Source organism: Dreissena polymorpha, chromosome 13 (genome assembly GCF_020536995.1).
Source record: "Dreissena polymorpha isolate Duluth1 chromosome 13, UMN_Dpol_1.0, whole genome shotgun sequence".
Taxonomy (NCBI): Eukaryota; Metazoa; Mollusca; class Bivalvia; order Myida; family Dreissenidae; genus Dreissena; species Dreissena polymorpha.
Window position 1 is genome coordinate 67,155,296 of NC_068367.1, and position 124,578 is coordinate 67,279,873.

The following is a 124,578-nucleotide window of genomic DNA, read 5'->3' on the forward strand; positions in this document are numbered from 1 at the left end:
CCCTGGAGATTAGTTCTTGTTTCATAAAAATAATGTCTGTTATAATTAATTCTTTATAATAGTTTAATATTATACTTTTCGACAATATAGCTCTCTTGTAAATTGAAATATGTTTTTATAAAAGAATGAACTATATAATTTAATTATATTTGCACTAAACGCTCATCTGAGCTAAATACTAACTATACAAATATCAATATTCCACTTTATGTAGGCAAAAACAAAGTTGTTTATAATCCGCCAAATATCATATCTGAGATCGTTTACGCTCATCAACCGTAAGCCAACAAGTGTATTATTGTGTAAGTAAAATCAATATATATGCATCTATATATCTACCCATTTTTATTCTCCATTCTTTTCCTTATGAGGAACCTGAACAGACAGCAGATTCCGTTAACTTCAGTTCTATGCGCACAACCAAAGCAGAAGACCATTTCAACGATATTTCTGATGTACCTGGAAGTTCAAAAACGAAAGTGAAAGTAAACGCTCTGTACCACCATATCGAGGGCAAATATGTATAGTTACTAATATTATGTCCCTTGTGAAATCTTTTATAATTAAATTCTAGAAAATATTGAACTAAACGACCTTATGCATAACCATTTTAAACGATAAACTAAACGGAGAGTACCAAACAAGATTATAAAGCAATCACATTACCATAATAATCGAATGAACCTCAAAAGCATTAACAATGTAAGTAACGGTATATTTTTTTGCTGAAACATTGAATTTTGCATCTTTCGGACTACCATGGTATATAATGCGACGTTTACAATTAGTGATGACGTCTAATTGTTGTGCGGAACAAACAAACCTTTCAATAAACATTAAAGCAAGTTAGAATTTAGGTCACACTTCAATTGCTAGGTTAGTTTGTGACACGGTGGGCGGCTGGACTGAAATGGTTGAAGACACCACATTGGGATACCTTGTTGTGACATGGACGTGTGTGAAAACTGCGAGTCGGTACCGCTTACCGTTACCTTGGTCGTCGTGTGAGAATTACATGATTCCGTCACATGGTTCCGTTCAATCATTTGTAGGCCTTTTAAGTAACCTACAACGTTGTTACTGAAATCATATTGATATAATATACCAAACTATTTGAAAAAAGTAAATATGTATTTTTTCTATACATTTAATTGTTTACATTTAGGAACAAAAACCCTTCAAAAACTATTATCTGCAAAGAGCGAGACTTGTAGATGTTCATCTTTTGTCTGCCAGACAGATACAACCCGGATTTGATTTTATTTCTTTGTTATCAAAGATGAATATATATCCACTTTCGAAAAGTCAATGCCAAAGCACAAAATGGAAGGTAATAGCGAGCGCTGCACGTTTGCATTATTTATAGCACATATCGCCTACGAACAGAGACGCATTAAAATAATATATACTCAATATTTTTGAATAGTTTTGTAGCGAATATAGTGAATAAAGATATATGCAAACAAGATTTGTTTGTGAAACACTTTGTCCCCCTATATATTTGACCTTTGACCTTGAAGGTTGACCTTGACATTTCACCATTCAAAATGTGCAGCTCCATGAGATACACATGCCTACCAAATATCAAGTTGCTATCTTCAATATTGCAAAAGTAATGGACAATGTCAGAGTTTGACGCAAATCAACAAACCAACAAACAGACAGGGCAAAGACAATATGTCCCGCCAATATAGACTGGGTAAAATAAAATCATTCCAATTCACGGTCAAAATATCGGTGAGATGCGTGCGCATGCCTTCAAAATGTTCACAACGAAGTCCTGGTTGGCTTACCTAATGCGGTTCCCATTTATTACGGCTAGCTTTGATGAATGGGTAAACGCTTTGTATATAAGTAAGGGCTAGCTCATATCTAGCTTCATTTTAGCTTACACGAACGCTCGCAAAAATTCGTAATGCGCTCATTAAAGCTGACATGCTCTTAAATGCCGAAATGACATTAAACGATTATAAACCATAAACGATTATAAACCTCTCATGAAAATAAATAAGAACATATATATGCGCGTTAGATATTTATATGTAAACATTTATATTTATGTTTCATACGGAGTTAAATCTTGAATGTTATAAAGTTATATATTACACATGAAGTTGTTACTCGTTAAGCCTAGATACATGATATTTCTATATAAAAAATAAACCTGTCTGACAAAATCTAAAGGCAATATATAGCTAAAGTACAGTTTGCAAATTAAGTGCTTACAAAACGAAAGATTTCTCATAAACTTCTTGAAGATTTTGCGTATTTTCTGTGTTCTGTGTAAAAAACCTGTGTCTGTGTTCAATAATGCACCTAAGAGTGTAATGTTTAAACAGACATCTCACACAGAAAAATCATTGTTGAGAGTATTCAATTAAGCAAGCTTTCATTGAAGTTGTTTTGTTTTGTTTCAAAATATTAGACATGTAAGGAATGCACGAATTCTATATTTAAGCGCAAACAGCAAGAACAATAATCCCTTGGAATATCGGCCTTTTACAAGAAAAAAGACGTGTATGGTTTCCTAGAACAGATTTAAAACTTACGACTGTTTGTATAATTTATATTTCATGTATTGCTTATATTTACCATATTATTTATTATTACTTATGAGTATATTACTACTTTTTTGAGAGCAATTGACTGAGGAAGATACTCATTTTATTAATTTAAGATGTTTTATTTTATACAATTTTGTATAGTTTATGAAAACAAATTCTAAGTAGTATGTTAACAATTAAATAAACGGCAACATCTAAAGATATACATTAAGTATTTATCACACCAATACATAATTATCTTGAGGTATTGACCTGCAGAATAAATAACATTTAAGAATATAATCATTTGAAGTATTTGTAATATGACATTTTTGTAATGTACACTGATTGTGAGGATGATCTGGCAGTTATTTGCAATAAAAAGTAAACATACCGTGTTTAATGATTTGCTCAGAAAAGACAAATGAAGGATGACTATAATTAAATATGTGCTAAAATATGTGTAAAATATATTTTATAGTTCTACATCAACAATATTTTAACAGTCGAAATCTTTCATTTGAATCAATCATTGTGTTGTTATTTCCTTTTAAAATATGGCGCATGAAGATTTACAGGAAAACTACACAATTGAAAAAGTTTGTTGCAAAATATCTGCAGCGCCGTAGCCACGCTGAGGCACACCGAGGCAGTTGCCTCGGCTAAAATTTGCAGAGCAATGTTAATATTACAAGGAAAAAAGACAATTTATGTCAAAGAATAAAATCTATATAAGAAATTGAGGCAATTTAATTAATATAAGGCACTATGATATTCACAAACATATATTATCATTGAGTACAATTGGTTCATGTTGAGGCAGATAATTATTTCATTTTAATAACTTCAATTAATGTCAAATTGCTCAACAAAATGATTAGGAAAATCCGTAATTTAAACAAAGCGTCGCACTGTACACTTCGATGTTACAATCATAGTGGACATCGGAAAGTACCGAGCGAGGATCGGGTGTTTTACGGCCAGATCTGGCGTTTTCGCCTTTATTGGAATTCTCCTCTTTATGGCCGGCGTCGAGTTTAATCCGGGACCGTTTCAGGTGGTAAGAATCTTTGTTTTCATTAGAATTTTTAAATTATGATATCCCGCGTATTAAATTTTTTTGATATAAAGAAGTTCAAGTCTTTTCTTTTTAATAGTCAATGAAGTTGATGATAGAACGTTGATGATAGAAAATGATGACGCAGTGCGTAAAACAAAATGTTGCACAAGAAAAATGGCAAAACAACTTTACTGATTTAAGTTAAATATCTGTACTCCTCGTGATAAACAATATTCCCCTGTGACGCAAACGGTAAGGCGTCAGACTCTGGATCCATTGCTCACTATTATATTTTCACTGCGTTGGTTCGAATCCCAGTAGGTCCGTGTTTAAGTAAACTCCATCAATGATCCTTGTCCTGTGTTTATGATTTTAAACGCTTTTGATTGAATGCATTTAAATATTTCTTTAAAGAGCCCTATTGTGCTTTCAAGCTCTAAATGAAAAAAACAAATCGTCCACGAATTTGTTCACGGCGAACTTGTCTGAACTACAACAGCAAGTTTGCGGAAGCTGATTTGATGTTAACTTAAGAAATAATATTTTTTTATTGGTTCTTGTACATGTGAGCGGAGTTTTAGCGCGTTGCGAAGGCTTAAAACGTGGACGAGTTCTACTATGAAAGAGGAACGGCTTAATGGCATCGCTCTAATGTTTGTGCATAAACACATTCCAGTTGATCGAAAACAAATTCTTCAAATGTGGGATTCGACTGGAGACATGAGTGTTGAATAAGCGTTCAATAAGATTTATATTTAAAAGTTGAAGAACAATAAAACATGTTCATGAAACATAATTCGCTTAAATGTTTGATAGATCTGTTTCTTCATATTATAAGGTAGATCTATTTTATTTTAGTATTTCAATAATAAATATGTAAAGCACATTCTATTATCCATATAATACTATGGCTTGTATGAGAGAGCTGCGTCTCATTTTTTATTTTTTCTATCTGACTTCAAATGAAGTATATGACTATTTTTCTGTAGTTAAGTTTGTTACATCATTGTCCCTTCAAACACCGTTTTTGATACCAGAATATAAAATTGACAATGAACTTGTAGCATATTTTTTTGTGAACTTTATTGATACCAAACGGTTGTATGTAGCGTCCACGATTCCGATAATTTAGGTATAAAATGTATTTTAAATGGCCTTTAAAACGCACCAGAGACGTTCTAGGTATTTAAAAAAAATCGGAGGGGGGGTGGGGGCATGGGGACCCCCTAGAAGGACCTAAGATACTGCCTCGGCTTAAATTTTGGTCTGGCTACGGCACTGATCTGTATTGTAATCAAACATGAAACCGTATAGTTGTAAAACTAAACGTATTTTAGCAGTTATTTACGGCTTCTGTGTCTTCCAATTTAACATGCTGGGGCGGAGTATGCATTCTCTGAAAGTGTAGATCTTTTTAGTGAACCTAAGAGTATGCAAACTTGTTTTGGTCTCGAAACATCAACTTGAGTGCATTGTGTACACACCGGTCTTAGTGACGTCACCATCTATGTATAGAATGACTTGAGTGTGGCCGTTAACGGCGAACATTGTTGATAACCGTTATGTATAAACTGATATGTATGCGACAATATTAAATTAAGATCCACTTTGGAAGATGTGTTGATTGACTTCTATGAAAATAAATTGAACTGGTTCTTAAAGGTGAGCTAAAATAAATAGGTTTAAACTAAACTAAAGGTGAGTGATTTAATATTTAAATACGGATTAAAACATGTGTGGTCTAACAACTCACCAATCATTGAGGTTATGTTATGTCTTTTCGAAAAAAACAAACAGTTATCGACGAGTAAATACATGAATAGAACGAGTTATTAATGATAATATGATCAAAAACATAAAAAACAATCCTTTTTTCATTTATCACAAGAGGGACTATTGTGTCAAGAAATTTAAGAACAGATGTTACGAAAGTACGCATATGTGCACATACCTTGACAATTCAGACTGATAGGTATGATAGAATGGAAAAAAAATGCGAATCTGTCAATTATGTGACAGCGATGCAAATAACCATGTTTCGTCGAAATGTTCACAATTGTTAGAAATATGAGAATGCTACATATGAATAACTTATTGTAAATTTAGACCTAGCATGATCAAAATTACGCAGTAAATAGTTTCAAAGAATAAAAGTTAAATGTTCATATAAGGGAAGTTCATGTTGGTGACACCCGCTATTCTCGAATGTTATACGCAAAGCTATGCTTAATATGTAATATGTATAGCTGCCTTAAATTAATCAAAGCGCCGTAGGCGCTGAAGGCCTGGGGCTTGATTTAGGGTGCTTGGAAAGAAGTGTAGTGACTAAACTGAAGTAAATGTAAACGGACCCACGCTATTTTGCTGCCAGATACAGTGTACATGTATGCTGATGTTATGAAATGAAGGTTTAATATGTTACTCGTGCTTAATATGTCTATCTAGTTTTAAACACTTCGACCTTTAAGCTAAGGTCATTCAATGGTCAAGGTCATCATAAAATAGGTCAGTGGGAAGGTCTTGTCCAAAGGGGAGTTATGGACAAAAATAAAGTATCTCCAATCATGAACCACAAAGTTACGGTGAATGTTAAGTTATAGGGTGCTTTGACTTTTGAGTTCAAGGGCCAAGGTCATCAAGAAATATGTCCGTGGGAAGGTGTTGATCTAAGAAGAGTTGTGTACAAATATCAAGTGAAAATAATATTCTGTAGTATGGAAGTTATGGCAAAAGTATAATTTTTCGGACAGACAGTTCAGAAACCATATGCCTGCCTTCGGGGCATAAAAACAATGTATGTATGAAAAAGTTTAAATTAAACATTAGATTTATGGTTGTATTTTACAGACAAACATTTTCAAGAGATGAAGAGGAAGATTCATAAGTAGTGCTAGGTTTCTTTAACTGAAGTGTTAATCGGATGTCAAGCTTCTCATTTATACTCTGGACAAGCAGTATCAAGTGTTGACAAGAGCACTGCCAACGGGTGCAGGACGCTGGAATACAAGTGCTTGACACAGACTAAGTTTCAAATCAAAAAAGAGGAATTGTTTCCTCATGTCAATAGAAGTAGGTCATCACATAATCATTCTACAAGAGTGTTGAATTTCAAGTTGAAAGCTTTTAATGATTGAGAAATTGAAGTCGGAAAAGGGGAATAACTCTTACAAAATGGTGAATAGTTGTCTTCTGTTGTCAGTAGATGAAGGTGTTGATATTCTACAAGTGCATATACTTCGAAGTTGAAAGCTTCGATAGTGTTTGAGAAATTGTAAGTCGGTAATAACTAGTAAAATATGAAGGATAAAGTTATGTGCTTTTGTCAGAAGTTGTATGTCATCATATTATATAAGTATGCAGACTGTCAAGTTGAAAGGTTGGACAATGTTTGAGAAAATTAAGTTTTTTGTTGAGAATTTGCCAATATTTCTATGTACTAAGTCAAAACAAGGGCAGATAATTCCATAAATATAGGTAACATGGTAACCAGCCTTGTCAGTATGGACTTAACAGGCGAAATAGAGCAAGTATTGTAAGTTTGAAGAGGATATCTTTGATAGTCTTTGCGGAAATTGACATTTACAGACAACTAAACAAACGCGAACGCCGACTACCTGGCTATGACAATAGCTCTTGTTTTGTTCTAAAAGTCGAGCTAAAAAGGGAGATATTAATTAAGTTATGTGTGACTGGTAGACTATTTTCAGTAAATATAATGACAATGATGGCATTTTGAAAGGAAAGTGCTAATGATAATGAAATGTTTGAAAATGGTTTTGAGATCAATCTGAAGGCAGGGCAAAGTTACCAATACCATCGTAATAAATGAACAAGTACTTAGTGCTGAGATCAATTTAATGAACACAATGTATCAACAACCTGTAGAACATTGAAGGTAATTGTTTTTAACATCAAAGCTTAATATAACTTGACATAATGAACTACTAACTAATAATCTAGCTCTACAAAATGATTTTAAAATGTTTGGAACAAGAATGGTATCATGCAATTCTCGTCCTTTTGTGTGAGTATTAACATATGTACTGTAAATGTACAAGGGCTAAATAACAAAGAAAAATGCACTAAAAGTTTCAAATGGTTAGACAAAAAAAAGTAATATATATCTTTTTCATCCAGAAAAGTCACCTAAAACATACCTTAGCAAAAACATTGAAAAGTGGTTGGGACGTAGATATTTATCTTAGCGGACAACATACAAATAAACAAGGCATCGCTTGTCTGAGTAAAAGTCATACAGGAATAACAGTGGATTACTTGAACGAAAATAATGATTGGCAGACAAGCAAGTATAGATATAAAAATACACGAAACACAATTAACATTAATGAACATTTACGGTCCGAACATAGATGAATCCAAATATTATAATAAATAACCAAGATAAGAACATTATAGTCGGAGAGGATTTCAATAATGTTCTTAACCCATTATTAGAGATAAAAGAAATGGAAATATTTATACTCACTCCAAAAAAGGAACATTTTAAATAACATAATTGAAAACTACAATTTGATAGACATATGGCATACAGTTAATCATAATGAAAGAAAATTCACCTGGCACTCAAACACAAAACCAGCAATATTTGGAGATAAGATTGTTTTTAATATGCGAGTCTATTTGCAACATTATCGACACATGCAACATAAAACCAGGATTTATGACTTCACTTGATAGTTGAACTTTAACTGCATGAAATACAACCTGAAAGAGGCCCAAGGTACTTTAAAAGTAAATAATAGCTTCTGAAAAGATACACAATATCAAACACAAATATAACAGGTATCTTAAAGGCAAGATACTTAACACAACAATAAGATGCACGTCATTTAAAACAAGAGGGCCGTTAGGCCCTAAGGCGCTCACCTAAGAGCAAAAAGAACTAGACTATTCTGGACAAATGCAAGCTGATTCATGAAGATTAGACCAAAAAAGTGACTTTCAACATGTTTTTTTTATATTTGACCTAGTGACCTAGTTTTTAAGCTCATATGACCCAGTTTCAATCTTCGCTAAGATTTCAGTGGGACAAAATAATGTTTTGACCAAGTTTCATGTAGATTGGCCAATAAATGATGCTAATATAGCGTCAACAAGTTTTCACTAAAGCCATATAAGGACAACTGCCCCCCCCCCCCGGCGGCAATATTTTTCAACGAATCATGACCATTTTCAAACTCAGCTGAGCTATTGTTAGAACAAATGTTCTGATCAAGCTTCATAAAGATTGGATAATTAGTGTGACTTCTAGTGTTAACATTACAAAATAGCCATATAAGGAAAAATGCCACGCCCCCTTGCGGCCATGTATTTAAACGGACCTCAACCATTTTCGATCTGAGCCCAGATATCATTAGTACAAATATTCTGACCAAGTTTCATAGGCATTGGACCACAAATGTGACTTCTAGCGTTATAACAAGGTTTTACTAAAGCCATGTAAGGAAAACTGGCCCGCCCCCTGGCAGCCATGTTTTTCAACAGACCAGAACCATTTTCAAACTCATCCGAGATATGGTCTGAAGAAATGTTCTGACTAAGTTTCATGAAGATTGGACAATAAATGTGACTTCTAGAATGTTAAAAAGGTTTTACTATACACTAAAGCTATATAAGGAAATCTGCCACGACCACTGGCGGCCATTTTTTTCATTCAACTGGAACCATTTTCGAACTCGTTTAAGATTTTATTGGGAAACATGTTCTGACGGACAAAATATGTGACTTCGAGAGTGTTAACAAGGTTTTACTGTAGCCATTTAAGGAAAAACTGCCATGCCACCTGGCAGCCATGTTTTTCAACCAACCGGAACTATATTCGAACTCGTCCAAGATATCATTAGAACAAATGTTCTGACTAAGTTTCATGAAGATTGGACAATAAATTTGACTTTTACAGTGTAAACAAGTTTTACTATAGCCAAAATAGGAAAACTGCCCTGCCCCCTGACGGCCATGTTTTTCTTCCAACCAGAACCATTTTTGATCTTGTCAAAGATTTTATTGGGACACATGTTCCGACCAAGTTTCATGATGATTGGACAAAAAATGTAACTTCTATAGTCTTAACAAGGTTTTACAATAGCCATATTAGGAAAACTGCCACGCCCCTCTGGCACCCAGGTTTTTCAACAACAAGAAGCATTTTCGAACTCGTCCAAGATATTAATGGGACACATGTTCTGACCAAGTTTCATGAAAATTGGACAATAAATGTGACCTCTAAAGTGTTAACAAGGTAAATGCTGACGCTGCATGACAGACGACGCACAAAAGGCGATCACAAAAGCTCACGTTGTGCTCAGGTAAGCTAAAACAAAAAGAAACACACAAACTTGAAAATGAAGCCATAAAAGCCATTGAAGCACTTGAAAAACAGATGCATAAAAGAAACACAAATTATACCATCTCCATTGAAGAAGGAAATTCTTACAAAAAAAATTATAATAGAAGGAATTTATCACATACACCTCAATGGCATAATACTTCGAGCACGGGCACATCATGTTGAACACAATGAAAACAATACAAAATACTGTGCAAACATTTAAAAACGTAGAAGCAAACACAAAACTATACACAGACCTAGTAGTTAATGGCAAAGACATAACAAATAAAAGTCAAATAATAGAAGAAGCCTATTTTTCGAAACACTATAAACGAAATAATGTCGAAAATAACAACCTCTGTAAAATAACACATCATGCTTTAAAGGAAGAGGAATCACAAGTATGTGAAGGATTACAAACTGAATATGAATATTGTGGAAATAATAGAACAAGCCTATTTTTTGAAACACTATAAACGAAAGAATGTCGAAAATAACACCCTCTGTAAAAAACACATCATGCTTTAAATGAAGAGGAAAAAGAAGTATGTGACGGATTACTAACTGAATATGAATGTGGACTAGCTCTTAAAGAAATGCAAAATAACAAAAGTTCGGGATCTCATAGCATCACTAACAAGTGTTATAAAATATTTTGGAACGATATTCAAACACATTTAACTAATTCACTAAATTATTCATTCATTTAACAATGGTGGTCTTACCACGCGGAAAGCAAAGTGTTAATGATAATGAAATGTTTAAAAAATGGTATCGAGATCAATTTAAATGAAGGCAGGGCATAGTTACCAATACCATTGTAATAAATGAACAAGTACGTAGATCAATTTAATGAACAGAATGTATCAACAACCTGTAGGACATGGAAGGTTATTGTTTTTAACGTCAAAGCGTAATATAATTTTGCATAATTTAGTATTAACAAATAATCTAGCTCTACAAAATGATTTTAAAATGTTAGATAAAAGGAAAGTGGCATGTATTTCTCCTCCTTTTGTATGAATATTAACATATATACTCTAAATGTAAAAGGGCTAAATAACAAAGACAAACACACTTAAATTTTAAAATGGTTAGGCGAAAAAAAGTCTTTTACAGGAAAATCACATCACACGTACCTTCTCACAAACATTGAAAAGTGCATGGGACGGAGATATTTATCTTAGCGGACAACATACAAATATTATTATAATAATACACGAAACACAATTAACATTAATAAACGTTTACGGCCTGAATATAGATAAATCCAAATTTTATGAAACATTACATTCCAATAAAATAAATAACTAAGATAAAAACATTTTAGTTGGAAGTGATTTCAATATTGTTCTTAACGCATAATTAGAGATAAAAATAATGGAAATCTTTATACTCACTCCAAAAATAGGAACATTTTGAATAACATAGTTGAAAACTACAATTTGATGGCATAATACTTCGTGCACAGGCACAGCATGTTGAACACAATGAAAACAATACAAAATACTTTGCAAACAATGAAAAACTTACAAACGAACAAAAAACTATACAGAAACTAGTAGTTGATGGTAAAGACATTGCTTTATAATAATAAGCTAAAAATGGGGGTCACCAGTGAAAACGAAAAGTTCCCGCTTTACAATCAAGGTTACCCCCCTTTTCCAGAAACGTCATACTGAATTTGAGATTTTTATATGTGAGCATTCAGATGAGCTTAATGTTCAAAAATTATTATAAAAAGATAAAAAAAGAGGAAAAGCCTATAATAAACCCATAAACATATAAACATACATACATCTCATATATCATGTGTGAGATGGAACCTACTCAGTGCAGTAAGATTTGCTAACCTTGTTTGAAATAGCACGTGAAATGTGTTCTTATATAAATAAGACTTGAAAATGTTACAGGGAAATAAGAACATTAATAATTAAGTAACAAGGCACATATAATCATTCAATCAAACGCGTTTTAAGAAAAATAGATTTATCAATGTATCAATGACTAGTGATACTAGTGATATATAACATTAAACTTATTATGACAAACAAAACAAATACACGACTGTCATGGTAGTTCTTTGAAGAACTTCGACAGGTTGGAATAAGTGTCTCCAAAAGACGCTTGGAATTGGTGACCCTGGGCTGACCGTCAAAGTTATTCATTATAAAAATGTTCTTGAGACCATCGTATTCAAAGATCATTTTAAGATGCATAAGGTCGAGTCCAGAGCCAGCTATAATATTTATGTTGTGGCAGCATTGAACACATGACTGTAAACAAGAACACTCAGTGACTGCAAGTTCCTAGCTTTTTTTACAGGTTGAATTTGAGTCCATAATCTGTCTGGTTTCGTTTTCCTCCTGCACAGGTAATCAGCATACAATGTATCACTGAAATGTTGAAGTTGATATTTGACTAGTACATGTAGTTATATTCAGACAGGTTCATAAGATCATCAATAAGTTTCAGTCGAACAAAATTATGCACAATTGCAAATTGTGTATGAATAATTTTAACCATTTCTATTTATTAAAATAAAAATATTTGGTCTTTTCTTATTAATTTGGCTTCAATAAGCCTTCTCAAGGTTGTTTCTATAAATTGACAACATTTTCTTCAAGTTATTTTACAAAATAATTATATACAGATGTCAAATACACAAGCACTTGTATAGGGGTAAGAACTGATATTAGTGTTTAATGAGAAGTGTGAAATGATCCATTATGATATGCGTCATAGTTTTTATTTATTCAGACATTCACGACATACTGTAGCATGTCATTCCTAGTATTTTATATGATAAACCCCTTTAAACTGGATTAATAAGTAAGTGTAAACACCACATATCCAGTAGGGATAATACATGTATTTGGTATTAACATTTGGATGAAGAATGTATATATATAGATGATCACACAAAAAGTATATCATTTTCAGAATAGTAATTTTTGTATTTGGGACATAATATACTTTTTTGTTGTTTGTTTGAGGAAAACATCAATACTCGGTCATAAAATTCAAATATGCTGTCCTTGATTTCTAAGTATTTACAACACAACTTTTCGGCTAGATTGAACTTTACCGGTACGCAGTTGTTTACAACTATCGACAAAGCGGGGGTTTGGGGCGGAAGCCCCCGATACTAAGGAAATATATTATATATAGGATAAATAGGATTATAAGGTGTTGCGTTAGTTGTTATGTGTTAGGTGTTAAGGGTTATGGTACGCTGTTTGATGTTAAGTGTTGCATACCGGTAAAGTTCAATCGTCCCACTTTTTCCTTACATGGCACGTTTTCTTTTTCAAAATGAAAGCAAATATGAGCCTAATTATGTGGTAAAAATCACTGACAGGGTGCACTTTTCCTACAAAATCTACTTTACTCCAATTATGATTAATGAAACTGTTATACTTGAAAAAAATCTATGTACCTTCCTGTTCCGAGCTTTGTGTTGATAGCAAAACATTAAAAAAGGCATTCCTTTCTTGAAAAGTTGAAGACTCTTCTTTACGTGATGGGTTTTGCCGTACGATAACCCGTTCACATGGCTACAGTCATCACACAAGCATAAATCCACTTTATCCCCTTTTACTTCTCACCAACAATATAAAATGTTGTAAGTGACACGGGTTCTAAACGTTATTCTTCACAGTGGTCAAAATTTTCAACCGTTTGACATCGTATTTCCAGGAATCGTTTTTTTTCCATAAATATCAACACTGCCATGCATTAGTTGACGTTTATCATTAACTCCAGTCACATTAATATGAACAATAATAACACTTTTATTAATCGTTCTCTTTTAATATAGTAAATTGCTTTTTCTTTAAACGACCAATCTGTCGATACAATGTCGGCCATATTTGTTGTCATTGTATTTAGCGGATCCTACATTTAGTATTTCATAGCGTATTTATAGAATATTCGTAGTTTTCTGCACATTCCCGGATAACGTTCGGATTGACGGATATGTACGAAAGAAGGAGATATTGCACGAAGTTCATTAGAGTGCTAATACCTTAAAAATGTATCAGAAAAAATCTTCTTACTGTCTCCGTAGACACTCGTATATTTTCGGCCTAGACCGTCAAGCGAGGAACTTATTCTCGCATGAATATGCGAACAATAATAAAAACTATGCCGTACCCAATGCTTAGGAATTTTGCTTCAATAATATTTTTTACACGTTTTATGACACTGTCATGTTGTATAGTGATGTTCTGTATTCACAATGCGGGTTATTTAGAACTTCTTTGCAGGGACCTATTTGTTTGTATAGGTCCCTCTTCTTTGATTGCGCATGAATTACCGCCAAGTGGTAAATCGGACTTTTCCAAATTCATTCATTAGTGGATGTTTTGGCAGCCAGCCAAGTCAGCTCATCTCAAAAAACGGTTATGAGTACAATGGCCTAGGGGCTTCGCCCCAGGCCAAAAACATTAGGATATTATGTGAAAGGATGTGTTTAACAGTGTTGTATAGTTATTAAATACGAATGTAAACGTTGCACACATATTAACAATAAACCTAGCTCGGTTTTATTGAAATTTAGTTAATATGTGACTCAAATTATATTATGTTGAGCGCCTAAAATAATAATAATAATTGTTTTATTCTATTGATTACACTACATATATTCCATAGATAGCACGATACACTGTTAACCTTCACCACCTTCACCAAACCCGCAGTCTGGACGACAGGGGCACCACAGGTGACCTGGCAACCAGCTCTCTCCATTCCTCTCGTCTTTCGGACATTCTCAGTGCTTCGCTAAGCCTCAACCCTGTCCATTTTGAGATGTGTTGTTCTTATCCTTTCGTTTGTCTGCGTCTTTTTCTTCCTTCCTGTATGTTACCTGATTAATATTGTTGGACATCATTTTCAAATATTATAATCGAATGTTGATTATCGTATCACGCAATAACATATAAAAGAAAACAAATGTAATAACACATATATTTTTTATATATTGGAAATCACTGTGTCAATATTATGACCGAAATTTGACTAACGTAGTGACCTTAATTTCATAACTTGTTCAAACGACACAAAACGTGTTCAGTTATAATTACTAACGCATATCTCACTTCTTTGTCTCGGGTATTCAACGTCAATCAGTGTCAACCATCATACGTCATTCAGTGTAAATCGTCCCAATATATTTCCTACACATTTTCGACAATTTTTGCATAAATTAGGTAATCAGCGATGAGCATTAATTAGCCAATCAGCAATGATCATTAATTAACAGTTTCAACAGTTTATTATTACTCAGCACATACATATGTGATATGAGTTTACAAATATATATACAAATAAATGCCCAGGCTGTGGGTCATGTCATGTTTGAGAAAGTGCAAACATATGTGACAACCTGAACAAATAAACAGGTCCAAAAACATGGTGGTAATACATAATATATGCACTTTTGTTGATTTTAGTTTTATTATGTGTTTGCCAAGTGGCTATTTTTGACAAGTTTTAAGATAATTGTTATAAATTTTGCAAGATTGCAAAGAACAGTTTCATTTTGCTCATTAATAAATAAGTCAAATTTTATACAGTTTACGTTCGTTCGATATTTCTTAAGTAGATATTTGTTTTGTGGCTCATTTAAAGATGTGCATTTGAAAAGGTAGTGGTATTCGTCATCGATTTCTTTTAAATTGCAAATTTTACATTTTCGTTCATTGCGTTCAATATTTGACCATCTTAATTTTTCTATTGGAAAAAGATTGTTACACATTCTAAAATTGACAAAATGCTGTCTATAGAAACAAGGCAAGATATCTAGATAGGTTTCATATTTGTGTTCGTTTTTGTATATACGATAATTTAAAGCCTTTGACGAACTGTAAACTTGAGAGTGCCACGACTGTCTATATTGGTCTTTCAAAGACTGTTCAACAAGACGCCTCTTTGGAACCATCAAACATTTGATTTAACCAGATAAAACTAAGACCGCATTCATCCAGGATTGATTTAACAAAATCTAACCACTTGTATTCTGAGTGCCTATTAACATAAACAGAATGCATAAATTTATACAACAGTGAAGATAATTTGTTAGGATTAACAATAATATTATACCAGAAACCAATTACTCGTTTTTTAACCTCCGTTACTATCGGAAATCTACCAAGATCACCATAAAACATAATATGCGGAGTGGAAGTTTTGACATTTAATATGTATTTCAAATAATCGGTATGGACTTTTTCTAGTAAATTTACATCAACATTTCCCCACACTTCACAACCATACGTTAAAATAGGTATAATAGTAGCTTCAAACAATTTAATCTGACAATCAATAGATAAATCAAGATTTCTTATTTTCCTCTTCAAACTAAACATTGCCTTTTTTGCTTGCTCACACAGATGTTTCTTTGCAGAAGCAAATTGTCTATTTTTAGAGAAAACTATTCCTAAATATTTAAAAGAGTCAGCAACTTCTATTTGCTTTCCATTGACTGAGAAAAATCTATTTCTTTTAAATTTATAACCAAAAACCATAATCTTAGTTTTTACAAAATTTATCTCAAGTTTCCAGTTGCAACAATATTGGTAAAATGTGTTTAGTACTGAATTTAATTCATCTTCTTCGTTGGCAAATAATACAGTATCATCAGCATACAGAATTACAGCTAATCTAAGATACATATCTAAATTTTGATCAGATATATCGACACTGACATTGTTACTAGAAAGTAAGTAATTTTCTACATCATTTAAATAAAGAGAAAAAAGGGCAGGTGAAAGATTTTCACCTTGACGTACTCCTCTTGCACATGGAAAATATTCTGAATATGTATTGTTTACAAAAATGCAAGATTTTATACCGTTATACATATTTTTAAGAATATTAAAAAGCTACCGTCATTATTATAACATAATATTTTTCTCCAAAGACCGACCCTCCAGACTGAATCAAAAGCCTTCTGAAAATCAACAAAACAGCAAAACAACTTTTTCTTTTTACGTTTACAAATTTAAGCCAGAGCATGCAAAACAAAAATATGATCCATCTTTGAATGGCCCTTTCTAAAACCAGCCTGATTTTCGTTTAACAAATTATTTTCTTCTAAGTATTTCGTAAGTCTATTATTTAGCACAGCTGTGAATAATTTACCTAAGCAACTTAGTAGTGTTATAGGTCTATAGTTTTGAGGATCTGCTGTATCTCCTTTGTTTTTATAAATTGGTACTATACAACTAATAAGCCATGATTCAGGAATAAATCCGCTAACAAATACCGTATTAAATAATTTTTGGTAAAAAGGCATAAGTTTATCACAAGAAGCCTTTATATATTCATTACAGACATTGTCAAGAAGAGTAGCTTTTCCAGATTTCAATTTTTTAACTGCATTAAGAATCTCCTCAGCGGTTATATTTTCATTTAGATCGTGATCAATAATTATGTTTGGGAAATTTACATTTACTTTCTCGTTTTCGTTACTGTTATCGTCACATAAGTTAGATTCTTTAAAATACTAATAAAATAGTGACTAGTTTACGTTGTTTTTCTTTTTTTGTTTATTTAGACTGTTTATATAAGTCCAAAATGCTTTTGGAGATTTACTTTTCATTTGTGTTATATGCTTTCTAATATCTCGTTTATAATTTTGAACAGTCTTTCTAATAGTACGTTTGTACGATTTTGAGGCCGAACGCATGTCCGACTTTGTATCATTATTTTAAACCCAGCTATATTTACGTTTACCAAATTCACCACTGTATTCATACTTTGCTGGTTTATCGGGAAATTTTCATCCGTTAAATTGTGCAGCGCTTCATCAATTACCGTCATGTCAATGTTTTTAACAAAATCTGTTGATTTAGCTTTATCCCAGTTACGAATTTTTTCCTTGGAACAAGATTGTTTATCTAAATTTGATAATTCAAAACACAGTCTAAAGACCAAGCTGCAATGAACATCTGACAGTAATGGGCAAAAATTCTCAACAAAAAAGTCTGCAAATAAAGGAAGGGCTCCATAAGACGTCACTGCATAATCAACAGTGGAAACATCTTTACATGTGAAATGTCCTTCTTTATTTGAAAAAGCTCTACCGTTTAATATAATACACTCGTTTGCTCTACACAAATCAGTTAGCATTCTATCACTATGATAAATGGTTTTATCTTTTGAACAACGACTAATTGACACATTACACCTAAGAAGTTTATCATAAATATTACTCTCAAAAATATCGCTAGCGTCAGTATCAACTATGTCAAAATATAATTATCAACATCAGATATATTTGCATCTGTTGAAGTTCTAGCATTAAAATCTCCGAAAATAATGACATATTTATTTTGTGTATTAAAGCTATCAATTTCGGCATAAAACATTTCATATTAACGTTTGTCACAATATTTAGAATTTTCAGGTGGCATGTAAATAGGACCGAATATAACATCCTCATCTAAGTCAGTTGCTTTTTTCGGTAGTTTAAACCATTGTACATATTCACATTTAGTATTAATCTCTTCAAAATGTTCCGATATTGTATCCTTTATAAATGTAGCGATTCCACCAGATCGTTTACGATCGTTTTGTGATCTGTTTTTCAAAAAATCATGAGTAATTGTTTACATTGATGACATCACTATTGTCACAAAAGGTTTCAAAGCCGGAGAAAATATCAAATTTGTTTATGTTTTCAATAAATTCTGGTATGTTAAGTTTTGATCTAAGTCCGCACACATTTGAACATGAAACTGAAAGACCACCATGGCTTCCCTGCAATTTAGTGGAACCGATTTGATTGCTTGATCGACTTGGGATGTGTAAGGTTGGGCGGTTTCCGCTCTGCTGTGGAGTCCTGTGCGGTCCAGGCGAGATGTTTCGTTGCGAGCCCATAGGTTCATGAGGGATCCCGACATGACCGGCTTTGATTTCCTTGCCATCAACGAACAATCGGTCACGCACTAAAACCACCCGTTTTTTCAGATCCCGGAAATATTTGACGAGAGGATAAAGTTCACGTCTTTTGTGTTCGATTTCTTCCGGGAATTGTTGATTTATGCCAAATTGTGTTCTACGCAGTAAATGTCCAGAACGGCGAACAGTTTCCCTATCTTTATAATATGAGAATATTGCGATAATGGGCCAGGGGAATTTCCGTGATGTGTCAGCATTGGTTGGCACACGGTGGACACGTTCAAATTTAATGTCGGTCAGATGCAAACGTGCAGAGAGGAATTCAGACAATTCGTTTTCGGTGTTTTCATACTGTTTTCCATATGCATTTGTGTTTAAAATCTCGTCAATATTTGTAAACACTAAATTGTCCCGCATTTCTCTGCATTTACTGTCAAGGAGCTGAGTTTTTATTTGGCAGTACTGAGATTGGATGTCCATTAGAGATTCCTTTAAGCATTGGTTTTCGGTAGACAAATCTATCATGATGGATAGTTTTAGAGTGTTCTGCTAGTTGTTTGTTCTGTTCAGATTGATTTTTCTTCATAGTATCATACTCGTCACTGAGGAACTGAGCAGAACTTTCAAGAGCATTTGTATTTTTTCAACGCTAGTCAATCTGTGATCCATGTCGTACAGTTTTACTTCAATATCTTTGATTGAGATTTCAATGGCATCCAGTTTGTCAAGTTTATCCAGTTTGCTAATGCATTTTTCAATGTTGGCAATTTTTTCGAGATTTGTTTGCAGCATGTCCAATTTGTTCATCAGGGTATCAAATTCTGAGCAAGTGAGAGTAACCGTATCATGTTCACGTGCAGCAGAAAGTATTCGCCCAGGACTTTGGTCGAGGTATGAAAGGTCACCCTCAACGGAAGACTCTGACCCGGGTGTGCGAGTTTTGGCGCGTTTTGTACCACGTTTAGAGTTTCTTTTGTTCAATGGAGTGCATGAGTTTTCATGCGCATCAGTTGCGCCGTTTGATTTGGAGTTCATTTTTGTGGCTGAAAATGCTAAAAGCTATAGACTTAACAAAGCGATCAAACTTATCTAAGCTACAATGTATAGAAGAAATATTCATAAACGAACTTAAATGTGTTATCAGATATGACAAAATATAACAATAATTTACAAGTTCGTCTCTTGCATTTTGGCTCTTATTTGTTGTAAATCTTTTTATTTTTCATTTGAGAGCTTTTTTGATACGTGCGCATTCGTGAGTTCAGTTTGTGCATAAAAGAAAAGAAAAGCACAAATATATATCTACATGATTTAATTTCCGAACTATAACTGAACTAACGAATGACTAACGAATGAACATAGTAGAAATTAACCAATGTACCGGTAAGAATAAGCCCTAAGAAAACAAAAACTCCCCGCAAGATCATCCCTCGAAATGATTTAAACGGTCCGTTATACGCTCAAATGACTTCGTGCACAGGCAATTTATCTCGATGCAACTACACGATTTATCGAAGTTTAAATGTGTTCGAATGTGTTCATCGAGTGTAAACAATAAACAATGGCTACTATCGACATCGATTTCACAGAGAGCTGTCCAATATAAAATTCGAAAATGAAAACTGCTGGCTATTAATTCAGTCAAGTTAATTTTTAGTTTTATTCAAAACAACTTTATACGTTAATAGATACCTTTTATATTAAAAACTACGTTTGTTTGCTATATCTAAATGTAAAAATACTGTAAAAAAAAGAGCCAAAATAAACATGACTGACCGCCCAGCCTGGTTCCCGCCCATCCGATTAGCAATGATCATTAATTAACGAATCAACTTGCGATCACAAGCATTCATAAGCCAATCAGCTTATCAGATGTAGCACTGATCATTGTAAGGAATTCCGGACTACTCTCGGCATGTTCATGCGACACATAGACACACAATTTGAACCAGTAAAAATTACGCGATAAAATACAACTCGCAAAATTTCAGGTTCAGTACTCGGTCACTAAATCATCAGGGGAAAGCATTATGGACTATGATAAACAATGATAACACGGTATTGCTTTCACGATTAGAAAATAAACACTACCTAAATATTGCCATGATAACAGGTGAACCGTTTAATTATCTAAACACAAATGTTTGACCTACTCAGTCGGCCCCTCTGAAAATTGTTTTTGAGAGCCTGTAAAGCCTGCCAAAATGTGTCAGTGTGCTTTGAATTACACAGACTGACATTAATTTTCTAACGAAATGTATTGTGCAATGAGACCCTCGATATGCGGAAATGGGTCTTATGTCATATGCGACAAACGCAGCCACAGCCCAGCATGCGCATCTCGCAGTCTGGTCAGGAGATGAGACAATCCAACTTGAGATTCGCTGATGACATTGACCTCATGGGTGGCATCAGCAGTGAACTTCAATTTCTCACTAATATACTCTAAGCAGAATCATGTGGGAATAAAGGTCGGCACGGAAACGTCAAAGACCATGGTGAACAGCATCACCAACACCAGTGCAGACATCACCATGAACGGCGAGAAACTAGAAGTATGTCCAGCTTATAGTACTTGGGTGCAAGGATGGTACCAGTACCGCTGAGGTCCGAACAAGAATCGCCATGGCGACCGCAGCGACGACCAGACTCAGGTTATTGACAGGCAGTTCCATAAGCTTCGCCACCAAGTACAGGCTTTTTAAGTCCCTCGAGGTCTCCATCCTACTCTACGGCTGCGAGGCCTGGACCCTTTACGCGGACACAGAACGCAGAACGCATTTGAACATAAAAGTCTCCGAAGACTGCTCCGCATCTGCTACACGGAGCACAAGACCAACGAGTACGTCCGGAAATGACCGTCAAACAACAAAAGCTGGCTTGGTTTGGACACGTCACTAGGCAGGACTCTCTGTGCAAGCCTGTTCTTGTAATAACTCTGAACTCGTTGGTGGGTAACTCACAACTGACTTTATTCATATATTCACACAAATATAAACCTCAATACAAATAACTCATGACTGCATGCTTTAACAAGACAATACGAGTTGTGTCCCTTACAGTCCCAATACATGACATCCCCTTTTCTTTCTTTTTTTTTAATTATAAATACATGATACATCAACTAATTTATCGTTACATATGGGAATAGATATGCGAAAAAACTAATAATAATATAACCTGTCGTTACAAATTATAAACTTCTCTTTTAATTAAAACATAGTGAGAATTTTTCTTTTAAACTTCTGAGTTTAAATTGTTATTGAAAATAGAACATTCCATATGAACAAAATTCACTTTTTTAATGAAGAACTGATTTTAAATTAAATATTGGAATGAAATTCATAAAAACCAAATTTACAACATAACAACATGTAAAAACAAAAGTATTCACTAAAATACATGTTCTCTAAGTTTGCACAAAATTGCCCCTGTTATCTCAGATTCAGGCTATGTACAGAACAAACTATGTTTATGACAAATGCCAGACACACTAATTGTCGGGTTTTAGCTGGGAAATGATAACAGACTATGATCACACCGAAATCAAGCTAGAAAGTAGATACACCCAAAAACAATGAAGTATTGGATTTCTGGGAGAAAATAATTTTCTGAACATCTTGTACTTAGGAGAAAAACAAAACTGAATCTTTTAACATTAACCAAGATGTTGATGTGATAAAATAAATGTGTACAAACAACATCAAAACGAGTACTTGTTTTATATAACAAGCTACATTGCCAAATATAATGATAATAATACAGTAATATATAATATAATATAATAATATATAAATATATTGTATAATGTAACATTATATAATAATACAACACAGACTTTTTCTGTTATTTCCTCACACCAGTTATTATGTAATGGGATTATTATGCCCATGTCACACTTTAGCACACATAATCTTTGAGATAACTTGGTGTTTTTACTGCTCGTCCTGAACGTGTACGGATTTGTTCTGTCGCGTTGTTTCGTTGCTGTGCTGAATGGCGTTGCACCGGTTGCTGCTCTCTTGGCAACTCTCTATTGTTTGTAGGCAAATTACTGTCGTTCCTTGCCAAATCTCTGCCGTTCTGTTGCAAATCTCTGGAAACCATTGATAATTTTGGTATTGTTTCCTCGTGTGTTTCAATGACATGTGGGGATTTTTTGGTTTTCATGAGCATAGACGTGTTACGCCGATACTCACGTCCACTTTCGCCAGCCTTTACGATGTGCGAACGAGGATATGGCGAGTTCCGAACATATTCTGCAGGTCTCCATCCTGTTGGTGTCTTTATTCGTACTGCATCATTTGGCTTCAGGTCTTCTTTTACCTTTGTGTGCCTGTCGTAGTAAAATTTCTGTTTATAATCATTCAATTTTGATGCAATCTTTCCTGTTTGGTCAGCTTGGGGTTTCCGCAGTCCTTTCGATATCGGTATGAGAGTTCTTGCTCTACGACCCATTAGCCTCTGCATCGGCGAACCTACTACGTCATCTCGAGGAGTGTTACGCAATTCTAGCAAGCACAAGTAAATATCATCACCTGTCTCAAAGCATTTCTTTGTGAGATTCTTCACCGTTTGAACAGCTCGCTCAACTAACCCGTTTGATTGCTGATATAGTGGAGATGATGTTACGTGTTTAATGTTGTATGAATCCACAAATTGTTTAAATTCTTGACTTGAAAATTGTGGACCGGTGTCGCTCACAAGCGTATCCATGATGCCATACCTTGCAATGTTAGCTTTCATTTGTTTCACTATTGTGCTTGTTCTTGTATCGTGTTGCAAAGGTGATACTTCGATGAAGTTTGAGTAATAATCTACCATGATCAAATAATGAAAACCATTGACTTCAAATGAGTCTGTGCCAACTTTGCTCCATGGTAATTCTGGTACAGGTTGCATAATCATAGGCTCCTTTGCTGGCTTGTTTTTGTATGTCAAACATACACTGCATTTGCTTACTACATCTTCTATTTGCTTATTCATACCAGGCCAATATACCAACTCTTTGGCTCTTCTCTTGCAATTCACAATTCCAAGATGTGACTTGTGTATAGCCTTCATTGTTTCAGATCTGAGACTCATTGGAATGCAGACGCGCTGTCCTCTGTATAAAACGCCATTGTACACTGACAATTCATCTCTAAATTCCCAAAATGGTTTTGCTTCATCCTGCAAATCATTGCGCGTTTCTGGCCATCCTGATATGATTATTTGTTTTACTATATGTAGCTGTTCATCATCTGCTGTTGCGTTTGCAATCTTTTCATGATTTGTACATGCAAGTGTTTCTGCCACGAATACCATCAGCTCATCATCCATGGTTTGTTTCTCTTCTTCATTTAATGGCATTCTGCTCAGGCAATCTGCAAGACCCATTTCTTATGAATCAACTTGAATTCATATGGCTGTAACTTCAGCATCATTCGTTGTATCCGTAATGGTGCTGTATGTATGGGTTTCTTCAGTATGCTTTCAAGTGGTTTATGATCGGATTCCACTGTGATCCTTGTATTCCCGTAAAGTAGTTTGTGAAATCGCTCACAGCCAAATACTACCGCTAACATTTCTTTTTCTATTTGAGCATAATTCTGTTCTGCTGATGTCAGAGCACGAGCTGCATATGCTACTACCCCATTGCTTTGAATTATTGCAGCTCCTAAACCTCTCATAGATGCGTCTACGGTTAACGTAACTGGTTTTGATACGTCAAAGTAACGTAAAACTTCTGTTGACGTCATCGCTTCCTTTATCATTTTGAAGGCTTCTCTAGCTTCGTTTGTCCAATTCCAATTTTCCTTATTTTTAAGGTCTCGTAGAGGAGCATTCAGTTCACTCACTCCAGGAATGAATTTAGCTACATAAGAAAGCATTCCTAGTATCGTAAGCAATTCACTCTGATTCTCGGGCTCTTTCATTTTTACAATCGCCGCAATGCGTTCCTCTGTCGGTTTCAGCTCCTCTCCTGTCAGTTTGTGACCAACGTAACTCACTTTAGTCTGTGCAAATACACACTTCTTTTTGTTGAGTTTTATATTAATGCTCCTTGCTTTTTCCAGTACAGCTCGTAGCCTCACATTATGTTCCTCTATGGTATTTCGATGGACTAGAATATCGCCAACAACGATCTCTACACCGTCCATTGCTCCAAAATGCTTCTCCATTTCTCTCTGGAACACTTCACTGGCACATCGTGCACCCATTGGCATTCTAAGGTATCGGTATCGACCGTATGGTATGTTAAATGTTGTGAGCTTTGAGCTCTTCTCAGTCTATTTCACCTGAAAATAACCCATGTTCGCATCCAATGTGGTGAAATATTTGCTTCCATGGAATCTTGTTGCAACTTCATCAATTGTGTTCATCGGATAGTGTTCACGCATGATCGCCTTGTTCAGATCAGTTGGATCAATACATATGCGAACTTTGCCATTCTTTTTTCTCACGCACACCATGCTATTTACCCATTCTGTCGGCTCTGTTTGTTTTGTTAGTATTTTGCATCGCTCAAGATGGTCTAATTGCTCTTTCAATTCACCCCGTATAGCTACTGGAACTGAACGAGGTGCATGAACCACCGGTGTCACTGTCTCATTGATCTTGATGTCATACTCTCCTGGCAAACAACCAATTTGATCGCATAAAACATCACTGAATTCTTTGATCAGATGCTCTATTTCCATCTGGGTACTGTTTACTCTCATGATGAGGCCTAGTTTAACTAAATCATCTCTGCCCAATATATTTAAATATCTTTGCCCATCAATCACTTGAAATGTTAAATTACGTTTCACGTTCTTGTATTCGCATGGTAAAGTTATTTTGCCCAATGCCTTGATCAGCGTTCCGCTCACACCATTTATGCGGGCATCACTCTTTAATATTGGGAATTCCGCACACAATTTCTCAGCGATTTGTCTCGAGAGCACGTTGCATTGTGCACCACTGTCTATCTCCAAACGCAAATGCTTGTTGTTGACCTTCATGTTTACTGTCCACTCCTTGTTATTCGTTTCATTTCCATTGTTTTGTACTGTGTAAACATCATGTGTTGATGTATTTTGTTCGAACATATCAGATAGTTCGTCTTCTTCTGCGAAGTGAACACGAACGTTAGCACGACCACGACCATAACCACGGCTTGGCCTAATGCCACCACGGTGCTGCCAACGACCTCGAGTTGTTGCACGTCCTCTACAATAGCTAGACGCCTTAAAATGTCCATTTTGACCACACGCATCGCATCTTTTGTAGAATGCTGGACAATTTTTAATCGCATGCATTTTGCAACACTTTTGGCAAAAAGACATGATACTCTTGGAACTGTTTTGTCTTCCACCACGTTTGCCATATTTATCCGGACGCACCGTGTGTACAGCTGGATGTTCTTGCAAAGTCTTAATGTGAGCGTTTGTGAGTTCGATGTGACGACACGTTTGAATAACCATTTCCAATGTTAATTGATCTGCTGGAATTTCCATAAGTTTTTCCGAACACTTTTTGTCGTTTATCCCATTAATAATCATGTCACATATGAAACCATCCTTTTGCGCTCCATATTGGCAGTACTCAGCTTTTCGTTGTAATTCTGATATGTAATCCATAACAGATAATTGACCTCTTTTGGTGTTCAGAAATTCCTGCCGCTTAATGTTTCTGAAGTTGTGGACACCAAGATTATGATCAAATTTTGTTAGCACAGTGTCCAAATCATATCTATCTTCTGCGGGTCTGTGTGCAATACCGTTGTCTTCATCTGCCAACACTTCTGGCATCCATATAAACGAATCATAAATTTTGACACATTCACGACCCATATTGGATAATAATACTCCAACTTTTCGACTCCCTGGTTTGTCATGCAGACCTAATGCATCCAGGTGAACTAGGAAATTACGTTTGTAAATCTCCCACTCTGCGGCTCCTGCATCTGCTTAATTCAATTCCTGCAAATTTCTAATTCCGTTTGCAGCCATACTGCTCCCAGTTGTCTAAAACTTAATCAATAAATGTCTAGCATCTATTGTTTTCTGTATTCGAGCTATTTATTCACAACCATTCTGACACCATGTAATAACTCTGAACTCGTTGGTGGGTAACTCACAACTGACTTTATTCATATATTCACACAGATATAAACCTCAATACAAATATTTCATGACTGCGTGCTTTAACAAGACAATACGAGTTGTGTCCCTTACATTACAATTACATGACAGTTCTCCAGCGCACGCCAGAGGGAGGTCGACGTCGATGCGATCAGAAGAAAAGCTGGATATACAATATAAAAGAGTGTACATCCGTTTCCATAGATGAATTACTCTCAGCAGCACACAACAGACTTGACTGGAGGGGGATTGCAGTATCGTTGTCCCTCATTGCCCCCCCCCCACCCACAACGGACAAACCGGCCAATGGATTGATGATGATGACTTTGATGATGATATTCTGATAAACTTGATTTATATAGTGATAAACTTGTGTTGTAAAGTTCGAAACATTTGCTCTGATTGTATCGATTCTTATTGTCAATTTACTATTAATTTAATTACTGACAAACAGTTGATAGCCTATGCTAATGCAGATTATTGTCCAGCCGGTATTATAGTAGAAAGAAGCTTACCTCTACAGAACACACTTCAGGACTTGGCAAACGTCGGGTAGAAAAGACGTGCAGAGCAGCATCTGAAATAAACAGTAAGAATTAAACATCTATTAATGACAGTTAACAAAATATTTAACTGTATTAGTCATTAAAAAGTGAATATTTGTTATGCTTTTTTATACCTCACACCCCATTTGTACTCCATTGACGTCTATGTAGCGGTTAGAACAAAAAGTGTAATGAACTACTTGAAATTCTCTTAATGGCATTCATATACCGTAGTCTGTTGCAAAATGATTGATCGCACTGAAATTTAAATGGAACATAAAGTATAGAAATTAAAAAAAATCATGACCAAAATACGTTTCATATTTTGTGAGATCTCTCAAAAAGTATAATTTTCAAGTATAAAAATAGATACTATTTCATCGTCGCCAATGATGTCCTGTATACACATTTGTAAAGGGAGTACTTTCATGCGGCTTATCGCTCTTACATTCTACACTATTCTAGCACTATTATAGTTGTCGACGGCTTAATGACATGTTTCACTATAAGAACATTACTGATCTCGATTTCCAGTAAAACTCTTATATGTCCTCTGAACAATATCTACCTGGTCAAAATGCAAACTGCAAGTTTTCATCCTTGTATTATTCATATTAAATTTAGTGAACACAATTTACCAATGGTTACGAAACTAATTAACCAGAGCAATATGGTATAAAAAAGTAAGCATTATTCAGAAAGAATATTATGTAACATACTCGATTCTGTTAGTATCACAATGTCAATGATGTCATCAAAAGTCAAGTAATCTACCCGGTATATCTGTTAGAAAATTTGTTTTCTTGTGTAAGTCATAGTATTTAGATATATGGTTGATCAAATATTTAACTACCTCAATTTAGTTGCCTTTGAACTAAGCACTCATCTAGACTGAATACAAACTATACCAATAGCAATGTTTAAACAATGAAAGTTAACACTTTGGTGTTTACAACTCGTAAAATATCGTATTCGAAAGCGTTCAGGAATTTCAACAGCAGACCAACTGGTGTAAAATGCTTTATTACAAACATTATTCGAGCTCCTATTTATCTTTTTTCATTTCCCTTGTTTTTTACGTTGAAACTGAATAGATACCAGGTTACGTTTCTTCCAGTTCTGTGCGTACATCCAAGCGAAAAGCAGACGATTATTTCAACGATATAATGATAAACCCGGAAGTTCAAAAACTAAGTGCATATAACCAAGACTCTAATTACAGGCCAAATACACCATATCGAGGACGCGTGTTTAACCGTACACATATTTATGTGCCTTGTAAAATCATAGTTAATTTATTATTTTTTAAATATTGAAAAAACCGAATCAAATCCAAAACGATTTTAAACAACCAATTAAAATTAGAGTACCAAATAAGATTATGAAGCTAACACATTACTCAAACACACGAATGGACGTCAACAGCGCAGAAAATGTAAGTGAACGTATATTTTCATGCTGAAAATTTAACTTTTGCGTATTTTGGAATACCGTGGTATTTAAATGCGACTAGGGAGATAACAGAAATGAGGACTCAGGTCGGACCATAAAGACTTCGTGAAGGGGCCGGTAGGACCTGAAAATAAACTCTGATTTAAAAAGAAAAAAGAAATGAGGTCCGATGGTTGTGCGGAACAAATAACCCTGTCCGTAATATAGGCAAACATTTACTGGTTAAGAATGTTAGGCAATGTGTATTTAAATACGCATTGCTACGCTCTCATGTCGCACTTGCTATAGGTGCATCTGGTGGATGTTGGCGTGCCTAATCCACCGGTGTAGCTTGTTGTAACATGACCGTGTGTGAAGTAACAGATAGACGGTATATGTACCCCTTGGTCGCCGTGTAAGAATCACATGGTTCCGTGCATCCATTTGCAGGCCTTTTGCTTAAATTAGTTACCTGCCATTCTTTTCGGCGTAAGAGTGTTGAAGGCATATATAGCTTTCAAGAGTCTGGCATTGATGTCTTCATCAGAACCGCTTGTTGCTGACACGACGCTGCCCAGTTAGGTGACGGAGTCCACCTCCTTGAGCTCTGTGTCGCCCAGGATGTTTCTTGGGCACAGCCATGGTCTCTGTCTTTTCTAAGTTTATCGCGATGATGAAAGCTACTATAAATTAATATTCAAATCGCTGTACACTGAAACGAAATCTAAGGTTTTGTAGAATAATAATTTAGAATCATAATAAATTACGATATTTGTTAATGATTATAATGATGCATTCCCTGCAATTTGAAACTTTACATTAACGTTTAAAGTTATTTTAATAAATTGACTATAAAGCTGTGTTGGGTAACTTAAAAATCAATAGATATTGAAATCAAATTGTACATTATTAATTCTCTCAAACGATTCAAATAATATCGTTTAATACATATTGTCTAGAATAGCATGAGCAAAAACCAAATTCACTGTAGAAAAACAACATAATATTCAACAGGAAATTCCTGCAGACAAGACCGTAAACAGCATTTGCTGTACATTTGCATACATTAAGTAAAAGTTTTCAAGTTATTTATAACTGTTGTAAATCTTGATATGATAATCTAAAAATAAAAAAAGTATTTCCGAAAATTTGTTTATTTTCACTCCTGTTTTTTTCACTGCAGAAATGTCATATTGTATCATTAGGTATAAAAGAAACGTTTATCCTTATTACAAATATCGAGGGCAAAAATAGATTTCAATAAATACGTATGAACATTTGTACATTCTCACCAAGGCCACCTGGGTTTATCCCCGTTCCCGGCAGCATGTGAGTTTTGGTTGGTGGTCAACATACCGGACAGGTGGGTTCTCTTTCGGGTATTTCCGTCCAACATCCCAACACACAGCCAACCACATATGATCAAACCGAATATCATTTAGTGAAAAATTAGTAGATGGACATGCTATAATTCAACATTTATCCCAACGGAGTATAGCATAGTCCGGATGCTCAAATTACGCCGCCTCACAAATTCCATGCGAAAGAGTTCTTAAGATTATGCGGAAGAAACCAAAATTTCACATGGAATGACTAGTTTGATTGAAATTTCGATAATAGTCCCTTTGTCCATTCATGTAAGTTACTCTGACGTTCGTACAAAATGAGTATGTACCGTATGTTATTTAACTCGGTATCCTATATACGCGATAGTTACAGGCTGGTATTGTAACCGACGCTTCGTCTAGCGCCGTTTTATAATCAGTAGATGTAAAATCATGACATTACATGATTCCGTTCAACCATTTGCAGGTCTTTATTATCTGTTGTTTCCGGAAACCTTTTTTTTTAATAATATACTATACACACGTCGTAATGTTTTCTGAATACGACTATATTTGTTCACAACACTAAGTATTGATGTCCATCCACCATAATATACATACGCAACTAGATCATCGCTAATACTGAAGCTCATTGCAGGATTCTTAAAGTTATGTTGAATATTTCAAATTACTATTTAGCAACTGGGATACATTTACTTACACGTCGTCCTACACAGAGTGGGGGCTTGCAGATCCCCAACCCCGCGAGGGTGTGCGCAAAACGTGCGGATATATTGCGAAATCGATGAAATAGACTATGATATAACGATTGTCGATACACATACATGTGTCTTGTTATTTAAAGGGCATATCACACGTTAAAACAAACCATAATCAACTTTTCAATTATATACATTTATTGATCTTATAGCGATATGAAATTGACTAAAAAATTTAATGCAGTTAAAATACCAATCCTATTTTGGTTCGAAACATTATCAAGGCTCCTGTGAAATTCGTACTCTCGCGTATAAAATCTACAAGCGAAACCCCAGCAAAACCATGATTTTCTGAATGAGTTAATGCTTTGCTTAAAGGTTGGGGCTAGCTTATGACGGGCTTCTAAATATGTTATATGACCTTATATCAGAATTGTTGAAGTTAATGTATTTGTATGGTATGTTCATTTACGTGGTGATATTAAGAAACTTACATCGTTGCGCCATTACAATAGAATATTGTACATATCATTTTAAGTTTTAATAAATAGATCCGTTCCATAATGTTCATGCCTTGTATAAGCGTTCTAGCCACTTCCTGTATATAAACAAAGCACACGTTAGTATTACATTTCCATGTGTATTAATTATGTAATTAGTATACTATATGTAGCATACGATTATATTTCCGATAAAACCGTATTAAATGAATATGAATAAGTTTTATAACTTTAGCCTAAGCAGTGAAGGGGGATCCGCGATCACGTTCGGGCCCGTGGTAATCTTCGTTTATCAATTTCATTTATTTTTCACTTTGTATAATACTTATACAAATTTGCTTGTATAGTCCATCCAAGTAGAACCTCGACAGCTGCGTTCGAGCATTGTCAATTTCGTTTCTAGGTTGTTCCTTCATTGATTCATGGGTGGCTTTTAAGTTTACACTGCATTCCATTCACACCAAACATAATTTTCATAGCGAGCAGTAATAAATCCCATTGAAACGCCGCAAAGAACATGGGGATGTTGCAGTTGGTGTACTAGACACACACAACCCCATTGGCATCTGTTTCAGGACAGTACGGACGCCATCTCAATGCGACCGAGGTATTTTGGAATCTAATAACGAACAAATGTATGCGGGCAATTGAAATGCGTTTCATAAACATATATCAAAATGAAAATATAAAGACGAGTAAGGGAATGAAGAGTAAAGACGAGTATGCGAATGTCATAAAAATAATTTACCGGACGACTAAAAAATTAACGATAATGCGTCGTCGTATAGTCAAGTTTAGGTTACAATTTTCATGGCTGCCATTTAAATACCGGTCTTTAAATAATATGTTATAAATTATTCAAACGATAGGCTGTCTTTTACATGTCTCTCAAATCAGTTACATGAGTACATGCTGATGAATTTTTTTTCGGTTTTGTTGTACACTTCTAGTAAAAAACTACTCGATTGTGACAAAATATCTATATAGTAGCATCCGGCCCGGACCCATTCAAATCATACTTAACAGCCAAGCAAACGTAACGCTTATAGACTTAAGCGGATGGCTGAGGTCCGCATTTTGTGTCATTCTGCATGACTCCGAGCTCATGTTTTACATTTCTTCTATTATACCTAACATTTATACCTAATGTATCATCGTTTGTATAAGTGACGATTTAACAAAACATTAGGTTGAACTCTTTAAGTAAGTTGTCATTCAAAACTTGTTAAATAATTGAAATACAATTCATTTGACACTATTAGTAATTTGAAAAACTTATCACAAAAATTTGTCAAACAGATTACTGATTCCTGTATTATGAAGGACAATACTAATCCATATTATTCAGTATATCTAATTTAAAATCAAACGACAGTCATATGATTGATTCTACATTTATATAATGTTATTAATCGCATACAAAAACAATTGCACAACATTGTAAACATTATTACGTCACCATCATTTACACTATGAAATTCAATACCAATGAAACTACATTGATTCTTTGAGAATTGTACAGACATTATTCGGTGCATGCTGAAAAATGTGACCGCTTTATCTTGGTTGTCTACAGCGCTCGCTACAGACGTAAATCGGTAATTTATATAAATACGAATACATGTAAACAAGATGAACGCCGTCGGATGTTGTCGTGCTGTCGAGAAACATGATATTACTATATAAAAAGATGTTATTCTGTATTGAAACATCTCCGGGCCATAATAAGTATACTTATTACATATTGTTACGTCCATTGTGATAATACGGTAAACATAATTTTGCAAAAGATTATCTTTTATCATGAAACGCATTGTCATTTGAAGCAAATTCTAAGATACTGAATACAGAAATAGAGTACAGAATAAATGCATTAAGGAAATAAATCAATAATTTACATCCGACATTTAAAATACGCTATAATGCATCGAATATGAATTTCCGGTGAAAATACAAAGTTTGTATCGTTAGCGAGTAGAATCTACTGTGATATAAAAATGAAATATTCATACCCCATGCTTGAGGTCCGGTGATCATGCGGAACATGTAAATCTGACAGATTGTTAGAGTTATTACTTGATATTCTTAACAGTACTTAAAGTACTGTCTGTACCTTGACTGAACTTTGAGAAGTGTCTTGCATTGGGTTCTCGAGAGCTCAAAGTATCTAGCATGAGTCTATAGGTCATGTTGTGAGAAAACTGAGCTACGAGTTGAGTTGTTACAAATCAGCTTATAGCTGGAATCTAAGAGAAAACAAATACTAGCTAGAGGTCATCTTACACTTCATCAGCCGAAATCCGGCTGAACTACCTATAAAACCCGAGTCTATAGGTCTGGTTAAATATAGGAACCGTGGGCGGCGTGTGCTATGCTAAACACATAACACACACGTTCTGTGCGATCACTTGAAGACCTTTTTATCTTTCTAAGTTATGCCTACTAGTAATGGTTACGTGCGAGTATGTTAAGAACATGCGCACCACATGAATACGTTTTTGACTTTTGAAATTGTATTAAATAAGGCAATATGCATATGCTATCTAGCACATTTGCCTGTCAAAGCGGATGTCTTTACAATGTTTGATTATTCCTTTGACGGTATTTTTTCCATTTCTGTCGCTAACATACGAACATAATATGTTTGATATTGTAGATACACCGTTAGGTAATAGTAAACATAAATTATATAGAGTTTAAGTTATTAGAAAAGCAAACTGCTAAATGGAGAAATTTAGTAAATAGATAATCTGGACAAAGGGGCAAAGGACGTAATAAATTAAGGACTTATAAACCACCCGATACAACTCGAGTTAGTCTATTCAACAGGCCTTAGGTTAACAGAGTTAGCCCGTACGGACAGGTCCAGTTGGAGGACAGTCAATAGTTCCATAAAGCGCAGATCGAAACCAATTTTTGGTTTTGTTGGTGTTGCTGGCCACAACTTATACCTTAAAAAGGTTAAAGCCGGCTCTTCACAACGGCAAAAGGATGCCCTGCACTCATGTTGCTGACCTTTAAATATTGTTTTTGTTTAATGTACTACACATTTTATGCCAACTTTATCAAAATGCATATATTATCATTACTGAGCACATAATTATTTGTTGTCTGCATACACTTAGCAGTAGCCTGACATCCCGCATATGAAATTAAGGTATCAACACAGACTAGCAGATATTTCACACGTTTACTATGACTGCAAAATGCTTTTAGGTTGTGGATTACACCAATCAATATAAAGATTGGAAAATAAAACTAAAGAGTGACACAATCAATCTATATGATTATATCACACACAAATATGTATTCAATTGAATGAAGTATTTTTAAAACAACCCATGTGAAAGATGTCGGACCTATTACATTTTTTTCAAGAAAGGGCTGACGTGTAATTTTCAGATTAGGACAAGAAGTAATGGTAACATCAGATGAGGTACTGTAAAATTCAAAAGTCTGAGGACCTCATGGCAGATCATTATGTTGGTCTTTTGGGAGGGTTTCTTCAAACGCACACCCAGTTAAAATATATATTGTACCTTCATTATAAACCACGAAGATGGTGCTTGCATAGATGCTGCTGCATTCATGGTCTGCCCGGCGTAAAGTCCGCTGTATCACGAAAGGAACATACGGTGTTCCCTGAAAAAATTAGTTGCTATTTAAACATAAACTATAACTAAACATAACCAAGAAAGAAAACTAATATAAGTGATTTTAGAACCAGAGTTTGTTAGTTTTATTTAAGACAGTAAAAGCAATTTTTTACTCTATAAGCTCAAACAACTCAACAAGAAAACATTTAATACACTGTGTTTGGTAGTCAGACATGACAACAGTTAGCAATGCACAAACCATTTAAATATTCAAAATTAGTTAATTGTCAAAGTGATCTTCTTTAGAACAGTGGATTGGAAATGTTCATAAGCAACAACTATCAGTATCCAAGTAATGAAGGCAGGTGTGAATGTGCTAGATGAAATAGTAAAATCTAGTTAATTAACCAAGCAACTCTAAACTGGTTTAAAAATAATTACTATCCAAAAGAAAATAAAGACACGAAGAACAAATTTATTATTATAATTTATAATTAATATCATTGGTATAATATATATGTATATATTAAACCTACATTCCATTTCTTTGGACGATGAAACAGCATTGGCTTGTTGATTTGATTGCAACACAAATCACAATAGTATGCATTTGGACCGCAAGTATCACAGTGTATAATGTTATCCCATGTTGAATGACACAATACACAGCATGTTATTGCTTGGCTCTTTTCTTCTATGCGGGTGCGCAACATTTTCGACCGAATTGCCTCCCAAGCTTAAAGAAGCTTTTCTTTTTTTTCAGAGTAGCTCATGCCTGGAACAATTAGACATATCCAAACTGATTTTGTGTTTTCACTGAAATCATATTTTCCTATCATATTCAGATTAATTGGCAACAAAGATTTAAGATTATAGCAAATTCAATGGTTGGTATTTGCAAGCCGTGCGCCTGCGGCCTTGCAGCAAGTTGGCATGTAATGATGTAACTGGAGTACAGTTTAAGTAAAATAACAAATACATGTATCAATCGTTTCTAAACGTTTGCATAGGGAATAAACGTTAACATATACAAAGCACTTATTGTGCAAGTAATGTTCAAACTGATTTCAAAAGAATTCTTTAGCACAATAAACTATCTACATTTTGCCGGCATACGAAGACCACCGCAACTGACTGGATTTAGTAACTATGACAGAATTATGTGAACTATGTACATAAGAGTCACGAATGTCTGAACATATAAAGGCTCATCATTGTAAAATATTTCATAAAAATGTTGACATCCGTAACTTATGCAATGTAATACCTACTTCGTTTTATTAAAGAAGTGGGTGGGGGACTTGGAGGCTCCAGCGTGTCCATCGAAAAATCCTGATCTGTTGCACTCGAAATCGATGCCACATTGGCTGAGCCCTGGTTGTGTCGAACTTCATCGTACCTAATGTAGTCTGCACGAACTCTGCCATTTTTAACGACCCATCTCTTATTTTTTGGAGGTTTTTAGCATATTTGAACCTCTTCATGTTACTGAGTTAAACGCGAAAATAGTATGATTTGTAAATATCGCTTTCCTCAGAGAAGCGTTTTGATTGGTCGCTTATGAATTTCGGATTTACTCGCCCACCATCGTTTACTGGCGTTTAAAGCGAGGTTATCTACAGGCTAACCCCATACCAAATGGTATGATGGTAATACCATTGCCTGTCGGTACAGGCTAACTCCGTTAAGGTTCATGGGGGGGGATAAAATTCATTAAAACTTCGCTTTGGTTTTTCTTCATTCAATGTGGTACAATATGGTCAAACTATATATCATTTTAAAGCTTAAGACGGATAGAATAACATAAACACATTTTTGACATTCAATATTTGTGTGCTTTATCCATATTTTGGTTTAAAACCAATACATTTTTACACTAATTTACAAAATCTCAATCTAAAGTTAGAAAGGATATGCACTACCTTAAGTTGAATAAATACAAATACTTTAATACTATAATAAATACTATACATATACAAGGTCAAGTTAGCAACATTTCACAGAAAATTATTGTCATAAAACAACAAATGAGTTTTTATTCAACTGCTTTTTTTTGATAAATTTCCTAAACAAAGTTCTAAAAATAACTAAAACGTTACTACTTTTAAAAAATCCAGGTATGGTGGATAATAAGTCACAATTCTATTTCAAAGGCTTAATTTTGTTATTAACCTCTCAACCAAATTGCAAATTTTAAACCATCTCAAATTGAAATATATTGCAGACGACATATACAATTGTAAAGGAATATAAAGAAATTGGCAAACCGATTGATTTTATATTAAGATTCCTTCTACCCATTTTGAAAGCGTGACCATCGCTGTGCTCCGTAGAAAAATGTGCAAAACAAATCGGTCGAAACCACGTGCAGTGGTGAGAACACCGGGTATGTGTATACACATACCTGAGAAAACACATACTTATTTCGACAGTTGGGTGGCAACTAGTAAAACAACTATTAACATTAATCAGCAAGAGATCGCACTAAATAACAGAAATGACCACGTAGAGATATCATTACTTACCCTATTTCAAATATTTTCCAGCTGAAAATTGTCCCCCACACATCTTTTTTAGTTTATTTGTATTGTTTTTCTGGAGCCGAAGTGCATCTCACAGAATATCCATCCAACTTCCGTTGTTTTCACTTTCGTTATTAAAAACTCCGTTTAAAAGAATTATTTCTACTTTTAAATTGTTAAAGCGATGTATTATTATATATTATCAATAGAATAGTACACCTTGATAAATTGAACGGAGTTACGTATCGATCTTTCTGTCAGTCTGTAAGCGTACTATTTTATCCGCAATAATATAGTACATGTGATTCGACAACGATTGTAAAACATTGGTGAAATGCTTCTTACATAGTTATTCTTTTGAGTGTTTATGAGGTCTGATCCTGCAGTTTGCAAACATCAACGGAAAGATTACAAGCCAATGCATTTGTCATCGTCAACCGTTTGGAATGTCAATTAGGCGATGAGTGAGTTTTTTGCATGTTTCTTTCTATTTTATTAATTAAAAAATGGCTGCCCCCATGGTGATGAAATGACATGTGGTCGAGTTTTGATATTTCTAGATATGTAAACTTTTTTTACTATTTAAGCGTAACTTGCCCTCGTCAATGTCGATATTAATCACTAGTTATATAATTTTCCGCCGAAATACGTGGAATAAACATGATTCAGATTTTTTAAAATAATGTATATTTTATTGTTAAAATCGCTTTGTATTTTGATTGATTTTGTGGATGTAATGATACGTTGATGTACAAAATTGGTAGCAGTTTGAAGGAAAAACATCCTTTAAAGCATATATGTATACATTTTCAATGTGGCACTCTTCCTTTAGACAAATTTGAGTTCAATGCTAGGGGTCCCACATTTTTCAAAATGACGCCTCTACATGAACCTTAACCTAAGGCCTGTTGAACAGACTAACTCGAGTCGTATTGGGTGTATAAACAATTTAAAGATTATTTTGGTAATGAAGCATTTATTAGCGGTAAAATACCATTCAATTATAGAAGTGCTTTAACTAAGTTTAGGTGTGGCGCCGCTTAGGTTAGAGACCGGTCAGTATGAAAATATAAAGCTATGTAATAGAACTTGTTTCCATAGTACAGATAAGGTCGAGAATGAAATACATGTACTCTTTCACTGTCCGTTGTATGTTGATGCAATTTAATTGTTAATCCTGATAATCATGCCATGTCAGATTGTCAAAAATTGAAATAAATATTTACTTAAGAGAATGTTATGCATTTACCAGCCAAAACCTGCCATTCTATTCTTCATGAAAGGAAAAATTACATCAAATCAAAATAGGTTTCAAACTTTAATAAGACCTACTTTGGAGTATTTAATCCTTCTCATTATATTCACAGTTGTTACATGCTAGGTAGTGCAAAATAACTCACTTAAATGGTGTGCACCCAGACTGAGGAGACCAAATCCTGTATAAAGTCACACAGATTGTTATGGGAAACTGGGTAGGGTTACTTATTTCTTCGGAAGAAGTATGTGCTGGATGTCTGTTCTGCTAAATATGTATCTATCAGTCTGGAGTCACCGTTCAGAAGGGTTTTCTTTTAACTGATATGGGTTTAAAATGTAAGTAATGTATCTTTAGTCTTAGTTAACAGGGTCTGTCAGTTTTTATCTAAGCGTGGGTAATCATTACTAATCAGTTCATTTCCGAACTGGTCAGATGTGATAATCGATTTCTTAAACCATTTTATATCATACGCGTTAGTGCCACTTTTCGCAGTTTCAGTATTTTACTTCATTATATCTTACCGCAGTTTTTAATTATGGATTTGCAATGGTAACCTAATTCTAAATTTAAATATGTATATAGAGAACAAGTATGTAAAAACTATGCAATATTTAACTCCTCAGTCTCTTATAATTCTTACATAAAATGGCCATTTTCGTGTTTTTATGCACCCGGTAGGGTGGCACGTAGCATTTGAACTGTCTGTCCGTCCGAAAACTGTAAAATTGGCCATAACTTTTGAAGTATTAAAGATAGCAACTTGATATTTGGCAATCATGTGTATCTCATGGAGCTGCACATTTTGAGTGGTGAAAGGTCAATGTCATCCTTCAAGGTAAAAAAACAAATCCAATGGAAGTAACAAGCTTTAATGGGAGATAATTTGTATTTTATCATTTGGTAGGTACATATCATTTTTACAAGGGAAGTAATATTTTTTAAAGGGATATAATAAAAATAAATAAAGCAAAGCGGCGCAGTAGAAAGCATTGTGTTTCTGACAAACACATTTCTTGTTATGTATGTTTTAATGCTCTGTAATGAAAAGGATAACACTTAAATAAAGCATTGAATCTTGAATCTTACAAATTATTAAATCGTTTTGTGTTTTATTTTTCCAAATTCAAATGCAATTGTTCGCAAACAAAATATATTTTCTGTATGTACTTCAACTGTATTGTACTCCCTGATGTCTATTGTTCTTTTATTTTGTGAATTCGTGAAAAAAGTTGGAAAATTGTTATTTCTGAAACATGCGGTGTCCCTTAAATAAAGAACAAGTTATCATAGTGTTGACAAATACTGAAAAAGATCCACATTAACAGCACTCTTGTTATCGCTCTGTTAGTTGCCCGTTTTGCAGATGGTTGCATAATATACATATTACATATATACATATATATATTATAGGAAGGTCTTTGTAAATAATTTGGCATTGAAGGGGGTTTGTTTTGCATAAACTTAGTAGCGGGCCACTGTAAGAAGGTACATGCCAAACAAACCTCTTGGCCCTGCTGTATCCACTGCATACATAAATAACAAAACTCTTGGTCCTGCTTTATCCACTGCATACATAAATAACAAACCTCTAGGCCCTGCTGTATCAACTGCAAACATAAATAACAAACGTCTGGGCCCTGCTGTATCCACTGCATACATAAATAACAAACCGTTGGATCCTGCTGTATCATCTGCATGCATAAATAACAAAATTCTTCGCCCTGTTGTATCCACTGCATACATAAACAACAAGCCTCATGGTCCTGTTGTATCCACTGCATACATAAATAACAAACCTCCGGCCCTGCTGTATCCACTACATACATCATAGCAAACCTCTGGGGCCTGCTGTATCCACTACATGCATAAACAAGGGCTGTTTGTAAAACATGCATGCCCTCCTTATGGGCTGTCAGTTGAAGTGGTAGCCATTGTGTGAAAACGTTTTTTGTCACTGTGACCTTGACCTTTAACCTAGTGACGTGAAAATCAATAGGGGTCATCTGCCAGTCATGATCAATGCACCTATGAAGTTTCATGATCCTATGCCTACTTATTCAAGAGTTATCCTCAGGAAACCATTTTACTGTTTGGAGTCACTGTGACCTTGACCTTTGACCTATTGACCTGAAAATTAATAGGGGTCATCTGCCAGTCATGATCAATCTTCCTATGAAGTTTCATGATCCTAGGCGTAAGCATTCTTGAGTTATCATCCAGAAACCATTTTACTGTTTTGAGTCACTGTGACCTTGACCTTTAACCTAGTGACGTGAAAATCAATAGGGGTCATCTGCCAGTCATGATCAAAATACCTATGAAGTTTCATGATCCTAGGCCTAAGCATTATTGAGTCATCATCCTGAAACCATTTTACTATTTCGAGTCACTGTGACCTTGACCTTTGACCAAGTGACCTGAAAATCAATATGGGTCATCTGCCAGTCATGATCCATGTACCTATAAAGTTTCATGTTCCTAGGCCTAAGGGTAATTGAGTTATCATCCGGAAACCATCTGGTGAACGGACCGACGGACCAACAGACCGACCGACGGACGGACCGACCGACATGTGCAAAACAATATACCCCCTCTTCTTCGAAGGGGGGATTATAACAAACCTCTTGGCCCTGCTGTATCCACTGCATACATAAATATCAAACCTCTTGGCCCTGCTGTATCCACTACATATACATAATAGCAAACATCTGGGCTCCGCTGTATCCACTGCATACATAAATAACAAAACTCTTGGCCCTGCTGTATCCACTACATACATCATAACAAACCTCTGGGCACGGCTGTATCCACTACATACATTAATAATAAACCTCTTGGCCCTGCTGTATCCACTGCATACATAAATAACAAACCTCCTGTCCCTGCTGTATCCACTTCATTCATAAATAATTAACCTCTGGGCCCTGCTGTATCCACTACATACATAAACATGGGCTGTTTGTTAAACATGCATGCCCGACATATTGGCTGTCAATTGTAGTGGCAGCCATTGTGTGAAAACGTTTTTGTCACTGTGACCTTGACCTTTGACCTAGTGATCTGAAAATCAATAGGGGTCATCTGCCTGTCATGATCAATGTACCTATGAAATTTCATGATCCTAGGTGTAAGCATTTTTGAGTTATCATCAGGAAACCATTTTACTGTTTCGAGTCATTGTGACCTTGACCTTTGACCTAGTGACCTATAAATCAATAGGGTCATCTGCCAGTCATAATCAATCTTCCTATGAAGTTTCACGATCCTAGGCGTAAGCATTCTTGAGTTATCATCCAGAAACCATTTTACTGTTTTGAGTCACTGTGACCTTGACCTTTGATCTAGTGACCTGAAAATCAATAGGGGTTATCTGCCAGTCATGATCAATGTACCTATAAAGTTTCATGATCCTAGGCCTAAGCATTCTTGAGTTATCATTGGGAAACCATTTTTCTATTTTGAGTCACTGTGACCTTGACCTTTGACCTAGTGATCTGAAAATCAATAGGGTTCATCTTCCAGGCATAATCAATGTACCTATGAAGTTTCATGATCCTAGGCCTAAGGGTTCTTGAGTTATCATCCAGAAACCATCTGGTGGACAGACCAACAGATCGCCGACGGATGGACCGACTGACATGTGCAAAAAATATACCCCCTCTTCTTCGAAGGGGGGGGGGGATAATAACAAACCTCTTGGCCCTGCAGTATCCACTGCATACATAAATATCAAACCTCTTGGCCCTGCTGTATCCACTACATACATAATAGCAAACATCTGGGCCCTGCTGTATCCACTACATACATAAATAACAAACCTCTTTGCCCTGCTGTATCCACTGCATACATAAATAACAAACCTCTTGCCCCTGCGCTATCCACTACATACATAAATAATAAACCTCTGGGCCCTGCTGTATCCACTGCATACATAAACAAGGGCTGTTTGTAACACATGCATGCCCCCTTATGGGCTGTCAGTTGTAGTGGCAGCCATTGTGTCAATACGTTTTTGTCACTGTGACCTTGACCTTTGACCTAGTGACCTGAAAATTAATAGGGGTCATCTGCCAGTCATGATAAATGTACCTATTAAGTTTCATGATCATATGCCTAATTATTCTTGAGTTATCATCAGGAAACCATTTTACTGTTGCAAGTCACTGTGACCTTGACCTTTGACCTAGTGACCTGAAAATTAATAGGGGTCATCTGCCAGTCATGATCAAAGTACCTATGAAGTTTCATGATCCTAGGCGTAAGCATTCTTACATTATCATCCTGAAACCATTTTCCTATTTTGAGACACTGTGACCTTGACCTTTGACCTAGTGACCTGAAAATCAATAGGGGTCATCTGCCAGTCATGATCAATGTACCTATGAAGATTCATGATCCTAGGCCGAAGCATACTTGAGTTATCATCCAGAAACCATTTTACTATTTTGAGTCCCTGTGACCTTGACCTTTGACCTAGTGACCTGAAAATCAATAGGGGTCATCTGCCAGTCATGATCAATGTACCTATAAAGTTTCATGATCCTAGGCCTAAGCATTCTTGAGTTATCATCCGGAAACCATCTGGTGGATGGACCGACGGACCGACCGACATATGCAAAACAATATTACCCCTCTTCTTCGAAGGGGGGGCATAATAATAAACCTCTTGGCCCTGCTGTATCCACTACATACATAAATAACAAACCTCTTGGTCCTGCTGTATCCACTACATACATAATAACAAACCTCTGGGCCCTGCTGTATCCACTGCATACATAAATAACAAACCTCTGGGCCCTGCTGTATCCACTGCATATATAAATAACAAACCTCTTGGCACTGCTGTATCCACTACATACAAAAATAACAAAACTCTTGGCCCTGCTGTATCCACTACATACATAATTAAAAACCTCTGGGCCCTGCTGTATCCACTGCATACATAAATAACAAACCTCTGGGCCCTGCTGTATCCACTGCATATATAAATAACAAACCTCATGACACTGCTGTATCCACTACATATATAATAACAAACCTCTTGGCCCTATTGTATCCACTACATACATAATTAAAAACCTCTTGGCCCTGCTGTATCCACTGAATACATAATTAAAACCCTCTTGACCCTGCTGTATCCACTGCATACATAAATAACAAATCTCTGGGCCATACAGTATCCTCTGCATACAAAATAACAAACCTCTTCTCCCTGCTGTATCCACTGCATACATAAGTTAAAAAAACTCTTGACCCTGCTGTATCAACAACATGCCAAATAACAAACTTTTTGGCCCTGCTGTATACACTGCATAAATAAATAACAAACCTCTTGGCCCTGCTGTATCCACTACATACATAATAAAAAACCTCTTGGCCCTGCTGTATCCACTGCATACATAAATAACAAACCTCTGGGCCATTCTGTATCCATTGCATACAAAAATAACAAACCTCTTGGCACTGCTGTATCCACTGCGTTCATAAATAAAAAACCTCTTGGCCCTACTGTAACCACAACATGCCAAATAACAAACCTCTTGGCCCTGTTGTATCCACTGCATACATAAATTACAAACCTCTTGGCCCTGCTGTATTCATACATACATTAATAAAAAACATCTGGGCCCTGCTGTATCCACCCAATACATAAAAAAAACCTCTGGGCCCTTCTGTATCAACTGCATACATAAATTACAAACCTCTTGGCCCTGCATTATCCACTACATACATAAATAACAAACCTCTGGGCCCTGCTGTATCCACTGCATACATAACTAGAAATGGCACGGCAGAGGCCGACGGGTATCCCCACGCCGCATGTTTGACCCAGGGGCGCCCCAGGGTTGGTAATGGGGCCATGCATAGTTGAGATTGACCGTATTGTCATAAGAGATGTTCAGTATAAATTTGAAGTAATTCGGTGTAGAAATGAAGAGGTTAATATAAAATTACTTAAAAAATGAGTGAAAATCTATACCATAATTCGTCCTCCTCATCCTGCATTCCTAACAAAACTAATACTGAATCTACTTCACTGACGTCCATTATGTACATGTCATCCTCATTGGAATGACTTATGAGATGGCTGAACATGCTCTCTTATAGCAAATCTTGCTTCTGTTTTGGAAAAGTTATGTTCTGAGGTTAAATGGTTGACTTAATAGTAGCGTCTCAGAAATTTTCTATTGCAATCTTGTACACAACAATGAAAATGTTGAATTTCATGTCTGTCTTTGATGTGCCTGTTCAAAGTCCATCTTGCTTTAAATTGTTTCTCACATTTTGCCCACTTGAACATTTTGACATATTTTCAGTAATGAGTCTAAAAGTGTAATTGAACAAATTGAAAGTTTCAGCCCTTTTATAGATTCTTGAGGCTCTATTCCATGAGTTTCTTATGCTTTTTATGCTTGACTGCATTCTATCTCTTCTCTCATATACAGGTGTCCCTTTGTGCCAATATTTTATAATCCATTGTATAGACATTAGATGGATGAGCTAAACCATTTCACTAATGAGTTAACACAAACAATTGACTACTAAATACATCTCTGCGCCACTTCTGTGTAACTCTATATGTGTTTTTAATACACAAGCTTCATTGTTGAAAAATTCCTTTGTCCGATGAAAATGCTTGCACTTCTTCTGATTGGGTAGATAACCACATAATAGCTTTCGAAATATAAACGCGGACACTAAGTTCAAGGTCAAGGTCACAGTGGTAAAAAATTTCATGCGCATGGAAAGGTCTTGTCCAGATACACATGCATACCAAATATGAAAGCAATATCTTAAGGGACGAAGCAGGTATGAGCCTTTTTCGAATTGCAGTCGCAGATTTTGAAACCTGAACGCTGACCTCAAGTTCAAGGTCACAGGGGTCAAACATTTTATGCGCATGGAAAGGTGCTGTCCAGATACACATGCATACCAAATATGAAAGCAATATCTGAAAGAACACAGAAGTTGTGAGCCTTTTAAGAATCGAGGTCGCAGATTTCAAAACCTGAAAACTGGCCCAAAGTTCAAGGTCAAGGTCTCAGAGGTAAATATTTGTATGCCCATAGAGTGTTGTCCAGATATACATGCATACCAAATATGAAAGCAATATCTGAAGGGACACAGTAGACATGAGCCTTTTTCGAATCGCGGTCGCAGATTTCGAAACCTGAAAACTGACCACAATTTCAAGGTCAATGTCATAAGGGTAAAAAATTGTGTGCGCATGGATAGGTGTCGTCTGGATACACATGCATACCAAATATGAAAGCAATATCTAAAGGGACACAGTATTTATGAGCCTTTTTCGGATCGCAGTTGCAGATTTTGAAACCTGAAAACTGACCCCAAGTTCAAGGTCAAGGTCACAGGGGTAAAAAAAATGTATGCGCATGGAAAGGTGTTGTCCAGATACACATGCATACCAAATATGAAAGCAATATCTGAAGGGACACAGTAGTTTTGAGCCTTTTTCGAATCGCGGTCGCAGATTTCAAAATCTGAAAACTGGTCCAAGTTCAAGGTCAAGGTCACAGGGGTAAACATGTCTATGCGCATGAAAAGGTCTTGTCCAGATACACATGAATACCAAATATGAAAGCAATATCTTAAGGGACACAGCAGTAATGAGCCTTTTTCGATTCGCGGTTGCAGATTTCGAAATCTGAAAACTGACCCTAAGTTCAAGGTCAAAGTCAGAGGGGTAAAAAATTGTGTGTGCATGGAAAGTTGTTGTCTAGATACACATGCATACCAAATATAAAAGCAATATCTGAAGGGACACAGTAGGTATGAGACTTTTTCGAATCACGGTCGCAGATTTTGAAACCTGACCTCAAGTTCAAGGTCAAGGTCACAGGGGTCAAAATTTTATGCCAATGGAAAGGTCTTGTCCAGATACACATGCATACCATATTATCTGAAGGGACACAGTAGTTATAAGCCTTTTTCGAATCGCAGTCACAGGAAAACCTTTGACCTGGCCCTACCCCAACTCCCATAACATTTGACCCAGGGGTCAGATCAAAATTCCGAATAGTGAACCATCGCACATATGCTCATATCTACCATGAATGTAATTTTTCAAGGTTCTAGTGCTAATATTGTAGGAGATAATAGTGGCCAGGACGGACGGACGGGGGAGATAACCACAGTATCCCCACGCTTTTCAAAAAGCGTGGGGATAAATAACAAACCTCTGGGCCCTGCATTATCCACTACATACATAAATAACAAACCTCTTGGTCCTGCTGTATCCACTGCATACATAAATAACAAACCTCTGGGCCCTGCATTATCCACTGGGCTAAAACACGGTATTGGTGCTGATTTGCATTTTTTTATGTTATATCCATGGCTAAGAAAAAAATATACAAGATAGGAATTAATTCTACAGGTCCACCACACTGGTATATACCCATCTTACTTTCCTGAAAATTTCAAGAGGCTAGTGCTACACGTTCTTGAGATATACCTTGAAACATGCTCTAAAAATGGCCTTTTTTTGCGTTATGCAGTCTCACTAGAAAAAATCTATTGATTTAAATGAGAAATGCTCTTGATATCAGCAGCAAATGATGCAAACATTGGTATAATCTTACACAGACTTGTATCCGGTACGATTTGCTGCTTGAATTAATGAAATAGGTAAAATATTATGGATTTTATAAGTAAAATACACTGTAACTCCAATATAGTGCGGTCCGTTATAACGCTGTGTCCAATATAACGCGGGGGGTCCTTGGATCCCGTTTTTTCTCCAACCTTCCATTTCTGATTCAAATCCATGTTATGCAACTTCATGTATTTTCAGAAAATTCAAAGAAGCCGTCGATCACAGCTTGATTGCTTTATCCGTCCGCTTAACTGATTTTAATCGATTAGAGGTTGAACGACACTCGACAGTTAATTGGTGTTAATCTGTTGTGTAATGTCAAAAAAGGTGTGAAAACTCGCGAGTCTGTGTTTATTACATGTATTCCCTATCAGAGCGGTTCAGTGCGCTAATTTCAATACGGCAAGTGCAAGCGGAATAATTATCAAATTAAAGTTATTTAAAACGATTACCTGTTTATGTTTTGTATTTATCGTGTATGGTATTTCATTGTATAAACTATGGCTGTGTAAGTGTGTTATCGTTTATTATATGCTACACATGCTTGATAAATAAAAATATCTGTGTGTGAGATGCACTTAAATTTGTGCCCGTTATCTGAAAGTCCACGGAAAGCACGTTTTTCACATGCTGCATATGACGCAATAAAATGTTTTTTGTATATGTATCGTATTGCATTCAATCTAATTTTAAATTCGCTCGTCCAATGAAAGCTGTGTCCCATAATGCACTGTACTAATTTTTCTGAAAAATGGCGTAGGCATATGAATTTGTTTACAAAATTCGTAAACATATTTCTTGTCATAAATGTTTAACATTATTTTTGTCGTAAGTGATGTTGTAATTATATTGGATTATCGGATAAATGTGCACATTCAAAAAGCGGTATGTATACTGTTATCGTTCGATTCGGTTTATATGCATGTATTTGCGGATGACAACACAGCATGACATAACACAGGACCTATATTATAGGCTATACTTTACATGTTTTTATAGCCCTCTTAATTAAATAAGCTCAAAACTTATAACGCTGTCCGTTTATAACGCTGTTGCGTGGCTTGGACCCCGTCATCCGCGTTATATTGGAGTTACAGTGTACACCCAGCAGGAATTTTGTTTCAATACTAAAATTCAAACATATACTTATTGTTATACTCCAATTATTGGTACAAAATTTCAGTAAATTAAACATGTATTAACATAAAAAATTCAGTTAAGTATTAGGATAAGTACAAAACCCATTCAAACTACTAGATAAGCCGGGGTTTTTAGCAATAATGATAGTTCATTGGTAAATCTTTTTATTCAAAATTCTGTAGTGTCTGTAACCATTGAAAGTTTTATGTGGCAATAGTTTAGAAGTTTTTCCATGCAAAAGTATAAATACTACATTTGCTAATGTGTATTCATGTCATGTCTAAGTTGGCTGGAATTAGCCTTACTAAAATACTATCATTATTGAAAAAATACTACTTAGAAAAAGTTATAGACACTACAAAAATGTGTAAAAAATGAAGGAAAAAAATTCCTGTTCTATTTCTCATAAATATTTTGTTTTACTCATGAGAAAGTTCCATCTTTTATGTTGGAATGTTACATCATACATTGTGCAATAAAAGGTAATGCAAGACCTCTTGGGATGAAATATTGTAAGCATTCTTGTTGATTTATTTTATGAACAATTTATTTAGGAACAATATAACCTGATTTTCTTTTTCTAAAATGATTTATCTAAATATGTCTGTTTTCTTTACAATGATACAACCCTTTAATGTGGAGAGTAGACAAGAACAAACCTCGTGTAATGACTCAGGTATGTATCTACCATTTTGATTATGCTACGCTAAAATTTATAGTGTCTGTAACCACTAACTTCCTTCTGTAAGCCTTAAACCTTTTTTGTTATATGTGAGTAAAATGAAACAAAATTGTATTTTGTATTACATTGCTGATGTCTAGGTGCATTATTCAGACATTTTCTGTCTGAAATTTGAAATATTTATCATAATAATGTAAATAAATTGTCTTCATAGTGTAGTTTTCTATAAACTGGATTTTTTTCAATTATCTCTTCGAATATGCAATTGGAAACATTTTTGCATTAAATATCATGAGAACAGTAAATCCAAACAAAACCATTTGAGAATTTACTGAGATCAGACACAACATCAAACAGTTTGTTTTGATGGTCATATGGTTACAGACTCTACAATGCCTACACATTTAACTTATTATTGTTCATGCTATCAAAGAGCATATGAAATCATTTTTAAAGCTAAAGGGATGAGTTTTAACCATGTCTGAAGTAGCTTCTGTTTTTGACTTTGATCCAAATGGCTGCATTTAATCATTTCCTTTGCTTATGAATGGATCAATGAAGACATGCGCACTGTATGCTTTACACTTCATGTATATAAATTTACATTCTTATACTTTAATTAGTAGCAGAAACTTTGAAGAAAGGAAAATGAATTTTGTTTCCGTTCTTGTTTCAGCAAGCAAAGATAAATCAAGCAAAAAAGAAAACATAAAATAAGACTAGGTTTGGCTGCATGAAGGTTAAGCATTGGGAGAACAAACGAAAATATAAGAAGCTAAAATACAACTATGATGCCTTCGTAGTTGCTAGGCTAGAGCAAAAGAATGGAATCAAAGGACATTTAAGTGTTTGCTTTGGAACAGAAAACAGATTGAAATACATTTATTTTGAAAGTTAAGCGAATTTGGCCTGGAAGAGATGACTGTTTACAGGAATCAATAGATGTCATCTTGTTTATAGCCCACAAGATCCAGAGATATTATTGAAAGTGGACTTCGCAAATTCAAATTCAGGGCAAACATTACTTAAAGCTTAAACTTCTCTGTGATTATCTTGATAGCTAGAGTAACAAAGGGTTATAAATACATCACTGATTTGCTGCTTGCAAAATTACATTTTTTTTACACTGAAATGTTTGGAAAGTTTTCCGCACATTATTTGGTAATGCTTATTGCTGCATAATGAAATTCTAAATTATATTAATTTGAAACTCTATACAGGTGTGCCAATTCATATGAGATGCCAAACTAATAATGTCAGATTAGTCTTCTTTGACATGTACATGCCCAGCACTGAGAACTGTCAAGCTCAAAGTCTCCTGGACAGCTATTGTTACCCCATATAAAACGTGTGTAGTGTCTGTAACCAACTCAGATCATGTACAAAAAAAAATGTGTTTTAACTAAAATTCTAGCGGATCAAAAATCATTTGATATAATGTTCAAGTCACTGTTTTTATGTAAACTTGCTTTTATAGTGCATTTTTTTAATGCTTTATGCCATTCTGCAACTGTTTTTGGATTCATATATTTTGGTAGTGCCTGTAACCAAACTTATGAGCATGCAATTCTACCTTTTATGAAAACTTATGCTTTTTCAAACCAATCGTTTCTATTTATTTTGTTTGAATGTACTTCCTGGTTTCAGACAAATGCCTAATTAGCTATCTTGTGGGTCTATTATAAAAGTTATAGAAAAGTTTCTTGCTTGGTCCATTTTTGGTCTGATACCTGATTCATTAATGCTTTGAATTTTTTTTTGTTAAGATAGTAATCACTTTTGTTTTTTTGCTTTATTTCAACAGTTTATAACCTGTAATTGATGTTAAAGTGAAAATATCTGAAGTTTTGAAGTTCTGCTATGTTTTTCTTCCATGTTATATGACTAGTGTAGTGTCTGTAACTTGTATTATACCATAGATGAAAATGTTAGATAAAAAAATAATGCATGCATGATCAAATAAAATTCAACTTGATTTGAGTAGGGGATACCTTGAGCTTTAAAAATAACACCAAGGAAATGCTGTATCTACAATTTCATTTTTTTTTAGTAAGTGAGACTACTTTCAGCACCAATACCGTGTTTTAGCTGACTACATACATAAATAACAAACCTCTTGGCCCTGCTGTTTCCACTACATACATAAACAAGGGCTGTTTGTAAAACATGCATGCTCCCCATATGGGCTGTCAGTTGTAGTGGGAGCCATTGTGTGAATATGTTTTTTGGCACTGTGACCTTGACCTTTGACCTAGTGACCTGAAAATCTATAGGGGTCATCTGCGAGTCATGATCAATGTACCTATGAAGTTACATGATCCTAGGCGAGAGCGTTCTTGAGTTATCATCCGGAAACCATTTTTCTAAGTTGAGTCACCGTGACCTTGACCTTTGACCTAGTTACCTGAAAATCAATAGGGGTCATCTGCGAGTAATGATCAATGTACTTATGAAGTTTCATGATCCTAGGCATAATAGTTCTTGAGTTATCATCCAGAAACCATTTTACTATTTCGGGTCACCGTGACCTTGACCTTTGACCTAGTGACCTGAAATCAATAGGGGTCATCTTCAAGTCATGATCAATGTACCTATGAAGTTACATGATCCTAGGCATAAGCGTTCTTTAGTTATCATCCAGAAACCATTTGACTATTTCGGGTCACCCTGACCTTTGACCTAGTGAACTGAAAATCAATAGGGGTCATCTGCAAGTCATGATCAATGTACTTATGAAGTTTCATGATCCTAGGCATAAGCGTTCTTGAGTTATCATCCGGAAACCATTTTACTATTTCGGGTCACCGTGACCTTGACCTTTGACCTAGTGACCTGAAAATCATTACGGGTTATCTGCAAGTCATGATCAATGTACCTATGAAGTTTCATGATCCTAGGCATAAGCGTTCTTGAGTTATCATCCGGAGACCATTTTACTATTTCGGGTCACCGTGACCTTGACCTTTGACCTAGTGACCTCAAAATCAATTGGGGTCATCTGCGAGTCATGATCAATGTACCTATGAAGTTTCATGATCCTAGGCCTAAGTGTTCTTGAGTTATGATCCGGAAACCATCTGGTGGACGGATGGACCGACAGACCGGCGGACGGACCGAAGTGCAAAACAATATACCCCCTCTTCTTTGAAGGGGGGCATAATAACAAACCTCTGGGCCCTGCTGTATCCACTACATACATAAATGGAAAACTAGTATACCCTAGGGCAGTGCCTATTGACTCCAGATGCATGATTTGAACATTATTTGTAGATACCACCATATAATTTTAAACATCAAAGATCAAACACCTAACGATAATGAATTCTGAGATTTTCATAGTTATGTACCATTTAAGTCTATACATTTTCTCAGAATAAAACGTGTCATTTCGTTATCACGCTCTTAAGATTTTTGGGAGCCATAGCCGATTCGTGATATATAGGACCAGGCGATATCACAAACCGTGATATATTGGAGTTATAATGTTTAAATCTTGAATCTTTTTTTTTAAGTTTTGACAATATGCAGAAAGAAAAAGGCAACCCGAAACAGACGCTTATCAAGTTTAAATAAATTGATTTCATTATTGTCTGAAATTTTATGCGGAAAAGAAAATAAACGATTTAATTATCAAAGGGAAATTACTCACTCTTAAAATATTTGACCAGAATGACCAGAGAGGGGTGTGCATGTCCACACTGAAGTGATCATTCATTCTATGTCTAATAAAATTTGGACCACTAGTATCTGAGATCTTGAGCGCAAATGAAAACTAAAAGAATTACGGACATTGAGTATGACTTAAACCTTCAGACACACAAATACTCAATTCAATCAAAATTATAGTTTAAACGGACAGACTAAGCTGCCCCTATATTCTACTATCCTTTTAAAACAAACATCATTATGCCCCCACTGTAATTTTACCCATCATTATTTTAAACATCATTTTTAAATTATCATCGCAACCACATGACAAAACAAGATTTGTGTTTCAATATATCATTTGGCAGGTTTAGAAAATATCTCCCTTTTAAAGCTTATCACTTCCCTTGGTTTGTATTTTTTACTTTTGACCTTGAAGGATGTCCTTGACCTTGACCTTTCACCAATCAAAATGTGCAGCTTCATGAGATACACATGCATGCCAAATATCAAGTTGCTATCTTAAATATTGCAAAAGTTATTGCAAAACTTTATTCAAGGTTAAAGTTTTGGGACAGAATGACAGACAGACAGGCCAAAAACAATATGCCCCCGATCATTCGATCCAGGGGCATAAAAATCTTCTACAGCACAATACCATGGCTGGTAAGAAAAGTTAAAACAAGAGGGTCATGGTGGCCCTGTATCGCTCCACTGTTTTTTATGCAAAAAAAGCGTGCAATGTGCATGGGTTGAAATGTACTCAAGCATGTGACTTTCTCTTTCTATCCCTCGTCCCACTGGGCGCTTAAAGTTGGAAGGGTGAGCGTTTTTTTATATGTGGAAAACGTTACTACGGTGTTAACTAAACAGACAAAAAAGTCCAGGAATTGTCGCACAGGTCCTTTGCTTATAACGTAGGTACTTTTATCTCTCCAAAAGATATTGTCGTTCTTTCTATTTCACATATTTTTAGATGCTGAAGATCAAATCTACGCATGTTCTACAAGATTAATGAAAGTTCCTTCATTCAATCATGAATCTTTTTCCAAAATTCCAAAAAGTGTTTGTAGGTTTCAAAGTTTCTGTTACTTATATAGTTCATGACATATGCAAAATACCTATTGACGTAGATCACCTGAACTTTACTTCATTCTTGAGGCATTAGTGAGTGTAGCAGGATTGTTAACGTGGTGAAGAAAATGTTTATTGTACAAAGAAGATATTTGCCTGAGGAAACATAAAGTTACGAGTTTTTCAGGTTCATTAGGTGCCGAAAGGCAGTAGGAATGATAACTTTGTAGAGGTTGTTTGTTAAACAAAGTAAATGTTTATGAAACAAAAAATTGAATTATAATTCATCAAGATGTTGCGATCATGGCAACACTACTTGCATATGGCGTGAGGTTTAAAGAGATATCATGACAAACAATTAACTTGACCTTACTTTCCTTTACTTTTTCCATCTGACATTGGTTACCTGTTATGTTTGTTTTTGAAAAATACTAGGATTGCCATATACTGAAATAAGTTACCTGACCTATTCTCTAATAGGTTGCTAGTAATAGACTTAGCAGCAGTCATTTTATAAACAAGGGGATTGTTCACTGCATTGGTAGAATATACTTTGAATAGATACATCTTTTTTAAGTTGGATTCTCCTTACTTTTTTGCTACTGAATATTAAAATCACTTAATTCAATGTAACAATTTGTTGTTAAGTTTATCTTGAACAATTTTTTTTTGCAATCTGTTTACAAATTATAAAATGATGTCATTCAAATTTTTTTTTTGATAAATAGGGCCTATAATAAAACAAGAATTTTGAGAATGTTAACATAAAAGAATAATATTAACCATTTGGTGAAAACAAACAAAACAATACAATCTTTTTTTATAAAATGTTATATACAAACAAGGTTAATGGACCAAATATAAACAAACACACTTGAGTGTTCTTCTTGTGTTAATGATGTATTAAACTGATTTAAATTAATATATATAATTTGTTTGCCTTTCAATATCTTGCATTTCATATCTTTAGTTCAATGCTATTCAATTAACTGAACAGCGTGACAAACATAATAAAGCAGAATATGCATATGAATCTGATTATAAACAGATCCACTATCATATAAATCAAATCATATTTGTCTATTTCCATGTTCGAAAGATCCTCTTCTAAATTGTTTTACTTCGCGAGTAGACTGAACTCCCAATTTGCAAACAGAAACACTGGTTTTGGTGACACAAATTCACTGTGCTCATTTCTAAACATAATATGTGTTTCTTGTATCTAAAACGTAGTCTTTTTCGTTGACAAACACATTTCCCTATTCCTATCAAACTATATGATGTCAATTGTTAATTCGATTGATATTTGTCATTTCAATAATCTTAATTTTCGCATCACAACGGCACCATTTGCATACGAAATACCAAACACATTTTATGAAACTGATTTTTATTGGAAGATTGGGAAAGGACAGCCAATTATATCGCTCGTTTTAAAAATGCTTAGGCAGAATCTACCAGTGTATAATGATGAGAGATTTCGCGGGCCGCGGATATATTAAGCATATGTTCATTTTTGTGACCTCCGGGGCAGGGTCAAATTTGACCCCAGGGGCATAATTTGAACAAACTAAGTAGAGAACTATTACATGTCACTACACTACATAATTTGGTAGCCCTAGGCCCTATGGTTATGGACAAGTAGATTTTTAAAGTTTGCACAAAATAGGCTTTTTATAAGCATTTGTTCAAACTAAGTAGTGAACTATTACATGTCACTACACTACATAATTTGGTAGCCCTAGGCCCTATGGTTATTGACAAGTAGATTTTTAAAGTTTGCACAAAATAGGCTTTATATAAGCATTTGTTCAATTTTGTGACCCCCGGGGCAGGGTCAAATTTGACCCCAGGGGCATAATTTGAAGAAATTTGGTAGAGGACTATTAGATGTCTCTACATACCCAATTTGATAACCCTAGGCCCAATGGTTATGGTGGAGAAATTTTGAAAGTTTTCACAAAATAGGCCTTATATAAGCAAATGTTCAATTGTGTTACCCCCGGGGTGGGGTCAAATTTGACCCCAGGGGAATAATTTGAACAAAGAGGTTCACCCAAGGAGCATTCCTGAGAAATTTCATCTGAATTAAACCAGTACTTTAGGAGAAGAAGATGTTTAAAGAAACAGTTAACGCACGGACCGACACACGCAGGCACGCACACACGCCCACACGACGGACACAGGACCATGACATAAGCCCAGCTCGCCTCTGGCCAGTGAAGCTAATAAAATACAAGGCGTTTCCATTCAATCTACCACATATTAAAGAATAGACACAATACAAGGACCAAATTTAGATGATATACTTCAAAGCACAATAAAACATTATGAAAATGGTGTTTCAAAGCTTCATGATACCAGATATAATACTCCACTGTAATAAAATGACATTATCAGACTTAAAATTACACAGTAATGGAGTGGAAAAGTTTCATACTTTCAGTACTACACAACAATCAAGATTTACACAATCATCCTCAAACACTTTATATTAATCAAGTAGATACAATGATAACATGTATATATACACAGTAATGGAGTGTAGCAGTTTCTTTATCCCAGTACTACATAACAATCATACTTCCAGTACTTAATAAACAATCAAGATAGACACTTTCAGGTCAATCACTGCACATATATCAAATACAATTGTACATGTAGGTACAATAATTACAGCTATACAGTTATAGAGTGAAGCAGTTTAAGCAGGGTGACACTGGAGGCGTGGCCTGGGTGGGAGGGGTAGATCTTCACTGGGAAGTCCCACACCATGGTCTCCACCTGCAGAGTGGCCGGCCCACGCCAGGTGGTGCTGTCGTCCTCGTCAACGCGGACCTCACCCTGTATTGGCTCTACCGTTGTGACGAACTCAAAGTGCAGGCGCCACCTCTGGCATACTGAAATGCAGACGAACCTAGGTTGATTGGTGTTGTTGAAACATTTTTCAAGTAACTTATGTTTTTGTTCTCTTATCTGCCTTAAAAGCAAGCATATTGACAGGAACTGTCGTTCACTGAGATTTTGAAATTGGCCAATTAAGATAATTAAATGTGTGGTAATCTAAATGGATTAATTTGTAAAAGTTTTTTTAAAAGATTGCTCAACCACTCTGCAAAAGTAAAGTTTAGATATCTACCACAAGAAAACTACAATAACAAGCAAATTCATTGAATTGATATTCCCCGCCAATATTCTTCTGGACACAAATATTTCTGGACGGATGGACAACGCCAACGTGCATCATCCTCTTATCCATTTATATTCTCTAAGCACTTCCAAGATATGGCTCCAGAAACAAAAAAAAAGCATTTTTTCAAGATACAAAGGGCCATAACTCCGTTATTAACAGATGGTGTACAATGCCATTTGGGGTACATCATCCTCTTATCCACATATATACTCATACCAAGTTTCAATGAAATCCGCTAAAGCACTTCCAAGATATGGCTCTGGACACAAAAGTGCCGGACGGAAGGACGGAAAGACGGGCGGACGGAAAGACGGACGGAAGGATGGACAACGCCAAAACAAAATCCCTCCGCCTATGGAGGGGGATAATAAAAGGATTATAAGTTATTTTTTTTTTCAAAAATAGACAAAACGTTGATGAATAACAAAAACTAGAATAATTCAGAAGAAGTAGCACCAGAACATGAGCAATATTAGAGTTTTAAGCAATTAAAGATTATTTTATTTTCTTAAAAACTTATTCATTTTCCAAAAATGTGTCTTTTTTAAAATTCAGGTCTGATTGTGCCTATTTGTTCATATTAAACATTCACATAATATTTTTGTTCTGCAACTAATACAAAACATGTAGGTTTCGAAATAAAATTAGTTAATAATGTCTCACACTCCTCATTCATTATTGTTTGTTGGTTTAACATTGCAAAAATAAAATGTTTACATGAAAATCATATACACATGCATTAAGGCTTGAATTCTCAGTATATTCAATTAAGGTGTTTAAGTGAATGCTATGTTCATTTCCAAAAGCAGTAACTTCACTTTTTTCTACAGATATGCCAAATGTAATAAAACAACTCATCCTTTCACAATTCCAATGTAAACCATGAATGTGTATCTGTTATTTAGCCCTTTCCCGCTCAGAAGCTAAGTGAAAATGGCTAAATGCAACCAGTATAAAACCAGAACAGCCTACAAGTAACTTGCACCATGTACAGATTTTATGCTGATTGATGATCCTCAGTACCTCAGAGTTCGAAATGAAGCCTCTTAAACTAAAATCTAGTAAGAAAGTGTCAAAAATTAATTTTATTTTCTAAAAGATCAAAGCGTTACAAAGTGTGAATCTAATTGGTAAAGGGTTAAACAAAAAATCGCATGTATAAGACAAAAAGCTCACCAATATCTGTGATGAAGCCTGGTGTGGCAGTCAGGGGGACCGGAACACTGAAGTGAGACTTGAGCGTGTTCAGACACGTGTCCTGATGACGCACATAGGACGTCACTGAGCTGCCCTGGGCAGACTTCTTCCTGCATTCTTCTGAGATCGTCTCCTCACTTTGCAATGTCACGCTGAACTGAAAATAAAATAATAAAGTATTAAAGGTCAAACAGTCACGTGGGTGAAATAGATGTAGCGTCTGCCTAGTGACCCTGGGTTTGAACCCAACTCGTATTGGGGTTTTTGTTCAAGATCATTGTTAACTACATCAAGTTTTCTACCACCCAGAACACTTACACCAAAGTATCTTTACAAGACTTATGCTTTTGATGCAACCAAGCTTTAATAAATATGTTAAAAGTAAACTTATGGCCTAATGATATTGCCCACTAAATCTTACCTGAACACATGAGACATTGGTCTCAGAGAAATCCATGATGCCTATGATGTCCTCCCCCAGCTTGTAGGCCGTCTTGAACATGACACAGCGGGCAACTCGACCTCTACTATTGGTTATGTTGTAGGAGTCTAGAAAACAACAGCAACAACTGAATTATGTGGTTGTATTTGCATGATTTAAATACTAGTCTTAAATAATAACAAGACATGCATAACAGCTGTTCCAAGACAGTGTGCTGAACTATTCTTCTATAGAAAGGTTTTTCTTCTATAAATCAATGATGTTTAATAAAAGTGTGGTGGCAATAACTTGCATATGAATTCTGCTGGTTTACAACTGAATTTGTGTGTCTTGCATTTGCTGTACAAAGAATTTATCGTTAATCTTTCTTAATACCTAATTTCAAGTATCTTCAAGAATACTATTTCCTTTTGCTTGTAACAGACAAAAACTTTCTTATATGGTGTATGTTTACCTGAACCAATTTTCAAAGTACAAAAAGTGGGACAATTTTTATTAATTGAAGGTCAAATTAATGGAGCTTAGTCAGTGACCTCGGACAGTCCCCACCAAACATATCAGTAAAGTTTTATTTGAACACATGTAGTAGAAACAGTGATATGGAGTAGCTGAATGGTTCTCTAAATCAGCACATTACACAGATGTTGTTGCAGACCCCGAAATATTTGTACATAGTATGGCTCTTACTATTCAGTGAATAGTCAAGCTTCAAATGCTTAATGCAAGCACATTACATACAAGATCATGCTTTTAAATATTATTAGTAGTTTAGTTAAAATGTGTAACACATTCAATTATATATGCTATTAAATTACATTCTGTATTTAAAATATTTCAAACTACATTTTCCTGTGTTCAGATTTTCTTGTAAAATTATTGTTTAAGTCTATCCAACCAGTTGAAGACTACAATTTCATACTTGAAGACTCCGATTCCATAGTGAATGTATCAAAGTCTTGTTTCATTACAGAATCAGAGAAGAAAGTCCATATTTCTTACAGAAACCATCCATAGTTAATATGATACCCGGACTCTGATACACCAATAATGCAGTGATTATGAAATCAGGACTTGGGGATATGCTCATTCCGTAGTTAATATTAACCCTTTACCACATGGATACATATTTTGACGTATTTGTAGTCGCAAAGGTAATTATATTTATTTAAAGACCTTTCTTACTAGATTCAAGTTTTAAAGGCTTCATTCCCAACCCTTAGATATTGATGAGCAGCAAACAGCATAAAACCTGAACAGACTGCGAGTTACTCGCAGGCTGTCTGCGAGTTACTCTCAGGCTGTCTGCGAGTTTTTTGCAGGCTGTTCAACTTGCAGTCTGTTCAGGTTCTATGATGTTTGCACAAAGCCATTTTCACTTTGCCTGAGTGGGAAAGGTTTAGCTACTACATACGAGGCCCCTTCCTGCAGGTGACGGTCTCCAGTATATGGAGGGCAATATCCAGGACAGTGTCCTCTGTCTTCTGCAGCAGGAACGGGTTGGCAGGCTGCACTTCTGCTGGTTCCAGGTACACGGAGAGATCATTCAAACCTGCAGAGGAAGTCAACAGTTTTGTTGGCTGGTGGGTTTAATTTAGAAATAGTGCATTATGTAAAGATTAAGCTCAAATGAATTGAAGTTTTCTAATCTTTGAAATCAGTACACATTTAAAATTCAACTTCAACTACCTGGAACTGTCTGTTCATTTTTATTCTAAAAATATGTAGGTGGAATGTGTCTATACATGAACTATATCTTTATAAACTGGGATAAGTTTATTAAGGAAAAGCAAATCCACCCCAGGGACACACACATTCATCCCTCCCGCCCTTGCACATCACACTGTTATTATCCTAAATAGTGTTTATCTGAAAATGAAGATGGATCATGTCCATTAAAGTGTCTTTTCATGTTAAATTACCTTTTTTAAACATCTAAAACATATTTAACATTTCATTTCCTAAATTTCTTTTGATTTTTTTTATATAAAAACGCCAATTTGTTTGTTACAGAATTATGTGTAGTCAAAGAATATTGCATGTTCACATGTTCATGTTCATTATTTACATTACCGTACCTATGATGTGACATTCAATCTAATGATTCAAATCAATTCTGTTTAAGATCTTTAAAATAAAAATAAATATTATCCAGTTAGAATTTACAAGAAAAAATTCATTATTGGTTTGTTTGATTTTATAGTGTCATAACAATTAAAAGTTACAATACACAAACATAATGCACCGCACAAATGGGAATACTTGCCATGCAAGACTAGGATTCTGAAGGGTATGCGCAACAGTTTGGTGGGATGGTTGATCCTCTGTGTGCCAATGGTCAGCTTGTAGGAGTACTTCACGGCCTGGCCGCGAAACGAAGGTGGGGAGTCGGCAGGGACCACCTCCGTGTATGTGACTGAAACCCATTGGATAGTGTAAGACTTGCATATAGCAATTATAAAACAGGGCAAGAAAAAACAGAAATAATGCGCATATTCCCAAATGATCATCAAACAACATATCAAGTTTCATCAGCCTAGCTTCAGTTCTTTATAAGTTATTGCCGGACAGATGAACAGCTGCAGATTGGGAGTAAATCTATAGTCCCCTCAGTTAACACCAGTAGGTGACTAAAAAATAATACCCAGTACATACATGTCTTGGACTGGCCCTGTTCCAGCTTCAGGTCACAAAAGAGGATCCTTGGTTTGGTTGACAGCACCGTCATGCCATGTTCTCCTTTACTGGGGACAAACGAAGTGTCCGCTGAAAAGACATCAAATGTTTGATATGACATTTGGTTAAACAAGAGCACTGCACAGCGGGTGCCGAGCTGCAGGTGCAGTTTTATAAAAAAATAATAAAAAGATGAGGTCACAGTGACCTTGACCTTTGACCTAGTGACCCAAAAATGGGTGTGGTGTGTAGAACTCATCAAGGTACAGCTACATATGAAGTTTCAAAGTTGTAGGTAGAAGCAATTTGATTTTAGAGCAAATGTTAAGGTTTTAGCACGACGTGGACGTCTGACGAGCTGGCTATGACAATACCTTGGTTTTTCTCCGAAAACATCCGAGCTAAAAAACAAACAGCATCAATACGATCTATGACAATCAAATTGGTAAATTACATCACTGAAATAAAGAGGCATACTTCTTATGAAGTTGTGCCAAATTTCAGCTTTAAATGTCCTCGAAAAACAAGGATGCAACTGGAAATAATAATGCACTATAAGATTAAACTAACCCCCAATTAATGTTTTTCATTGTAAACTGTGTTAAAAGTATGCAAGGAAACAGGTATGTTGGCGTGTGTCATCTATAAAATGCCTTGACAAAGTTTAAATGGGGATAAACAGAATACATAAGAACAGTTTATTTCAAAATGCCAGTTCCTTCTTATTTTCACTAAAATACTTAAAATAGTATTATTGATATTGCAACTGTAACTTTAATACTATATTTTTAGTTTTAAAAATAGCATGTGTACATTGGAAACTAATTGCAAAACAGCCGATTGGCATGTGGTGACAAGTCAAAGATTAGGATGGACTAAGAGAACGGTGTTTTAGTGGACAAACAGCATATGGATGCAACATCTTCAACTTACCGGGTACTTTGAATATTTTATCATTATGAACAATTAACCTTAGCAAAACAGAGGAGCAGAACATGAGCAAACTGTTTTTTAAACTGTTCAAGTCCAGAGAACAGGCAGAGGTATGATTTAAAGAACATATGAGTGGCGCTCTGTGAAAAAGAGGTTAAATGCATGTGCGTAAATTGTCGTCCCAGATTAGCCTGTGCAGTCCGCAAGGGCTGATCAGGGACCACACTTTCTGCCTTCACTGGATTTTTGCTAAGAAGAGACTTTCTTCAAATGAAAAATATTAAAGCAGAAAGTGTCGTCCCTGATTAGCCTGTGTGGACTGCACATGTAAGTCTGAGATGACACTATGCACATGCATTAAACCCCTTTTTCACAGAGCATGGGTCATATAGGTAAATGAAGAATTATTCTACTGACTATAAGGGAAATACTTTCTTAGAATAAATAAAGCATTATAATTCCTTATTTATTTCATTGTCACATTAATACTAAAATAGAATGTATTCATTGTATTTCAATTAAACAAGTACGGTATGTAGGTAAAATTTGTACATATTTATGTTAACACAGATGCAAAGCTATAGTGTTTTCAAACCTGTGAAACCGCAGCATTGCAGCTTGGTTGGTAGTCACCTTACCAAGCATGTGGGATTCCTCTGGATACTTTGGCTTCTGCCAACAGCACAAGCCACAGCAAATTTAAATATTTTTCAGTTCATACAATATAGCTGGCAATTGCAGCTATAATAAAAAAATTTGTCCCAACTTTTGAGTGTCTAGTTTGTTAGCTATGAGAGAGTGCTGGTGCTAACTCTGGGTCAATACAAAATGCAGCCTCAGTGCGGAAGAACCTCATGAACTTCAAAATACTCACACACACATGCACCTTACCAGACGTATTTATGTCTTCAGAGGACAGATGAAGAGCCTTTGGCAGGAAGACTCGACTCTCGCTCACGGAGCACTGGCAGTGAATCTGGGCACTGGCCCAGGAAAGGCTGTCTGAAGCCTCACTGAATAACAACACATAATCTGTCATTAATCTTATTTATGAGTAATTTTCATAAAATAACTCAAGTTTGTCCCCAGTTAATTAAGTGTTTATTTAATCTTTGTCTGTTAGTAACTTAGTATACATGTTTATTTAAGTAAATGATTAAGATATATGCTGTTGTTTTTTTTCCTTAATTCAAGTATTTGGAATTTCTTTAAAAGAGAAAATAGGTTTGATAATTAAGTATAATTGACCTATACATATGTTTCACTAAGGTTACATACTTTGTTAGGTTAAGAGTAATTGTTTAAGGTGTTCGTTCAGTTGTAGTTATTTTTTTTAACAACATGACCTTTATTAAACTCAAGTTACAAATACAGTGACACATGAGTATACAGTGACAATGCATTTTTTTACAAAAAGTTATTAACAATTATTACATGGTGTTACACTTTATATAGAAAAAAGAAGAGAGAAAGAGAAATTGAGATAAAATAAGATATACATTTGAATTGAGTGGGGGAATGCTGATGTTGACCAGAGAAATAAAGATTTGTCTGGATATATAAATAACAAGAGGGCCATGATGGCCCTGTATCGCTCCACTGTTTTTTATGTGAAAAAAGCGTGCAATGCGCATGGGTTGAAATGTACTCAAGCATGTGGTTTTCTCTTTCTATCACTCGTCCCACTGGGCGCTTTAAGTTGGAAGGGTGAGCATTTTTATATATAAATTTGGCCCCAGGGGCATAATTTGAACAAACTTGGTAGAGAACTATAAGATGTAACTACATACTAAATTTGGTAGCCCTAGGCCCAATGGTTATGGACAGGAAGATTTTTAAAGTTTGCACAAAAGAGGCTTTATATAAGCATATGTTCAGTTTTGTGACCCCCGGGGCAGGGTCAAATTTGAGCACAGGGGAATAATTTGAACAAATTTGGTAGAGGACTATTAGATGTCACTACATACCAAATTTAGTAGCCCTAGGCTCTGTAATTATGAACAAGAAGATTTTTTAAGTTTGCACAAAATAGGCCTTATTTAAGCAAATGTTCATTTTTGTGACTCCCGGGGCAGGGTCAAATTTGACCCCAGGGGCATAATTTGAAAAAACTTGGTAGAGAACTTTAAGATTTTAATACATACTAAATTTGGTAGAAATAGGCCAAATGGTTATGGACAAGATTTTAAAGTTTGCACAGAATAGGCCCAATATAAGCACATGTTCAATTTTGTGACCCCTGGGGAACGGTCAAATTTGATCCCAGGGATTGAAATGTACTCAAGCATGTGGTTTTCTTTTTCTATCACTCGTCCCACTGGGCGCTTTAAGTTGGAAGGGTGAGCATTTTTATATATAAATTTGGCCCCAGGGGCATAATTTGAACAAACTTGGTAGAGAACTATAAGATGTAACTACATACTAAATTTGGTAGCCCTAGGCCCTACGATTATGGACAAAAAGATTTTTAAAGTTTGCACAAAATAGGCTTTATATAAGCATATGTTCATTTTTGTGACCCCCGGGGCAGGGTCTAATTTGACCCCAGGGGCATTATTTGAACAAATTTGGTAGAGGACTATTAGATGTCACTACATACCAAATGTGGTAGCACTAGGCCCAATGGTTATGGACAAGAGGATTTTAAAGTTTGCACAAAATAGGCTTTATATAAGCATATGTTCAATTTATTGACCCCCGGGGAGGGGTCAAATTTGACCCCAGGGAAATAATTTGAACAAATTTGAAAGAGGTTCACCCATGGAACATTTGTGAGAAGTTTTATCAGAATTGGACTTGTAGTTTAGGAGAAGAAGATGTTTAAAGAAAAAGTTAACGCACAGACCCAGGCACGCACGGACACAGGACCATGACATAAGCCCCACTAACCTCTGGCCAGTGGAGCTAAAAACCCTTTGTTGACTAGACTAGTAAGAGGCAACAATGTCCACTTGGTCCACTTTTTGGTCACATAAAGTGTGAGTTAAAAAAAAAACAGAAGGAGACACAAATAAGTTTAATACATCAATTGAGCTTTATGAAATTCAGAAATTTAGAAGAGACACTGCAGTTTCATGGTAGGACTAAATTTGAGCAAAATTGTACACCCCACATTTAGAAAATATAAACTCCTTCATTAAACTAATGGGATGCATATTAACTAATAATTTAAACATGTTAACATTTCTTACCCAAATTTTTTAGAATAAATATAAACTCACCTCACTAAATAAAAAATACCCAAAACTTCTTTAGGTCTTGAAATAAACAAGACGGCCTGAAAGGCCCAAAGTCGCTCACCTGAGAGGAAAGAAACAGACCTGTTCTGTGCAGCCCAAGATGTCATTAGAACAAAATGTTCTTACCAACTTTCATGACTAGTGAACACACTGGCAGCCATGTTATTCAACAGACCAGAACCATTTTCATACACATTCAAGATATCATTTAAACAAATATCCTGACAAAGTTTCATGAAGATTCATGACGCCATATAAGGAAAAATGCCCCGCCCCCTGGTGGCCATGTATTTCAAGCAACTGGAACCATTTTCGAACTTGTCCAAGATATCATTTGGACAAATCTTCTGACAATGTTTCATGATGATCGGATATTAAGTATGGCTTCTAAAGTGTTAACATGGTTTTACTATAGCTACAGGGGACAAAAATTCCACTCGTCCGCTCGTATTGACGAGTGAAATCTTGAAAGGACGAGTGAATTTCCCTAAAGCTCTCGTCCTACAGGACGAGTGAAAAAAAACTGATGTTAAAATATGTATTTTCTGACCAGTAAGACTCTTTTTCATTAAATAAAATCATTTCTTAAAGCATATCTATTCCGAAAGTAGAACGCGAATGAACCGGAAATCGTAATTGTAAATTTCATACAGCAGGTGCGCGTTGTTATGCGAGACTGTGTCTCGAGTAAATATTGGCTTTTTGGTGTAAACTTTGCGCGTCCATGTTGACAGGGAACCATCTGACTTCATTCACTGTAAGTATTGATTTTTTTTTAAGAATTATTTTACTGCGAAGTACGGTTTTAAACCAGTCTGAATTTCATCTGAAAAATGTCTGACATACGAGCGTTCTTTAAAGGGGGCAGGAGCGATGTTTAACCATCCAAAATGGAAAGCACGCAAGCATTAGAAAAAGGAAAAAACAAATTTGTCTTCATTTATTTATTTTGTGTTCCTCATAAATAAAGTAAGTTAACATTTCTTCTGTGATCAGCTGGCATGAATAACTAAGTAAGCAGCATTTTAGCAGTGATTTAGGAAACATTGTTAGTCATATCAGTCCTTTGCAATCTTTCTTTCACACATATTTGAAGGACAAGTGCATGTGTTTGCAGGACGAGTGAACATTTTAATGCACTTGTCCTGCAGGACGAGTGCCATTTATAAATATTTTTGTCCCCTGAGCTATATAAGGAAATGTGCCATGCCCCCTTGGCGGCCATGTTTTCCCACCAACCAGAACAATTTTTGAATTCGTCCAATATATCATTGGTACAAATCTTCTGACCAAGTTTCATGAAGATCGGAAAATAAATGTGGCCTCTAGAGTATTAACAAGGTTTTACTATAGCCATATAAGGAAAAATGCCCCGCCCCCTGGTGGCCATGTTTTTCAACCAACTGGCATCATTTTTGAACTCGTCCAAGATATTATTGGGATGAATCTTCTGACCAAGTTTCATGAAGATCGGACAATAAATGTGGTCTCTAGAGTGTTAACAAGATTTTACTATATCAATATATAGCCATATAAGGAAAAATGCCCCGCCCCCCTGGTGGCCATGTTTTTAAAGCAACCAAAACCATTTTCGAACTTATCCAACATATCATTGGGACAAATCATCTCACCAAGTTTCATGAAGATCGAAAAATAAATGTGGCCTCAAGAGTGTTAACAAGGTTTTACTATAGCCATATAAGGAAAAATGCCCCGCCCCTTGGCGGCCATGTTTTTCAACCCGCCGGCATCATTTTCGAACTTGTCCAAGATATTATTGGGATGAATCTTCTGGCCAAGTTTCATGATGATCCGACAATTAATGTGCCCTCTAGAGTTTTAACAAGATTTTACTAGCCATATGTAGCCATATAAGGAAAAATGCCCCGCCCCTTGGCAGCAATGTTTTTCAAGCAAACGTCACCATTTTCGAACTCATCCAAGACATCACTGAGACCAATCTTCTGACCCAATTTCATGAAGATTGGACAATAAATGTGGCCTCTAGAGTGTTAACAAGGCAAATGTTGACGCCGGACGCCGGTTGCCGCACGACGGACGACAGAAAATGCGATCACAAAAGCTCACCATGAGCTCATTGTGCTCAGGTGAGCTAAAAATAGATTGTCAGAGGCTAACTTATTACCTTTAGTAAGTTTTATCAGCATACATCTATGACGAAAATGCTAAGACGAAACATAAAACTATTCTTAAGTTATACGCTAGGCAAGCATGATACATTGTATACAGTACTGTACAGACCCAACATTCTTGAAGGTGATGTTACATTGCAGAGTTTCTCCAGCCAGAAAGACGGTACCCCTTTGCAAAAGGGCATTCACCTCAATCATCTTAGGTCGCTCATGTGTTTGTCAAGTGCTGGCATACAACTGAAAGAGTAAGCAACAATGTGATCACTGTTTTGATGTGTCAAAAAAGGAATTTCTATTTATTGCTTGGGACCTCTTAAATAGAAGGTCCCAAGCCCAGAGCTTGAATAGCTTATTTTATTGTGGACTTATAGAATGTATGTTGTTTTACGACCATTGGGTCAAATTGTCTCATATTGGGACGCCGAGACAAACACCACAAAAGCAGGTCTGTCCCGCCAAGATGGGAACATCTGGCATGTATGAATATGGCAACAATTCTTGAACAAGTGTGTTGATTATTTTAAGATCTATTTTGTGGGTCATACTTATATCATTGTATGTACTTGTAGAGTCATGGGTCCTTTTGAGTCGTGGCTATTGAGATCTCGTGAAATCCCTTGATAGAATTATCCCATGTGATGCAATTCGTTACGAAAACAAGTTTTGACACAGTCAACATTGTTTTGCTGATCAAAAATGCGACAAAAACATGTAACTATAGCGATTCATCATACCTTGATACATTCTTATAAAATATTTCCTTCTTTATGTATTGCTCATATAGTGTTTCTAAGTAACACAAAATTGTTCATGAGTATTATTCCTGCTATACATCATCAGTTGATATTTTTTCATAAGAAATTGACCTCCCCTGCAATGTCAGTTTTGAGGCTATTTAAAGCATGCAAATCTTTAAATTTGAAGGGTCAATCAGAACCCATGACTCAAGAAGAACCTTATTTTCAAGATGGTGGTTTGATACTATCAACACTATCAATTATGTTGTTGTTTACAGACGATGAAAAAAGCAACAAATGTATAGACCAAAGGTTAATAATTACGTTTATAATGATTCATAGTCATATAATTATAAAATAAATGTGATGTAACATCTGTATGAAAATTACCCAAGACTCAAGAGGAATACAGCATATCAATTCTATCGTTAAAGTACCTCTTCTCGAACCTCATCTCTTTTTGAACCCTTCATTTGTTTACATTTATAATGCATGCGCCCACACGCACTTCCTCACCGTATTTTGTGTTTAAGTAATTTGTTTATGCCGACTCGCACGTAGCGGCAAATCAACGAAAATGCGTCAAAAACGTTTAGAATAAGTAGATTAATCATAAAACACGTAAAAATCATAGTATTCTTTAACGCTTATTACATGTGTAATAATTTCCATTTTAAAAAATTATTAAAACATGGTCTTATTTTCTTGTTCAACTTTGCTTGAAAATTTACAAAAATCGGCTGCTGTAAAAAGTCAAGTGACGATGTTCAAATCATTATCATGGGGAGAATTAATTTTAAATTGTGTACACTGAAGGGTTCGAAAGCAGTTACTCATTGTTTGGGTGGCATTGAAAGTTTTACATGTTATGGTGGTGCTGGAAACTTGCAAAAAATCTGTTATCAAAAGAGGATTAACATAAAAATTAAAGTTGCCAGCCATGTAGAAACAAGTTATTTATTTATCAAAAAGAGTTCCTATTAATATGTTTCACTACATTCAATCTAGTTGCAATAATTCAACTCTAAGCTTTATAGCCCAATGGGCTGCTTAGAGTTGCAATGCGCTCTCTCTTGTCCATGGGTGCAAAATGTTATCAACAATGCAAGGGTTAAGGGAACTTATTAAAGTTTACCTATCTTAACCACAAACTCATCCAAATGGTACCATTAAAGCAAGAAATAATTGATTTTATTGACTAAGGATTTTTTTTGTACGCTGTATCCACCATATTGGAAAACTGACCCAATATTGGTTAGGTCGCAGTAAACCAATATTTTGCACGTCGGGTTATGTGCTCCAGCCTAAAAAGTCGATAACGATGTGGTATACGATACAGAATACACTGTTTCAAATTTAAACATAAACATGTCAGCGAGAAAAGTGTGCTGAAACATCGTCGTGTTTTTATAGGGTGAATAACATCCGTAGGTTGCCATTCAGGTAAATTTAACATGTTTATTAAGTTTATTCATTATTTTCCTCAATTTGTCTCAAACGATGTCTGTTTAGTGAAGCGCACGGATTCGCTGTGCTGAACTGCACCCATGTTTATGAAGGGGTGCATATGGACTGCCAGAGACGCCATAGCAAAAATTATCAAAGGCTCTGGGAGTCCGTTTATATGGACTACTTTCAATCTTAATCGACACTCTAACGTATTGGACGTGTAAAAAAATAAGAGTTTCGAAAGATGGTTCGTCCATGATACTAATTAAGGTAATTTTCGTTCAGTTGCAATAATCCAACTACCAGCTATTGACCCTCTAGGTCGCTGAGCCCAACGTGTGTTCTCATAACAGCTTAAACTTAAAGTACTCCAGAAAAAAAAAACTAATGTACATGTATACATACGTAATTAATCACACGTTTCACCTATACAACTATCTTTCAATGCGACATCCATTAATTTTGACAGATGTGAACGAAACACCGGAAGCCTCTTATTTCCAGAACAACAACAACTATGGCGATACGGAACAACAACAACAAGGGCAATGTCACGGTTGTTTTGTACACTCTGTGCTTCAGCAGCAACAGCCTGTGAAATAGCTGTGCCTCTCTCATTGTAATCAGGACGTATGTCAAATAGGACTTTTGAAACTAGATCTACATCCAACATTTAAACATCAGGTCATTTAAACCACACATGTTTGACTTATGGTGTGAGCAAGCGATTCAAATATACATTATACTAATTATTATGGTTCAAATACACACATTATATATTTTTAAGGCGGGGCGTGTACAGATGCCATAATACACTATGATATACAAATTGCGTCTTTCTGTGGAATGGTATTTGTCATAACTATATGTTAAAACAAATGCATTGGAAATTGCACCGAGATCCAGACTATGACATCGTTGGATCACTAACTTGTAAACTACACCAATTATTAACACGGAAACAAGAAATATTACAATTGCAATTGAGGTTTCCAACTTTCATGAAAATTGCATTCATATCAAATACATTGTAATGCCTTCAAAGTGAGTAAAAATAGTAATCACATCATCCGTCCTTACATCTTCCCCTGCTTCTTGTACTGAGCATGACTCAGAAATTTGTGATGGTATTCAAAGAAAGCTTCATGTAATAAAACAGGGCTCTGAGGGGAGGTGCAGAGTAAAACAACCACAACTACAGTATGTCTTCAGGATTTACAGAGTCATTGCCTTTTAATAAATATTTGTGTGTGTAGAATTACTCCTTTAGTACTGATCATAACTTTGTTTGCACGTAATGTATTTAAAATTGGTATATTGAGATAGGATATAGACAAAAAGTGCAGACTACTAGAGTTAATGCCAATTTTTGTTTTTGCAGTCCTTTACTTGTGTGGCATATAACTCTGCAAGTATTGATGATGTTTAAATGACCATTTATATAATTATAGATGGCTTTAAGAGAAAATGCCAAGTGTACAAGGACCATAGTTCTTTTTTTCACTATTTACAAAAGTTATTATCCTCTATTATTGTTTCTTTGGAGTTAATGCCCTTGCTTATTTTTTGCAATACCAATCTTTGTACAGTAATTTTCTTGTGAAAAGGATTGTATGGATTAAAACTGTGTATATTGATTAATGGTTTGGAGGAGAAGTGCATAATAATAGTAACATAATTGTTAAGTCAATATTAACAGAAAAATTGCAGAGTGCAAGTATTCTTGTTAACCCTTTCATTTGATTACAATTTGAGAAATTTAAGATGAAACTAAACATAAATCTCTTCATTGTTTTTTGAGTTACTGCTTTTGGTGTTTGTCCTGTGTATAGCCCAACTATTTTGTGTAATTACTCGTGTTATTGAGTAATAGTGCCATTGAGCTTGATCCAACTGGCCCCCAAAATAATCCCAAGCTAGGTCTCCATGCAAGTTTTCCATTATTTATCCAGTGTTTCATTAAGATTGGTCAAGGCAAACCACTGTAAAGTAATTGATCAGAAACCACCTGCTTAAAGCCACCAGCTACTTCCCAATCTTATTACCAGGATTTTCAACCCAGTTAAAAAGCTGTTTAAACAAGCAAATTCATTGATATGAATTGATATCCCCCGCCAATATACTTCTGGACATTAAAGTGTTATATTTGACACTAAAAAAGCATTTTTTTAAAGATACAAAGGGTCATAACTCCGTTATTAACAGATGGTGTACAATGCCATTTGGCGTGCATCATCCTCTTATCCATATATATTTACTCAAACCAAGTTTCAATGAAATCCGCCAAAGCACTTCCAAGATATGGCTCCGGACACAAAAGTGCCAGATGGACGGACAGAAAGACGGACGGACAACTCAAAAACAATATCCCTCCGCATATGGCAGGGAATAATAACAAGTTCAGGAATATTTGATGTGAACATAATATTATGGACCAAGAATCAAAGAAAGCATGGTACTTTTGCAACAATATTTTTATTTTATTACAGCATAAACAGATCACAGGAACGGTTTAAATGCAAACATCTGTTTTAATATTTATTGGACAGTGGATAATAGCTTTGTTCTCGGTATCAAGGTCTGCATGTCACAACCAGCTATAGTTGTGAAACATAAGGTAATGGTATACCAGCAAGCCTTTCACAAAGATTTCATTAACGCACACACCCCTAGTTGACACTGCGATTCCATTTTTCAAAATTTTAAGTGTCCTATATTAATAAAGACCTAAACTAAGTACGTAATTAATGATAACGTTTGGAAATTTGGGCACAGGAGTACCATAGATTCTTAAATTCAAGCACATGGTGTACACCAAATTTGAAAATTTAAACATGTAGGGTTACCCAGATATGGAAATTAAAGCACACAGTGTTTCCCAGATTTGGAAATTAAAGCACACAGTGTACCCCAGATTTGGAAATTAAAGCACACAGTGTACCCCAGATTTGGAAATTAAAGCACACAGTGTACCCCAGATTTGGATATTTAGGCACACAGTGTACCCCAGATTTTAAAATAAAAGCATGTGGGTAACCCAGAATTGGCAATTAAAGCATGTGGGGAACCCAGATTCGAAAATTCAGGCACAATGGCACCAGTGATTTAAATTCAGGTATAGTGTTCTCCATGCAAATAAAAGCTATGAGGGAAAAGGCTGTAGCAGTAGATACAAAGTCTTGGCTTACTTGTTAAAAAAAGTTAATGTCATCAAAAGACTTGTATCAGTTATATGTGAACATGTAAAAAAATCTTCAGGTTATAATGATTAACATCAACTCTGTACCGTCATGTATTATTGATATGCAAAAACAATACTGGAATGTTACCTATTAATTTCATAAAAGCTGTTTAACTTTCCAACAATAAAAATTAATACAACTAATACTAAGGATATAATCTTGCCTTGAGTTGAAAACAAACCGCACTTTGGTTAAAAAGACTTTTTATTAATACGATGAAAACATAATGAACTTAAGATGTACATGTAGCATTAAATGTGATTAAATTAAACATAAAAATTGGTGATCATATGCACTTTTTTTAGTTAATGCAGGAATCTGTCATAAAGTGTTTGTTTTCTTCAATTTGAATTAAGTCACCTGACAACAGTTGATAAGAAATGTACTGCATAATTCTTACTTCAAAACATACCAAGTCTCATCAAAACAATATCTTCAGTTCTTTTTCAGTTAAGGTCTTTTAGCACAGTGGCACCCCTGTGCCTGAATTTCCAAATCAGTCATACCCTGTGTCTGAATTTTTAAAAATTGTAGTGCCTAAGATTTGAATTCAGGAACACCTCTCTTACCAAATTGCACATTCGTATTTGTGGGTGCATGTTTAAGCTATGCAGAAATTAAAAATGGATAGCGGTACTTAAATTAATTTTTTTTGAATCTAACCCATTGTTAAACAAGGGTATATGCCCCTGTGCCATAACATTATCCTTGGGGAAAAGCTTGCAGCTATGCGAACAACAGACTTATAGACAGAAGAAAATACTTTTTTTTGGACTTCAAATGCCAGTCACATTCATATCAATTACCAAATGATTAATACAAAAAACCTTTTTTCTAAAGAACCATATGCTCTTCATTAAATACATTGGGGTTAAAAGTGAAACTATAGCATCTCAGATATCAATCGTAAATAGTTTAATACAAAATTTCCAATTCATGTGCAGGCAGAAAAGTTTCAATGCAATCGGTATTAAGCTTTTTAATGGACTTTCAACAAAAAGTGGTTATAAAATAGAATATTGTTTTTTTATTTCATTAATCAAGGATTGATCTTTTTAAATAAAAGAAAGACATTCTTCTATGCAAATTTAATATAAGATTAGATACCAAATCTACTGGTACTATAAAACAAGAGCAACGCATAACGGGTGCCACGCTCGGCTGCGAAAGCTTGTCAGAATTTTTTTTTTTTAGAGGTCACAGTGACCTTGACCTTTGACCTAGTGACCCAAAATGGGTGTGGCTTGTGAACTCATCAATGTGCATCTACATATGAAGTTTAAAAGTTGTAGGTGGAAGCACTTTGATTTTAGAGGCAATGTTAAGGTTTTTGTTAAAGTTTTATATTAGAGGTCACAGTGACCTTGACCTTTGACCAAGTGACCCAAAAATGGGTGTGGCATGTAGACCTCATCAAGGTGCAACTACATATGAAGTTTTAAAGTTGTAGGTGGAAGCAATTTGATTTTAGAGCCTATGTTAAAGTTTGATATTAGAGGTCACAGTGACCTTGACCTTTGACCTAGTGACCCAAAAATGGGTGTGGCGTGTAGAACTCATCAAGGTGCATCTACATATGAAGTTTCAAAGTTGTAGGTGGAAGCACTTTGATTTAAGAGACAATGTTAAGGTTTTAGCACGACGCCTACGGCGGACTGCGGACGGCAGACGAGCTGGCTTTGACAATAGCTCGGGTTTTCTCCGAAAACAGCCTCGCTAATAAGACAAAGGCAACATTTTTTTATAAGGACACTATAATGTTTCTCAAATATTCTCTTTGTTAATTATGTTAATTTGAGGCTTTTTTCCTCATAAAAATTCACAGGCTATGCCAAGCATTAACAAGTTAACAATAAAAAACAAATCTTCAAAATAATATAATAAAATCTAACAAAAAGCATGCAAAACAGTTCAAAACATTCGATTAAGCTCATCCATACTTAGGAAGTCTCTCAAAAGTGTAGGTAACTCCATCTGTTTCAATTTTTCAACAAACTGAGGTTTTAAGCGTTCACGAATGCTAACACGACACTGCTGCTTTAAGTAAATAGGCCGAACTTCAAAGCCGAGGTCATGTTCCACGTATCTGTAGTAGCGAGGTAAGGTGTACGTTTGATAAATTGACATTTGCTCAAACTTAGCACCAGCTAAAATGAGCATTCTAGTTACTTCAAGATTATTCTGTAACAAAGCGACTAGCAACGGTGATAATCGTGTCCCGTTGACAAACCCTGATTTGTTAACATTGCAGTTATTTAAAATTAAAACCTTAACGCATTCCTGAAGGTTTCTCTGCACTGCATGCAGTAATGGGGTCTTATCCAGATAATCTTGATGATCTAGATTTGCGCCTGCATTTATCAAAGCCTCCACCATCTGAACATCCCCTTTTATGACTGCTGCATGCAAGGGTGTCTGTTTCCGCTTATTTGAGCAGTGATTAACATCTGCTCCACGACCTATTAGATATTTCACAACTTCTAGGTTACCTGAAAATATTGTTGCCCACAGCAAAGGTGTAAAGCCTCCCCAGACTTTTGAATTGCAGTGTGCACCTGCGTCTATTAACTGAATGACCAAAGGGAGGTAACCTAGTCTTGAAGCCCAACACAAACATGTATCTAGGGTACTTTGACTCTGTCCCTTCGATAAAAGCTCTCTCACAGTAGCAGAATCATAAGCTTGGACAGCACTGATAATCAAAACATCACCATTCTGTTCAAAATTCATGCTGGATTCCATGCTGTAATTTCTTTGAGAAACCTTTTTTATTAATGTCTCTTTTTGTTGGTTTTTATAAAGTTTTTAGTGAGCTAAACAAGCCGGTCATTCCTGAGAAACGCCTCTGCCTTCTGAAAAATAAATATAATCCAATGCTTTACTTAGGAAAATGATTCTAAGGACACTTTTTCAATTTTTCGGGTTTGTTTAATAACTGGTTTTGTTTCTGCAAATTAAATCGCAACAAAATATGAAAATAAATATGCAAGTTTAAATGACAACACCTCAACATTTTATCATAATCAAAGTATTCATGTTCATGTTTTTGCATTCAAGCTTATAAATTAACCCTTTACCACTAAGATACGTATTTTGACGCATCTGTAGTCCCTTAGAAAGTTAAATTTAAATTAAGACCTTTCTTACTAGATTCAAGTTTTAAAGGCTTCATTTCCAACCCTTAGATACTGATGAGCAGCAAACAGCATAAAACCTGAACAGACTGCAAGTTGCACGCAGGCTGTTCTGGTTTTATGCTGTTTGCACATAGACATTTTCACTTTGCTTCTGAATGGGAAAGGGTTAAGTGCTCACAAGAAATAAAATATCTACTTTACACTAATTGCAGTACAGCAGGTCAAACAATTGCCATTTATTTACTACATGTTTAACATGAAAAAAGGAGTTTCGAGTGAATATCTTGAATTCCATTTATGTATTTCAGTAATAAAACATTTACTTATTCCTTGAAAAATTGAAATTAAAAGTTCAATATGTTTGCAATTTGTTTTATTATATACATACAGCAAAAATTCTCATATCAGTTTATACTCACATGAAAGTTCTACATCTATCTGACAAATGTTTACCTCAATAGCCAACTGTATCTCAGCATCTTTAGCTAAAGTCTTGTTGGTCTTGAATTCAGATCTCAAGCGTCTATTAAAGTAGTCCTTGTTGGTTAGTTGCAAAGTTCTGCCCTTCTTTAAACATTGTCTGTACAGTAAAAGAACGTGGGCTTTTGAAGACATTGTTACACTGAAAATAAACAAGATTCTGAGTTTAATAAACCCTGGTGCTCTTGTGGAAGCCTTGTAAGTATTGATCAATTTAAATAGATCTTAGTACAAAATTATGAAAATCTCCAGGTCAAAATACGTTCAGGTTAACCATTATATGAGTGTGCTGAGAATGATAAGCCAGGGTACCATACAAACAAACTTGTTTGTATAGGTCCCTGGATAAGCGATTATCAAGGCTTTTTAGTAATTAGTATTGATGTTTAGCAAACGCTTAATATATGGCTTAACCATGAATTCTGATTTCATGATTGAGTTTTTATTTGAAAAGTAGGTCAATGTTGTAAAAGTAAAATGAGGTCAAATGACGCGTGTTGTAGGTGTTAATAGATAGCATCCAAGCAAGTCCTGTTAATTTTGAGCATCTGGCAGGACCTTACATGGTTAAAATTGCATGACATTTCTGATAGTCCAAGTAAAAGGCAAGGCTGTAAAACTGTATAGTTTTGGGGAAATACATGTCTAACATTAATGATGCTTTGTCTTTATCCTTAGCATTTAATATTAGTATTTTTTTAATTTTGACAAAATATGTTGCTCAAAGTTAAATGAAAATTATATGAAAACAAAAGATGTGTTCGTCAGAAACATAAGTCCACAGGTATGTAATGAACCCTACCATTCACAAATTAGTACAGGAAAGAAATGATAATTATATCATTTAAAAAAGAAACTTTGACAAATCAATCATTTGAGTTATAGATAATCAAAATAAAAAATCTGTACAGTAACTGTGAAAAGAACTTAAATTCTTGGTAAGGAAATATATAATCTGAGATTTATAATTATATAAATTACTTCCCTTGAAAATAATTGTCTCTAACAAATCTCTATTTTTAGTAGCAAATAATTTAAAGCCACGTGACTGTAGATTCACCACTCAAAATGTGCAGCTCCATGAGATACACATGCATGCCAAATATCAAGTTGCTATGTTTAATATTGAATAATTATCTCCCTTTAAAGCTTATTACTTCCCATGGATTTGTATTTTTGACCTTAGACCATGAAGGATGACCTTGACCTTTTACCACGATGTGTTTGTCAGAAACACAATGCCGCCTACTGCGCCGCTTTGATGTATTTAACAAAAATATAAAATTTGGCAGGTCAGATTAATTATGTCCATTTAAAGCTTATTACTTCCCTTGGATTTGTTTTTTCGACCCCGTGACCTAGTTTTTGACCCGGCATGACCCATATTCGAACTTGACCTAGATATTGTCTAGATACAATTTCTGACCAAGTTTCATAAAGATCGGATGAAAACTATTTGAATTAGAGAGCGGACACGAAAAGTGTGACAGACTGACAGACAGTCTGACTGACAGACGGACAGTGCGAAAACTATATACCGCCTTTTCTTCGAAAGGGGGCATAAAAAACAACATGAAACAGGCTTCCCACTGGCTCAAAAAAGTGTTTGCCACTTAATTTCGCCACTTTTCATACAATCATAATTCATATTGGAGTCTCAGACTCTTTAAACTTATTTTTTCAATTAAATAGCAGAAAGTGAATTAAAATTATTATATAACTTAGCATACCAGATCTTATCTTTAAACTATATGTTATTTTTAAATAAATTAAATCATGAACAGTTTTGTCTAAATTGTTAATTGATTTTTGTAGAAACACAAAAATGTATGACATTATTAAATAACATGTTACAATACATGCACACCAAAATTGAAATTCTTTCTGTAAAAAAATAAATACCTGGAAATACCAGATATATATTTTTTTAAATCTTCTCATCTTTTGTGAGACAGAGTCTAGTAAATTCATTAAGTAGGAGTGTTGGGACACACTCCACATCCACAAAAAGTGAAGCCTCTTGCACCGAAAGACCTTATAAACATTAAAATACACACACACAATTATTTATAGAATAATAAAAACATTTGTATCATGTGTGCACAGGCTTAATCTACTCCAGTACATGTAAGTAATTGGAAACAACTTCTGTCTCAATAGAGGATTAGAGCTGCTTTTGTTAGCAAAGTTAATAGCTAGTATCCAGTAATAATAATACAATTTCTCCACTTGTTTTGCAACATAAAATATTAGCTAATTATTAACTAAAACAGTCGCATTTTGCAATAAATGAATCAGGCAGCAAATGCCATGATGGCATCTAAGGTCTGTAATACTAAGGAAAACATGGTCATGGATTTCCTGATTTCTGTATATTTGACTTTATGTGGGGTAGCTAAAGAAACTTCAGCGTACAGTTTATATAGTATTGACAGACCTGTCGCGCCAGTCAAAAATCATAAAAAGCGACATTTAAAGTTAAACACCTGAGAATAAAGTTGATTCAAGACAATTGTCATCCGATTAATAGACGAGTTAACGCGTGACGTCACACACACCTGCAAAGTTTAGACTTCGCCCACTGGTTGGCAAAAGAGGTGGAATTTATATAAGCGCATATAGAGAAGGTTGACGAAATCTTCGTTTTTAATGATAATCATGCACAATATCAAATATAATTTTACTAATTATGTCTGAATAAAACATTAGCATGCAAGGAAATGCATCTTTGGAACGATTACATTGTTGTTATTATCAAAGATCTTTGTTATTATTATTTGTTTTTACTGACAACGAACTCGGGAGTGGAACACAATCTAAGAGCTTGGTATGTGGTTAAACAAAAATCTCTCTTCTTGGCACTTCCTCGGGACCATTTTTAGTTAAAAATGCTCAGAAATTGAAATTCTTTCAGATTAAATTAAATTTAATGAACGAAAACAAATAAGGATAAAAACAAACAACGAATATGTCAATTGTATGTACGCGACATAGGGTAACTGATTTGAACCTTATATGTCTGGAAAAACTTACCTTCTTACACATTCAATAAATTCTATTGTTTAATGTAATTGTTTTATTTAATTGTTCACACTTATTTTGGCACTCTTTGTAGAAGCATTTATATCCCGGTGTTTAATTGCACCTTTGTTATCACTAACCGATTATCTCGTTATGATCGGATACTGTCCAGACAATTACAAAGAAAACATGGTGTCATAAACCCAAGGACCTATACTTGGGCCCCTGTATAAACCACATGTTGCAGACGAGTGTGTCTGGTCAGTAAACATAAGTCACGACACCTCAATGTCATCTCTTGGCATATTGAGCAATCATTTAAGCCACTTTTTAAATATTAAAATACTGTTAAGTTAATGTTTAAATGAAATATTTTAACATTTAACAAAAATGAAGTAATTTGTCGGAAATGTATTAACGGGAACGAGTGTATAAATTTATTAGCCAGTTAAACTTAAAAATACATTGTTTAATAACTATACATTTTAAATATTGGGCAATTTTACTGCTATGCAATTAAGGTATTAAACGGGTACCGGCAAAAGTTAACTCCGCTATTACGTGTAAAGATTGTACATTACTGCAGTGTCCGAAACACGATCATGAACATAAGCAGTCACAAAAGGGGCCGTTAGATAAATTAAAAATATGCATTTATCATAAAATGCTATATTTTCATCACTCCTTATTACTATAATAAAGATTTCAATAGACATGCAAAAACAGTTCAATTTGCGTAATTGACATGCAGGGTTTTTCCGTTTGCATGCTAAATTGAATTTATATTCATTCAATGTAAACGAAATGTAAATTCATTCAATGTAAAAGAAAATTACCACAATATTTAAAAATAGTACTGTGTGCCGCTTTTTAGGGCTTTGTTTTTATAATTGATTTAATGCACCTCTGACTCTATCGATCGCTGATGAAATAAAACACTACCCACACCACTTATAATTATAATACAATTAATATATGTTTTATTAGTGTTGAAATATAATTTATTCAAGTCTTATTTAAGTTATTATCAGAAAGAATACGGATAATGTATTGTTTTGTTTTGTGGAATTGTCAGTATTTATTTAATCTTCCGATCACGTTTACTATATGCTAATAACTTCTTCGTATTTTTATGAAGAGGACATTTTATTTGTGAATATACATTTATTTGGTACTAAATATGCTAAATTTGCACTTTTTTAAAAAGGGTTTTAATGTTTATTTCGTTTTTATTATCAATTTATTGACTAAACAAAAGCCCTTTATACATGTTTTACGTTACTGTAACCAGTGTTTTTGCCAACCAGTCAGTGCGCATGCGCGGAAAATCCCGAATGTAAACAATAACAATTAACTCGTCTATTCTGTCGTTTTGGGGAACATTGTGGAAGTCGGGTGACGGTGACCTTATGAAGAATATTGCGCATGTTGCTGGTACAATTCAAAGAAAACAGCTACTGAAGTGATAAACTATGCAATAAAATATGACTCATTAAAACATCTTCACAATGTGTTCTTTTCGAATAAAAATAAGTTCACTGTATCAGTATTAAAAACTCAAGGTACCTTCTTTGGTACGTTGTTTACAACGGAAGTTAAAAACGGTGGCGAGGTAAAATTTTGTACAAGGTTGCACTCCACTGAACTACAAACTCTTAGATCGGCTATATCCGCTATCTGCGCTGTCGGATCATACGACACTTTACGGATGTTTCCGGCAATGTCAAATGTTAAAATCTATAACGAACAGTCGCGTGCAAGCTGTCAGATGAGAGATGGAGATTGTTTTGAAAACACTGGAGTTTTGTAAAACATACCAGACTTGCACAGTCGCTGCATTGTTTTCTGCAGGATATGTTTTCTACTATCTATCATCAGTAGTGAAGGTATAACAATTGTTTGTTATTTATCGCATACAAAATGGAAATGACCTCTATTCATGCCCAAGCTCTACTCCGGCTTCTTTCGGTACCTCATTAATAATTTATTTCCCTTTCAATATAAACAAATTTTCCTTCTCATTGGGCTTCATGCTTAAATCTTTAAAGTGCAATCTTTAATAAACTGAAGTATTTTAAAGATCTGTTTTAAATGATAGGTCATATGTAAGGCGATCTCAATTTAAGGGATTGCCATTTAGCACCGTGGTCTTCAAAATATTGTAGTTGCAATAATTCAACTCCCAGTTGTTGACATTCCGGGTCGCAAGCTGTAGATATGTACTCATAAAAGATCAGAGCATTCTAGAAGAACTACATACCGTTATATTGTTTATTTTCTTGACCCGCACAAGACTTGACGTAACATCTAGGAATACCATGAATTACTACCGGTATACATCCTCCTTTAGCAATACTGCAGTGCTTTTGTACAGACTGTTAACAGCATATCTCTTAAGGCTTCCAATTAAAATTTATAATTAGGTATAATCTATATTTAAGTGTTTTTATTTATTTTTCCAGAAACCACTGTTAGCATGTTCCGACCAGAAACTCAAGAAATTTTTAACAAACCATGTTCCCATGACTACGGAGAAGTACTGGCCAACTATATGGTGCTTTGAAAGCCGAGCTATGACAATTCTTCGGTCTGTTATAGAAAAGGGAGCAGATATAGAATATGAATGGTAAATGCACTTTCACACACTAATTGAGTATTCCTGATGGGAGTGAGCCAATTGACAAAATAAGACATTGTATTTCCAGTGCTGGGTCTGGATGCTTATATGTGTCTTGTTTTAAGAAAAATGGGCATAATGCATGTGTGTAAAGTGTCGTTCCAGATTAGGCTGCACAGGCTAATCAGGGACAACACTTTCCGCTTAAACTAGATTTTCGGTAAAAAGGGACTTCCTTTTAAACGAAAAATACTATTAAAGCGGAAAGTGTCGTCCCTGATTAGCACCACACTTTACTCACATGCATTTTGCACAATTTTCTCAAAACAAGACACATATTGTATGGTCTTTTAGCATAATGAGGTTGAATTAATGTTTAATTCCACTGTAAAACAGTTGATCTAAAGCCACCAACTTTTTGTGCCCACAACACTATCCTCAAGTTTGTTCCACTCCATCAGTGTCATGGCAATCATCACACAAATGTCATGCAGGTGCTTGAGCCTGTGTATCGTGGATAAACAACAACATGGTATAGATTGTTTGCCTTTAAAATAAAATTATTAAGCATTGTCTGTGAGAGCTGTATTAAAAACATTTTACCCAAGAGCTGTTAGTGTTCATGAAAAGCTGTAAAACGTAGAGTAAGGCAGGAAATATATATCTGTACAATTTTACATCTATAGGCAAACACAGTATGTGAAAGTTCAACTGATAAAAAGTTATAAACAAGTATTTTCATCTCTTTTGCCTTGACAAATTTACAAATATTCACACAATACATGCTTTCAAAATTATGCATGATTTTATACAAAAAATGTTGCAATAATTTGGCTTTAATAACTAAAAACATCGCCATGTGTTACCAGTTCATTCTGTTGTGTTTTCCAGTGAACTCCTAGGGATGCCAGATGGTGGCCAGATACGCCTGGACTGGATGACTAACACTAACAGTGCGCTGTATCCTGACCCAGAGACCCGCCCCACAGTCGTGATGCTCCCCGGCCTGACTGGTACACACTCTGTTGTTGATATAAAATATGTAATATTCTTTGTTTTTTTTACCACTTGGTAACATCTTCAGATATACATTGATAACATAATGTTGCTCGTTTTGTTATAAACATAGTCAGTGTTATTTTTTGGTCGCCTTGGGACCGAAAATTCGGTCCCATTCCCTATCTAAATAAGTTAGTTTTTTCACAAATGATTGCCTAAAATTACCAATTGAAAGCTTTATAAAAAATATTTTCTAATTTTCTTTTTTTACAATTCAAACTGTCAGTTCATCTCCCCAGCTGTATTCTCATCAGCTCTATACAGCTCAACCAGAGGAAAAAAACTGACAGTCAGGAAACATTGTACACAAAGCTGAGTACTTTTCTCCAAACTCAATATAATCATGATGTTTTATTTGCATATCATAGAGATTTGATTGCTGGATGTAGGTTTTTCCTTATTTTGTACCTCTATTTCATGTGTAATTTGTGGACACAGTCTTTTGAACATAGACAAATCACCTACAGTCTCATGTTTTACTTCATATCATCTGAACTACTTGTAATGACAGTTTGCACTTGATATTACATGCAATTAATTAGCTTGATAATGATTAATAGCACATGTAGAGCCTATATAAAATGTCATGTTGTTAATTATCACAAGCATATGATAACATATTTAGGTATTTGCTTTGACATGCTCAACTTAAAGCCACACATAAAAACTCAAAATCAACGAATGTTGAAATCAGCTTCGAGCAAGTCATGAAAACTACGTTGTGCTTCTGACGCTGACTGAAGCCAATCTCGTGTTTGCTTGTAAATGTTTGGATATCGTCGCGGGAAATTTACATGGAATATATTGTGACAAAAAAATAAAAACAAGCATTTTGTATCTCGTTAAATCTATATTACCCTACCACATCTAGCGTTGAAATTTTGGCTATTGCTATATGAAACACTGATTTTGTATGGGTTAACTTTATTTTACGAAATATTTTACCAACTATTCTTTGATTTTGAGTACCGGTATTTATGTGGCTTTAATGCCATATGTTTAGCTCAATAGCATAAACTTTGAATAGTTTAATAGCACATGTTTAGCATGATATAATATCTTACAGTACTACATGCAGCTTTATATAATTTATTGCAATTCAAACCATACTTACCAGCATGTTGCATTTGATATGTCAGATAAACAGGTCATTTTCAGGGACAAGCTTTGAGACATACATTCTGAATCTGGTGGGACAGGCAAAGAGGCTAGGGTACAGGGTAGTGGTGTTCAACAACAGAGGAAATGGAGCAAAACTATTGGTATGCATAATAAACATATAGTATTGTTTTTTTCTTCACAAGACATAGTGGTTAACTGTCCATTTGATGTGAAAGAAATTTATGTCTAGTGAGATCAACTTGTCAATCTCTACTTGTCTTAAAAACTTCAACAGTCATAGTTTCAAGAATGGTCATGTAAATGTTTTAAACAAATCATATAACAGTCATAGTTTCTTGAATGGTCATGTATATATATCTTTAAAAAACAGCATGTTTTCCTATGTATGTTACAAATAAAAACTCATACATGTAGTAGACCATATAAATGACATATGATGTAGAGGATATAAATGCATAATTTGGATTTGTTTCAAAAATCATTGGCTATAGCTGCTTTGCTTAGACAATTTATAATATTTTAAGTTTTATTGATTATATACAGTCTAAAAATGCCTATTTTCAGACCCCACGGACCTACTGCGCTGCTAACACTGAGGATCTGACCCGTGTGGTGCACTATGTGAAGTCCAGGTACCCTGGCGCTCCACTCATGGGTACTGGTGTCTCCCTGGGAGGGTAAGCCTTCATGTCACAACCTTGGGCATGTTATCATAAACCCATAACACATTTCTGTTTCATTTCTTGTTGTTTTATGGAAAAGTAGTTTATTAACCAAATTTTATAGACAAATGTATAATTACCCTGATAGATTTCGGTATATCATCACCTTTGGAAGCCAGCTTGCCGAGTTAAAATAGGGGTTCTTCTTAATAACATTAAATTCAAATGAGATAATTTAGTCCTAGTACAAAAATAAGAAGATTTTAGTTTAAACCTATTTATTTTAGCTAAATTGCATCGAAAGCCTTTGGCTAATTGAAAGGCTCTCGAGTCCATTTCCTCGGCCTAGAACCAGTACTTGTTGTCTTTGGGGGAGATCTTAAGAACGCTCCCACAGTGGGGATTGAACCCATGACCTGGATGCGAGGCGGACACCATATGATATCCATTACACCACAGCAACCTCCAGAAGATTATGCCATCTCAATAGCTCAAAAACTAATTTAGCAACTTCAATAAAAATGTTACTTAAGATACCTTATATCTAGACCAATTGTTATGGTCAATAAGTTGGATGGGGATCAATTTTAATTATACTGTTACTGAAAAGGATAAAAAAGGAATGTGGATTCTGATAATTCTCTGTACTATAAACTGTACTGAATCTAATTAATTTAGCAATTGCTTTAATTAAGTTTTGGGATTAATAGTATTTAATATAATAGGGTGGGACATTGTTTCGATGAAATATGGTTCCAGTTACAGTAAATCAGTATTGTGTATGTTTTCAGCATGATTCTGTTCAACTACCTTGCAAAGACAGGCAAGGACTGTGGGATGCAAGCAGGTATGTGCATCTCCATGGCTTGGAACGTGTTTGAGTCAACTGGGACCCTCGAGCAACCTGGCATCAACAAACACATCCTTAACAGGATGCTTGCAAAAGGGCTGGTCGCAAACTTCAAGCAGTAAGCGTCTTTATAGAACGTTTTCTGGTTTTGTTGGCGAGTGATGGTGACTTACAAATAAATTCAAATGGCTAAGGAAATTGGGGTGAAAACTGGCTATTCCAGCTTACAAAGCATAATAACTTAAAATACATATTCTCTGAAACTACATGTACTAAAGGTTTAATATGTGTTATTCAACATCATGCTCTGATCCTCTGAAAAGAAATCATATAACTACCTTAGAATCAAAACTGGTCTCAACAAAATTTCTTAGCCTGATCACAAAATTATATTATTAAAAAATACGTAGAGAATAAAGTCGAGACATAAATCGAATATTAATACGAAATAAACGCTAATCACTTTATTACTAGTATGGCTGGAAAGTGAGCTGCATTTAAAAAATAAACAAAAGTAATAAAGGGTATAAAACTATAAACAGAAAAAAATACCTGTGTTTGCATGGACGAATCCATCTTGACCTCCTCTGATAAAAAAATGGAATATATCATGAGGTTTATGTTTGAAAGTGCTGTAACACACATCCGAATGGCTGGATCATATATCAACGGGAAGCGGACAACAACAACAAGCGAGGCCTGGTATAGGGGAGATAACCCTGGTTTATGGTTAGGTTAGGGTTAGTGTTAGGGGTCGGGTTAGGGTTAAGGTTAAGGCTAACCCTTACCCAAACCCAACCCCTAACACTAACCCTAACCCGCTAACCCCCCCCCCCCCCCCCCCCCATGCGCATTACAATACCAGGCCTCGCTCGTTGTCGTTGACCCCTTCCCAACCAAAATGGCTCTTGAGATTTCAATCTCAATACATTAAACTGGTGTGATACAACCCTTCAGAACTTCACCTTGTGTTAAATATATTTTGTGGTATGATGGAATGATTAGGGTGGGGGTATCTTTTTCATACCCCTGTTGTCAAAACTGGCTATAGCCATGGTAGCATTTTTTTAATCAACTTCCTTCATATAACAACACTTTCCTCTAGGGGGCGGTATACTTCGAATGCTATTATGACAAGCCCTAGTTTATACTATGAAAGTGATGATATACCGGGGGTAATACCTTTGTTGGTTCATGATTATTCAAAGAAGCCCTAATTTGTGCTAAAGCCCTTGTGTTATGCATGCAGATGTATTATCCATTTTGGAGTTGTCTGATAGGTGTATTATCGTTCTATTAAAACATTATTCATGTGATCCATTGATTGGGAGACCAGTCTGTACTTTGACTGAGCATTAAAATGAACTTGTTCAAAAGATTCTCAGACGCTTATGATAGTAGTTCTAAGATAAAGACTTGAAAAGGATAACATAACTTTATTGCTTTTGTAACAATTGAGCTATAAACTTGTAGGATCAAAACGAACTTACATGAGTTTAAAAATTGTAAATGTTTAACTTTTGTTTGATTATTTTTTGTTTTAATTTGTATGTAAATTTGTTTTAATCCTATCCAATATTATTTTTAAAGCAATATTTTATCATTAAATTCAGAAGGTTTGCACTTGGTATCTGCCGTTATTTTCTTTCCATGTGTGTACATGACTTGTATCTTGTTTCAGAAATATGCACCTGTTTGAATCCCATATAGCAAATGTGCAGCATATTTTAAAGGTATGTTGATTAATTTTAATGCTTATAATAAATAGGTTTGAAAAATATATTATCTATTTATGATAATAAATATATTTATTATAATAAAGCATAAATGCCCATTTAAGATCTTTAATACGAGAAACTTTTTGATACATTTTGGACATTAATGGTTAGTTCAATCTAAAAAATATTTTGATAATTTCACTGGTTTTAAAAATAGTTCTAATGTTTCGTTACTACGCTGTCTTGAATACTTTCAAGAGGAAAAACAAACAATATGCTGTGTTACATGTAAACATGAAAGAATGCAATATGATAGTGAATTTTGCATGTACATGTATTGTAAATACTTTTGAACACAAGTACAATTTGTAGTAAAGTTTCTATAAAAGACAAAATCTCATTTCTGGTTCACATCAGTAAGTGCTTCAATATGTCCCCAGAGTACGACCATCCGTGAGTTTGATGACAGGTTCACCGCGCCCATGTTCGGTTACCAGACCTGGGAGGAGTACTACAGGGACGCATGTGTTCATGACAAGGTTCACGCTCTGGAGGTGCCTGTACTTTGCCTCAACGCATCTGACGACCCTTTCTCTCCACATAGGGGTATAATTTTGATATGCCTGTTTGAAAATAACCGTATTTTAGGAAAATGTAAGCTGTTGAATAAGCAGGCAGGGTAGTGGTGGGTAGGACAAAAGTTGTTGGGAGCATAATTTTCTCCATTATCGGTGGATTTTCAAATAACCTTTGGGAGATAAAAAGCATAATTAGATTGAGTGTTAAATGCAAGAACCAGGTTTCTATAAGTCACATTTTAGTTCAATCGTAATGAAACATGCTGAGAACATATGTTCCTATGATATCTTGATTTAGTTTGATAATGGTTCGGTGCTCTGAAGAACATGGTTTCCAGGGGCGAGCAAATTTCTTCTTGTGAACCTCATGATAATATTTATGTTTCATGAAGTACTTTATTTTGAACTCCACCTTCCCAGAATAGTTTAGTTCCTTTGGGTCTCAGGTTAGCCCCATAGGGCCCTTGGCCCTCTTGTTTCAATGTATACCTGTTTTAAAATGTCTACATCAAAAAGATATAACTAGTTATTATGCTCCCCCAAAAAATTTTGGGGGGAGCATATAGTCGCATCTTCTTCTGTCCGTCCGTCTGTGTGTCCGTCCGTGCACAATTTTTGTCCGGGCTATTTCTCAGCAACTAATGACCGGAATTCAATGAAACTTTATGGGAAGCTTCACTACCAAGAGGAGATGTGCATATTATCAGCGGGTTCTGGTCGGATGATTTTTCACAGAGTTATGGCCCTTTGAAATTTTCCATTAACTGTACATATAGTGCAATTCTTGTCCGGGCTATTTCTCAGCAACTAATGACTGGAATTCAATGAAACTTTATGGGAAGCTTCACTACCAAGAGAAGATGTGCATATTATCAGCGGGTTCTGGTCGGATGATTTTTCACAGAGTTATGGCCCTTTGAAATTTTCCATTAACTGTACATATAGTCCAATTCTTGTCCGGGCTATTTTTCAGCAACTAATGACTGGAATTCAATGAAACTTTATGGGAAGCTTCACTACCAAGAGAAGATGTGCATATTATCAGCGGGTTCTGGTCGGATGATTTTTCACAGAGTTATGGCCCTTTGAAATTTTCCATTAACTGTACATATAGTGCAATTCTTGTCCGGGCTATTTCTCAGCAACTAATGACTGGAATTCAATGAAACTTTATGGGAAGCTTCACTACCAAGAGAAGATGTGCATATTATCAGCGGGTTTTGGTCGGATGATTTTTCACAGAGTTATGGCCCTTTGAAATTTTCCATTAACTGTACATATAGTGCAATTCTTGTCCGGGCTATTTTTCAGCAACTAATGACTGGAATTCAATGAAACTTTATGGGAAGCTTCACTACCAAGAGAAGATGTGCATATTATCAGCGGGTTCTGGTCGAATGATTTTTCACAGAGTTATGGCCCTTTGAAATTTTCCATTAACTGTACATATAGTGCAATTCTTGTCCGGGCTATTTCTCAGCAACTAATGAACGGAATTCAATGAAACTTTATGGGAAGTTTCACTACCAAGAGGAGATGTGCATATTATCAGCGGGTTCTGGTCGGATGATTTTTAACAGAGTTATGGCCATTTGAAATTTTATATAAAAAATTATTGTCCCCCCAACTACTGTGCCCTCAAGACGTTTCCTTTTATCTGAATATATAGTGCAATATTGTGACAAAAAAACACTTTGGGGAGCATCACCCGTCTCCGACGGTTTCTTGTTTTTTCAATAGATGGTGAAAATGTTCTGTTTCAGCATTACCAATCAATGAGGCAATGGAAAACAATAACATTGCCATGTTGGTGACAACACACGGCGGCCATATAGGATTCTTGGATGGGGTTATCCCACGACAGCCTACCTACATGTACCGATTGTTTGCGCAGTACCTAGATGCTGTATTCAAACATGGACATGAGAACTTTGAGAAGTCTGAATAAGAGGATTGTGTTGCCCTAGCCCAATTTTATGTGAAAAAAGAATTGTTTGCAGTATCAAAAAAAAAATTCGAGCAGAATCAAAGTGAAAGGGAAAGATATTAAGCAGAATAAAAGCAAAAGAAAAAAATTCCACATTTGTGAATCTTTAAATTTAAAAAAAGTTATAACAGTAAACTTAGCCATTTACAAATATAAACTGATAATTTTGTTCTTTATAAATGGCTTCTTTGCAATGATTAATGCATTTGTATGAGATTCAATGATGTTTCCTATGTCATTTTAAAGTTATACAGATTGCTAGTATACAGTCACCTGCTTTTATTCTTTCACAAGAGTAAAAATTTCAAAGGCACGCTTTAAGTACCATAGTTTTTCAAAGTTTCATTATAATGAATTTCATTTTAGCAAGCTAGCTCAGTTGGTAGAGCGCTAGCCGGCAAATCTCAGGATCACAGAATCCAGCCCCAGCCCGCCACACGAGTTGTGAGCAAATTTGTAATAAAATCCTTTCTACTGACATCTCCCCCCACCACTTAGAGTAGGGCAATTGTAAGTTACTGGTTTAACTGTGTGCATTTAATCCAGCTATCCCAGGAAACAAACCACGCAAGGCAAAGTGAAAATGGCAATGTGCAAACAGCATCTAAAGGTTGGAACTGAAACCTTTAAACCTTGGATTGAGTAAGAAAGGCCTTTAATTTGTTTTGATTTTCTAAGGAACTACAAATGCGTCATAATACGTATCTAAGTGGTAACGGGTTAACTGACCGCTCTGATATGACTGAAAAAGTGTTGAGAACAGCAAACAATCAAACTCATGGAAAAACTAAAGAAAGTCCAAAGAAGTCTTGCTATGGACCAGCCATTATGTTAATATACCTGTCAATATTGATGTTCATTTCTATGGTACATTCCAAATATGTTCTTTGTTAAGGGAAGATATTCATCATAAATGTCAATTTGTTAAGAAATTAAGTACTACATGTACTTTCAGTCGTAAATTTTTATCAGTCATGCACCTGTTACATGTATTAATGTACATTGTTCCGTACTGTGTGTTATTGTCCCCTACCGGTGAAACCGGAGAAACTTCTGGTTTGCTCTCTGTCTGTCAGTCAGTCTGTCAGACTTTTCTGGATCCTGGGATAACTTAAAAGTTCTTCATATTTTTTCATGAAACTTTAAACATGGATAGATGGAAATATGGAGATTATGCACGTCATTTCATTTTGTTCCTATGTCAAGAATTCTGGTTGCTATGGCAACAAATAGACTAGAAATATTGCTGAAAATGGTGGAGTTTCACCGGTAGGGGACTTGTATTGCTTGGCAAGTCTTGTTTCTGTTTGTAACATACACCTTGAATATGAAAATTCTTGTGCAATATATTTTTATATTGTGTTTTTTTTATATATATATTAATTGTTGCAATGTTTGTAAGTTGATATAAAAATATACTTTTCTTGTTATATGTGTCGTTATTGCGAGTGAACTTCTTTTCATTAAATGCAAGTTTTGTATCTAGCACTTTCCGGCAAGTCTTTCAATATGGTATTCTGATATTGGTTTTGTTTTACTTGTGTGAAGTTTTCTATCTGCCAAGCTAAGGCATCTTGGGCCTATATTCACAACTCTCCTCGGGGAGATCTTAACTTAAAGGGACATTTTCACGTTTTAATAAATTGAAAAAAATAAATTAAATTGTTCCAGATTTGCACATTTTCTTGAGCATTAACCATACTATAAAATATCCATTAAATGCATGTTTTCGCGATTTAAAAACCAGAAACTTATGTTTCACAAGCGAAACGATTGTATATATTGAAAAGTTCTGTTATTATCGTTATATTTTGTGACACTACAAGGATTGGGTACCTAAAGAATAAAATACTGAAAGTATCTTGTCTGCACAGATGGCCAATTGGTTAAAGCACAAAACTTATACTCCAAGGGTCAGTGTTTCGAAAAAATTTGAAGTTACAGCATAGCAGTATCTTTTTCATGCAAAGAAATAGACCCTAAAAGCTTTTTGAATTCAAAATGGAATTTTATAATAGAAGTTTTACATGACAAAATGTCCACTTGCAACAACAATGCAGTTTTAAATGTTTACTTTTTTCCACCACTTAGCGACTGACCCATGACTGCTTTTCCCAGGTAAAATATGGCTTTGTGAGCAAAATAGATGCCGTTGCATACTGGTGAACTTTATTCTTGGGTGTAATATGTTATTTTTCGTGGCAGGGAATCCATACTGACCGTTGTCAACATGGGACCATTGTCGACATGTTCTCAGAAGACCACTAAGTCAGGTTTGACTGTATTAATATTTTCTTATTTAACCATATTGATACTTGCCCTTGGGAAACCATATACACATGTATAAACTTTCTTGAAAAAAGAGTGTTATCCTCATATCAATAAAAACTGTTTGTGATTGAAGAGAATTGTGTAATTCTTCTTAACATAAAATGTATATTATGTATTCAATGAGAATAACACATTTTCACTTAGATTTGCAATTATATGATAATTGGAATACTCTGCACTTGCAAAATGCACCACTTTAAACATTAAACGGCAAAATGACTGACAGCAAAACTATTTCTAACTAATTTAGTGATAGAGACAGATAGAACAGTTTCATACTGAACACTTGAGCTGTCAGTTTTCTTGTTAATATTATATAAAATGTGCATGAAACTTTGTTCACGAACCACAGGTACTTAACCATTTAAACATTTGTGTGCTTAACCTCTCTAGTTATGTTAAAATTGTGTCCACTGTTATCTGTAAGCTTTATATTGTCTTACATGTTTGATGTGCTTCTTTATTATTTCATAGTTTATAATTATAATTTTTACCACTTTGTTAAATAAAACAGAAACAAGAGCTGTGTTTGTGAAACACAATGCCCCCTACTGCGCTTTGAAGCGGCACGGCAGCTATTTTAGAAGAAAAAAAAGACCTTGGACCTAGAAGGATGACCTTGACCTTTCACCACTCAAAAGGTGCAGCTTTATGAGATACACATGCATGCCAAATATCAAGTTGCTATCTTCAATATTGTTTAAAGTTTCGGGACAGACAAAGGCATACAAATTTCTCAAGACTTGCTGACATTTTTTGCCTCAAAACAATAATCTATTATCAAAAGTTTCTTTTATTCAAGCTTTCAAATATTACATGAAAAACATACATTCACACTGGCAGTCATTTTCTAATAAGTTCAATGTTTTTAAAATACATATAATTATATTGCATTGGTAAATACCGTGTTCTGTAGAAAGTACTCTTTCCAACAAAGCACATGTTGTATTATATTAAATCATTAATAACCGACAGGTTCTTGTTGGCTACACCGGCAAATACAATGTACAGTAGTTCGTCACGATGAAACCGGTATGTGTGCATATGTTAAGACTTTACTTTAGCAGTTGTTTTTTTCAATCACTCATGAATAATGGTGTAACTAATGTCAGTAAAAAACTAATGTCATTGCAAATTGACGAAGAAATATGGAGTATGTTTCGGGAATTATGTAATTACATGTAATTGTTACTTGCATTCCGTTTGATGACATTCTGTTACTTTGCTTTTTCGTTCAGAAAAAAAGCTTTGTGTGTTAGTTATTTAAAACAACACAAAATATGTTTGACAAAAACATGTTTATATATAAGAATTTACATTAATTTTTGGTTGCATTCATGAGATTATGAACGTAATTATAACAAACAAAAGCAAATTATCCATGAAGTGGCAGGGATCGCAAGGTTGACCAATCCAGACATAGTTGCATTGAAGCAACCAAAATTAATTTCAATCCTTAATTTAAGAATCTGCAATAAATAAAAAGAAAAGTTGACAGATGCTTGGATATTGTCTAAATAAAAAATAAACTTATATGAAATAGCCTAAATGCACCAATACCACATGTACTTGTTAACTAATAGCGAGTATATCCTGCATATTAAGAAATATCAATTGAAATGAAGAGCAAAAAATTTAAACTTAGCATGAATATACAACATTGGCAATAGTATAATCTTCAACTGTACACAATATTCTTGCAATTAAGGATGTGTTTTGTCAAATATTAGACACAGATTTGCATAGAATAGGTATAATACTGATCTTGAAGGGAATAATGCACCACACATTAAAACCGATCATACAAATTAAAGTAACAAGTGGATTTACATATATTTATTCATAAAAAAGCTTCACTTTATGATGTCATTGGAAAACTTTGTTCCATATTTGTGTGAAATATATCACTTTGTTTAATACAATAATGTGTACATGTTTCATAATCAAGTCACAGAATACAAGAGTTATTCTAAACAATGCACCAAAACAATGATGCATATTTTGTTCACTTCACAGCAGGCTGAGCTGTCACAGACGTGTACAGATCAATCAACATTTTCTTCAGTATCCTAAAAAATACTAAATGTTGCAACTGCATCTAATAAAAGCAGCACTTCACACTGAATTTTCTTTATCTAAACTGTCTGAAGGGCCTAATTCACCAATCAAACTTTTAGCAATTTTTTGCCTGAAATCAATTCGCTTCAAACACTTTCCACCCTGTGCATGTCTTGCTGTCTTGTAGATGATGTAGGTGTTGTTGAGGGCACTATTCATAATGAACCAGAAGAGTTTGGTCCACCATGTTTTAGCGTGGCGTCCAATGTCATGACTAAGCCTCTGGTCATCATTAATGTCAATGCAGGCTATGGCGTGGCTAAAGTCATGCACATACTGTTTCTGCGCAGGATTCATTATTTCATTGTCCCCAGACTTGAATACTGCAGGATCAACAAGAGTACTGATGTGATATGCCACGCTCCTGTGTTCTTTCCAAACTGAGGCAGTGATGTTCGAATTGCTTAATTGAAGAACTCGAGAGTCAATTGGTTTGGGTAAATCTTGATGCTTCAACTTTAAAACTTGTGGAAAACCCTTTGTATTCTTGTTTGCAATACCACACAAGTAGAGTCCATTGTCCAACAGCTTTTCTGCCAGTGAAACACTGGTGAAAAACTTCCCAGTGCAGATCTGACGGTTTGTTTGACGAATGCTTTCAGTCAATTCTCTGGTAATGTCATAAGGAGTCATGTGTTTACTGCACTTTTCTGAATTAAAACAAACCTTCAACTTTGACATGTATGCAGTTTTGGAATCGCAAAGCATGTACATTTTTAAACATCCTTTGTCCCTTCCTAAGGGCCAGTTTTGATTCCATGATGAACTAACCACGGCCTCATCAAGTGCAACTTGTCTACCTAACGTAATTAAAGCAGTTCTGAAAGGTCTCCGATACATGATCCAACACTGGTCGTATTTTGTACAGCCAGTCATACTGGTCAGACCCATGCAGAGGCTGGGCATTTCTGTCAGAGGCCTGAAAGTACTTAATCAATTGCTTGAAACGACTCAAACTCATTGTACGTTTTATTCCTGGGCTTCCAAACATGGGTTCTTCACTCCAGAATACTCTTGGCTCAGGGGAAGCACCTATCATCATGAGAAGCCCTATAAAGGTTTTAATATCTGATTCTGATGTTTCCTCCCATCTTTTGTCTCCTTGCTCTTTAATCTGCATTTGCCAGGCTGCATAGCTGTTAGTATGTCTCGCCATATCACTGAACATGGTGGGGTGAAAAAGGAGGTAAAAATAATCCAATGGTTGGGCGAGGTTCACGTCAAATGTTGCTGGCAGATTTGGCCCCGGTTTTTGTGTAAATTCATTTATCTGAAATCCAAAATAACTTCTTGTCAATATTTTCAAAATCAATTATTCAGACACTATATTGATTACCTAATTTAAAGAATCGTGCAACCATATCATGTAACTTTTTGTTCTCCTTTATTTCTGTCTGTTAGATTTTTTAATACAGTAGATTCAGCTTAATTGAATAGCCCATGTGTCACGTCCGAATATTCAATTATCCGGAGTATTCAATTGTACATGAAAAAAGCAAATGCATTTTGTTTCGAGAAATTAAAGATATATATTTATATATAGATCTAAGATCATTATTTAAAATTGAAAATACTTATATAGAAACAACACTAGACAGGGCTTTTTCTTTATTTGGGAAAATTATCCACAAAATTGAGAAAGGGGAAACCATTTCCCAAAGTAAGCGTGAAATTTTGGGAACATACTGAAGAAAGTATCTCATAGGAAGCGGCCTTGCTCTTGGGGGAAGGGGCGTTAATAAGGCTCTTGCTAAAGCAGAGAAAAGTCCTGCCAGATTTCAGCAGGTCTCAGGTCGTTTCGCCCTTAATCCCGTTTGCCCTCTCTCACCCCGGGTCGTTTTGCCCCGTGTCGTTTCGCCCTTACAAGTGGGTTGTTTCGCCCTTATTTAATTCTTATGTAATATTAGGCTTTTGTAAATGATTCTTTCGCTCCGAATAGTATTTGTTTAACATATATGGATAATTAAGATTTTTAATACAAATTTGATTATTAATTGCAATTTTAATTTAGTACTTGTTTATCATATATGGGAAATTAAGATTATTTAATTATTACAAATTTGATGTTTGCTCAATTATCTGTTTGATTTTAATTGCAATTAATTAACGGAAACATTATGATTCATTGTGTTACAAATGTAAAGTATTACGATTAATTAGTTTGGCAGAGGTATGATGCTTTGATTTGCCAATTAAAATAATTTTGGGACCAATTTAACAATTATCAAACACACTTAGATCGGAAGACGTGTGATCAGATGATTGACTAATTACTAGCACAGAAACATCAAAAGGAGACATTATAAAGGCGTAATATTGTTTTTATAAACTTTAAACCAGTTTGCATCTTTTGATCTCAAGATATTCGCCGAAAGTGTATATAAAAAGCAACTTGGCTATGGCATCGTCATTCGTGATTGTATATTTCGACACGTTCTTATGGCGGACAAATTGTGTATTTCGTGTGATCAGATAGTGACATCTCGCCAACATGCCATCACATGCGATGTATGTGACAGATGGCAACAACAAGTGGATGTGAAAGTTGCAACAATTTTAGTGATTTTTTAACACGTGATGTAAAATCAAATGTATGTCAACTGTGTATGTCAACTGTCTGTGCATGTGTGCTAGGGACACTGTATTGAATGTTTTGTTGAGACATGTGTATTCCGTAAAGTATGTTATCACTTTGAAGCTATCAAAATATATGCAATATAAATAACTTGTTAGTTTGTTTTATTTCAAAGCGTCTCTAGCATTGCAACAGATAATATTTTGGGTCAATTATTTTTCACTGAAAGCTTTTTGTTACAATTAGTTTTTTTGGGCGCGCACGCCGTTAATGAAAGTTTCCTAACCCGTCTGCGTTTGACAGAGAACATTTTCCCGAACTTATTTTGGTGGAAGTCACTTTTTTATATTGACACCAGCCCAAAACAGTTTTTATATGAACTAACTAAAATATTATGGCCGCACTAAATGTTAAAATACACTAATCATAAACATAAAATGAACCTTATCTGTTGCCCTGCGATATACCTGAAGCAAAGACAAAAGAAACAGTTATAAAGATAACAAAACACTGTATTAAAAAAATTTATACTCTAGTTGTAACAAGCTAAAGATAAATCCGCATAAAAACTAGGGCGAAACGACCCGGCAATTAGGGCGAAACGACCCAGGGCGAAGGGGAATAAGGGCGAAACGACTCGGGTGCGAACAGGATTTAGGGCGAAACGACCCGGATTCATTTCAGCATGACAAACCTGCAAAGGAGAAAATGTTGAGCTCCATTCTCTGTCCACCTCATTTTTTTCCGAATTATCTTCATTGTCCGTCGACTCTGACTCCGGTTGCAACTCAAAGTCGGACCAATTTATCGAAGAGTCAGTGTCTTCTCGTTCCGATAAGGAATCGTCGGAATCAACATCATTTGAGTTCGTCATTTCGTTGAATGTAACTTGTAGGTTCTGTGAATAAATTTTCGCGCCCAAAACAATTGTTTATAGGGGAAGTAACTGTCTTGAATTTTGCTTTAAGGGATCTTTTTCACGGTTTGGTAAATTGACAAAATTGAAAAAAGTTGTTTCAGATTCGCAGTATTACTGAACATTTGCCATGGTCTAATATAGCCTGTATAGAATCTATGCATCTTTTGACGATTTAAAAGCCTAAAAAATATAAAGAATTGCAACGCGAAACGATTGAATAATTTGGAGAGTTCTGTTGTTGTCGTTTAAATTTGTGAAACTACGAAGATTGCTTATATAACGTATAAAATACGCAATTCATGTATGCTTGGAAGGATACATCAGTCGGCTAATGCGTTTTTACTTCAGGATTCCGGGGGTCACTGGTTCGAGCCCTGCTGCAGGCAGCGGGCTACTTTTTTTCCTTTATTTTATTTTATTTTTGATTTTTTTTCTGGAGCTTTTAAAATTTAATGTGTACATTAATCAATATAAAGCATTTAATGACAAACTTTAAAATATGCCAAAATCTGTGAAAAGGCACCTTTAATCCATCCCAAGTTAAACTGGTCCCAGACTAAACCGGCCCACTGTAAAGAATAAGCACGCGAACATTAACTTTGGTGACGCGTCCTCGGAAGATTTGATTAAAGAAATTGTGATGCGTCTCACCCATTTGGTATCACCATATTGTAAACATTTATTTCTCACAAAATATAGACACATAATAAAACGATGCATTTTCCCTCTTGTCATGTAATCATTGAAACTCAATAAACGTACGCAACTCTTCTTCTTCTTCCATGTGATGTACTAATCTCACTCTGGAGCATACTCGTACATTTTCCATATCATTTTAATTGCGATTTTTTAATACTAATTAAATACAGGCGCAACGTTTTCCAATGTTCGTAAATACAAGATAACATTGACGGCCTAACGTGACACAACAAAATATGTGACCGCAATGTCCGGCTGTGTGCGTGGTAATGTCCAGTTACTCAAGTGAAATACATATACACACAATGAACCAGTCGATTGTAACGGTGCAAATTCTTGCGGGAACGTCTGCAAAATCACGTTTCCAAAGGTAACGACGTAATATGACGCCTGCAACGGACGTATATGGACGTCAGCCCACCATTAGCATGAAATTATACAACAATCACTGGGCCGCATGCTTACCAAAGACATGGCTTATCAGCGAAACGAGCTATGGGCCATTACTTGGGTTCGATTGGTCATTGTCGGCTCGGGTACTACTTTAATGTACCCCGGGTACTCTTAAGTATACTTAAATGTGCCCAGGGTATGGAACATATACTGAAACGTACCCGGGAATTCTAACGCTTTATTGGTCGTTGTCGGCTAATTTTGTCGAATTAATTATGCTCATATTTATGTCAATATTTTGTTCAGTGAACTCTATATTATCGAAATCCTACTCAAAAAAACATGTTGAGGTTGTTTTGTTCACATAGAATTTTGTTTCGTATTCCGTAGCGCGTTTTACGACATCGGATTTTGGGCGGGAATAAACCTCGGGTACAGTCTAATTGGCCGGGTACGTGTTAGTATATTTTCCCTACCCGGGGTACATTTAAGTATACCTAAGAGTACAAGGGGTACATGCTAGGTGTACCCGAGCCTAATATGACCAATGGAGCTTTAGCTGTCGACAAAAAAAAAACGTAAAAAAAGCATAAACTCATATGATTTATTATTTATCTAGTACTACTACTTCTGTGTCCAATGCCGGGTTAGATTGGACGATGTACTATGCTCCAAAACAAAACCAATTTCTTCTTTCCATTATTATGTATTGTTATAATATATATATATTCAATTTGTCATAAGTTTATATCTTTATTTGACCATTATATAAAATACTATGCACTATTATCCAAATCATCTCACTTGCGTCATACGTGATAAAATTATTTCATAAAGTACAAAGCGCGCTTGTCATGATTGTAAATCGTGATGCATGTATTCGACAGAGCACGTGTTTTCTCGCATATTTGTCCATCAACAACTTGTACATCTCTGATTTTCCAAACAATCAAATATCTAATTAAATGTTTACTGGGGAGAAAACATTTGGTGGCACAAACGTATAGGTTTATGATATTTATATAAAGTTGAACTTGCAGTTCACATATGGGCTTGAGATGAATTTAACATGATTTATGCTTTATCGCTTTCAAGATTTATTGATAGATGTATTACGACCTGTTTAAACCAACGTACCAGTACATTTGTATTGGTATATATCAAATTGCAATACTGATAGTTTAACGATTTTCTTGCAATTTCTTTCAATTTCGAACATAGGTAATTCGCACTGCCATGTTGATATACACGATCAACGTAATTGTGCCCTATATTTCTCTTAGTAAAAATTGTCATAACATAAACATTACTTTCATCGTTTTCTCGTTGTGTACGGATTTCCGAGTGAGCACTTCAGCGTCAGTCCATCACCCGGATATGAGCTAAGAGTCCGGAAGTCCATCCTTAGCTGTGCGATGCTGATGTTACTCGTTCAGTGACCGAACCTCTCGACTGTAATCCGTTGATGCGTAATACATCTAATTAGTTCAATACTGCTGTATCAAGAGAAGTTCTACTAGTTTGGTTAGTACAGTACTCGTCTTTAATTGCTGCGTCGGGAAGGGTTGGATGAGCTCACTTCTGTATCACTTCAATATGACACATTTCTGATGCCGTACCTATTCAACGTATAAAAGGTCTATGACCATAACAACAGACCACATTTTTCAACTGCTGCTGTCAGATGAAGGAAAACAGAACGGTAATGAAGACGTTATTGGGGCTCTTTCTGCTGGGGGTTCAGGCCTTCGCCCCCGGGACCTCATGTTCGCTCCCGAACTGCCCAAATAAAACTCAGGTACGTCAATATTAATACTTTTTTAAATTTTAAAAGAAGAAATTAATTCAGTCATGCTATACCGGTACTTTGAATTTTATTGAAGTTCATATACTTAGTTTTGTTGTTCTGTAATGTCTGTGTGATTGAACATGTATTTATTTAATTTTATGTTACAAGTTCAAATGCGTTTTTGTAACTACCTGTGTAAGGTTTATGTGCGATGATGGCGATGACGCCGACGATGTCGATGATAAAATGTATTTTCGATAAATACATTCATATACTATTCGTACTAGAGACATAAACGACCCAATTTACCGGTATATATTATATATAAATATAATATTGTTGTATTTGACACATTAACAGCAGATATTAAAAAATAATGACTGAAAAAATAAATCATAAGTTACACTTTACATCAAGATCGAGTACTAATAGGCAGAAAACAATTCAATCCAAAAATAAGAGACTTGATTTTGGAAATGAGTGTCAGAAATTCCAGTTCTATACATTTTAGAGTTGATATGTGGGATAAACGCAAAAAAACCCAATGTGAAGAACAAACGGTTATAATAAGGCGAATCTATTTAGTGTACAGAGATATGTAAATTAGACGACAAAACAATACATTATATTTCTTGAACGGATAAATCTTATTGGACGAAATAGAAATACGCTTTTTGAAATAATGAAACAGTTTTTTGGGCAATAGATCCTTCTGCTACAGTATTGTGTTCTTTAAGTAATAACACGTGTATTTGTCTAACAGGCATATCTTACTGAGTTTGGCTACCTGAATCCCGACAAGTCCTGCACCGAAGACGACCTGCGGGCCGCTCTGACGCAGTTCCAGTCCATGAACATCGGCTTCAACAATCTCACGGTGACGGGCGAGTGCGACACCATAACAGTGGCGGTGATGGGTATGCCGCGCTGTGGCTGCGAGGACATCGTCAAGGGGAACAAGCCCAAGGTAATGCAGCCCCCGGCAAACCTTATCGGACCACAGCCGTACACGCTTGGGATGACGAAGTGGGGCAAAAGGACACTGACTTGGCTCGTAGAGAAATATCCAGTGAGGAATCGTCACTTAACTAATGCTCAGATTGATGACGCTATGAAACGGGGGCTGGACATCTGGGCACAGAAGACACAGCTTACGTTCCAAAGGGTCACCACGAAACCAGCTGATATTGTCATTAGTTTTGAGACGCGTCGTCATGAACCCATTCCGCCATACTACGATTTTGACGGCCCAGGTAATGTCCTTGCCCACGCGTTCTTCCCCGAATCCGGGGTCGTACATTTCGACGACGACGAATCGTATGTGCTCGGAAATGACGGGGGAACAGAACTGTACATAGTCGCCGCCCACGAGTTCGGCCACACACTCGGTATTTCCCACTCCAATGTACACGAAGCGCTTATGGCACCCTATTACCGCTATAGCACTAAACTGGAGCTCCACCATGATGATGTCTCTGCAATCCAGTCCCTATACGGGTATCAACAGAATACACCAGCACCGATAACCAACGCCCCTACTCGACCCCCACCGCCAACACAAGCTCCTGTCTACCCGCCATACTGCGATATCTCGGTGGATGGCGCTTTCCAGATCGACGGCGTCACGTACATGTTCACGCAGGTGCTTGACAACGGACTCTTAAAAACGTTTGTATACACGGTTACAGCGCAGGGAATCAACGAACAGAAAACGGCAATATCGGAAATGTTCACCAAGAACAGCAACAGTAGATACCGCGGTCGAGCCTACCCGTACCGCATTGACGCAGCCGCCTACATACCAGACCGGAGGTACGCATTCCTGTTCGTAGGCACGCGCACCTACCGATATACGAAGGGTCAAGACGGTCGCTTCTATCTAGATGAGGGTTATCCGAAATGGATGGACGTGTCGGAGTTTCCGGAGCGCCCACGAGCCGCCGTCGCTATGCCGTACACGCGCTCCAAAGCCCACTACATGCTCATATTCGGAAGCACCATGGTCTGGGATTGGAACTTCGGTAGCGATCGGGTCGGAGCCTGGGCCTATCCCATCGACGTGTTCGGCCGTAACATGCCCCAGCAAGTGGACGCGGCGTACCTTGATACAACAATCAGCAGCAGCAACCCATCGGTAATCTTCATCAAGGGAAAAGAGTACTTCAAGTTCTCCGTCGCTTACCGCCGAGTCATGGCGGGCGATGAAAACCGCTCGCTGAAGAAGGACATTTTCAAGAGAGGATGCATGTGATTTTCTTGACTCCAGTGGTTATGAATACTAAACTTTACATTAAAATAGTAATGAACTTTCGTTTGAACACATGCATGCTTGACTATCGATAACGTACGCATTAATTGTTTTTCAATGAAACTGTTATAGTTAGCATTTTGAAGCATACGCTATATGAAACATTAATTGAAAATACAAGCCATTGTTATATTATATATATATCGAAAACATGCGTTTGTCAAAAAGTCGATTTATATATTAATTATAATGAGCAATGAGGCCGAAGCTCGGTGTATTATTAACTATCATTGAATTAATGGGGAAAATTAAAGTTCCTTTTTTTTAATGATGAACAAATAACAAACATTTATTACGCTGATGGTAACAATAGACGTAATAATCGAGACGAAGTTCTTTTTTGTTTAATGACGAGCAAATAACAAACATTTATTTTAAGTTTCGTGATCACTATTAAAAATGACCAACACTAGGCCCTGGAGAAGAGCAATGCGATGTGCACCCCATGAAAACATCTAGTTGACGTTACTTATTAAAATTATCATCATCAATCGCTTTAACGGTTTTGCCGTTGAGGGGGAAATGAGCGACGACGATACCGAAATCATCCTCCAGTCAGGTCTGGTATGTGCTGCTGAGAGTAATTCATCCATGGGAAGGGATGTTCACTCTCTTACATTGTCCATCCAGCTTTTCTTCTGACGGCCTCAACATCGACCTCCCTCTAGTATGCATTGGAGAAAGGTCTTGCACAGAGAGTCGTGCCTGATGACGTGTCCAAACGAAGCCAGTGCTCGTCGTTTGACGGTCGCCAGTAGGGGCTCTTGTGGACCAACAAGTGTTGCAGTCATGTTCCGCGTGAAGCGTCCGGGTCTCGCAGCCGTAGAGTAGGATGGAGACTACGAGGGACTTGCAGAGCCTGTTCTTGGTGGGAAAGTTGATGGAACTGCTCCGTCTGGCCATCGCTGCGGTCGCCATGGCAATTCCTATTCGGACCTCAGCGGTACTGGTACCATCATTGGACAAGGTTGCCTCATAGTGCTTGAAGCTGGTCACTTCTTCTTGCTTCTCGCCGTTCATGGTGATAACTTTTTGAAATATTAATAATTATGAGCATCTAAAGAATTAAACCGAGGTTAAATGGATATCAGTAGATAATCCTGCGCGTAAGGTCAATGTCGAATAAGTATGGTAATTGTACAAACCTTTCAAAAGTTCGGACGAAACATAAAAAAATCAGCCGTTGGCCGCCATTTTTAACACCAGTAAGTATTTTTCTCACCAACGATCCACCATGCAGTTATTTGCACTACATACGCATATGTCATTTAATGTGTTCTTCTACCGCTAGGCAAATTTAAGACTCGACAAAACCATACATATAATATATATTACTATACACATCCATTTAGTCAACGTGTCTGAAATCAATTACTGGATAATGGGATGATAAAATATTATACATATACGGTCTTCGTTTGCCTTCAATGCCTTCCAAAAACACCTTCAGTAACTGTACAGTTTAAGTCGCCTATTCGTCGTCTCGTCTTTATTTGAAATAGAATCTCAAAAATTCCTGAACATGTTCAAACTTGTTAAGACCAACGAGACACACAAGTCATGCATGAAGTGGTATTCTACACAAATTGTGAGAACTTGTGAAATGAATAATGACCATGAACGATACACTTTAAACAGCTTAAAAATGTATTGTTTTTAACCAAAGTTGTTTGACTTTAAGCTCGGCGACAATGTTGCCTGTTTTGATATGTTCATCTATCCGAACGTCTTATGTTTTGCATTATTTTGAACGCCTTATATTTACAGAAAAATGAGGCACGTATAATAACATAAAGATGGACATACAGACGAACAGTCTATATTGTTTTGGTAGCGTCGGTATAATGAAATAATGGCTTGCATGTGAACATGCTAAAATGCCAGCATATTTTATTAAATACCGGTACGCTTAACTCACGAGTAACAAGGGGACCAAAGAGGCCCTAGTTCGCTCACCTGAGTTATATTGTATAGAATATATTTACACTTCTGTTGCTATGTAAGTGAAAAAAGACCATTTGAATCTCCCTCCTGGGCCTGGCCAATTTCGACCTTAGGTGCAAATGACAACAATTAAATTTTGTTATTTAAAGGACCTTTACACTAACAATTACACATCTGAACCTTGTGGTTTATGGAAGAGTATGGTTTCAATTTTAAAACCACGTGAGCAGGGCAGGGAATATTTTGACTCCAAAAGCATGATTTGAACACACTTTGCAGACGGCACTTACAAATACCAAACATTACATATATTAGGTCCCAGTGTAGGAAAATCCGAGCTTTTCTCTGCACTTTCATGTGTTTATAGTCAGATTAATATACTAGACTCATATTCAATCGACTTTTACATTTGCCCCCTGATCACTGGGATATAAGTCGTCCGTTTATATTCGGCGCAGTTTGCAGCCATGGCACATTCGCTTTTCTTCCCTCACAGGTACCCATTTATATTCCTGGGTAGAGAGGTAGTAGCAAGTGTGGGATTTTTTTGTTTGCTAATGAAAAGTCCGTGGTCTGAGCGGGATTTGAACCAGGGACATTCCGGTTCATAGACCAACATCCTACCACTAGACCACGGTCCCACAACGTATGCGCAACATAAGAGGCATAAATGTTGGCCTGGTAACAATAACGCATAAAATTCCGTTTCAGTGCTCTGTCAGTAAATCATCAGGGGAAGACAGAATGAACTATCGTTAAACTCTTATGATGATAACACAGTAGTGCTTTTAATTTATAAAATAACAGGCAATCTATGGAAAGCAATTTATGAAAACCAATGCTACGTTTTCGGCGTAGCTGTCCAACTCATCATTTAACCTTAAATGACCTTTATCAACAGCTTATAAAATGTTGGGGGAAATTTCCCACTAGTAAAGCTGAATGGTAAATCCGAATAATTCATTGGCTTATTTGAGAGAAATCCCCCAGAACATCGGCAACATCACCGCGTCCTTTCGGAGATGAACGAGTACAGCGTTTAGGCTGTAACAGGAAAATTATTTGCATGTTCATACGACACATACCGGTAAACACAAATTGTGTCCAGTAACAATTACGCATTTAATGTAATTTCGCAGAATTTCGGGGTCTGTGCTCGGTCAGTAAATTATCAGGGAAAAAAGAATGGACTAGGCCTGTCGATAAACGCCTGATGATGATAACACAGTATTGCTTTCAAGTTGTAAAGTACTTCGTAACAAGCGAAACGAACCGGTATCGTTCCTAGAAATTTTGAACTGGACGAGCAGGTATTTTTTGACCCGCGGATTTTTCGGGATCCCGATTGAGCAATACTGTTTTGCAATGTGAGGAAAATAACAAAAGAAAGCTGTCCGGCTAGAGCAGTGGTTGGTACACTCGCTACTCACCTAAGCTACCCGGGTTCAACTCCCGTTTCCGGCAGAATGTGAGTTTGGTTAGCGGTCACCATACCGGGCAGGTGGGGTTTCCTCCGGATACTCCGACTCCCCCACCCACAACACAAGAGTACACCAAAATTGAAAAATCTTTCAGTAACAACGAAATAGCTGGATATTGCAGCTATAATTAAACAATTCGTCATAACTTTCATGAGTCTAGTATGTTAATTAGGTAGGAGTGCAGGGGCACACTCCGGGTCCATGCATAATGTAGCCTCTGGCTCGGAAAAGACCTCCTATACTTCTAAACACACGCACACGCACGCACGCACGCTCGCACGCACGCTCGCACGCACGCACGCACGCACGCACGCACACACACACACACACAGAAATACTATATCAATCACGAGATGTTGTAATCAAAGACCTATCAATGTATATTGATAGGTCTTTGGTTCCATCAAAGACCTATAGAATATGTATTCTATAGGTCTTTGGTTCCATAAGAAATCCTATAGATAAACTTTATTAGAAGCGTATGCAATCAACTTTTAAAGTTAATTAAATAATTGACATATGACGGATAAAAACAAACACATGATGAACGTTGAGCATTATTTTGTTTTTAACTACATGCACTTATATAAATTTGTATATTTTTTTAATGAAAATATTGTACGCATCCGGGGGGGTGTAACTTCCTATATACGGGTATATAGGGGTGTTCCGATTTTATGGGGTGTGTTTTTCGCCCAAAATTATAGATATGGGTATGGTTTTGAGCATCTAAGTATAGATATGGGTATTGAAATCAGAAATTTGCTTGTATATAAATGCATATAGATTTGACAGTATCAGTATCAAAATGGGTATGATAAATGTATGTTTTTGTTTTGTTTTACGTAGTACTTATTGTTTAAGTTTAAGACTTTATTGTTTCATTAATTGTCTTATAGCTATACACATAGGGTAGTTTTATAGTGTCTTGTTGATCTTTCTAATCTAGGGTTATTTTGCATGTTTTTTTTACGTAGTACTTATAGTATAATAGAGTAGTTTTATAGTATAATTGAGTAGTTTTGATTGATTTCTTTTGAAACAGTGTTGCAAAATGTATTTGTTTCTGCGATACGTCAAATGTTCTTATGTAAAGCGCCTTTGAACGTGCACTCTTGCATGAAAAGGGCGCTACATAAATCCGGTATAATAATATGTCATTATTGTATATAAATGGGTATCACAAAGTAAATTTCAGTAGCGGGAGAGAGATAATAGCAAATTCAATAAGTATACTGTATTGATATGAAAGAGATTATAATTCTAGTATGAAATGTGTCCACTTTATCAAATTCTAGAATTTAAAAATGGGTCCAGTTTATCAAACTTAATGTATTGAAATGGGTCCACTTTCTCAATGGTATCGTATAAAAATGGGTATGCTTTTTCAAAAATCATGTATGAAAATGGGTCTTCTTAATCAGAGTTCCGGTATATAAATGGTTCACATTTCGGAAGTCTCAGCGGGACACCCCTACCCTAAAATTTGGGAAGTTACCCCCCCCCCCCCCCCCCCGGGGTACGCATCTAGGTCTGTCACGACTTAATGTGACATTATAGAAAGGTACGAGGTCCTAATCTAACATGCGCATATCACATCTGAGCCACCGTTATTTCCATATCGTTGTTTTGAGTTGCACTGGTTGTTATAGAATCACGCCACACAAAATTTTACCTTTATTTCATTTTTTTGACGTTATCTTATTTGACCTCGGAATTGAATTTTGTCAAGCGGATTATACCGAGTTAAAAATTGCCCAATCAAATTCAAGGACGATTGATAGTCGATGTATCACGAGTGTAGCCAAATTTGTAGAGTTGTGTCGATCACGGAGCGTAGATCTATATTGACTCATCTAGAGTCCGTGTGTGGATCGAGATCCAGAATAAGCTAATTGTGGCTGTGAAACCTATCACGACAAACCATGTCTGCGGTAAGAACAAATAATGTCTATTTGCTTTTGTTTAAAAAAGAATGATCAATTTGCCTCGACAGTCCATCGTCTAAATATCGTTAAAATAAGAATGGGGCGTAGTCGCGAAAATACGTTCCAACTCAGTTGTATCCCGGTGTGACCCAAATTCGACGATATAACGGATACATAAAGCAATATTTAGCAAATAATGAAAAAACTTATATAGCAAAAAATAATAATTTTTAACTCGGCTGTAATTCTTTGAAATGATTCCAAGACAATACTCGTCCATTTAAATTTAAACCGATAAAAATAGAGCATCGTCGAATTTAGGTGTCGTCGAATTTGGGTTACGGTAGGATATTTCTCCCGTCACGTTTAAGCAATTATTGATTGTCTTACTTAGATTGCTTTTTTAATTTTATCTTCTGATTTTTTTCTATTCATGTAATTTAAAATGTCAACAGATCATTTATTTCTTTTCTTATTCAAATTAAGTGCATTTTTAAAGCATAACTTCATATGGTGCTTAAAAGGCATCTGCTGATGGTGTCCAGTCATTACACCCCCTGGACGTTACACCCCTGGTCTTTACACCCTCTAAGCCTGGACATTACACCCACCAAGATATTTATTAGATTAGAAAGGTGTAATCAACTTATGAACCACTAATTGGATTTGTCATGTAAGATTAAGGTTTTATTTGAAACACAAGGACACATTTTAAAACCTCTGCATATGATATTTAGGGAATCACTAATAAAAGGAAAATTACCAGATGATTGGAAGAAGGCTACTGTAGCACCAATATTTAAATCTGGTACCAATATTTAAATCTGGTAATAAGAAAGAACCATCGAATTATAGACCTGTGAGTTTGACATCTGTTGTGTGTAAACTTTGTGAAAAAATCATCCGGGATAAATTAATGTCATACTTGTTAAATATGAACCTACTTTCAGACAATCAGTATGGTTTTCGTCCTAAACGTTCATGTAATATTCAATTACTGGAAATTCTCGACAGATGGGCTGAAAGTGTTGATGAAGGATCCCCTATAGATGTTATTTATCTAGATTTCAGCAAAGCCTTTGACAGCGTGGCACATGATAGGCTTTTATTTAAACTAAATTGTCTGGGTGTGCATGGTGCTACCCTAAATTGGATTAAAAATTTTCTAACAGCACGATCTCAATGTGTAAGGATAGGCCCAGCAATGTCCAAAGTCTAAAAATGGTCTAAAGTCATAAGCGGAGTTCCACAAGGAAGCGTTCTGGGTCCTGTACTTTTTCTTTGCTTTATAAATGACCTGCCAGATGTTGTCAATGGAATAGTCAAAATTTTTGCGGATGATACCAAGATTTACTCAAATGTTAATACCACTACTCAATGTGATGAATTGCAGCAAGATCTGGACAACCTGTGTGACTGGAGTTCGAAATGGAAGCTTTCTTTCAATGCCAAAAAATGCAAAGTCATGCATATAGGATCTACTAATAAAAGGCATAGGTATTCAATGCTCGATAAAGATGGAAATTTCATACACCTGGACTCGGCACAATCTGAGAAGGACCTTGGAGTGACTTTCAATGAAAACTTACATTTTGGAGAGCACATATCAAACATTACTTCTAAGGCACAGAGAGTACTAGGACTTATTCACAGATCTTTCGAATACATGGAAACGGAAATGTTGCTTCCTCTCTATAAATCATTAGTTAGGCCTATTCTTGAATATGGATCAAATGTTTGGTCGCCATATCTTAAAAAGGACATTAAAAAGATTGAGGATGTTCAGAGGAGAGCTACACGACTGGTTCCTGCATGTTCTACCCTCCCACATGAAGAAAGATTAAAATTCCTTGGTCTACCAACTCTGGAGTACCGAAGAGATAGGAGTGATATGATTACTCTGTGTAAGTCTATTTACGGATTGGACGACCTAAAATGGAGCAATATATTTAACTTGGCTCAAGGGGATTTGAGAGGTCATCACCTAAAATTCATTAAAAAAAAGTGTCATCATAATGTAAAGCTAAATCCATTTGGAGCTAGGACAGTGAACATGTGGAATGCCCTTTCAGAACAAACTGTCTCTTCAACATCCCTGAATGTGTTCAAATCGAATTTGAACAAAGAGAACTGGAATAAGAAAAAATTTAAATCAACTGTGTAGCGCATTATGTCGCGTATAACATTTTAAAGAAGAGGGGCCACGATAGACTTTGTCTAATATTACGGCCCGAAGATCAAGGTAAATCAAGGTAAATCAAGATGACACTGATGAGATTAATGGTTGCTCAAATTATTTAATTGAGCAGCCATCATTTAAAACATTAATTTTTATTTCACCAGAATGACTGTAACAATATGCATCTAAATAATAAATACTTTTTTTCAAGAATATACAGACAGAAAAAACTTGAAGAAATAAAAATAAAGATAAATAAAATAAATAATTATGGAAACGGCCTCAAATACATAAGGACTAAGGCAATATCTTTATCTCAGTGTATCACATCTGTTACTTAAGTTTTATTTCTATTGTAGTAACCATAGTATTTCACTTATCTATAGATATATCTATTTGATTAGCAGTGCATAAGATGCATGCAGTGTTATGTCTCTGATATTGACAATGAAGCAAATCTGCCCTTAGGCTATTTCATATCACTCAAACAAAAGGAGGTAACTTGCTATTAATTTAAAGCAAGTATTAATAAAGTAAAAATATCCTATATCTGTTGGTTTCAGTGAGTTTGTTAGATATTGAAATAGAAGTAACATATTGTCACTGTATGATATAGACAATTTTACTGCAGACTTCAAAGTTCATTAATTACAATATCATTAAACTTTAAAGTCAGAATTGATAATGAGGGATCATTGAAGAAATACTTTTTTATATTGAAACACAAGTAACAGGAATCTGTCACTTACTGTAGCAATCAAAACATGTTTTCACAGTTTATGGGAGGGCCCTAATTGGCACTAGTCTGTGTATCTTTTATGGCCCCTTATAAACAGTTAGAGGGTCTTTGTCTGGCCCTAATGTGGCCCAAATAGGTCCAATCTTTATCTAAGTGGCCCAGTGTTACTGTTAGTTTTACAAACTGTGTTTCATAAATGATGACACAAAACTGTGTCAATGATTTAAAACACTAAATTGGGGCATGAGTCTTAATGCAACATAAGATCAACTTAATTATTTGAATGATAACAAAAATATATATTACATGTATAATCCCTCATGTCTCTACCCATTTCCCTTTTCCTGCATAAATACCATTCTGTTACATATCATATCATATTTTTAGAAAAATAATATTTTTGTTAATAAAATGTAAATCATAAGACCATTAAATTGAATTTCATTTATGTAAAAATAAGAAAGTATTATTAGTATTCCAAACTTTCCACATGATGTAGTTGGTTAATATGTAACAAATAGTTTCTAATTATTAATAATTAATGGTATGTTTTTATAGAGACTAATAATTATATAAGTTATATAAACAGATAAAACACAGATACCAAGTTATACCCAGTATTGTCCATAAGACCATTAAATTGAATTTCATTTATGTTAAAATAAGAAAGTATTATTAGGATTCCAAACTTTCCACATGATGTAGTTGATTAAAATGTAACAAATAGTTTCTAATTATTAATAATTAATGGATATGTTTTTATAGAGACTAATAAATATATACGTTATATAAACAGATAAAACACAGATACCAAGTTATACCCAGTATTGTCCATAAGACCATTAAATTGAATTTCATTTATGTAAAAATAAGAAAGTATTATTAGGATTCCAAACTTTCCACATGATGTAGTTGATTAAAATGTAACAAATAGTTTCTAATTATTAATAATTAATGGATATGTTTTTATAGTGACTAATAACTATATAAGTTATATAAACAGATAAAACACAGATACCAAGTTATACCCAGTATTGTCCATAAGACCATTAAATTGAATTTCATTTATGTAAAAATAAGAAAGTATTATTAGGATTCCAAACTTTCCACATGATGTAGTTGGTTAATATGTAACAAATAACTTCTAATTATTAATAATTAATGGATATGTTTTTATAGAGACTAATAATTATATAAGTTATATAATTGTGTAGGTTAAAGTTTATAAATGAGTATTTACAAAAATAAATTGGTCAAGAATGGCGCAGCTAATAAGCTTAAACCAAGTTGGTGTTTTAAATTATTTATCAGTTACAAGACCATTTGATAACAACGGAAAATGCCCTAAGGTCCAAAATTGCATGATGTCATGGAGCTCAAATTATATAGATCTACAATGTTTATAATAGGAAGAAGAAAATCTAATATGCTGCCATAATCCACAATTATCACATGAAACAGCAAAATCAGAACTATTAACACGCTTTTTTTTACAATTTGAATCAATTCACCAAAATATTTGTTTTGGGGGCATTTCGACAGAGTAACAATGTATACCTATAGTATGATATTCTCTAAAATTGTTCTGGTATATATGGGGACAATGAGTAAAACCAATTTGCATTGAGTATTTGTCTTATTAACTTTGTTACCTTTGATGTTTTGATATTCTTTTGCCACGACATAAAGATGCAATATTCTTTAGAATTCATAAAATCAAACAACATCTTCAAATGAATTTTAATAATAATGGTGTGAACAAACTCCTTTAATTTTAGGTGTTATTATTACACTTTGATAATTAACAAATTATTTGAAAAGATCAAAGAACAATGTTTTTCACACCAAAAAAATGTTATTTCCTTATTAACACTGCACATCAATAAGACAGACATACAGACAAACAAACAATAAAAAACACTTGGACAGACCCCCATTAGACACACATTAAAGCAGAAACATCATTAATCAAGTGAAGTGTGCCCCATGGTAGGTGTGATCACACCTTAGTAACCTAATCAATTATGTTTACATCTTGGTGGGTGTAATGTCCAGGCTTAGAGGGTGTAATGACTAGGGGTGTAACGTCCAGGGGGTGTAACAACTGGAAATCCTGCTGATCTGGCAAATGATGCTGTTTACATGAGAAATGCATTTTTGTGTATCCAATTCTGGGCCTTTATAATAAAGTTTATTGTTGTGCACATGAACAAGTGACACAAGTTGGTTCAGTACTTAACATTCTGAAACAATTAAAGAACCCAGGATGCTTTTTGTAAAGTTTCACTGTTTAATTTGACCATTCATGAAAACCAGCCCAAAATAAATACATGTTTACACAGGACAATACCTTCTAACCAGTACTTTAGTTATCATAGAATGACCAACGTCTATATGACAGGCCTTCAACAAAGCTGCTGAAGATGTAAAGGGTTTAAAAACACAGCCAGCAGATGCAGAAATGCTGGAAATCTATGCCTTGTACAAGCAAGTCACAGTTGGGGACATCAATACTGGTGAGTTAGTTTAATAAGGTAAAGATCTAGCTCAATGACTGTAAATATTTGTCTTGGTGTAAGCTAAAGTAACGGACATAATTGGAGGTGTTAATGTTTACCACTTGGTTTCTGGATCCAGATTTAGTTCTTAAATGTCATACATTTATGTACGTTTATGATCAACCTCAAGGCTCAAAGCAATTGTAATATTACAACTAGATCCACGATGAGCTCTAAGTTAGTGATGTACGAGCAGATTTGGTATTTGTGCAGGTTCTTAACTCTTTCAGTGCTGGAACCAAATTTTGAAGGCCTTTGCAAACAGTTTAGATCCAGGATCCAAACTGTTTGCTATTCTGATAGTATTCTTTGAAAAAAATCGAAGAAAATGCTAATTTTAGAAATTCAGCAGATGGCATTTTAGCAGACAACAAATTTCCCACCATGCAAAGGGTTAAGGTTGATAGAATGTTATTTCCAAAAAAAAAATCCTTTACTGCTTACAAGCAAAGTGAAAATGGCTAATGTACAAACAGAATAAAACCAAACAGCCTACGAGATACTCCCAGTCTGTTCAGGTGTTATGCTGTTTGCTGCTCATCAGTAACTAAAACTTGAATTTAGTAAAAAAGGTCTTTAATTAAATTTAACTTTCTATGGGACTACAAATGCATCAAAGTACGTATCTAAGTGGTTAAGGGTTAATTACCAGTACTCAGGTTAATGCTCTTGGCCGTCATGGCCAGCTTGATTCTGTTATGGTCTGGTACGCAATTATTAGTTATTAGAGTACATGACAAATTAGGTTTCCATACATATACCAACTTGATTCAGGAATCTATTAATATTGATGTTCATGCCAATGATTTACTCCTTAAAGCAGATCACTGTATATTTGTCTTCCAACATTTTGTGTTGCTCCTGTAAAACATTGTTTATGCACATTTTTTGCGGGCTTTTTGGAGTGACTGAAGCTAAGAGGCAAGACTTTATTCCAGATAGGGGTATTTATGTACCCTAAACTAAGAAATTAAAATATTTTGTCTACAACAAAAAGAAAATCCTTCAACTGCATACTTTTCTTTGGATGTCAAATTTTCTTATGCATATTTTTCTTACAAATATTCAAAGTTAATTGTCTTCATGCTTAAGCTAAACCCTATTTGACACTATGAAGATACCATTGATGATTCTCCAATGCTCTTTAAAATTGTTTGTAAGGTCTTAAAATAACCCTTGAAAAAAGTTTGGGAGATATGTTTCCTTGAAGTTTTAAACTTTATCTGGAAACCTTGGTCTATATATGAGGTAACTCTCACCTACAATTAAGCCTCTGTTTGTTCTTTGGAAATTTAAGCTCATTTTGATGGAAAAGGAGTTTGTTGGAATTCATTTTCTACTGCTTTATTATCATAAGAAATCTAGGTTAAAAGCAAACTTGGAAAGCTAACTGAAATATTAGAGGAAAATATCACAACTTGATTTCCCATTTTGATTTTGTTTCAGCCCGCCCTGGCATGTTGGACTTCAAGGGAAAGGCCAAATGGGATGCCTGGAGTGGAAAGAAAGGTAAGGCCGAAAATAACAAGCAAATTTGTTGAATTGATATCCACTTTCAAATAAATACATTTTGTAACATATGACCTCAGTGTGTGACCTTAACCATGACCCTAGAGACCTGAATCTTACGTTTAAGACACAGCCAGATAAAGGAGAACAATTGAAGAAAGTTATTACAGAATCCCTACATGCCTAGTGAAGTTATGGCTAAAGAATAAATTATTCATCAAATTTGTGATCTTTGACCTTAATGTGTGACCTTGGCCTTGCCTCTAGGGTTATGTGTCTTACATGTGACTCAGCACCAGATGATTGAGAACAACTGTTAGTTTCATTGCTGTAGCTCATATGTTATTTGGGAAACAGCTCAACACAGCAAAAAGGGTACCGGTATTTTCAAGTCAAAAAGGGTCATACCTCAGTTATTGTTAAATGGTTTGCGAAGCGATATGATGTTCATCATCCACTAATCCATGTATACACTCATACACTGTAACTCCAATATAGCGCGGTCAATGGGGTCCAAGCCGCGAAACAGCGTTATAATGGATCCGCGTTATAGGTTTTGAGCTCATTTACTGCAGGGCGCTATAAACAAAACAGGTATAGAATAGCCTATAATGTAGGTCATGTATATTGCCATGCTGTGTTGACGCAAATACATGCATATAAACCGAATCGTATCGATAACAGTATACATACTGCTTTTCTTATGTGAACATTTATCCGATAATCCAATAAAATTGCAACATCACTTAAAAAATAATAATCTTGAACATTAATGACGATATATGTTTAAGAAATTCGTAAACACAACCGTACGCATATATGCCATTTTCAGAAGTGTTAAGAGTACAGTGCATTATGGGGCAGAGCTTTCGTTGGACGAGCGACTTTAAATTTAGATTGAATGCAATACGACTCATGTACAAAAATTGTTTTATTGCGTCATACGCATGCAAAAAACGTGTTTCCCGGGGACTTTCTGATACCGCGCGAAAATGAAAGTGAAGCTCTGTTAACAATTGCCGGTACACTGCGTTTCACACCTTTATTGACATTACACAACAGATTAACACCAATTAGCTGTCGGTGTTGTTTAACCTCGAGGCGATTATAATCGGTTCAACGGACGGTTGAATAAAGCAATCAACATGACTGCGATTGCCGCCATCTTTGAATTGTCTGAAAATACATGAAGTTGCATTATACGGATTTGAATCAGAAATAAAACGGAAGGTTGGAGAAAAAATGGGATCCAAGCACCCTCCGCGTTATATTGGATTCAGCGTTATAACGGAGCGCTTTATATTGGAGTTACAGTGTACCAAGTTTAAATGAAATCTACTCAAGCAGTTCCAAGATGTGGCTTCAGACACCAAGAAAGATATGCTTATTTTCAAGTAAAAAATGGTCCATAACTGCGTTGTTTGCACACGGATTGTGACAGCATTTGACGTGCATCATCCTCTTATCCATATATGCACTCATACCTAGTTTCAATGAAATCAGCCCAAGCTTTTCCAAGATAAGGCTCCGAACACAAAAGTGTTCCTGACGGATGAAAGGAAGGAAAGACGAACGAGCTAGCCCCAAACTATATCCCTATGTCTCAGGCCGGCATACACATATATTGAATCCCCATTCTAAACCTTATCCAAAATTACCATATCAAGTCAGAATTTGTCTCCTTTTACCTATTTGATTTTATAGCAAAAATCTCTTTGGCCCACCTTGCCTGTATGTATTGTAGACATTTACTACTAATTTCATTGAATGGTTGCGGAATGGAGACCCTGTCGGATCATTCTAAATTGTGCATGTATTTCAGTGCCCACAAAGCCTCTTTATATACAAGTTTCATATTTCGTGTGATTTCCACCTGCAGGCATGTCAAAGCAGGATGCAGAGAAAAGTTACATTGACCTGGTAGATCGACTGAAGCAGCAGTACAATTAATGTAGGTTTCAAGAGATTGATTTTTACATTTTGTTGAATTTATACTTGGGCCTTTCTCTGAGATATTAGGATGTAATGCATGTGCATAAAGTGTTTTACCAGTTTAGCCTGTGCAGCCTGTACAGCCTTATCAGGAACATTACTACATGTATCAGCTTTTTTGGTATTTTAATTTACCCTTTCCCCCATAAGAAGCAAAGTGAAGATTTCTTTTGCAACCAGCACAAAACCAGAACAGCCTGCGAGTAACTCTTAGACTGTTCAGGTTTTATGCTGTTTGCTGCTCATTAGTATCTATGGGTTGGAAATGAAGCCTTTAAATCTTGAATTTAGTATGAAAAGTATTCAATTAAACGTAAACTTCTATGGGACTACAAATATGTCAAAATACGTATCCAAGGGGTAAAGGGTTTAACCTTGTTTGGCCAGTTCAAGGCTTATGTAGTGAGAAAGTGGACCAGTGTTGCCTTCACATGCTTTCGTCCCTGCGATGATCCCCAATCTTGGGTCGTCTCTTGTCAATTGTGTTCTTATTTTGTGTTTAGTGCACAACTGTCCAATATGATTTAGAAATGAGATGCAGATATAACGTTTTTATGCTCATTATACTATCTGTAAAGTAGTATTTAACCCTTTCCCACTCAAAGGCAAAGTGAAAATGGCTATGTGAAAACAGCATAAAACCAGAACAGCCTGCGAGTAACCCATCAAGCCTCGCCCTATATTATTCTTAGCCTAGCCTGATATATTACATAAATATCAGGCAGTACCCTGTTATTCTCTAAATATCTCCGTCGGATTCCGGAAATTTTCGCTTAGTACCAATTTTGCCTGGTATTTTATTTATTGATTTTTGATTGGTTAGCGGATGGTGCTCAGAGGAAAAGTGAAAATGGCTATGTGCAAACAGCATAAAACCAGAACAGCCTGCGAGTAACTCACAGTCTGTTTAGGTTTTATGCTGTTTGATGCCCATCAGTATCTAAGGGTTGAAAATGAAACCTGTAAAACTTGAATCTAGTAAGAAAGGTCTTCAATTAAACGTATCTTTCTAAGAGACTACAAACACGTCAAAATACTTAAGTGGGAAATGTTAAGATACCAGCTTGGTTAGAGAACACTTAATGGGCTCACAGTGGGTGGTCTCTTAAGATTAGTTAGACTGTATCTTTCAAGTGGTATCAGCCCATTACAAGATGATGTGTCACTGATTAAAAGGTCATAATCAGTGACACATGGGCATGTACTGGTATTTTCACATTCCCTTGAGCATGTGTCTGTAACAATCTCTGTTATCTATTTTCCAATAAAGCTTATCATTTTGATATAAAACATTGTGTCTATGTGTTAAATTGTAATATATTGATAAAATATGTTACAATAAAACAAAATAGGCAAGAAAAATTATATATTGAAGACGAATTTCATGAAATGCAGAAATGACAAATTAGTGCCCGAGCCGATTGTGACAAAGATATTTCGTACATATTCTCCTACAATAACCGAAGCATTCGTCTTTTTAGTTAGTGTTCCTGTGTCGTATGAATAGATATTGTTGCAGGAATTTAAAAAGGAACCGTTAAACTAAATTTAGATTCGCATCGTGCATGCATGATTTACATGCTGGCGAATTCGACTGTACAGCCTTTTTCGATTTCAGAATTAAATATCTGGCTTATTTCGCATTTTTTCGACACATGTTCGTCTTAACTTTTATTTTAATTTCTATTAAAATATATGTTTAATAAGTATTTTACACATTTTATGTAAATTAATAAATATTTGACAAAATCGTATAATCTCGCTATAATAAAGAGTGGAGAAAATCAATACCAGAATAATCATTCTGGCTTAAAAAAAGATTATGTTTTCAGGGTCAGTTTGAACAAATTTCACCATGGTTCCAATTTTAGAATTGATCATCAGTTTTTGATAATATTGTGTATACCATGATTTTTTATATATCTCTTGTTTTCTATTTTCAGAGACCTGCCTGCTTTGTTCAGATAAATGATCAACGTTTAAGAATTTCATACTTTTATACTAAGTATTAATTTACTGTGTTCTAATTCTTATATGTAAAATATTCAATATAATATGTTCAACTTTACTTTACTGAAACTGTTGTTCTATTCTCTTTTAATCTTAACATGTTTTTAAGTTTCTTTCATGTTTACACTTCAAGGTTATTTACAATGTTTATTGTACAATTGTCATATTTGTTTTTGAACAATGGGCATTTGTGTTTTTACTCTTTAGTTTAAAAGGAAATCCATTTTATGGCTTGAACAAAAATCCATGTGGCAAAGTCAATTTCTTATATCATGAAAAGTTATTGCTTGTATTTTCATTTGGCTATTAATTTTACCTTAACATGAATCGTATTGTGAAAACAATATAAATATATTCCATTTAAATCTTTACAAACAAACAGAATATATATATATATATTGATATCACATGGTGATTGGGCACATCATGTTTTTGTGACATATGCTCTGGGATTTTTCTGTTATTATATACATGTATTTTCTTCCAGCTGTGTTATTTATAAATGAAATGTGTAACTGGTAATTATTACATAAAAATTTGCTTTAATTCAATTGTGTTACAATTTTAAAATTCTATGATTTCCACTTGAAACCTGTTATTTTGGTTTGCATGTACCACACAACAAAATTGTATATTTGCAACATTCTTTAATCATAGGAATGTTATTTGTCAATACTACATTGCTCAGAATTAGATTTACTTTATTGTATTGTTTTTTCAAACATTCTGAAATAAATTAAAGTCTTTTTGTTTTATTGTTATCACTCATTTGATAGTTAAATACCATTTGATAATTGAAGTGTGGGGCAACTTTGTCAAGTGTTCTTTACAAACATCCTGTGAATGAGTAGAGCAATAAAACAGTATTGGGAAAAGTAGTCACTGCACAAATTTTTAACCCCCCTTTGATGGGAGGGTGCAATTACAGGAATGTCCCTTTTCCGTCCATCTGTCCGTAGCACCTTTTCTGTAGCTCCTATATCCTTTGAAGAAATGTTATGAAACTTGCCTCAATGTAAAGGACATTGAGATGGTGTGCAGAATTTATAAGTCTGTTACACCTGCTTAACTGACATTACATTTACAACATTTTTATGCCCACGAAGGAGGGCATATAGTGATCGCACTGTCCGTCCGTTTGTCCGTCATACTTTGCGTTTAGGTTTCGAAAAATGCTCATAACTTCTATGTCCCTTGAGATATAACCTTCATATTTGGTATACATGTGTATATGGACAAGGCCTTTCCATACGCCTTAACATTTTTACCCCTGTCACCTTGACCTTGAACTTAGGGTCCGCGTTTAGGTTTCGAAATCAGCGTTTAGGTTTCGAAAAATGCTCATAACTTCTATGACCCTTGAGATATAACCTTCATATTTGGTATGCATGTGTATATGGACAAGGCCTTTCCATACGCACACAAAATTTTACCCCTGTGACCTTGACCTTTGAACTTAGGGTCCGCGTTTAGGTTTCGAAATCTGTGTTTAGGTTTCTAAAAATGCTCATAACTTTATGTCCCTTCAGATATAACTTTCATATTTGGTATGCATGTGTATATGGACAAGGCCTTTCCATACGCACACAAATTTTGACCCCTGTGATCTTGTCCTTGAACGTAGGGTCCGCGTTTAGGTTTCGAAATCTGCGTTTAGGTTTCGAAAAATGCTCATAACTTCTATCAAAGCGTTTATAGGGGGCATTTGTCATCCTATGGTGACAGATCTTGTTTCAATTATGAAAATAGTCCAAATCGCTTAACACAGCTCTCCTTAAAGGTCTCGGTGGGCAGGTCAGCCAATTGATGCATTCGGGAAGACGCAGTGGGACCTTGAATGACCTCTGAAATACACACATACCTGTGCGCAGCACAGCAGCTGAGGCTATTAAGTAACAACTTTTATAACAGCCAATTCCTTATCAGATCAACAGGATAAACACAGAAAACCCCAATAACAGCCAATTCCTTATCAGATCAACAGGATAAACACGGAAAACCCCAATAACAGCCAATTCCTTATCAGATCAACAGGATAAACACGGAAAACCCCAATAACAGCCAATTCCTTATCAGATCAACAGGATAAACACAGAAAACCCCAATAACAGCCAATTCCTTATCAGATCAACAGGATAAACACGGAAAACCCCAATAACAGCCAATTCCTTATCAGATCAACAGGATAAACACGGAAAACCCCAATCACATTTTACTAAGTGATCAATAGAACCATTATTTCATTATGATAAGCAAAACATATTAAAAGAAAAATGTTTTATTTTAATATGAATATAATTTCCATGTCATTATTGGTTCATAATGATAAGTAATACGCTGTTAAATGAGAAAAATGCTGACTATGAGAAATAATTTATCCATATTGGTTTAAACACAACAAAAACGACATTTGTGATATTATTTTGATTGATATATGTTTAAATAAAACCAATATTAATTTTAAAACCAGCTTTTTGCATCAATGGCAATCTTAGCATTTTGACTAGGTACTTGGTCAGTAAATTGTCCAGGGAAGACACAATAAACGTTGATATAAACAGTATATTGCTTTCAAGATGAAGAAACATTTAAATACCGAAATTATCTAACCACAAATATTTGCCTTTCTTGGTCAGTCGGCATGGAAATCGTTCTTGAAAGACTGAATAGGCTACCAAAATGTGCCAATTTGCTATAAATAACAAAGCTTGATTTCAATTTTCGATCGGAAAGTATTCTGCTTAGATGATCAATTTATAAGAAACAAATAGACTTGTAAAAGAAACGAATAGAAAGAGCTTCGTCATGCAAAAATGGGTCTTATGCCACATGCGTCCTGCGAAGCCGCGCATCTCCCAGTCTGGTCATCAGATACCGAATGAGACCATGAAACCTTGCGTGATTTATGACGGATAGCACAGCTCCTGACCAGAATGTGCGATTGCACAGACTGGGATTGAGCCACGCTAGCCGAAGCGCCATAAGACCAATTTTCGCATGATGCAGCTCTGAAAGAGTGATTTGAATGTGTGGAAAGAAAAGGGAAACAGCATGTGCATGTTAATCAAATATTAAAATACCACAGATAGATAATCCACTGATAAGATAGCTTGAGGTGCGTATCGAATCTCGGTCAGCAGCGTGCACTTCGCGACCGGGGCAACAGTCATCAACAGAAGATCTCCTTGAAGACTTCTCGGAAGAATCGCCCAGCGGAAATGTAATTGTCCGTAGGTGGATAGTGGTTTCACTACATCGTCTGAGGAGGGTCCAATAGGGGAATTTCTGCTAATCCAGCGAGTACCGTCATCCCTCGAATCGGACGTCCTCTCCCACTGACTCACAGAACTTGGAAGGATCACCAAGCGCAATGGTAATTGTTCGTAGATGGATAGTGGTTTCACCACATCGCCGGAAGAAGAACGAGAGCAGCCGGGCAGCGAAAGTGGCAGCGTAGAGGGCGGACTTGGGCAGAGATGCAGACCAGGACTTCGAGGGGGTGGCCCTATGAAGATAACAGAAGTGTCCCAGGACGGCGGTGCTTAGTACGCTCAACGTGCTGGGGAAACCGTTCTGGTGTTCGGGTCGACAGCTGGTGACATCTAGAGGCCGTAAAGGCGGCGCAGTGCGCGAGGAGCGGAAAGAAGTTCTTTGTTAATTGTCAGCACTCCCTTGAAGGAGTAACCTTGTCCTTTTAAGTTTAACCAGACATGATTTAAATTGTCTACGAGTGCACAAAAAGGTCTCATCGTCCACCGTGCACTGGTCTATTTTGCGAAAAAATATTTCTTTGGCGAATAGCCGGGCAGCCGTTGTGAATTTTACCTAATTTTGCTAAAAATTAAATGTTTCCCATGAAAGGTCACAGGGACAGGTCCATACTTAATTATAGTACTGACAGTACTGGTGTGACGATGCTTTTGAAGAGGATGGATATAAAAGCATCAATTTAAGTTTATACACATCAACACAATTGTGTATGTGGGTACGAAAAAAAATTGGTACAAACATTTTGGGAACAAAAATTATGGCAAAAAATAAAATTGGGTACGAAAAATAATTCGTTTACGAAAAAAATTTGGGTAGGAAAACAAATTGGGTACGAAAAAAATGTGGGTAGAAAAAAATGGGTACGAAAAAAAAATGGGTATGAAAACAATTTGGGGGTACGGGGAAGTAGTACCCGTGGGGAACTTGACCCATTCAGCGAAACTGGGAGGCGGGTTACATTCTCGATCAAATATAACATGAAATACCTTTAAAAAGATATTCGACGTGTATTTTCTGAACAACTTATCTTAAAAAAAGTTCTGTTACAGTAAAACCTTTGTGGGTTATAACATTACGTTTCAGCAGATATATTCAAAACTTGACATCCTCTTTAATTACGCCATGCTCTTTAATTTCACATGAATACTTAGTATCATACCAAACTTTATATTTCGTTGTTTCCTTTCTGAAGCTAATGATGTTATGTGTACGGACGTGATTTCACACAAATCTTCTCTTTTGATTATTGTTTTTAAAAAATTAATAAGCTTAGGCATGTTTGTTCGTTAAGTATTGTTCAAATATCGCTGTAATAATATCGACTGTCCA

The 124,578-nt window shown here is 35.5% G+C and overlaps 5 protein-coding genes and 1 long non-coding RNA gene across 8 annotated transcripts; 3 read left to right on the top strand and 3 right to left on the bottom strand.

Annotated features, from left to right (window-relative positions):
• Positions 1-7,444: 7,444 nt before the first annotated feature.
• LOC127856405 (uncharacterized) lies at positions 7,445-14,813 on the bottom strand. Its single transcript, XR_008038016.1, has 2 exons — positions 13,392-14,813; positions 7,445-12,348 (listed from the first exon to the last, which is right to left on the bottom strand). It is a non-coding gene; the product is annotated as an uncharacterized LOC127856405 (long non-coding RNA).
• Positions 14,814-56,309: 41,496 nt separating this feature from the next.
• On the bottom strand, positions 56,310-81,586 carry LOC127854811 (RAB6A-GEF complex partner protein 2-like). Of its 2 annotated transcripts, none has more exons than XM_052389862.1 (9): positions 81,481-81,586; positions 67,958-68,085; positions 63,348-63,469; positions 61,503-61,613; positions 61,114-61,263; positions 60,262-60,399; positions 58,830-58,957; positions 58,388-58,565; positions 56,310-56,918 (listed from the first exon to the last, which is right to left on the bottom strand). In XM_052389862.1, exons 2-9 carry the CDS (start codon positions 68,044-68,046, stop codon positions 56,698-56,700), a joined length of 1,137 nt encoding a protein of 378 aa, XP_052245822.1. In that variant the 5' UTR covers positions 68,047-68,085; positions 81,481-81,586; the 3' UTR covers positions 56,310-56,697. The 2 variants fall into 2 exon arrangements, with proteins under 2 accessions (XP_052245822.1, XP_052245821.1); XM_052389861.1 differs by lacking the exon at positions 81,481-81,586 and adding an exon at positions 70,440-70,598.
• Positions 81,346-93,360, top strand: LOC127854810 (phospholipase ABHD3-like). 2 transcript variants are annotated; one of them, XM_052389859.1, is made up of 10 exons: positions 81,346-81,800; positions 82,377-82,540; positions 83,423-83,544; positions 83,830-83,901; positions 84,749-84,852; positions 85,277-85,389; positions 86,166-86,342; positions 87,906-87,957; positions 88,383-88,548; positions 90,284-93,360. In XM_052389859.1, the coding sequence occupies exons 1-10, from the start codon at positions 81,690-81,692 to the stop codon at positions 90,466-90,468; spliced, it is 1,266 nt and encodes a 421-aa protein (XP_052245819.1). In that variant the 5' UTR covers positions 81,346-81,689; the 3' UTR covers positions 90,469-93,360. The 2 variants fall into 2 exon arrangements, with proteins under 2 accessions (XP_052245819.1, XP_052245820.1); XM_052389860.1 differs by lacking the exon at positions 83,830-83,901 and having other exon boundaries at positions 81,355-81,800.
• Positions 93,361-94,117: 757 nt separating this feature from the next.
• Positions 94,118-99,504, bottom strand: LOC127854812 (piggyBac transposable element-derived protein 4-like). The gene is made up of 2 exons (XM_052389863.1): positions 98,226-99,504; positions 94,118-96,226 (listed from the first exon to the last, which is right to left on the bottom strand). The coding sequence occupies exons 1-2, from the start codon at positions 98,403-98,405 to the stop codon at positions 95,753-95,755; spliced, it is 654 nt and encodes a 217-aa protein (XP_052245823.1). The 5' UTR covers positions 98,406-99,504; the 3' UTR covers positions 94,118-95,752.
• Positions 99,505-101,174: 1,670 nt separating this feature from the next.
• LOC127855691 (collagenase 3-like) lies at positions 101,175-103,840 on the top strand. Its single transcript, XM_052391474.1, has 2 exons — positions 101,175-101,340; positions 102,095-103,840. The coding sequence occupies exons 1-2, from the start codon at positions 101,227-101,229 to the stop codon at positions 103,580-103,582; spliced, it is 1,602 nt and encodes a 533-aa protein (XP_052247434.1). The 5' UTR covers positions 101,175-101,226; the 3' UTR covers positions 103,583-103,840.
• A 4,985-nt stretch (positions 103,841-108,825) lies between these two features.
• On the top strand, positions 108,826-120,728 carry LOC127855592 (acyl-CoA-binding protein-like). The gene is made up of 5 exons (XM_052391334.1): positions 108,826-108,998; positions 114,312-114,426; positions 115,915-115,977; positions 117,857-117,928; positions 119,913-120,728. The coding sequence occupies exons 1-4, from the start codon at positions 108,990-108,992 to the stop codon at positions 117,925-117,927; spliced, it is 258 nt and encodes an 85-aa protein (XP_052247294.1). The 5' UTR covers positions 108,826-108,989; the 3' UTR covers position 117,928; positions 119,913-120,728.
• The last annotated feature ends 3,850 nt before the right edge of the window (positions 120,729-124,578 follow it).

Excerpts from the sequence above, each read along its gene's own strand:
- LOC127854811 (XM_052389862.1), bottom strand. The coding sequence starts at position 68,046 with ATGATTGAGGTGAATGCCCTTTTGCAAAGGGGTACCGTCTTTCTGGCT. Across the intron at positions 63,470-67,957 it reads ATCACCTTCAAGAATGTTGG|TGAGGCTTCAGACAGCCTTT; the intron begins GTCTGTACAGTA and ends GTTGTTATTCAG. Across the intron at positions 56,919-58,387 it reads AGGCTTCATCACAGATATTG|TATGCCAGAGGTGGCGCCTG; the intron begins GTGAGCTTTTTG and ends TCTGCATTTCAG.
- LOC127854810 (XM_052389859.1), top strand. The coding sequence starts at position 81,690 with ATGGAGATTGTTTTGAAAACACTGGAGTTTTGTAAAACATACCAGACT. Across the intron at positions 81,801-82,376 it reads ATCTATCATCAGTAGTGAAG|AAACCACTGTTAGCATGTTC; the intron begins GTATAACAATTG and ends TTATTTTTCCAG. Across the intron at positions 88,549-90,283 it reads CCCTTTCTCTCCACATAGGG|CATTACCAATCAATGAGGCA; the intron begins GTATAATTTTGA and ends GTTCTGTTTCAG.
- LOC127854812 (XM_052389863.1), bottom strand. The coding sequence starts at position 98,405 with ATGACGAACTCAAATGATGTTGATTCCGACGATTCCTTATCGGAACGA. Across the intron at positions 96,227-98,225 it reads CAACATTTTCTCCTTTGCAG|ATAAATGAATTTACACAAAA; the intron begins GTTTGTCATGCT and ends TTTGGATTTCAG.
- LOC127855691 (XM_052391474.1), top strand. The coding sequence starts at position 101,227 with ATGAAGGAAAACAGAACGGTAATGAAGACGTTATTGGGGCTCTTTCTG. Across the intron at positions 101,341-102,094 it reads ACTGCCCAAATAAAACTCAG|GCATATCTTACTGAGTTTGG; the intron begins GTACGTCAATAT and ends TTTGTCTAACAG.
- LOC127855592 (XM_052391334.1), top strand. Across the intron at positions 114,427-115,914 it reads AGTTGGGGACATCAATACTG|CCCGCCCTGGCATGTTGGAC; the intron begins GTGAGTTAGTTT and ends ATTTTGTTTCAG. Across the intron at positions 115,978-117,856 it reads TGCCTGGAGTGGAAAGAAAG|GCATGTCAAAGCAGGATGCA; the intron begins GTAAGGCCGAAA and ends TTCCACCTGCAG.